Consider the following 144,179-nt stretch of genomic DNA (forward strand, 5'->3'; position numbering starts at 1 on the left):
CTCTAGCATCTCAGCATTCACAAGCTGCCTGGTACCTTGAAGTATGTAGAAAAAACATTTAAAGTTCTGTCTATGGCTGAATCATTGAATCTTTCCAAATCTCTCTGAATCTATTTGGTGGGGTTCTGTTTTGATTTGGAGAGAGTAAAGGGTCTCCTGATTTGATTCGGATTTGGAGATTCAGCCTCTGAATCAGGCCGAATCTCCACCAAATCAAAAGATTAACCATAGCTTTGCACAGCCCTAATAGTCTTACCACTTCACTAGGTCCCAATCCTGGACTAAACCACAAGACTGAGTAGTGGGCTCTGTAGTAGGTAGCATTGCATTAGATTAGTGATAATGATATTCCTTTTTACCCCACAAGTCACTGTAATGTTACCCCACTCTCCACATGTTACTCCACTCTCCCTTCCTTGTCTCTTGTCCCAGCTCCTTTTAAACAGTTAGGTAAATCTTTATTACTCACTGATTTAAAAACTTAATTTACAATAGATTTTAAAATAAGGATACGGTAAATATAAATACATTTGTAGGCTTGACAAAGTACAAGTCATTGCGTGCTTCTAAGACTTCAGTACTGGACTACATTTACCATGTAAATATGATAATAATTAAATTCTAACCTCTTCAGTCAAACACCTATAGAATTTTTGATATCTTGCTTAATTTGTTACAGTTTTGTGTACTGCCATCTTTCATTAACTTCATAATTCTTTGGCATGCTTAGGTGGGTACCTCACTAGATATTAGTTGATTAATGAACATTGTTCATATAATATATGCTAATTTTCATTTGTTGGGAAGTTAATTATCAAGCTTTGATAATTTGTTTTGATAAAAATAATTCAGTGGAAAATGTGTATTCTTAGACTAGAGTTAAATGAATACAGATGTCTTTTACTAAACATGAGTCTGCTTCATTTTGTTGAGATGACTCATTTGCTTCTATTTGCATGCAATTGAGACAAACTAATTTTTGGAAGCATCAAAATTATAACAAATATGTACAGATTACCTATTTCTTATCATAACTGAAGGATCTTCTAAACATTATATATAAAAAGAAAGAAATAGAAATCTGGGGATGAGAATGAAGAACAAAAAACACAAAGCAGCACTGACGTAACAAACAATGTACTGGATTGCTTTTAGAAGTTTCAGTATAACATGCTTTCAAAACAACTGATGGCATAGCAAGTTTTCTAACAAAGCTGCAAGCTGTTCAGAAAAGATCATAGCAGAGCTCTTGGACACAAGGGAGGTGGGAGAGGGAAGGAAGTATGGAAGAAAAGACAACTCATTAAACTCTGTAGGGTTGAGCTGAAGTTTCAACCCGTGAAAAACTGAACACGTGACTAAGATTGTAAAGAAGCAACACCACCAATTAGCAAAGAAAGACTTGAAATGTTTTGGTGTTCACTCACTTTGATGTGTATCAAGTTATAATGTGTACAAAGTATATTAAAAAAATCAATAATCATTCAGTAATAGAGAGCAAGATGGTGACTCATGTCAGACAGAGACACAGTTGGGTTTAAAATGAGTAACACGCTGAAAGGAATATGGGCCAGGGGCCTGACTTGTGTATGTAATTCAACACGAACCTGCCTCCAGCTATGCACAAAGTGAGAATATGTTCATAATTGTTTTAAAGATCAGAATTATTTGTTTTTAAGGAAACAGTGGAAGCTTTCTCCTCCTCGTGACAAAATAAAGGCCCTCTTATGTTTTCTGGTTTTGCAATTTGAAGTCTCTTGTTTTTTTGTTTTTCTTTCAGAATTACCAGTTTCCTCCAAGCCTCCAAATGACTGCAGGCAGTGATTAGGTACTCTTAACCTACTGCTGCCTTTATCTGCAAATACATTTTACTCAACAGCAGTCTCTTTAATAAAAGCCTTATTACAAGGTTTTCATAAAAAAATTGATGTTCATTAAAAAATAAAGTGTATGCTTGAGTTTGATGGGATGTTGCCTGTCCATTTTCAGCTGTAAGCAGGGGACCTTATATATGAAATAATGTTTTGTACCAGCATGCGGGCAATATCATGCCATTGTAGATGAATGCCCCTTTATTTATCATGGTTAATCTCTTCCATGAGTAATTGGTGCACTCAATAATTAAAGCTAAAACATCTAAATATGCTGTCATTCTATTCAGTTTCCTTTTGCTTAATCCCTACAACTTCACAGGTCTGCTTGGCATCATGGTAAATGGTAGATAGAAGCAGCCTGTTTGCATATTTCTTACTTTGACTTACTGGAAGATGTCCAGCATAGAAAGAAGTTATTGTTAATGATTCACTTCCCTAGGAAGATGTTATCTGTCTCCCTGAAAAGTGAACTCATTAGACGTAAATGTTACTCCCTTTTTCTCACAATTCAAAAGTTTCCATAGGTCTTTAATATGGTGCAGTCTATTGTGGTTATACAAATATAAAGTTTAACCTGTCTGGAACAGTACTCAGATCTTTCACAGGTTACATCTACAGATGCTATCATGTTCATCATCTCTAATGTTAAGGTGGCAAAGTACTTCACATGGCTCTTCCAATGAGGTACCTAGATATTCACTAGAAAAAAGGTAACTAGTAACCTGAGTTCTTCAAGTTGTAATTTTACAAACCAGTTTGTGTACTCTGGATTTTATTGAAAAAGAATAAGCAAGCAAATATACATTTTAAATAGTAAGTTGCTGAATTAATTTACCACAGATTTTGAAGTCAAGTAACATCATCAAATCAATGCCAAAACTAATAGTGAATCAACAGATTCAAATGATCAAATTGTAAAGTTTATATAGCAGACAGCATATTATGAAGTTATTACTTTGATTTGGCTTTATCTTGGGAGAAATTAACAAAGAGCCAGTTTCCTTTCTGTCTAAGATCCCAGCTGGGTTTCTCGCCAATACAGAAAATTGATTTAGCTGGTGAAAAATATAAGAATCTCTATGACAAAAACTTCCACAGGACTCAAATTTCCATTACTGTCTTAGACCCTTGCCAAGCAAAACCTCTAATAGGAGCAAACATTATATCCATGTTTGGTGTAAGGAAGTATAACTATATGAGGGCACATAATCACTTTCTCCTTAAAACTTACTGCTATTACACATTGTTGTGCTTGTCCATATTGTTCCCCCTTCATACACAGTTACACAGAATCTCTCCACAGACTTAACACACAGCTGGTTGCAACTAATATAAACTAATAGAATCTCAATAATATTATTCATTAACTCAGAAAAATCTACAGATTAAATGATAACAAGTTGCTTACTTTTAGAAAACAATTAAATGTGCCATTTTCATATACAGACACACACTTTACATCATATGTCACTTGTTATTTGTTGTCTGGAAACAGTCAGTATAGCCCTTGTTGAAGTAAATGGGACAACCTTGCTGAGGAATCAGTCCTTTCATTTCTTCTTGTTGTGGCTAGCCTAAGCAATGAATAGAGGGGCACATAGCTTCAGAAACTGTTGGGAAGAATTTATATTTTCTTTGCTTGGTCTTTGCTTTCAGAGGGATGATTCCAATAGGTTTACCCTAGTGATGACTTTTATGGCTTCAGGGATATTTATATAAATCCAAATGTTCAGAGTAGTCTATCTGGTCCATTTTCCATACAGTGGAAAATCCCTAGGCCTTCAGTGAATGACCCTTTCTTTTGCAAAATCAGCAAGGTTAACTGTAGGTCAGATGTTCTTCCAGAAAGACAACTCAAAACATAAATGAAAAATAAACAGGATGATATGGGATTTTTTTTCTAGGCACTTTGTAGTAGTAACCATCTGTAGACATGAGTTACACAATGAACAACATTTTTCTTTTATCAAATGATCTAATGACTTAACAAAGGGGTGCTCCACTCCTGGCTTATTTTATCCTGGAGTCAATTGGGGTCAATTGTGGGGCTGGGGCTGGGCCCAGGCAGGGACCCACCCTTCCTGAGGTCTCCCCCATAGTCTCCCCGCTCCTTAATGTCCCCAGCCCCTACTAACCTGGCTAAGAGCTGGGTCTAGCTCTCTGCAGCTTGCAAAGCTGTTTGCCTTGCATGGGCAGATAGAGTGCTTCAGCACCAGGGCAAGGGCCAGCTATAGAGAAGCTCTGGCTGGCTACCAGAGCATCTCTATGGAGGACCCAAGCCTCTGGTTGCCTCAGGACTTAGTCTGGGACCATGTCTTGCCCCACTGTTTACAGCCTTTTTTTTTGTTTTTTTACCCCTGGATTTTGCTCCCACCACTGGGAATATTTTTTTGTTCCTGTATGTGCATCAAAGAGGTTTGAGATGCTGCAAAACGCACATATGCTCTCATGTAAATGTGCCCATTGGGAACAGTATCTTATTACCAAGAAAGATCTTTTTTCTTCATTCTGCTTTTCAAAAATAAGGTGCATATTATATTCTCAGGCCCAACTTAAACTTGTATGAGATTCCTAGGCCAATCTCTAGCTCCTTTGCAGTATTTAGAGACATTTTGTGAAGGTGTAGCTTCAGAAGCATATGAACAAAGAGAACATAAATTACAATGCTTATATCATTTTAAGGGGGGAAAGAGACTGGTGCTCTGAATAAACAGCAGCCCTGAGGGTAAGGGCAAAAGACAAATTAGAGTACAGAATACTATTAAGTGTTATTCATGAAAAAATGCACCATCCTGAAAAGAATGAAGCAGGAACTACCAATTTTCTCACAGTTTCCCCTCATGTATATCCCAGCATCATATGTATTATAAGAAGGGCTTTGTTTTATTTTACTCTTAAGATAAACATAAAATCTCAGCATGACACCTCTCTGACAGTGTAATTTCAGGATAATATCTATGACTTTGTAAATGTGGTTTTTCTTTGTGAAGTTTATGGTCAAACTGATATGTTTTTCATGCAAAATGTGTAAGTTTCATTAAATTTCTGCAGAGGGACTTGTTAGTTTTTTTAATGCTATGTTTTCATTATTCCTAGGACTTCTGAGTGATCAAACTTGACCATGTATTGGTAGCAATCACTTATAAAATAAAAAAGACAACCGGAAAAACACCTTTATAAAACTGATGATATTCAGATAGCATAATGTGAGATTTGAGTCCTGCCATACCTTGGTGTTCCAAAACTCATCTGTAATAAAAGTAAAATTTATCATGTGCATAATGGAAAAATAATACAAAATGCCTACTCCACAAAAAAAATAAATTACTGATATTTCAATCATTCTTTAATGGGTAAAACCCCAGGATACACAGATGCTTCTGCCTTAATTGTTGTATTGGCAAGGGGATGGATTCAATCTTAGTTCCTTCCAAATATGGCAGAATTGGCCCCAAGAAATTATGGTGAAAAAAGATAAATAAAACACTTAGTACAAGCACAAACTCTATAAACATGAGAGCATCATCCCAACCCAAGATAGTTAATGCAGATAGTTATTTTTTTACTTCCAGTTTGAAAAAGTAGCCATTTCAAAGTGGACTTGAACTAATTGGGCAAAAGTGATAACATTCCTATGAAGAGTTCTTACTATAAGTACATGATAGAACAACTCATACTGGTTCATCAGCTGGTGTAAACTGATGAGGTTCTTTTGCCTCCAATGGAGCTAACATGTCTCATACGAGCAGAGATTTTGGCACCCCAAGGAACACCACCAATTATACAATCCTTTTAATTAGATTTATGGTTTGGCCCTTTGTAGGTAATAGATTTTATTTGTAAAAGATTATTTTACCTTGTCATTTTAGTAGCTATTTAAGTAGTTTCACTTATTTATTCCAGTTATTAGTTTGGTTTAAACATGATTCTAGGTAATAAGAACACTTTGACCCATAGCACAGTTTCCTGATATTCTCATTGGTACTTTTCATAGAAAACTTAGGGAGTGAAGTTTATCTACCTGGAAACAACAGAAAAACTCTGCCATCTATAAAATGAAATATTTGAAAATTATAATATTATAAGAGCCTAAGTCTGTCTGTCTGTCTGTAATGTTTTATTCTCAGTCTGATTGGCTGATGGAAACAGCAAATCAGAGTGCTCCAAGCACTGAGGAGCACCACTATGATTCTGAAGCCACGCCAAGGACTAGACTGAGGGTGGGGGAGCCAAGGCCAGCAGTGATGGCCTCAGGTCCCCAACCCTGCTCCCTGCAAGAGGCAGAACAGGAGTAGCATGGGATGATAGGTGGTGGCACTGCATCCCAGCTCCCTTCCCCTCTCTGCCCCCCCCCGGTGGTGGGCATTTGACAAGCTTTTTTAGAAAAGCAAGAGACACACTTTATATATAATAATGTAATCAAATGTGAAATATAATATAAATGTCACACTGTTGCCCTGTGGGGTCAGGCCAACACTCAGGATCTCAATATCACACTGTTAGACAGAAGGGTGTGGTGTACAATTGCACATGCACACCCTCAAAAATCAATTAGGTGCATACACACACCCTACGTGCATACACCCCTACCAGGCATACACACACACACTACCAACTCAGGCACATACACATCCAAAATTACCAGCCTAGGCACATGCACACCTATCACCATTTCAAGCACCTGCACACTATACACACTAAAACTTAGACAAAAATCAGTTGTCAATACCCACACACTCAGTACACATACACAGATTACCAATTCATATATCATATATAATACTACAGAATTACACACACACATATATATATACATATACATATACACACACATACACACACACACTCACCAGTTCACAGACATACAACCCACCTACACATACTCACAGGTAAGTTCCTAACTTGGATGGTATGGTGTGTGTTTGGAGTACTCGGGATATCTGAGGGAAGGTTAAGGTGAAAGAGAAAGTATAAGGAGTGAAAGTTGCTGAAACTGAGATTAGAACTGATAGACTAGAGAGAAGCTGGCTGAGGAACCAAGGCTTGGGGTTACTTAAAGTCAAGTGGCCCCAGGGTTACTCAGGGTCACCTGGTGCCAGGGTGAAAGCAACCAGAAAAGCCTGGTGGCAAGGAGGAAACAGCCAGGAGACAGAGGCAGAAAGCTGGGAGATCATGGCAGCAGGGACAAGGCAATAACAGTGGCAGACATCAAGGGAAAAGGCAGTGGGGATGAGACAATAGCAGTGGCAGAGATCAGGGGAAAAGGTGGTGGGGATGAGACACTGGCAAAGAAACAGAGGTTTGCAGGCAGAGATGAGCTCAGGATGACTGGAGCCACAGGAGCATGGGACAGGTGTTGGAGGTGGCAGTAAGCCAGAAGCAGGAGAGGGAGAAATGAGACAGAAGTTCAAGAGGTAAGAAGCAGAGATTGGAGAAGGGCCAGAACCGTAGTAAAGCAAAACCCAACTCAGGGGTCCAAATATCAGGTTTATTAAACAGAAAACTCACTACACAGCCCCATGAAGTTATTGGTTCACACAGACACATGCACACACACATACTCATAATGGCAGCAGGAGAAAGAGACTCAGTGGAAGGGTTGGAGTCCAGGTAGGGAAGAGAAACAGAGTCCAAGTCCTTGGTTGAAGGGAGGGTCAGGGTGATAGCTACCTATCCAGGCTGGAAAGGAGTCTTTGTCCAGCAGGTGTTGTCTAGAGGGGGCCTCTGGGTAGATAGATGGTGTGGCAAGGTGCCGGTCCAGATGGAGAGGACATCCCAAAGACTCAGTCTTCACTGCCCCTTTTTATAGGCCAGGGGTTAGCGAGGAGTTAGTTAGGGTACTTCTGGAGAGGCTGGATGTGTTCAAGTCCGCTGGTCCGGACGATCTTCACCCTAGGGTTCTACAGGAACTGGCCGAGGTCATTGCGGGACCCCTGGCGCGGCTCTATGAGCACTCGTGGTGCTCTGGTGAGGTGCCGGAGGACTGGAAGAGGGCCAATGTGGTCCCTATCTTCAAAAAGGGAAAAAAAGAGGACCCGGGAAATTACAGGCCAGTTAGTCTTACCTCAATCCCGGGTAAGCTCTTTGAAAAAATTATCCTGGCACACATCCAGGAGGGCCTTGCGGGGGAATGCATGCTCAGGGGCAACCAACATGGGTTCATCAGTGGCAGGTCTTGTCAGACCAACCTGGTGGCCTTTTACGATCAGGTCACCAAATCATTAGACGCAGGGGTTGCTGTGGATGTAGTCTTTCTGGACTTCCGGAAGGCTTTCGACACTGTCTCTCACCCTGTCCTCATCAAAAAGCTGGGAGACTGTGGTGTCGATGCCCACACGGTCAAATGGGTCGCCAATTGGTTAGAGGGCCGCACCCAGAGGGTGGTAGTGGATGGGTTCTTCTCGACCTGGAAGGACGTGGGCAGTGGGGTTCCGCAGGGCTCGGTCCTCGGGCCCGCACTGTTCAACATCTTCATCAGTGACTTGGATGACGGGGTGGAAAGCACCCTGTTCAAGTTTGCTGATGACACTAAGATGTGGGGGGATGTGGGTGCACTAGAAGGGTGCAATAGGCTACAAGCTGACCTTGACAGGTTGCAACGGTGGGCGGATGAGAATAGGATGGGGTTTAACACTGATAAGTGCAAGGTGTTGCACATGGGGAGGAAGAACCGGCACCACACTTACAGGTTGGGGAACTCCCCTCTTGCCAGCATGGAGACGGAAAAGGATCTTGGAGTCGTCATTGACTCCACGATGAACATGGGCCGGCAGTGTGGGGAGGCAGTGAAGAAGGCCAACCGTACCCTGTCATGCATCCACAGATGCATCTCGAGCAGGTCCAGGGAGGTGATCCTCCCCCTCTATGCGGCACTGGTCAGGCCGCAGCTGGAGTACTGCGTCCAGTTCTGGGCGCCACACTTCAAGAGGGACGTGGACGATATGGAAAGAGTCCAGAGGAGGGCCACTCGTATGATCAGGGGTCAGCAGGGCAGGCCTTATGAGGAGAGGCTATGGGACCTGAACCTGTTTAGCCTCCACAAGAGAAGGTTAAGGGGGGACCTTGTGGCCTGCTACAAACTGGTCAGGGGGGATCAGCGGGTATTGGGGGAGTCCCTGTTCCCCCGTGCGCTGCCAGGAGTGACCAGGAATAACGGTCACAAGCTGGCGGAGGGTAAGTTTAGATTAGATATTAGGAGGCGCTACTTCACAGTCAGGGCGGCTAGGGCCTGGAACCGGCTTCCAGGGGAAGTGGTGCAGGCTCCTAGCCTGGGGATTTTTAAAAGGAAGTTAGATAAGCACCTTGCCGGGGTCATCTGACCCCGGTGCTCTTTCCTGCCAAGGCAGGGGGTCGGACTAGATGATCTACCTAGGTCCCTTCCGACTCTAGCTACTATGATACTATGATACTATGATACCTATGATCTCCTATGGGGAGGGCACGTCCAGGCAATGTCCTGTCCTGTCCCAGAGGGTTCTAGGTGTTCTTACTGAGTATGCGCAGCCTTGGTGGGTTGCCTCATCTTTTGTTTCTTGAATGCTGAGGGTGGTTCCAAGGGCTGGGTCATTGGTCCAGGTATTGGTGTTGATGGTTCAATCATTCAGAGGGAGCTATTTTTAGACCTACTGCCATTGTCTCTCAAGCACCCACATTCATCCCCATTCATTCAGGAACCAAGTTACGTAGGAGGGGTAGGTATGAGTCATAGGTTACACAACAGGGAATGGGGACAAGATGGAGACTTGACAAACAAAAAAGAAACTTGACATGACTTATGCTAACTTACATGTGTAGACCTAAACCATATAGCATAGGTAAAAGAGTAATATAGAACAGTAAAAATCAATATAAACATAATTATTATATGATATAAAGACGGAGAAAAAACAAAGCAAATACAACTTGCTACCAAAATAAAATGCTGATGCTTATCCTATGTCTTAGCTCTCTTATACTTATCTATAGGGAATAGAGAGGGAGAGAAAAAGTCAGAAATGGTTGGGGAAGGGGAGGGAATGCATTTTTAAATTTTAAAAAATGAAAAATCAAAACTGGGGGTTTTGCTACAATACTCCCAAGGAGGGCAATTTGAAACCCTCTAGGTTAGAATATGGGGAGAACATGGCAAATGGGATATTGCTGTAGAAGTCTATTACAGACTGCCTAACCAGGAGGATGAGCTTGACCACGAATTATCTAGAGAACTAACAAAAGCCTCGGACTCTTGGTTCATGGTTGTCATGGGTGATTTTAATCACCCTGACATCTCATGGGAGGAGCCTTCAGCCAAATCTGATTGGTCATGCAGACTCCTCACCTGCATTGATGAGCTCTATCTGACTCAAGAAGTCCACAGGCTGATATAAGGCAAGTGCTGCTAGATGTGGTTCTGGCCAAAAGTGATGATCTGGTGAATGGCCTCAGGATTGAAGGGAAGCTTGGTGGCAGTGGTCAAGAATTTATCACCTTCCTTACCCATGTCAAAGCTGGCAAATCAGTCAGCAATTCAAAAATCCTTGACTTTAGGAAAACTGAATTCCACAGACCCAGGAGGTTGGTTCTTAAGGTCTTGATGGATCACCGTATGACAGGGAAGTGCATCCAAGATGGGTGGTTGCTTCTCATGGATGCAATCCCAAAATCACATGGGAAGTCTATTCCATCCTACAGGAATGGTAGTAAAAATGTTGGTAAAGCCTCTTTGCTAAATAAGGAATTCATGGATCTCCTCAATCTTTAAAAGAAAAGCCTACAAATGTTGGAAAATGGGTAATATCTCTAAGGAGGATTATGCATCACTGGTCTGCACCTGTAGAAAGTGGACTAGAAAAGCTAAGGCTGACACAGAGATCAAGCTGGCTATAGGAATCAAGGACAAAAAAAAGTCCTTTTTCAGATATGTAGGAAGTTGAAAGAAAAAAATGGGCAACATCGGACCCCTGCTGAATCAAATGGGGGAGCTGATGACTGACACTCAAGAAAAACCTAATTTCCTCAATGATTACTTTGTGTTGGTTTCCTAGCAGCCCAAGGGGATTACCCCACCTGACAGGACACAAGATTACAAAGGTACTGGTGACCACATGCCTACATTTGATGAAGATCTTGCAAGGGAACATCTTGAGAGGCTGGACATACATACTTCAGCAGACGTGCACCCACAAGTGCTAAAAGAATTGTCTAACATTATAGCTTGACCATTGGCATGGATATTTGAGAACTTGTGGCACTCAGGAGAGGTTCCTTAAGACTGGAAGAGGCCTAAAGTGGTGCCTATCTTCAAGAAAGGAAGGGAGGAAGACCCAGGGAGATACAGGTCAATCAGTTTGACCTCAATCCCTGGGAAGATCTTGGAAAAAATTATCAAAGAATCCATCAACAACAGGCTGACAGAAGGTGTCATTCTGAGAGACACCCAACATGGCTTCATTTTTGTCAGGTCATGCCTTGACCAACCTCATCTCCTCTGACTAGGTGATGAGTCAATTGGACAGATGGGGAGAGGTTGATGTCATTTACTTAGATTTCAAAAAAGCCTTTGATTTGCTTTCCCATGATGTCCAAAAATGGGGAACTGCAGCCTCGATAAACTTATGGTCCAATGGCTTGGGAACTGGCTCTATGGACAGACCCAGAGAGTGATTGTTGATGGAACTGAGTTAGCATGGCATATGGTGACCAATGGCACCCCTCAGGGATCAGTACTTGAACTGGTACTCTCTAATACCTGGATTAGGGTGTCAGAAATGAACGGGTTAAGTTCGTGGATGACACCAAACTGTGGGGAACTGCAGACACACTGGAAGATAGGTTGAGGATTCAGAATGACCTGGATAGACTTACAAGGTGGGTGGATACAAACCTGATGACCTTCAACAGGTCAAGGTGCAGAAATGCAAGGTGCTGCACCTTGGGAGGAAACTCCCCCATCATACCTATAGGCTTGGCAGTGCTTCATTCACTAGCACTATGTCTAAAAGAGAGTTGGGGGTCATGATTGACCACAAAATGAATATGAGCCACCAATGCAATGCCACAGCCTGCAAAACAAATAAAACCCTGGCTTGCATCTACTGATGTATCTCAAACAAGACCCAAGATGTCATACTTCCACTTTATTTGGCCTTGGTGAGGCTGCAGCTGGAGTACTGCATCCAATTCTGGGCTCCACACTTTAAAAAAGATATGGAGAAGCTCAAAAGGGTCCAGAAGAGAGCCACACACATGATCAGAGATGAAGAGAGCTGGCCATATGAGAAGAAGCTGAGAGGCCTGGGACTCTTCTGCTTGGCTAAGCATAGGCACAAAGGGGATTGGTGACAGCCTATAAGTATATTGGTGTGTTCATTAGGATGTGGGAGTATGTCTTTTTACCATGTCCCCAACAGGAAAAACAAGGTCTAACTGTCACTAACTGCTGGAAGACTTTTAGATTGGGCATAAGGAAGAACTTATTTATAGTCCGAGTATGGAGAATCTGGAACAGACTCCCTCCAGAAGTGGTGCAAGCTCCTACTCTGGACACATTCAAGATGTGCTTAGATTATTATATTACTGGGGTCCTCTGAACCCAGCTGACTTCGTGCCCTTCGGCAGGGGGCTGGACCAGATGATCTCATGAGGTCCCTTCCAGCCCTAATGTCTATGGAATCTATAAAATCTATGATGCCCTTCAGGTTCCATTAAGTCTTTTTTCTCTCCGTCTCCTCCCCACCGCCATCAACCCCTCTCCCACCTCCCTCTCACAGGGATTTTTCTTTCCTTCTCTCCCTCCCACCAAAAAAACCCACAGCAACACCTCCCCCACAAATACCACCACCAAGTCTACAGGGCTAAGTTCTCCATGGATGCATCTTGAATAACTGCAAATTCTGAATTCAGAAGTTGAGCTAAAGAAGTCAGACTGTCCTGTTGAATGTGACATACATACATCTCCCATAGACTTTAGACCAACCCACTGTTTACATAAATGTCAGTGGCACTTAAATACTGTAGGTGCATCTACCCATGAACTTTACTGTGGAGTTGACTAATCAGGTCTACAGTAAATTGTCACCACCCATGTGTGTCCTGGTATTAGTGTGTAGTACTAACTTATGGCAGAGTAATTAACTGTGATCTAATGCTTGCATGACCAGTCAGGAATTCGTACCCAGTCAGCCTATCCAGGTAGAGGCCAGGCAGCTGGCCCCTCCTAGCCCTTCCACCATCTGATGCCACCACTCAAAGCCTAGAACTGACTCCCCCCATCCCTCCATACCCCCTTCCAGCCCAGGGCTGATCTACCCTGGTCCTAATAGCTGCAGTCCTGGGTTCAAGTGTAGATGGCATGCCAGGGGCAGTTAACTCCAGCATGAACTGTTTCAGAATTTATTGTGTTGCCTTATAAACATGTGTAGATGCACCCAATGTGTAAAATGAAAAGAAAGTATGTGTAAGTGGTTATTTAGTGTACCTATACAGATATGGTATTTAGCTCACTGTCCTGGGGAGCAACCAAGGGGAAAACCCCGGGGAGCCTGGGGAGAACCCAGGGAGCAGGAGCGGGGTGGAGAAAGAAAAGAAAGAAAAGAGAAGCAAACAGAAAGATTCTTACCTTTAGCCGGAATCGCGGCAAAGCTGGAAGCGGCGGCGGGACCCGAGTGGCTCATTAACTGCATTTTTATAAAGTTGAGGCCAGCTGATGGCAGCAGCTGCAGGAGCCAGCCGGGGGAGTTAAAAGGAGCCGCATACAAGGAGAAGGGGAGGAGACCAGCAGGAGCGCTGAAGGGGGAAGCTCTCATGGAGTGCCCTCAGAGGGGAGCAGCATGGGGGTTTGCATCCTGCAGCCCCAGAGGAGAGAGCGAGTCCTTGCAGGAGGAGATGACTGCCCACAATGAGGCAGGAGGTGAGAAGGCAGAGCCAAGACGTGGAGGCAGAAGAGAGCTGGAGAGTCTTGAGACCCAGAGGTGCCCACAAAAGGTCAGGAGAAGTGGCAGAAGTCAGATCACTGGATCAGGTGGGACCATAGAGGGCTCGGACAGCCCTCAGAAGGTAACCCTAGCGGATGCTGAAGGGCACTGACTGCGGGAAGGGTGACAGAAGACGGGCAATAACCATATAGACTTGCCTTTCCAGAGGTCGTGAGGGAGACACCCTGAGGGGATTCACTGAGAATACAGTGAACCCACAGGCTCGGTAGAGAATGAAGGGGAGGAGGTGGAGGACAGCAGGCTGACCCAGACCTAATCTAGGCTGATCAAGGGCCTTAGAGGCTGCAGCCGATGGCAATAGGGTAGGCTGCAGGAATAGGCTTAAAGGGGGTGAAGGTCATCCCTCAGTAACTGGAAACGCCAATAGTCAAACCCCACCACTGGGATAAGATCCAAGTCATGGCAGGCAAGATTGGGGGAGAGACTATTAGGGTCAATGACACCGACTCATCAGGACTACAGGGACGGACAGGCAGACAACCCCGAACATCCAGGGGCACATAGTGTGTGACCAGATGTTCGAAACCAGGCAGGTACACTCACTATAAATATAATTTACATTACAAGGGAAGAGAGAAGGAAATGACTGCATAGCAGGAAAGCAAAAGGGTATAGAATTTGGGATAGACTTTATTATATACCCTCCATTTAGTTGCTTTTCCCACAGTCTTCCCTAACTGTCTAAATTAGTCAGTCCCTGGATGCTAAAACAGTACAAGCCACACACACACACATTCTGATCAATTAACATCCCACATTTATTCTACTACTAATATTCTAATCACCATTGCATTTGGTACATGTTATACTATGGGCTTTCGACAAGGTGTCTTTATGTCCAAAGATGTCTTCGTGACTTGTACTAACAATAAGAGACATTTCTACAACTGGCAAATATAATGTTTATCTCAGAATAATAAGCACTATTGGCATAATTATATGTTGCCACTAAGCCTACTATATCTCTAAATAAAACAAAAAAAAATTGAAAAAAATAGGATTAGAAACCTCCATCTCCTTATATTGCTAATTGGTTCAAGGTATTATTTCTGCATGTTGGTTCATTATTTGTTTTGCTTCCAATTATCTGTTTGCATGACTATTATTGCCAAGATTTCCCTTGTATTCTTCTTTCCTGTTTCCCCAGCATAGCAATAATTCTTTGTAGAGAGCATTATATTTTGATATATGTCTATCTGATAGTACTAGACATCTGCAACAAGCAATAACAGGTGGTCAGCACATCTGAATATTAAGCTCTAAGATTATAATGCAGGAAAACACACCTATTTAGAACAGTACATGTGTAAAATTAACTATGTCCTTAAGCCCAATCAACATCACTTCTGGTTAGTATCAGGGTAATTGTGTCAGCTATTCAACAGCTTTGTTACTTATGTGTACTGACTTAGTACCATTCCTCTAAAAACAACAGTATCACATTGTAACCGACTATGTCTGGCAATTTTCCCCAGTAACAGGTGCATCCTTTGGCAGTAAAACAGTGTTTTTTTATTACAGTCCTTTGATGGTCCAGATTAGGGTCCTGATACTAACCTCATTTAAACCAATATGAGTTTTGTACCGAGTTCAATAGGGTCAGAATCCAGCCTTATGTCTCTGTTTCCATTGCACAACAGAAGAGGAACCAGCAACTCAAGTTATAGCAAGAGAGATAGCTGGGGCATTATATGTAATGGTAGTAGAAACACAAGCAGGTTGAGATGAAAAAGTTTTTATTACAACATACTAAATTCTGGTTGACTTGTTGAGGACTGTATGAGTTAATGGAATGAGTGGAAGAAATTGTTAATGAATTGGATGTATCTAGGGAATCTAATTATACTACTATGTACAGCTTTTGACATCTAAAATGGGCTACAATGTCCAAAAATCAGAAAATGCTACAATTACATTAATTTTTATTTATTCCTTACTGCAGTGCATTGTCAGGTGGATCCTTTTACTCCTCAGGAATTATACTGCCACTAACAAGAGCTCTTGTGTGTATTCAATCACACAAGCAAACACATGCAAATTTGAGAAGGGTCTTGTTTTGTAGCTAAACAGTGAGGTAAAATTATTCAACGATTAATAACAGAATTACTGACCTGCAAGGAAAGAAGTAGCTTTTAGAGCCTTCAGTTTAGCATCCAACTTGTGTTAATCACCTCCAGGGCTAGGCCTTGTCAGCTGTGCAACACCAATGTAAAAAGAAAGCCAGACATTCTTCTATGTTTGTACAATTTCTGTTTTTATGGAGACAGACAAAAAGAAAACAGTAATTAGCAATGACAGGTGGTGCAGAAGGTGGAAAGGTGAATTTTGCTTGCTAGAACGTATTTTTTGTAAACTGAATCTTATTTTCATGGTTAGAATTCATAGTCCAAAACTAAGCAGAAGATCAGGAGTGAGTTTGCACAGTTGATTCAAAGGCTTTGAAGAAAAACAACCTCTAAAAAGGGGTACAAAGAGCCAAATGCAAACTCTCATAATCCACAGGATTGGTCGATATATATCAAAGGGCTGGCAGCCTCTCAGATCAGATGGGATAACGTCTCAGAACTGACTAAATGAAGCACTTTATTGGTAACCCAAGTGTTGCACTTAGAAACCAAGTTCCTAACCTACTGCTTTCTGAATTGACACAACACTCAGTTGATGAATAGCAGAAAGGCTTGCTTTAATAACTACCAACAAGTTACAAAACTATATAGCAGAAAAAAACTTCCCAGTATAAAACGAGCTATTAGTTCTTAGGCAGGCAAGGTTCTTTTTATAGCTTTAAGGTTTTTCTTCTTGATAGATGGTTAATCAGAGTCCAAACAAAGCAGGCAATGACATAATTAACATATTACACAATTGTATCCTGTTTGTGAAGTTTGCAAGCTTTTGATCTGTTTGGAATCAAACAGGATGGGTATTGGGTGAATGAGATACCTTTAGGAAGTTGATCACACAATACTATTTTTTTAGTAGTTATTTTAACAACTGAGCCTAATAAATAGCTGTATCAAATGGCTCATGGAGTCAGTGAAGATTAGAGACCATTGGATACAATGGGTATGAGTTTCAGGAGAATACACACTGGTTTACCACAAAAAGCATTTAGAGACTGACTGTCTATTCTGAGAAATATACCTTAATTAATACATGCAAATACGAAGTAGTGAGGATCCAAGGCTCCTAAATAAGGGTGAGTTAGGTTATATGCAGTCATGTAGACTGATTTAATATAAAACTTTAGACAGATATTAGAAGTTTGCTTTGGGAAATAGGTCTTAATCAAAGGGGGAATGTGTTAACTAGGATATATTTACAGTCATGTTTTCAATGCACCTTGGCTTTTGTCTCTTACAGTCTTTGCTTTGAAGTGGATATTTTAGTTCTTTTGTTTTCTTTAGTGACACTTAGCTCAATTGAGATGTATACGTAGTTTGTAAGTTTCTCCTACAGAAAGTCACTTCAGCTTTCTGGCTTGCTCTGAGTCTTATTTACATTTATGTAATAAGTGTGCGAGGTCTCTGCAAGCACTTTTAACTATCACTTCTCAGGTGTGGTAGGAGGCTGAGGACTGTTATTATGACTGTTATTAAATTATGGCATAGGTCTGGTACTGTGTACCACAAGCACTGTACTCTTGCTTGTGCCTAATGGGTTGCAAGCCATTAGCAGAGTTTGATTTTCTTGTGGCTGTCTTGTTACCTCAACCCAGTCTTGCCCCAGCCACTGTCCTTAATTTTTGTGCAAGAGACTCTTTCCAAGCTTTCACAGTTTTCATATGTAGCACAAGTATCTGAGAGACAGGCACCTAGCTGGTTGCCTCACTCCTCATAGAAGGCTAAGTGCCCAACTGGCAAGATCAAGCACAGGCTCTTTACACAGCATCTCGATCCAAATCATAGACCACACAATAGACACACCTCTCAAAACCAAACCCACCACACAGAGCTCCTCACACATGATGTATTTGTAGAGGGCTTAAGGAAGGCTCCACACACATCACTCAGGCATGCGTACTGTCACATTCTCACACCTTTCTTTGGTCACACATGCGCACTAGTGATACACAGGTCAAAAGTGAAGGTATGCTGGCACTTCCCAGGGTCACTGAGCATGCGTCAGTGACCTACGCTCTCTCCAGGATCACAGAGGGAGAACCTGCTCAAAGATGACATCACACTCATTCATAGAGGCAGTTGCACTAACTTAAAGTAAATAACTGTTCAGTTACTTTGGTTACTTAACAAAACTGAGGTCAGGGGATACTAGAATTGGGCTACACTTCTACCTTTTGTATTAAATTATATCAGAAATTATCACAAAGTAAATAAAATATTCAAAGACTTTGTTTAGTACTACTTGACTATTTCAAGGAACAATGACGTGAGTAAAAAACAAACTATTTGCTTTCACACTCACATTTTCATTAATTGCTTATACAACAAGCTTTACAATAAACATCCAATTTATAAAATGAATTTCCATGGTGGTAATTGCATAAAGGAGCTAGATAGTTTGGAGTGATTCTTTTTGTCTCCTCAAGTCACTTCCTATGATTCCTGATCAATGCTTGACATTGAGGCGAAGTACATACGTTACACTTTGTGAAAGTTAAGCTATGCCTACAAAAATAAATCACAATCTTTTGTTTTAATATGAACTGGTTAATTTCCTTTATTTCTCTCCTGCCACGACTTTGATGGAATAAGGTAAGGAAATAAACACAGTCCTGAGAGATGAGGAAAATATTGTGTCTGTGGTTCAGCAAAAATAACTCTTCTGCACAGTTATTATGTCTCTTTTAGATAACTAACATCTCCGAGATATTTAATTTTCTCTCTCTTTGGGAGCTCTCAATTTCTTGGTTGCTTGCCCCACTCTCCTCCACACAGGTCCCAAGTAAATGGCAGTTCTATGACACCTTGTTTTTTCTTTTGATATAAAAAAGTGGGGTTCTCTTCTCTTCATCATTCCTGTCTCTTTCTCTCTTTTTATTTTTTGGCCTCTGGGATGTTACCTGATGTCCTCAGGTATCAGACTCACCAACTCAGAGGTCTCCCTCATTATCTCACTTCAGCTTCCCAAGTAAGTCTCTCTCCAGGACCCTTCTTCTGTTCTCTTCTCTCTGTCACCTTTTGTCTCTCTCTTGTAACCTCTCCATATTTCTTCTGGGTTTCTTTCTTCTCTTTTGAAGAACTAATTCTGGGTTCCATTCCTCTTTGAAACCTTCTGGCTGTCTCCTGTCCCTCTCACAGCTGGCACTCTCTCCTTACTCCCTCCACACATGCTCTTTGTTTATGTTTTCATCTGGGTCCCTCTCTCCTCCATCTGGGTATCCCAGCCCCTTTCTGTCCTCAGACTCATTGCTAAGGTAAATTTTCTGTTTCCCTTTACTCCCCTGCAGTTCTGTGAAAGGGCAGACTTGGTGCCATGCCACACTTTTACCAGTGTAAGTGATCTGAAACAGGTCTAAACCCATGACAAAACACAAGTTCAGCACACTAAAACTAGTTTAAAAATGGTGGAAACTCATCTAAAATTAGAGGCCTGCATGCCCCCTCCCACCAAATGGTGAATGCATGTTTTATTCACTACTGATTTAAACAGTGCTGCTTATAGAAAACTGCATAACTTAGATTGATTCTGCCTTGGGCTTTTTTCCTGCCATGGCAGGGGGTTGGACTAGATGATCTGCTCAGGTCCCTTCTGAACCTAGAAACTATGAAACTATGAAACTATGAATGTCTGTACCTAGCCAGAAAGGACTTAATTGTGCTGTTTACAGTAATATGCAATTTTATGGTGATCACTAACATAAGTATTAGTGAACAGTGCTCAGTATTAGACATAATTTGTAATAGGAAGGTATTACTCCAGAAAACAGCTACTATTATGTGCACAAATGTGTAAATATTAACAGTTAAATGGTTTTCCTTCTGACACCTAGAAAGACTCTTAATAAAAGCAGTTTCATGCATGTATGATCAAAAGCAATTTATAATCTATATTGTCTTCCATGGCATGGTTGATTAATAAAAAAGGATCAAATAAAATTTAAAACACAACTTGATGAATTTTTAAAGCGTTATCTTTAAAAGTGTCAATAAGAACATTTTTATACAGAATACTATCATCATGCCTTTTTCTGTTTTTCCTCCTTGACTAAGAGTTATTTGGGGTACATTTAATGTCAACTTCCCCTTATCTTGAGAGAAAAATAGCATATTTTCTGATTAAATTGTAATTGAAACAAAAAAGACAACCATATTTTCTTACTTGAAATCCATCTTCCCCTATGGGAGCCTGAAATTCCTTTTGTATTATAAGTCATATTGGGGACACTACACTGCAGTCTGTTGCTTCTGCTGCTACTTATGAGACTGGCAAACGGTGTTCTCAGTTGCTGCTTCAGGGATTTATATTTCTCAAGGGTAATAGTGCTGATTATTTAATCACCTCATATGCTCTGCTTAGGAAGGGAGAAATGCAGTCATGTGCATCAGGAGTCATGAAGATAGATAGCACCGTCTGTTTCCTTCTCTCTGCTACAATCTACCTCATGTCCGCCTGACACTCAAGTGGCTGGAGCCAGCATTTACAACAGGTACACCATGTAATCAAATCTTCAGCCAAAATAGCAACAAGCTAATACTTGATTGAAAGGAAAAAGTTTCTATGATGGACTATCTACAAGCTTTTATCTATAAACAAGACGTATGAAACGGTTCTTTGAATGAATGGATTTGGATGGATGATTGCTAAGAAAACCTTCTTCTGAATCTATAATTTTCTTTCCTTCCCAAACTACTCATGCAAAACTATTATTAACCAAGGTGACTATGGACTAAGGGTGGTTACTATTTACAGGAAATATATCTTGTTATACATGAGTTGAACTAGGGTTTTAGTACTTCACAAAACTACTGCTACATTTGATACACCCCTACAGTGGTGCCCAGGATTGGACCATAGGGATAAAAGTTAACTTCTCTCTGAAAACTATTACTGGACCTGCTTAAATATTTTGTCAATCTTCATTGCCTGTACATTTCAGAAGTGTTAAGGTTACTTCGTTAATGGGTGGAAGAACAAAAAGGAGAAGGAAATTGATTTTTTTTTTTGTCCAAAGGACTCATTAAGGTCAGGACATTTAAATACATAACCACATCTTTAATTAATTCAATGAGACCTTCAGTAGTTTAGCAAGGGAGACAGCAGGTAAAAATTGACAACATGTTGCTTTATCAAATTAATTTACTTTCAATTATACAACTTTTGGGCTGCAACATTCTAATCTGTCCTATTTCTATAGTAGGTATCTGGCAGAAACCAAAATCCACCCCCAGCAAACACCTAATAAAACACAAACTCAGTAAACCTGCTGTTTTGTCTTGTAGAGTTGTTCAGGCTTTTTGTATTTTCTTATGAGTCTCTAGAGAAATCTAATTTACCAATTTGCCTTATACCAGGTTCCTGGCTCAGAAGTGAGGAGAATAATAGTATGCAACAGAATGTGTTTAGAGACTTTCTTAGTACTATATTTCAAAGTCACCTGTCTCCCTGAGTCTCCCTGACTTCTCATATAATGTTGATGATCCAGATTTGCTACATTATTCCACAACACACATTTCTAAGCAAATGTTTCTCTCTTCTCCTTCACCTCTCCTTCTTTCCCACTTTTATTTTAAATATCTATACTTCTCCAATTTCTTAGTCCATCTTTGGTGCTGCCAGGTAGGAAAATGAGTCAGCTAAATGTGTTGCATATGCCAAAGAATCATCCCCAGGATCTTTATGCTAAAGTTTGGTTTATTGATTCATTCCATATCACAGATTTGTCTGCAAACACGTTAAGCACTGGCCCTTAGCAACAGCCACTTTTGTCCAATCTCTTCTTCCACAAAGTTATATCTTTATACTAAAAGCCAAATGCATCTTCAATGTCACTGCACTTTGCCAAATAAAGCAAAAGTATCCTGGCTTTCCTTATAGCATGGCTTCTATAGGGCTTCAGTCATATTATCTTGTGCAGGACTCTTGGTACACACGTTGCCATGGGTGGATCTAGGATTTCGAAAAGGGGGTCCAAAAAGTGTGGTTCATCATCACATATAACACAATGCACATTTTTATCAAGTTAAAAAGAAACTAGAAGCTTTAGTAATAAGCTAAGGCCTAGGACTACATTATTCAGTTTAAGGTCAGAGTAAAAATAAATATAAATATGAATATATTAACGTGCAATAATTCATTATAACACGTTATGTATAAAAACACAGCAGAATAGGCAAAAATAATCAAAATATGTTGTTCCTCAGTTCTCTAGTCATTAGAATTAAATATACATCTCTTTTTAAGATTCATAAAAAAATTAGCCCTTTTGGCATCTTGACAGTGTATCCAATGTTACACTGAAAATGATTTTGACATTTGACTTCATGTTTTTACCTAGAAGGAAAAAACAGTCTTCAGGGTTATAAAATGGAAGTTACCTGGAGCAGGTAATGGACAGTAGAAATTCAAAAAGAGGTCAGTTTGTTTAGCTGAACATCAACACCATTAAAAAACAAATACAGTGGTTAATACCTGTGGAATGAAGAGTTTAGAGACATCAGGTAGATTATAATGAGCCATGAAGTCAATTAATTCTGTCATTGTCTCCTTCCATGGAAACACAGAGTAAGTTATGGTCTGTGAATCTTCCTTATTGGGAAGATATTGTTGGTATGTGTGCCCTAAAATTAATAAATTACTGCACAGTAGGCCTGTTTGAAATGGCTACAATTCACTTCAGATATGGCTGTTTCAGGGGACAGTGTTTCGATTTGGTGATTCAAATCACTGTCCCAAGTTGATTCGGTCAGATATGATTTTGAGATTCAGCTCCTGCCAAATCAGCTGAATCTCTGAATCAAACAAGCCCCATCCCTGCTGCACTCTCTCAGTACTGTTAATGGCTGCCTCACCTGGCCCCAGCCTTCCAGGTGTTAAAATAAACAAAGCCCAGCACTCATCAGCTGCTGCCAAGCAGGGGCACAATCCCCACTGCTCCCCACTGCCCTGCACTGTGTGGAGGGCTCTGTCATGAGCCCTAAATCCCCACCCACTCCCCAGCACCAGCATCCCAGCTCTTAAAAAAAAAAAAATCCCCCACTCACCTGCTGATGCCAGGTGGGGGCGTGTCGCAGACCTGTCAGGTGCCCTGCGACTGAGAGCAGAAAAGGCTCAGGAGAGACCCCCTAGTGGTACGAAGGGGGAAGCCGGAGCTGCCAGTCACCAGGGCAGTGCAGGTGCTGGTTGCCCTAGCAACCAGGGAAACCTAGAGCCAGGAAGGGGTGGAGCTTATCCCTTCTTAAGCCCAGGCAGAAGGCCAGGAGGGCAGTTCCTCTCCGGCAGCCAAGGGAGGAGGAACTCAGCCAGAACAAAGGGGAGAACTCTGATGGTTGGAACATCCCCCGGTTCCTGCTGGGGTTGATGCACTTTCTCTCTCTCTCTCTCTCTCTCTGGTAGGGAGAGATTCGTATTTTGACCAGAATGGTCTAGCTTTTATGTTGTAGCCCGGGGGCTTTGCGTTTTGTGTTTTGTTTTACTGGAGGACCGGGTGAGGCTATAAGGGGTCGGAGGAGGCCTCATAGGAGCCCTATGATAGTGTGGGGTCTCCTGGCACCAGAGAGGGCGCAGCTTTGTTTGGGGGGGGCGTATTGGACCAGACCGGAGCTAGGGGGGCAGTGAAGAGCCACGACTAGGGGGCAGCGAGGAGCTCCAGAGCTAGGGGGCAGTAAGGAGCCCCGGAATTAGGGGGCAGCAAGAAGCCCTGGAGCTAAAGGGAGAAGTGAGACGCCCCGGAGCTAGGGGGCAGTGAGGAGCCCCGAGTTAGGGGGCAGTGAGGAGCCTGAGAGTGAGGAGGGGCAGTGAGGAGCCCTGAGTTAGGGGGCGACGAGGAACCCCGAGAGCAAGCGAAGGGCCGAGACATAATAACATGGCCCAAGGTAGATCATACCAGCACCATCTGTGAGGCTTGGGCTGCGGTGTAGGGGAAGAAAAGGAGCTGCAGACAGTGCCCCCTGTCATCGGGGCGCATAGAAATGGGCAGCCTCCTGCTGATTCCAATCATCTATTAATCACAAGTAAGATCAAGGCATGGCAGGCGAGTAAGCAGGTGGTTGGCCCACTGCAGGAGGGCGGAGCCACACATCCAGAGGGCCTCCAAAAGTAGGACTCCTGCCACAGGGGGCAATGCCCACTGTCCCTTGCTGCCCCATGCTGCATGGGGAGCTCTGCAACAAGCCCCCATCCCCTGCCTGCTCTCCCAGCTATCCCCCATGGCTTCCCTGCCCAACCCCAACTCCCAGTTCTTTAAAAAATAAAAATAAGACCCTTCTCTGACCAGTTCCTGCCAGGCAGGGGAGGTGATCCCTACTCCACCCCACTGCCCCATGCTGCCCCAACACCCACTGCAGCAGCTGGTGAATGCAGTGCATTTTTTTTTTAAACTAAGACCTGGGGCTGGGTTGCGCAGCCATAGAGGAGGTCTGGGAGACTATGGGGGGGATAGGTGCTCATGGCAGAGCCCCCCATGCAGCATAGGGCAGTGGGGATTTCCCCCACTGGCAGGAGCTGGTGAGTGGGTCTTTTTTTTTTAAATAATCAGGAGCTGGGGCCAAGTGGGGCAGCCATTGATAGGGCTGGGAGAGCAGGCAGGGGTTAGCGGGCATTTAGGGGACTTGGGGGAACAGACAGGGGATGGGGCCTTGTGGGGGTCACCCCATGGTCTCCTCCCCCCTCCTCCAGCATGGCCCCCACTTTCCAGCATGGAGTTTGGGTCCAGCTCCCTGTGGTGGGAACTGCTCAAATCTCCGAAGCTCTCTGAATCTTTTCCAAATTGATTTGGAGAGCTTCAGATTGATTCAGACTTTTTGACCGGTCTCCTGATTTGATTTGGATTTGGAGATTCTGCCACTGAATCGGGCCAAATCTCCTCCAAAGTGAATCAGCACCCAAAGTTTCACACAGCCCTACTTCACAATGTGCGCATCTACATGAGATGCTACTGTGCAGTAGTAACAGATACTGTGCAGTAGCTCACTGTTACTGTGCAATAGGATCTGAAAAAATACAAAGCAGGGATGCTACTGTGCAGTAATGACTGTTATTGTGCAGTCATTTAGTAGTTGGTTATGCGGAACTAAATGACTGTGCAGTAACAACTGCATAGTTTGCCATTCATGTGGGTGTGGTCAGTAAGTATTTTAGTGCCTGTGACTTGCTTTTCCAACTTACAAGTACTAAAACATTATTTTACTCCTTGCCAAGTGTTCCAAATAAGCTCCTCTTAATTTAGGTATATAAGTAAAAATAATTTACAGCAGAAGCTGGAAATATTACAGTCTGTAGGGATTCAAAGCATTACTCTAACATACTAATGTATTCCATTAAAACTCTTTGCAAGGGTAAGACCAGCAATCTCAACTGTTATCCAAACTTTATTGATATCCAAGATTACTGTCTCAGTTGAGACAGATTTATTTGCCATGGGAAGAAACACTTCTAAATTAGTGAAGGTTTCCATCCCTCCAAAGAGTGCTTTTGGTTTGACTTCCCCGCTGCTGTGTGTCACTTGGAGCTGTGTATCATTCAAAGACCATAAATCTATCACCTCCTACTCTAAACCTTTGCTAACGTGAGCAATTCATTTTAACGAACAAAAAAACTAAACAAGCAACTCTGCCCTTCTCTATCAAATCATCATATCAAAATAAATTAAATTCTGACTTTGGGATTTGTCTGTCTTGGAACCTACATGAGGGGAAAAAGGGAGTTTCTGAGAAGTTTTGAAAATTAAATCCCAATCTCTACTTTTACTCCCACCCAAACTTCCTCAGTACAGAAGGTCTGTGTGCTGCAGCTGTGGCACAGTAATACTGTGTGTAAACATACATGTATAGGTATGTATCTATGTCTCTGTTACTAGATACTTACTTGGGCATCATTATTATCATAGTAGGTGCATCTACACATTCATTCATGTGCATTAGATACTGTGAATTTGTTTTAGTACTTGCTTAATAAAGTACTTACTAAATGGGCAGTAATGTCAGCACACAGTTATTTTGTAATGCTTACTGCACTTTAGCCTAATAACACTGTGCATTAGGCTATTAGCATAGGCTATTAGAATAGTTTAGGTGCAATTAGTTAAAGTGACTTAACGCATAAGTAGACTGCCCAGTCACTAGGGACACATGGCAGGGCTGCTGGGACTTGGCACTAACTTTGGTTGCCCATTCACAAAGGGCATGTCTACACATGCATTAAAGAACAGCTAAATTTAATGTTCATTAAGCAATTTTGGCAGGTGTCACACAAGGTGCAATTAGCTTAATTTTGCCATTTTTAATGTACATTAAGGGCGTGCACCATGTGTAGATACATGCCCATAATGCACATTAATTTAGGCTAATTCTCATTAATGCATCTTGTGTAGACATGTCCAAAAAACCTTTCAAATTAGGCTTATGCAAGTGACTCAGAAAGCACTAAGAAAGGGTATAATATCCTTCAAGTAATGTACTACCCAGTTCTAAAACACTAATATAATCTCTGAACTGGAAGGCTATCCACAGCCCATATCAAGTTATTGAAAGAAAGAACAACTTTTGATTAGAACATAAAGTTGAGAACCTGCACTCATGCCTCTTACCAGTGCTGCCACTAACCTGCTATGTAATTTTAGGAAATCAAAATCTTAGTTTTTTATTCTGTGAAACTTTGAGATTAAATTATTCTCAGTTCATAGGCGTGTTGTGAAATTAAAGCAATCTTCAGACAACATATAATCCTTAATACAGAAATACTTGTTTGAGTACTGAGATAACGTGTCACACATACAACACAAACCCATCTCCCACAACCAGTTTGTGACAATACAATTTGTTTTTTTTCCCTGTGAAAATAAAATAGATTTATTTGCCATAAGAAGAGCAAGTTAGAAGTCAGTGTACCTTCTCCAATGTGCAGTCATGCAAACTGGTTAAGCACATGGCTTCCAAACTGAAGTAGAAGCTTAAAAATCAAAAGCAAAGGAGGTAAGGAAAATGCCGCAACACCAACACTGTATTCACAACTAGCCTTGCCATAGTTCTTATATATGTTTGGTTTTATTTTTACTGAAAGGAAAACATTCTCCTTCTCTTTTTAGCCCTCTTGTTGGAAAGAGAAGTGGAGGGTTTTTTGAAGACTCAGTCAGTTTGCCTGCCATTAGAATGGGATGAAGTACAAAGGAGGTAGAAAAAAGTAAGAAAGGAAAAGTAAGACTTATATATATGTAAGCTACTGTTAAGTTAAATAGCAAGGGAATCTCTCAGGATTCAGAAAAATAGGGTGCTCTGCATTCATAAGAAGAGATCAGTAGAACTCTGAGTACATTTGAGTGCAAGATCAGGCTCATAGCAATCATAATAATAAAATTGATTTTATGCTAGTCATCCTCAATTCAACTTTTCAATATTAAATCAATTATCTGAGTATTTGGAGGTAAGCAAGACTGCCCTCATTTTATATATTTCCTTCTGTAAAAACCATAGAGAAAAATGACTATCAAAATCAGAATTGGAGCTTAAACATCCTTGGTTTCTAATCTCATACTCATACTATTAGGTCATATCTTTCTCTTTTTTACATGTGGTATACTATAAAATGTCTGCAGCCATATATTGTGCAACATAACCCAAGGGATGGAAAGATGATAATCTTTCTATTGGCATCGTCAAAGCAAGCACAGCTATGATTAATTTAATAAAGACTGAGACAGATGCTACAGTCTTAAGTAGCATTAACAGAAGCTGAAATTCAGGCAGCCACTGCAGTACCAGTCCTAATGAGCACTTTATCTTTTCCTCCAGCCATCCAAAACCAGAATCAGGAATGCCAGTTGAGCCTTTGGTCTTTTGCATTGAAAGGTAGTATTTCTGCTAATCTGACAACATCAGCTAATGTGCTGCCACTTTCTCCTTCTATGCTCTGTGAAACCACTATGTTGCAAGATACAAATCATGCACTTAAGTCACTGACTTATTTACAGAGTGTATCAATGATCAGCTCTACTGACTCTCAGCTCTTAAGCTGTCTCATCTTTCTGTGTAGGAACATCACAGGTAAAGACATTTGGCACACTGGGATTTGTGTGAAATGTGGGAAAACTTGAAATTTTGACTTCCAGAATTTTATGAACATCTGTGACAAAGTGAGTTCCTTCCACTGGACTTTCTAAATGAACAACATATACTGAACTCCATACCAGACTATGAGAAATCAATAACTTTTCCATTTGTTGTTTTGAAAACCAACCTATTCTAGAACTTAAGTTTTCATTAAGGCTTCTGATTAGACATTGGCAGAGGTAACATATAGGCAAATACGTATTTTTTAAGATTTGCTTGAATTTTATTGCTTTTCAGTGGCAAATTAAGCTAGTAAAATATGATCTTTTTCATACTTGTCCTCAAGATAGGGAGGCCACCTGAATGAAAATGTCAAAATTTAACAACATTCTAATTCAGCACTCCTGTTACCAGATATAAATTTAAAATTGGATTATAATCCTTTCCAGCAGGTCCTCATACACAGTAAGTCTGTTGTAGAGTAAATGTGAATACAAAAAGATGCAGCATAAATAGTTTCCAGTATCAAACCTATTTCTGCCTGTATCAATCATCACCATCTATTGGTGTATATGATCTCCAGGATAGGACTATAACTTTCAGTTTCAAAATAGCACTGAAGTAAAGCTTTATTTATTCTACTCAATCACACGCTGAAGACTCAGACCCTTGGAGGAATTTAGGCACCTATCTTGTAAAAAGCATTACTGAATATCCAAGTTGCAGCAGCCATGAAAATTATTAGGTCCCTAATTAATTTGCTACCTCCATTTCAGATTACAAATATCCCTTGGTGTCAAAATTAAGGCTTCTTTCCATGCTCAGAAATGACTCAGAGCAATCAGTTAGATATCTAATCTCTGCCTACTCTATCTTATAATGTGGACACAAGACACAATGGCACCCTAAATTCTACCTAAGCTTCAAAGGGGCCCAATGATATGCTCCAGTATAAACCCATACCACTTTCACACATATTCACTAGGTCAGGGGTGTTGAATCTACAGCATGAATGACACAGGTGGCATGGGCAGGCTGGGTGTGTGGCAATGGCAGATCAGGGGGGACAGTCAGAAAATAGGGCAGGAAGAAGAAGGCAAGACAGGAATCCAGGCACAGTGTGGCAGGGTGGCCAAAACACCCTGTCACAGTGAAGTAAAGAAACAAAACTTACTGGGGGACTCCAAAAACCACATATAGCCAAGGGAGAAAAGATGCCACACCCTGACTAATTAAAGGAACCATCTGGGGCTGTGGCAGATCAAAGGCTGCCATTGCAAGCCCAGCTGCCAGAGTTCAAGGTGGGGGGAAGAAAAAGTGCAGCAGACAGAAAAGAAAAGAACCACACCAAGAAAAAAAAGGGAGAACAGCTGTGTTCTGAGGACAGCGAATTAGATTCTGCCACAGGGGACACAGTGAGGAAAAAGGGAGATTTAAGGGGATGCCTGGGGAGCATGCAGAAAGAGGAGCACCAAGACAGGATGAGAAGAGGAGCCAACCCCAGGGCTTGGAGGAAAGCCTCGGCCCCCAGAATTACCTGACAGCAGCCAGTGACATGATGGAGGAGGTCCCTTTATCAGTGAGCCCAGTCCTGAGGAATGAAAAGAACTGCTTCGGGACCCTAGAAGGAAGAAGAGACATGGATGGGATTACCTCTTTAGGAGGGGGAGTTCATCCTGACCCTGAAGGTAAGTGTGGGACTAGACCTGAGAGTTGGCTGTCTTGGGACCCAGGAAAGAATGGGATAAGCAGCCAAAATAACAGGAGACCCTGACTAGTGGACCCACAGAACTAAGATCAGACCCTCAATCTAGTAGGATAGAGACATCAATCCCAGAACATCTGGTGTGGTTAGGCCAGGATATGGGGATGGTGGAACCCTACAAAGACAAGTGGATGTCTCTAAACAAGTGGAGCCTCTAACCAAGTTTTGTTTCCCAAAGTATTTTGGTACCTCTGTAATAATCAACCAAGGCACGGCAGGTGAGTTTTAAGAGACAGAACATGGTGGTTACAACAAACATGGCGAGGCTCCAGGTGGCCCCTCTACACACAGCCATTATTATTTTCTATTCTCTAGCTCAGTGGTTCACTGCTCAGTGTAAGGGTTCTCTGAAATGCCCCTTAGATCTTCCCATTAACTCTCACTTAGCTCTTCCTATTAACAGTACAGGGAGCATACATTCCTTATCTTGTTTCTTTGATTTGCTGACTTGCTGTACAGGGAACATTTTTTAATCATGCCAAAACTGAAGTTGAAGGCACCTAAAAGTGAATCTAGATTTTGCCCTTGGTTTGGAACTTTGTGCACTTAGGATAGATCTGCTGAAGCTTCAGAATTTTGTTGCCATGTAATGCTAAAAACTGCAGGAGAAAAGGGAAAATGTTTTTATTTTGCAGTAAATTTTATCACAATAAGATTATAGAAACCTGAATAACTCCCCATGCATGTGTTCACACTGTACAATCAATAAGAAAAAGGTTTACAATTTAGAAATAACAAAAAATAATTAAGAATGTGTAATCATGAGTTGAATTTAATTATATAAAATATATAATTCCTTTTACTCTTCACCCCAAGATCAACGTCCTGCTGTGATAGGGATCTATAGCATACTTTTCATATGTTTATTTAAATAAAGATAGATTTTTAATTAAAAAAAAGAATCAGCCATTGGACTCTCAGAATTAAGCATAAATAACTCAATATATTGTCTTTGGTGGATAGAGGGAATATAGCCCATACATTGTGTAAGATTTTAGTGTAAATCACTAATTGTAAAAGAGATAACTAAATAAAATGTCTCTGATTTCTTCTGTCCATGAACTATTTATTTATACTGTAACATCTGGGCAAATACTTTAATGTTTTGAAAAATTCATGTTATGGTTGATGATGCTTTGGAACCATATATGTAAAGTGAAGTTATATTTTCTATTAATCTATACTGAAAATCATGTAAAATGTGTGACTTAAATTAATATTATATTACATAATAAAATGATTTATTGAGCACGTAGACTAGTAGCCAAAGAGCCTTCTAACCAATATTTTATAAGAATACTGAAGCCTCAGTTTTGCAAACACTTGACAAAGTAACGTATTACCTTGATTGACCCACTCAGTCTGATGGGGTTGCTTATTGTAGTAAAGTTAAGTATGAGCTAAATGTTTGTAGAATCAGGGCCTCTAAAGCTTCCCCTTCTAATTCATGCAAATTCATGTTGCAAAACGATATAATTGTTCATCCCTGTTTTAGTCATCTACACTGTAATCGCCATAGCCATCAATATCCCTTATCCCTGTTACAAAAATGGATAATCATTATTAGAGGGGTAACTGCACTTGACAGAAACTTCCTAACTGGCATGCATCAACCTGAGTAAAATGCTCCCTGATTTTGTACTCTGTTTTGTTACTTCCAGTACGTTCATGAAACAGCCTCTTTGCTTGTTTCATGTAAAGCCAGAATTGAACACGTACAAACAGGCATAGCTGATAGAGGCCTAGAAAATCATGATTCATATTTGTTACTTCTTCAGTGCATTTACATGTGTGGCAGGCTGATCAGTTGTAACTGAGCAGTCATTTAGTACTTGCTTAGGTTATTTAGTACTTGGTTAAGTACTAAATGACTGCACAGTAAACAGCATTACTGTAGAGTCCCATCACCACAGAGTTATTTTAACTGCTACTGTGTAGTAGCGTCACCATCACGGTTCACGCCTGGTAATGCCATGTCGCCGTAGCAGCAAGCTATAGTGCAGTAGCTCAATGCTATGGTGATGTAGCATGTTATGTAGATGCACCCCTTAGGGCTTAATTTGAAAATATATAATAGATGATTTTATCCTACAGGCTAGCTGTAACACAGGATTATTTGAACACTAGCAAATATATGGTAATCTCTCTTTTCTTTAACATACGTGGCTGATTTGTTACTCTTACTGTGATTTAAGGTCATGTAATGGAAATAATAACAAAGTTAACTAATTGGCCAAATGGGATGCCTAGTTGTGCACCATAATCTTGTTACCTCTGCATTAAAATGTTATATCCCTTATCAAATAAAACTTTCTTTAAAAAAAAGAAGAGAGATTAACATTAATGCTAATGTGTTTAACAAATCAAATGAACTTGCCTTCCTCAGCCTGGTCCCTTGTGCACAAGCACTGGTTTAAAGATAATTCAACACAATTTGCAATTACTGTCTGTCTTAAATCAAAAGCGGGGCCAATTAAAGAGCTTGGAGAATGTATAACTGCAAGCAAAAATACCCTCTCTGGAAATGCTGCCTCATTTCCTTAAGCTTGTGGATAACACTGAGATTTTAGTCACAGAAGGTGACAGGCTGTATTATAATGCATTTGGAAGTATTATGTAACCATTTGATAAAGACATTTAATTATTTCTGGTACTTTTACATATATGTGTAGTAGAGAGAAAAAGCTTGTGTTTTAGGAATCTTTTACATATGTAAGACAAGAAGGAAGAAAGTTTTGCAGCACTACACAGTATAAAAATTCATAGGTGTTTCACTCTAAAATTCAGTTCTGCCCCCTGGGTGGGGAAGGCACCTAGGACAGTGATAGCTACTAGTGGTGTACCAGGCCAGCATCTATGGCAGCTGTTATATTGTGTCCCTCCTCCACTCCTGAAGCAGGCACTTGTGTCTATTGTCAGTCATCCCTCCTTAGTTACATGGATCCAAAAATTACTGGTAATTTTTCCTTTCCCTCAATCTGGTCAGCTAGCCAAGACCTTGATCCTCAAATGTGATCCATTAATTCCAGTGTGACTCCATAAAGTCTAGCAGTGCACGTGCTATCACAGGAGTGGGGCCCACAGTTGGAATCAAAAGACAGTTTTGTGGCAGCACAAGTAATATCGTACCATCCAGTTATCAATCTCTGGCTTTAATGAGCTTGAAGACTCATAACCTTTTCCTCTATAAAATACAGAAATGTATTTTAACCAATATTCACGAAGCACCATTTTAACAGATTTGTTAGTGTGTGTGTGTATATACAGCGTCATTTCACTGTCCTAAGGGAAGACATTAGGACTGTCCAAAGCTTTGGTAGCTGATTTGATTTGGAAGAGATTCAGCCAGATTCGGTGGCCGAAGCTCCAAATCTGAATCAAATTGGGAGATCCATTAAAAGGTCTGAATTGAATCAGAAGCCTCCAAATCAATTCAGAGAGATTCAGAAGGCTTGTTGGAAACAGAAATTGAGAAGAGGGAGGGAGATGGAGTGATCTTTTATATATGGAAAAGACTGGGGGGGGGAAGACTGCTTTGATACTGACATCTGTAGCTGGCCAGTGACTGTGATCTTTCTCTTAGTTCCCTTCCAATCACAGTGCTCTGGGGAAGGGATGTAGAATCAACATATAAAACTGTGCCTGAAGTGATCTATGCCTTTTGTGAGTTGTCTTTCCCTTGGAGCAGCAGCATCTGAAAGGCTCTGGCTTGCATCTAGTCTCTTGCTAGCTAGTCTCCTTGTAAGTAGTATCCAATCCTTTCCTACTTAACCTTGCCTTTAATTCCTATTGTTATTCCTATCCATTCCTTTTAACTTATTCTTCCCCCAAAATCCTCTTATGTATTCTTGTTAGTCTGTCTTGATTCTTTCCCCCCACAAAAAGAAATTTGTGTTTTCCCTGACAGCGTGTCATCACTGTGCAGGAAAGCACAACATATATTACACACTCACACACATTTTGCAGCACACCAAACATTATGAAGCATGATGGAAAGGCAGGTACTAGGTCTTTTGGCAGGGGAGGAAGAGAAGGCAGAGGGAGAGCTGCAAGTTCCCCCTACCCCAAACATAGACACACCCTCTTTCCTGGCAGCAATGAGTCTTCTGCTGCCAGTGTGAGCAAGGAGGTGGTATCAGTGGCTGCACCTGCACCACCATCACTAACACCACTAAACAGCAGCAGCATGACATTCTCCACCCCAATTTCAGTTCCCAGAATAAACCTTCTAGAGTCAGAGGAGCAGGTGGATCTGGAAGCAGAGGAGCTGAGGGACATAGTGAAGGAAATTCTGGGGAAGGAGGGAGAATCTGAGTTTGTGCTCCACACCCATCAAGATTCCTCTAGAGGCAGGTCTCCTTCTCTGAAAGGCACTTTGGAGGAGGTGGTTGGGGCAGGTGGCTCAGCTCCACCTGTTATTGTTTCTCTGCCTGGTTAGGAGGGGAATAAGGCACGATCCCCACCCTCAAGGAAGAAGCAGGTGGGTAGCCTAGTGTGAGATCATTTTGAGGTAGCAGATGATCCCAGGTATGCCAGCTGCCAGCACTGCTGAAGGCAGATAAGCTGGGGCAAGGACATGAAACACTTTGCCAGTACGGTAATGCTGCTGCATCTCAGGAGACAGCACCCCCTTGCCCTTGTTCCTCCTCAGCCTGGTTCTAGTGGTAGCATGCCCCAACAGAATTCCTCCTCTTGTTCCAAATCCAAGAAGCTGAGGCAGGCCACCCTGAACTTATGGGGTAAAGGTGGAGACAAAGAGGGACTCCTAGAGCAAGGTCACCAAGAGCATTGGGAAGATGCTTGCTTTGAATGGCCAGTCCTTCTCCTTTGTTGAGTATCCAGGGTTCAGGCAGCTCATGGCACTCCTGGCTCTACTGTACCAAGTGCCCACACACACCACCTTAAGCAGGATGATAGTGCCCTCCCTATATGAAGCATGCAGGGAGTACTTGATGGAGGAACTGCCAAAGGCAGGTCCGCAACTAGCCTTGCCCTTTACCTCAGCCATCTGGAGCAGCTTTGGTGGAGATCATGCCTACCTCTCCCTCAAAGGTCACTGGTGCCATCAGTCAGGATATTGGTGGGCTCTCCTTCAAGCGGAGGTGATGGATGAGTCCCACAGGGCAAGGGAAATCATGGTGGCCATGAACTGCATGGTGCAGGGGTGGTTCATTGGGCAAGACAAGTTCACCCGTGGGTTTGTGATCACTGGTAATGGGGCCAATATGGTTAAGGTGGTGCATGATGCCAACTTTGTTGGCATCCACTGTGTGGCACACAAGTTCCATCTCATAGTCAGAGATGACTTGGAGCAAGACAGCGCCATCACTACCAGCCAGCTCATTTCAAAATACAGTGGGCTACTTCCACTGCATCATGAAGGGGAGCAAGATGCTGTGGAAGAAACAGGTACAGCTGAGGATCCCACAGCACAAAATTATGCAGAATGTGAAGACTCAGTGGAACTCCACATACCTAATGCTCAAAAGGCTGGTGGAGCAACCTAAGGCCATCCATGAGATAGCCTTGGTCAGGGAGACTGAAACCAGCACCCCCTTAACAAAATAAAGTGGGATACCATCTCCCAAATCTTGATCATCCTCAAGCCATTCTTGAAGGCCACCGAGAGCCTCACCACTGGTGATGCCCTCCTTAGTCAGGTGATCCCCATAGTGAAGGAGCTTGAGAATCAAATGGAGAAGTTCATGGGGATTGATGTTCCTGGCTGGGGTAAACTGCTTTCACCAGAGGTGCAGGCACTAGTGAAGCAGCTGAAGGAGGGCATAAAAAAATGGCTGGATCCATTGCGGTCCAGTACGGTCCATGTGCATGTGTGACCTAAGGGTGAAGGGGTGCATCTGAATCGGCAAAACCCTTGATCACTGGATGGAGGTGCTGGTAAACAGATTCAGGGAGGCAGAAGGGCATAGGTGGGGGTATATGGAAGAGAGGGAGTCACTTTCCCATGCCAGCACTGAGCCAATCTCCTCCATCACAGCTGCTGCCAATGTGGGCCAAGGGCATGGCTTCAATGTTGGGGTCTGGAGGCACTAGACTCCACCATCAGGCAGGTAGCACAGAGATCTCACCAAGGATGTGGAGCTATTGCACTGTGAACACCTGCCCTATTGGGCAATCCACAGTCAGGTGTTGCAGTATCTGGCCACAGTTGCCTGGGAACACCTGTCCTGTCCACTGACCAGTGTTCCAAGTGAGAGGGTGTTCAGCACTGCTAGGGATGATGTGACACACCATTGCACCTCCTTTGATTCTGGTTTGGTGGAGTAGCTGGTGCTCCTGAAGGTGAACCTCCCACTGCTAGGGTTTCCCAAGCTTCATATGCCACCCTCCTCACTCCACACCTATTTGCTTTTTGTATTTGCTTCCAGAACCTTGAGCCACTTTCACAAAAACCCCTGTACCTATCCCCTTGAAACTTGTCAGGCTTCATACCCTTGAATGGGGCTACACTCTGTGTTGTTTTCATCCAAATCTGCAAAAAGTATTTTAGTGATTCTCCATTATAGTCTGTGTGAATCTCTGAATCAGCACCATATCTCTGAATCTGAATTGTCTGAATTGAATAGAGATAGTAATTCAAATTAATTAATTGAATCACTGTCCCTCTGAATTGGCCAAATCCAAATCCAAACCAAATACTTGGTGCTTCACAGAAGCTTAGAAGCCATGTCTTTACAGAAAAAAATAAATACTTGCGTGGTCATTTTTGACAGTATGGAAAAGAACAAATTATAATTGTCTTCAACATCTAGGGTTCTTATTTTCCCCAGTTCATAAGGCTTATGTATAGATGACTTGATTTGTATTAAAGCGGTCAACAAATATAACTACTAAAACAATGACTGAACTTTTGACTGTCATTTGATATCTCTAAACTTTAAGGGCAACTGTAAAAAGTACTGGTAAAATTGGAATAGATGACAAACAAGGTCACTCACAATAAGATCACTTCATGCTATTGATCAGATTGCCCCAGGGAAGAATATATAACAATAGGGATGGATTTTAAAACAAAAGGTTTCAGAATTATTAATTTTTAATTTTAAAAAGAGCTGGTGTGCTGACTTTCTCTCTCTCTCTCCCAATACAGAAACTTTACTTAGAGTGCAGGGCACAAGTCAAAAAACAACCCTCCTCAACCCCCCCCCCCAACCCTCCCCCCAGCAGAAACAAAACCAGATTTGGACTCTTTCAACTTATTCTTTATGATACAGGCCATTTGTGGATCTTTTCACCCTCCTACTTCTGAGGCAAAAGGAGAACATGCATGAAGAGTGTGCAAAGACTTAAGGACTTCCTTTCTTCCTCCAAGTTAATAAGGTCTATTCATTTTCTCCTTTTTTTTGTCTCATGTTTACCTTTAAGAGCTAGTACTTTGGCTTTTTTTGCCCAAATAGACACCACCCACCAAACAGCTTGTTTGCATACTCCCATCCCACTTCCTGATACACATCTCCCCAGAAATCCAAACTCCCAAACAAGCTGGTAAATATGCCTATTTTCCTCTTAGCCAGGAATCTGGTACTACCTCTCCAGAAAATGGTGCTATAATCATTAAGGTGGGTAATTGCATTGACTAGTGGAGTGGTACTCAGTTTTTATGAGCTGGGACCCCAGGGAATTTTACAGGATCTGGATTTGGGCTGGATCTTGTGCATGGGTCTGTGGACCTGATCCAGAGTGCCATCACAATCTGACATGTAGCTTCAGCCTCACGTGATAGATGGGGCCCATGTCCCATGCATATGATGGATCAGGCCTGCCACCTTGACTCCACCCTACCACATGCTGGATCAAGTCCAGCATCCTGGGCCTAACCCTGACCCCAACCCCTAGGTTCCAGCAACACAATTTCCAAAACATTAAATGTAGGGTGAATAAATTCAGTAAAAATACTTTTCTACTTGCTGAGGTTTTCATCAACAATCTCTTCAAGTGAACAGAAAGATTTCCATGGATATCAGCGTACTTGATAAAGATCCTATATAAGGGTTTGTTTGTTTTTTCCCCAGTTATAGTTGTTTTTCATTACTGCTTCTACATCTTATTGAACCATTTGTTGTATATAGTACCAACCGGAAAAGTAATTTTTCTCTATTAGTTTCTGCTAGTATATTCTTTGTTAATAAAGTATTTACTGAATAATTTTGATGAACCATATTGATGATACAGATTATTTGAGAACTATTCATTTTGAATATTTATGACTGATTACCTGAAGGCACTGGGTATTGCGTCTTCTCACATAGTAAGATAATGAATAAAAAATGATGATAAATGACAAAAAAAATTGAATAATCCATTTCCAGAAGACATTTTTATTAACTTACCATTTGTGCTAAACTTTTGGGATTCTCAGGAAACTTTGGAGATTCTTGGATATTTTAATATCCTATAGCCATCCCATTAACATGATAGTTATATTTTTCATTTTTCTTTATTCTCTTTAATTTGGATCCAGGCATTTTGTGTGTTTATGTGTTTTAAGGTGATATTTTATTATAGATTCTTTAAAACATATTTAGGGAGTTTTTCTTTAATTTGTTGAACAGCAATCTCTTTGTGAGGGATCACAATTTTAAAGGCTATATAAATAGTATTATTATCTATGGTGAAGATACAGCCTCATATGCATGGAAATTTAATGAGGTGGAAATTTTTAGGTACTATACTGATTCTCAACTGTGGTTTGGTATGTTAACACAACTTCTGCCTATGTTCAGTTTGGAAATACTCAAAGCCCACAAGACAAATCAATGTATTAGTTCTGATTTGTCCCCCTCATAAAGAAGAACAGAAAAAATGTGTATTAAAAGACAAATGCAAAGGGGGAAAATCTCTCATAAGTCCGATTCCAAAATAAAAAGAAATAAAGATAATTTATATGCATCTGTGAACAGACACACACACAATTACAGCTATAGCAAAGCTGTTGAATACATTTTTGATCTGATTCTCATTCCTTTTATTGATAAAAATCAGTAATAATTATGGCATGTAAGAAGAAAGTTACATTCCGTTACTACTGTTTTCTTTAAGTTTTAACTTCAGCTATATGTACTTCAGAGAAAGAACCTTAACAATCTTTTGCCTTTCCTCCCTGAGCTAAGTTAATCACACCTACATGAATTAAACACATCCTTATTCTATTCCTAAATGTTATTTCCCACCTGCTCTCAAAAGTACATGTCCTGACATTCAATATTAAGGAATCTACCATTTACTACAAAGGCAAGTGACTTTATCCTTTGACTGCTGATCCTAAGGAGCAGAGCATGTAAAAGATTAAATGTTTAATCCTTTGATCTATTGTGCTGGCAACTGCTGTACCTATTTTATGAGCAGGCTGACAAAAGTGTTATGGACCCTGGGATTTCTGTAATGGAGCAGTGTTAAAATATGCTGTCTTGTGCAACCTGAAGGTATAAAAGTTTTCTAAATATGCATTATTAACTGTGAGCATCTTGCCTTTAGTCAAACCAGAAATGTGTCTGAATGCATGTATTATTTCAAGCATGGTTTTATGCGGTAATAAAATATGAATAAATAAAAGTGAAATATAAAGCACTGTAGCTGAGTGTGTTTAATATAATTATGATTAAATCATTTATATTATTAGGAGAATAGCTTCTTAAAGAAAACATCTTTCCTGGAAGCTTGCTGGAAAAACAAAGAATTAGTTCAAGTCTCTGAATTGTTATTGGTTATCCTTAAAAGCTCATGAAAGATGGAGGAGATATCAGAGGAGCTGAGAAGGACTAACAAGTATCTATCTGTAATAAAAGGGGGAAAGGAAAACATTGGGAAGTATAGACTAATCAGCCTCATCTTATCTCTGGAAAGATAGTGGAAGATAATGAAAGAAAGTTCATTTAGGCAGTATGTAGGATAGTGTAGAACCTTAAGTGCTTCAGAAATTATCTAAGTATATTTGGATTCTACCTCCAAACAGGAATATGGATTACATGGATTTCTGAGGTCCCTTCTAGCCCCTCATTTTTCTGACCCTCCTGTGCCTCACATGAAACAATGTCCCTTGGCAAACCATTGCTTGTGTGGCACGTATTTAATGCAGTTACAAGCAGAATGCTCCAAAATGGTTTAAAACCTCATTGAGTTCTAAAGAAGAAACCCTCACCTCACAAACAGATTACAGAATCTCTTGAAGGGATTATTACATTTCATCTTAACCTGAAAATACTATACTATATGTTGGCCCAGCTGCAGTACAGAGGTAATCTTTCCCCTGCTTGGGGAATTTCTTTGCAATAAGCTTTCATTTTTTTCACAGAAAATGAACCTATTACTACTGTATTTTCAGCATCTGAATTAGATTCAAAATCAAGTTAATAACAGTGTCTTAATTTAGAAACTAAATCAACAAGAAAATTTCTATCTTAAGTGAATAAAGAATGAACATATATATCTGAAAAATGCAGATCATAAAGAATTGCTATAAAAATATTTGAAAGCATAGAAATATTTAGAAGTGATGAGGCAAAATCAGAAGCACCATCTTGAACCCCTTCCAGTCTCATGAAGCATATATCTGGATTTTTTAAATGTTTTACTGCCTCAGCACTTAAAATTCTGAAAGCATCCCTAATAAACAGGCATGTCTACATGTGCTATTGATGCTATAAAGGCTTACTGTTCAGTAAAATACTGCACAGTGGCTGTATCTACATGAGATTCTGACTGTGCCATAACCCATGACTAATGCACAGTAATAGGAAGTATGAAGTGACATTATTGCACAGTATTCTCAAGCTACTGCTCATTCAGCATCAGAAAAAGCTTTTCAGTGATACTCCTGTGCAGTAACTCCAGTTACTGAACACTCATTTAGTACTTATTTATACTAAATTGTCTTGTATAGATAGTCAGTAAGCCTTTCCTGGGAGCATGTCTACCTGTGCTCCCTGTTGGGAGCAAACCCCTCTACAAAAGCCAGGGGAAGCTCTAGACTCTCCTGGAGTGCTAGTCCAGAAGCTGGCAGGGAGCACAGGACAGATCCCTATGCACACGGTGCTGATGCAGAGCTCTCCTGCTCTATGCACAGGGGGACAAGTCCAATGCCCAGCAGAGCTTTCCTGCATAGCTGGGAGCTGGCCAGGAACTGTCCCTCCTCTGGGGCAGCTCCCAGCCATCTCCAGGCTGTGAGTGGATTTCTCCAAGTGCCTGGAGTTGTCTGGGAATTACTTGAGTCCTGGCACTGCTCAGGTTCCAGCTCCAGTGGGGAGCCAGGAGCTGAACAGCATGGGGAAAGAGGGGGCAGAGGGGTACTCTGTCTCAGTGCTACTTGGCTCGCAGCTTCTGGGAGAGCCAGGATATGAGTAGTTCCAGGACTGCGGGAGGTGAGTATTATCTACCTTCTGTGGCCCTCTGGTGTTGGGGGGCTGCAGGGAGCAAATTTGCTCCTGGTCAGCATCTACACGTGCGCGAATGCACCATATCTACTGCACAGTTAATTTACTATCTGTATTTACAGGTAATAGCTAACTGTGCATTAGACTAATTTACTGCACATAAATGGTGCACATGTGTAGATATTGACACTTTTCTGTGCAATAGATTAGTCTACTGTGCAGTAAAGCAGCTCGTGTAGACATACCCAAGGTGTTTGAAAACTATACCTGTGAATAAGTAACCAATGCTATATATAAAAAATAACTGCTGGGTTCAAACTTGTCAATCCCCTGGTCTGATCAAAAAGACACATTAATTGGGTGTGGGTCAAAAGCAACAGACATCTCCTAAGGAATAGGCAGCCCCCCACTGAAGTTCAGATTCTAACTGAAATAACCCCAACCATCTAAGAATTCATGTGTATGAAAATTCCCCTCTTTCTAAGGAAGAGACTGAAAGAGGAGCTCATTAATGATACAATGCACAGGAGAACCAACAGGTTGGGTAGACTTACTGGATAATACATATATACCCCAAAGAATTACACATATATTGCAAGACATTGGCTACAGTGTCTAAGGTAAATAATTAAATATGACTGCTGTTGCTAATGAAATAATAACATACAAAAAAAAATTAAATACCCTTTGTATTTGTACCATTGGGAATAAGGACTACATAGCAGTAATTTTCACCTGCTTCAAATTAGCTATGTTGAATTACTAGAATTATGTGATATAATGTCCGGGGTGGTTTGAAATGACTTTTGTTAAGTGATTATGTGTAAAATGATCAACATTTACATTACATAATCCTCTTTAATACATTTGGAAATGTACAACATATTTTCATATTTATTCGATTCTTTGTAGGTAAAAACATTTTTGGATTAAAAATCTATTTTATATAAAGTCATTTAAACAGACATCAAAACATTAAAAAAAAACAAACCATTCTTCTGAATTCCTGAAGTAGAAATTATAGAAATCTAATTCCTTAGGTAAGAATTTTTTTTCCATGGATTCATAAATTGTAAGGTTGGACGGGACCTTAGAAGATCATCAGGTCCAGCCCCCTGCACTTGAAAGGAAAGACAACTGGGGTCAGGAGACCTGAGCAAGGTGACTGTCCAGTCTTCTCTTGAAATTTTCCAGGGTAAGCTTTTGCACCACGTCTGGAGGAAGCTTATTCCACAGTCTGGACACCCTAATTATGAAGAAGTTTTTCATGTTGAGCCTAAAATGGTCTTCCAAGAGTTTGTGGCCATTACTTCTGGTTTTCTCCAAGGGTGTCCTGGTGAACAGTTGCTTGCCAAGCCCTTGATGTACTCCCCTGATGTCATTGGTAGGCTGCTACCAAGTCCCATCTCAGCCTTCTCTTTTTTTAGGCTGAAGAGTCCCAGGTCCCTCAGCATTTCCCTGTATGGCTTGCCCTGCAAGTTTCTGATCATATGGGTGGTTCTTCTCTGGACTCTCTCAAGCTTTACCACATCCTTGTTAAAGCGTGGTGCCCACAACTGGACACACTACTCCAGCTGTGATGTCATCAATGCTGAGTAGAGTGGACGAATCAGTTCCTTGGTTTTGTTTGAGATGTATTGATTAATGTATGTCAGAGTATTATTTTCCCCACTGGCTACAGTGTCACACTGACAGCTTGTATTCATACTGTGGTCTATTATTACCTTAGGTCCCTTTAATTCATGGTGCTGGTCAGTTTGGCTCAGGCAAGTCAGTAGGTATGTTGAGGATTATTTGTCCCCAGGCAGAGCACTTTACATTTCTCAATGTTGAACTTCATCTGGTTTCAATCTGCTCAACTTGCAAACTTGTTGAGGACTGCCTGTATCTGTAGCCTATCTTCAAGTGTGACCACACATCCTCATAACTTGGTGTCATCCACAAACTTGGCCAGTGAGCTCTTCACCCCCCACACCCAAATCATTGATAAAGATGTTGAAAATAATTGGACCCAGCACCAACTCCTGAGGGACACTACTGGCCACTTCTTGCCAGGATGACGCAGATCCATTCACTAGAACTCTCTGGGTCCTTCCTCACAGCCAGCTTCCTACCCACCTAACTGCCATGCAGTTAAGCCTGCAATCCTCCAATTTGTTCATGAGAACCTCATGAGATACCAGATCAAAGGCCTTTTGGAAGTTAAATTATACAGTGTCAACCTCCTCTCTCTTATCCAGGTGGCAAGTTACTTGGTATAGAAGGAGATGAGATTGGTAAGTCAAGACCTGTCTGTGATGAAGACATGCCGGCTGTCATTTAGAATCCTACTTTCTGCAAGTGTATCGCACATATGGGATACAAGTTAGGCTAATTGACCTATTGTTACCTGGGTCCTCTCTCCTCCCCTTCTTGAAGATGGGCACAACATTGTCCCTTTTCCAGTCCTCAGGGACCTCACTGGAGCACCGGGAGATATGGAAGAGTTTCACCAGGTGTTCCATGATGACTTTGGCTAGCTTCTTCAGTGGTCTCAGATGAAGTTCTTCCTGCTGACTTATATATATCTAATTTTATAAGTGTTCATGCTCCAGTTCTATCGCAATAGTAGGAAGGTGGACATTTCTACCATGCCCATTCTGTACCCTATCTGGCATGATTTTCCCCTTGGCTGGGTAAAATACCAAAGCAAAGTAGTCATTCAGGAGTTCAGTTTTCTCCTGAGTGCCAGTAACAAGCTCTCCTGAGTTGTTGAGCAATGGCCCCACATTCCTATTTGTTTTCCTTCTGTTCCCTATGTACCTAAAGAAGGAGTTCTTGTTATCCTTGATTACCGCTGCTAATCTAAGTTCAGTCACAGCTTTAGCCTGTCTTATCTGTTCCCTACAAGTGCAGGCCATTGTTGTATAGTCTTCCTTTGAGACTGCCCCAAGCCTCCATTGTTTGTACTCCTCTTTCTTCTTTTTTAAGAGGACCATGATTTCCCTGTTTAGCCAAGAGGGCTTCTCAGCCATTCTCTTACCTTTCTTCTGCATGGGAATGGACTTCCTTTGTGCTTCAAAGATCATGTCTTTAAGGAATGACCACTCTTCATGCCTTCATTTTGCCTTTGGTCCCTGGTTTCACATCATTTCCCCATCTAGTGACCTAAGCTTGTTGAAATTTGCATTTTTGACATCCCAAACTTCAACCCTGCTATCTAATTTGTCTCCTTTTCGATGTACAGTGAACATGATGGTTTTGTGGTTACTATCACCCAGGCTTCCCTCTATGTTCAAGTTGGTCACCAGGTCATCTCCTCTAGCCAGGACCAAGTCTAGAGTAGCATTACCTCTGGTTGGCCTGTACACCTCTTTGTACAGTCAGAAAGAGCTCTTTGATGTAGGTCAGGAAGGAACATAACTGATCTGACTTGTCCAAGTGCTCCTCCCAAGAGATGTCTGGATGATTGAAGTTGCTCATGATGACTGAGTCCCATCCTCTGTCAGTTCACAAGAGAACTCTAAATTGATCTCCTCCCCTGGCTTGGTATTCTGTAGTATACACCTACAGTTAGGTCTCTTTTGCCACTCCCCGCCCCCAGCAGTTTGACCCAGACAGTTTCAAGCTGTTCTTCTTTGGGTCCAATGTCAGCCTCCAAGGAGTTGCACTGCTCCTTCACTTAGAGAGCTACACTACCACCTTTTTTCCCCTACTCAATCCTTTCTACTCAGGGTGTAGCCCTCTATTGCTACATTCCAATCATGTGAGGAGTCCCACCAGGTCTCCATAATCCCTACTAGATTGTAATGTCCACTGGAGAGTAGGAGGGCTAGCTCCTCATGCTGGTTCCCCATGCTCCTGGCATTAGTTTACAGGAACCTGAATCCTCCAACCAAGAACCTTCACTTCCTGTCACACTAAAGGAGAATGATGGCCTCAGCTCTCACAAGAATGGTTCTCCAAGTGTCCTTATCTTATCTATGGAGCTTTCTTGTATGTCAGTCCCCAGGCATGCTTCAGTCAGTGTTTCCCTGTCTCCCAGCAATCTTAGTTTAAAGCCCTATCTAGAAGATTGGCCATCCTGGCTGGGAGCAGGGACTTCTCCTCATGAGGTGCATGCCATACCTTCCCAGGAGTCTTCTCTCCCTGAAGTGTGTTCTGTGGTTGAGGAAACTGAAGCTCTTCCAGTGGCACCACAGTCAGAGTCATTGGTTCACTTCCCTGGTGCATCCTTCCCTCCTGGGATCATGGCCTAAAACTTGGAGCACAGAGGAAAAGACTACCTGGGCCCCTGGCCCCTTGAGCCCAGCCCCAAAAGCCCTGTAGTCACTCATGACCTAGTCTGGATTACTCCTGATTATGTCATTCATTCCCACATGGATGAGGAGCATGGGGAAGTAGTGAGAGGGATGCAGGAGGCCTCATGGGCTATTGGGTCCAGACGGCAGATGGATCCCTTGGTGCCTGGCAGGAGGGATTCCTCCCCCCTCCTTGTACCTCCTCTCAGGGTGGCAGCACACTGTTTACCTTCCTCTTCCTCTGATGCCACCATCAGAGCCTCATGTGTGGGGAGGGGACCATACCTGTTGTGCAGTGCCAGGGGAGGAGCAGCTATGGCCCTGTGTTTCCTGGAGCGTGAGGTGACTATCTTCCAGGCAGCTTTGGGTGGGTCTTCTTGTTTAGCCTTCTTGTTGGACACCGTCTCTGCCTCCTCCTCTTCTTCCTTCTTCTGGAAAAGGGCTGTGCAGTACCCACTGATGAAGTCTTCATGGGCTCTGGTGGTGCATAGCTGGTATACCTACTCCTGGTCCTTTGGAGCTCTCGCATCTGGCCCTCCAGAGGCTTCACTAGGGAGTGCACCCCACAAGTGGGGATTGTCCCCATGACCAGCTGCCAGCAGCTGTGCCAGGCAGCCCCCACTGCCCAGAGCCAGCGGCTCCATCTGGGTCAGGACTCAAGCTACAGGCTCTGTCTGGCTGGAGATCTCAGCACTGCCAAGAAGCCTGCAGACATGGCAAGTTGCCACCATGGCTAGCAATGAATCCATGCCCCTACTTGGCCCCAGAAGCTCCTATTTGGGTTCCTGGCCTCAGGCTCCTCACTTGGACCAGCCTCTGGGTGTCTTCTGTGCACCGCTCCATGCAAACTCCCATGCAAACTGATGCCCAAGTAGACCCACACCTGTTTGCATGCTCTGTTCACATGACTCTGGTCACAGGGATCCCTGGGGGTCTCAGCTAAGTAGGGACCCGGGGGCAAGGGGCCTTGCTGTCCCAGGCTCCACTCAGCCAGCATGTCCCACCTGGTATGGCCCCACACACTCACATACTCACACGCATACACACACACATGATCACAGAGAACCCTTTGAATGTCCTTGCACTTGCTCACCCTCTCCTTGCCCCAGTTCACGTATCTCCTGGCTCTACATAGAGGAGTCATTGGAGTCTGGGTCCAGGTCTTCAGCTCCTGGGGGCACAGTGGGCATTAACCTGTGTCTCCTCTCTGGGAGCAGGCCCAAACTGAAAGTAACTATCAGTTGGGCCTCATTTATAAAGCATGGGGACTTGATTTTCTGCTATTTTAAATTTAAAAACTGCTCTTGTAATGGTTAGTAACCAGCTACCAACTGGGGGCTTATATATCCTGTTTTCAGAGTATATGCTCTACAGAGTACTTAACTGGAATGTGCAATCACTACATCAGTGGTTCTCAAAGTTTTTATATCCAGGCACCTCTCAGGAAATGGTAGTTCTTAGTGTTTTGACTACAGAAAAATAATAGAGGAGTTCTTCTATTGAAAGAACTGAAAAAGATCACAATAGGTCAGGATTTTCTTTTGGACTCTATGGATTCCTATTTCCAAACTCTGGGTTTATTTTGTGAATCATGTGTAGGTGTTTGTGTAGCCTCCAGTCTCCCACCAGGCTGCCAACCTCCCCATTGCTACAGCTTTCACTGCAAACAGCTTCTCCCCCACTCTTCTCTGGTTTCTTCTTCCTGCAACTGCCCCAGAATGAGGGGTTGCTTCAGCCTGTGGTGCACTGCAGCAGGGGAACTGAGGTGAGGTTGCCAGCACAACTCATGCAGGTTACCCAGACATGCAAGAGCTGTGCACAGTTTAGGGAGGTGGGCCCATGGCTTGCATTACTGTGGCCCCTGAAGCATGTGATCCCCAGCCATTTAGAAAGTAGACAGAGTCAAGCTAGCTACATTATCAATGTGCAATAATATTCAGTGTGTCTTAAACTAGAGAAAGTCATAGCCAAAGTGCTGCCCCGCTGAAGAGTTCAAGAGCAAAGGAGAAATTTTCCTTGACTTCAGTGTCCCTGCCTGTAGTTTCTGCAACTGCATCTGTTTTCCATCTCTTGCAATAAAACACTAAGGCATGGGTCTAATCCACCAAACAAGTTACTACCCATTATAGTTAGCATATTGTCTAGTAGCATTTGTAGGATTAGACTATTTTGTTCTATTTCATAGATTTCATAGATTTCATAGACATCAGGGCTGGAAGGGACCTCGGGAGATCATCAAGTCCAGCCACCTGCCCAAAGGGCAGGAAGTCAGCTGGGGTCATAGGACCCCAGCAAGATAAGCATCCAATTTACTCTTGAAGGTGTTCAATGTAGGTGCTTGAACCACCTCTGCTGGCAGACCGTTCCAGACCTTGGGGGCTCAGACAGTAAAGAAATTCTTCCTTATGTCCAGCCTGAAACGGTCTTGCAGGAGTTTGTGACCATTTGACCTAGTCATCCCTTGGGGTGCTCTGGTGAACAAACGTTCCCCCAGATCCTGGTGGTCACCCCTGATAAACTTATAGGTGGCCATCAGATCACCCCTGAGCCTACGCTTTTCCAAGCTAAAGAGTCCCATGTTTCTCAGCCTATCATCGTAAGATCTGTTTTCCTGACCTCTGATCATGCGTGTGGCTCTCCTCTGGACTCTCTCAAGCTTCTCCACATCCTTTTTGAATTGTGGAGCCCAAAACTGGATGCAGTACTCCAGCTGCGGCCTCACCAAGGCCGAGTACAAGGGGAGAATGACATCCCGGGATTTGCTCAAAAAGCATCTATGGATGCAAGCCAGAGTTTTGGTCGCTTTATTAGCCGCAGCATCACATTGCAGGCTCATGTTCATGTTGTGGTCAATGATGACCCCCAAGTCTCTTTCTTCTGTAGTGCTATCCAACGTAGCACTGCCAAGCCTATAAGGGTGCTGCAGGTTTTTCCTCCCAAGGTGGACAACCTTGCATTTTTCAGTGTTAAACACTATAAGGTTCTTGTCTGCCTATTTGCTGAGCTTGTCCAGGTCAGCCTGGATCACCCGCCTATCTTCTGGCGTGGATGCTTTGCCCCAAAGTTTGGTGTCATTGGCGAACTTGGCCTGTCCACTCCTGACTCCAATGTCCACACCATTAATGAAAATGTTGAACAGTATGGGTCCCAGGAAAGAGCCTTAAGGGACCCCACTGGTCACAGGGCACCACGATGAGTGACTGCCATCAATCACAACCCTTTGGGTCCAACCATGGAGCCAATTTCCCAGCCAGCGGATCATGGTGGAGCCAAGGCCACAACTGGCCTGTTTGGCCAAGAGGTGATCATGGCATACCAGATCAAAAGCTTTTTTGAAGTCAAGATATATGACATCAATCTCTTCTCCCTCGTCCAGGTGATAGATCACCTGGTCATAGAAGGAAATGAGATTGGTCAAACAAGACCTACGCGCAACAAACCCGTGCTGGCTATCCCTTAGGATGTTAGCCTGGGCCAGTCCATCAAGGATAGCCTCCTTAATAAACTTTTCTAAGATCTTCCCCAGGATAGAAGTCAGGCTAATGGGCCTGTAGTTAGCCAGATCCACTCTCCTCCCTTTCTTGAAGATTGGCACCACATTGGCCTTCTTCCAGTCTTCGGGCACTACACCAGAGTGCCAGGAGTTTTCAAAGATCTGTGCCAGGGGCCGGGCTATGACGCTCGCCAGCTCCTTGAGTACCCTGGGGTGCAGATTGTCAGGGCCGGCTGACTTGAAGGAATCCAGCTTCTCAAGATGTTCCTTCACGAGGTCAGCATTTATGGAGGGTAGGGGATCCCCATCACCCAGATCTCCCTGTCCCATAGCAGGCATGGGCGTCCCATGGGACTGATGAAAGACTGACGCAAAGTACCTATTTAATAGGTTGGCTTTTTCCTGGGCGTCAGTTGTCAGTTGCCCCATCTGGTTTAGCAGGGGTCCAACGTTTCCTCCGGCTCCCACATATCTGAAAAAGGACTTTTTGTTGTCCTTGATGCTTGAAGCTAGTTGGAGTTCAGTTGCAGCCTTGGCTTTCCTGGTTTGGTCCCTGCAGGACTGGACCAGTGCAGAATAATCCTCCTTGGAGGTGAATCCCGTCCTCCATCCTTTGTAGGCTTTCCTTTTTAGCCTTAGGAGGTCCGCTAGGTCCCTGTTCTTACGAAAGCATAGAAAACTTGTATTTAGTGGCATAACAGCTCAACAACAGCCATCTGTAAACTGAAACTTGTCACAATCAGTTCTACTCCCTGTAATCCAAAAGTCCACCTTCAAAACTGAAGTATGATCTTGGTTCTTTGCAACCACATCCTTGCATAACAATGGCATCTGCACTACATACTTAATCTCTCCAGCAAAAATTCACATAAAATAATGATGTTTCAATATCTGAAAGGTCCATAGTTTGTGCATTTTTTTTTTACATTTCCCAATACTTTTTAGTGTGACTACAGAACCTAAAATCTGTATAAATAGGGGGGTCCTTGGAGTAAAGGGATAAAAGAGTAGTGGCTCCTTTAAGGGTCTTATTCACCTTCTCTACCCAGGGTTATAGAAGGAAAGCACGTAGTTATCCCTGTAGGGCTCAAGTAAGCCATTCATCACTATTCTCCTGAGAGTCGGTATTGTAAGACTCTTGACCCTTAAACTAGAGTGCATTCAGCACTCACTTTCTAGCCTAAGTTACATAGTGACCCAGGTTTTTTGGTGTGCTTTTTTTTTGGTGGGGGGGGGGAGGAGGGCTTGTTGTTGTTGTTTTTGTCTACTGTGGGCACTGTGCTATTTGCCTTTTATGAGACTGAAAATATTCTTCCCTTTCCAGCAAAATGATTGGCTGGAAGGGGTTCCAGGGATGCAGTTATCTAGGCAAGGTGGTAAGGTTCAAGTTATCACAACTTGGCAAGTGTCCAGTGCTGGTACACAAATCCATAAAAGGTTCAGGTCCTTGGTAAACTGTACAGAAAAGGAGAAAACTTTTCTATGAGGACAATGGAGTTTTTCAAGAGACTGGGGATCACGTTTTGCTAATGACAGCCCACCCTCACGTGGTAGCAGCTAGGGAAAGACTCATGAGCTGCTAAGTATGGGTTACAGTTCAGAAGTTCTGAGAAGAGTCATTTTAATAAAGTTGAAGCTTAAATAAACCACAATCCCTGCAGCGTATTCTTTCCTTCTTGAACAGGACAGCTCCTAATGATGCAACTGTTTTATAAAAGGCATATGGCGCATGATCTTTTTCTTAATCTGCTACAATATAGCTCCAACTCTATCCTCCAGACTTCCCAACTGTTCTAGGCAACTTGAACAAAGTGATTCTCTTGCAACCTGAGCAAAGGAACAGCCTTCAACTCTATGTGAATTGCATGTGTGCTACTATGGATCCATTCTGAAAGGAGCACATTGTTGATTTACTGCACTCTGGTGAAAGGAAAACAATAAAACTAGTAATGTGACAGCATTTATATAAGGTTCATTCTGCAGGTCAGATCAAAATTGAAACTTAGATATTTTCTTGTGTAAAGTAATTCTTTAATCATTGACTATTTAGCCAAAGAAGCAGCCTATATACATTTCCTACAGCAATTATACTGACATTGTTTTCTGAGACCTATTAGCCCAGAGGAGATGGCATCATAGTCAAGGATGCATCTCTATCTAAACTGGTGAGACATAAAATGTGACTCATTTTGAACTTGGAGTGATTTGCTAAATTATCTGACCACTATTAGTGATTATTCATTCAGCCAGAGAGATTTAGTTGTAGAACTGGAATGCTGGCTAGTACAGTTTTATACTGTTGAGACAGAATAGCTAAGCTATTAGCTCATCCACAAACCAATGAGCCCTAGAGACCATCTTAAAGAATATAACTTCTTCCAGATAGGCAGATTTAAGTCAATCACATAATGTGTGTTTTCTCAGCAGAAAACAGGAGTGCTATTATCCCCATCTCCATTAAAAGGTAGCTCAAAAAGTTCAGGGAAAGAAGCAGTAATATAAACCTCTCTTTAGACCTAATGCAAATCACCACAGTCAGATGAAATACTAGATTTCTGATGTCAGTGTAATTACACCAGAGATATGTCTGACCTTTTCTTTCAAGATTAGTTAATATTATTTGAGGGAAATAAAGAGTACGGTTGGATGGAAAACAACTGGATTACTGGCTATTTTGGAAGAGAGGTTTCTTTCTCTTTGTCTCTCTCATTGTTTCAAGCAATGCCATTCTGGATCTGAATGTTTGGTTGGCAATCCATCCTGACCAGAAGTTTCCACCCTTCCCATCCCCTCTTTTCAAGCTGGTACACTTCCATGAAAAGTTTTGATTTCAATGAATAGATACTTTTGATAGAAAAAAAAATTAAAACAGCTCACCTGTAAGAAAACTAGTAGCAATAGTTTTGAACTTTAAGCTTAGCCTCCAAAGGATGGTGGCACTGAACTGACCTCACAAAGACATGTACAGGGAAGCTGTTATTCAGAGTCTCAGGGCCTTGTTTCACCTTACACTGGGAGGCACACAAATGGTAATAGTTGCTAGTGCTAGCTTGACTTTGGAGCAGTCACATGTTCAGGCCAGCAGGGGTTTGTAGGACCAACAGGTAAGAATCCCCTCCACCCCTCCTATTCTGAGCTTCTACAGTCCCCTCCCCCACCCCACCAGGGATCTCCCCCTGCTCCCAGGGCACCCCTGCCCTCCCCACCCACTTACTTGTGGCTATTTATGTAGTCTGTCTCAGAGGAGCAGGCAGGGAAGGGTTAGCCTACCTGTCCAGTCCCCACTGCCACTGCCACTGCCACTGCCACTGCTACTGCTGGGCTCTTGCTCTTCTCCAGGCTAAGTCTGCTCCAGAAAGCAGTGACAGTGGTGACAAGACTGACAGGTCAACATTGCATAACATGGGCTGGGTGACACATATCAGAGATAATTCTGCCCTGAGATGGCATAACTTTGAGCCACCTAATGAATGCTTAAAACTAGTTTTAGATGTTAATGCATGGACAAGCCACATGTTCAGAGCTTCAGGAGCTGTCCAAAATTACCACTTAAAATATCCTCAATTTCCTGCTGGCTCACAGCATAAGATCCTTCATGCTTCTGGGGAGTGAGGTACTTGCCTCAGCAACTGCCCAGAACCAATTACTGGAAAGAGGCTCTAATATGTTATTGCTCCTCCTGCTCAGTTGTCTATTGGTTAGAGTGAAGGAAAATGGTATCAAGAATATATCCCCTGCTGAACTTTGGAGATCATTAATATGGATTTAAGCATGGCAAGCAAACAAATGAAATGCTCCAGGATTCAATTACAAGGAACATTAGGATAGTACAAGGTTGAAGATTTATATACATTACATAAAATGACAAGATATGTTGAATATAATTCTAAGTTTTGGAAGTATGAATATAATGGTTTCCTATGCGCTTTTGACTCATAAACTTATAGATGATGAGATAGTTATTAGTGAGCTTACATACTGGATATAAGATATATAATGGTCACCTTACTTATAATTAAAGTTTTTTTTTCATGAGTGACTTACAAGAAATTGTCCCAATGTTCAACATTTACTTACTTTATTAGGCTGCAATACATATAATTGGTTATTGCCGTGTCCACTTATAGTGGTTAAACGTCTGTATGAGCATTTGTCATATCCCTATAATGTAGTTAATTCTTCTCTTTCAAAATGTATCATATTTAATTTTGCAATAGAAATCACAGGCGTGTTTTTTAGAGTCTGCATTATTCTCTTATGCTTGAAAATAAAGATAACCTTGGGGAAATCTGAGTATTTACTCTAAGAATGTTCTCTTTCAAGAATGTCAGTGTTAAGTCAATTCTTTGTCTGCCCCAATACAAAATATTGTCATCTGATTGTGCTAGTTTGAATTATAGGCCTTCCTACCTTGTGAATATATAGATGACTGTTTCATGTAATTTAATTTCAATTTTATGACTATATAAACTGAATGATAATCCATAAAGAAACAAACATTTAGTCCACAGTCAAGAATTCAAATTCTACTGAAATTAATAAAGTTCTGACCTGGTATTTTTTGGTTTTGTTTTACTTGGGAAATCAGTTTTACATTTTACAGCTTACCTAAGAAACACACTTTGCTTTAAAAACAATTAAAGCTTCAGTATTTTTTTGTTTTGAAAATTATGCCAGTTTTTTCTTTGCAATCATACCCAAAAACTTGAATAAATGTTATTCAATACTAAACAAACTACCTGTTTTGGAATCAAGAACTGGAACTTTTACATTTGCAGTCTGAAAATCCATGTACAGATTTATCTTGAAATATTCTTGGTTTGATTAAAATCTGAGCCATTTTCACTAGAAATATTATTATTTCTTAAAGAACATCCAACTCAGAAAATATTTTCTGTAATAATGAAAAACATTATTCACAAATAAATTCTATATTGAGTACTTCTGCACTTCACTTTATGGGAGTCTCACACTTCTAATAGCCTTTATTAATGATATACTTTGCTATTATGTTACATTAAGATAATGTAATTTCTTCAATTTTTTCCCTAAAAGTGCCATTATAGGCCAGATCAATGGCCCATCTGGCCTAGTATCCTTTGTCTGACAGTGGCAGAAGTGGACACTATAAAGGAAGAGCATTTAACTGGATACCTCTACTCAGTACCCTTGCTATCATCCACATTATTGGTTTGGAAATACCAGAGGAAACATCTCCATTATGTTCAACAGCCATTAATAGATCTATCATCCATGAATAAAAAGTTCTTTTTGAACATGGCTATGTTATCTGACTCCACCATTGTGTGTGGCAATGAATTTCATAGGTTAATTTCATAGATGTTTAGTGCATCTACATGAGATGTTTAACATGCAGTAGACTGATTGACTGTGAATTGCAGTGTGATAGCAAAAACCATGCTATTAGGCTAATGAGCAGCAGTAGTAGTCTACTGAGCATTAATCATCACAAAAAAAGGATGTGATCATGCTAATGCCCAGTAGGCAGCCTGCTGTGCAGTTATTTAGTACTTCTTTTTGCAAGTACTAAATTTAATGGTCAGTAGGCATTGTGCATTAATGAATGTGTAGATGTGCCCATTATATAAAAAAAAATAGTATTTTCTCCTGTTAGTTTTCAACCTGTCACCTATTATTTTTAGTGGTGCCCCCTTGGGCTAATATTCTTGGACTTAGTTAACAGCAATTCCTTGTTCTCTTGGTCCATAACCTTCAAGGTTATAAACCTCTGTCATATCCTGTCTCAGCCACCACCTTTCCAACTAAGGAATCTTAGCCTTTAATCCCTCCTGGTATGACAATTATTCCATGCTCCAGATCATTTTGGTTGCTTTTCTCTGCATCTTTTCTAATTCTACTACAGCTTGGTTAAGATATGGGGATCAGAACTGCACACAATATTCAGGATTTCAAACCATAGATTTCTGTAAGGGTATGATTACATTGTCTGTTTTCAATTGCATTCTTAATGATGCCAAATATTTTGTTGCTATGAGGAGGGAAAACAGATTGGGGGAATGGAGACTGAGACCACACTAGGAAAGGGGCCTTCCACAGAAGCTGTTTTTTGAAGTTAGGAGGTGGCAGTGTGGCGGGGGCATGGGGCACTGAAAAAGGAAGCAAAAACAGTGATAGGGGAGAAGAGGAGCCATGGAATGGACACTGGGATGGAGGGCTCCCGGGGGTCAGCTCTAGCTAGAAGAGAGGAACTCAATTGGGAGGGAAAACCAGGAGCTCTTTAAGAAGTGATGACAGTCCACTCACCTAGATGAGGTGAGAGATGTGGCAGAAACTGTGAGAAAACTAAACAAACAAAAAAAGAGAATAACAGTGGATTCCCAACGGAGTAAATTAAGGTTGAGTTCATTTTTTTTCTGTTTTGTTTCCCTGACCTCATTTTGGATCTTAGTTTCATAGTTTCATACTTGGTAGGGTCAGAAGGGACCTAAGCAGATCATCAAGTCCAATCCCCTGCCATGGGTAGAAAAAGTCAAAAAACCTCAGCTAGGTGATTTTCTAGCCTCCTTTTGAAGACCCCCAGGGTAAGGGTGAGCACCACTTCCCTTGGAAATTGTTCTAGCTCCTAGCCAACCTATGAAGTAGGACCTTCTGATGTCTAGCCTGAATCTACTCTCAGTCAACTTATGGAAGTTTTTCCTTATTACTCCCAGTAGTGCTCAGGGGAACAGGGACTCTCCCATTGCCTGCTAGTCCCCCTTGGCAAGTTTATAGGCAGCCACCAGATAGGGCCTACCCTGCAGGCCTCTGATCATGTGAGTGGCACTCCAAAAGCATCCAGGAACATCTGCAAGCCAAAAAGGAGATGTACACCCAATGGAAGGGAGGGGCGATCACCAAGGAGGATTTTACCTCCATTGCTCGAGATTATAGGAGGACTGTTTGGCAGACTAAAAAGAGATGGGACTGGGACTAGTGACCTGGATCAAAGATAACAAGAAGTACTTTTTAAAAATATATAGGGGGTAAAAAGAAGGTACCAAGTAATGTGGGGTCTCTGCAAGACATGCTTGGTAATCTGGTGGTAGCACCAGATGACAAAACTAATCTCTTTAACAAATTCTTTGCTTTCATTTTTCTGAGCCTGGACAGGGACTCCCCTCACCCCCACTGGGATGCTGGATGGACCCAGGGGAGGCGCAGCCAGGCCCATGGTCATTGAAGACCTCGCCAGGGAACTTCTGGAGGGACTTGTGTTCAAATCAGCAGGTCCTGACGATCTCCACCCCACAGTGCTGATGGAATTGGCAGAGGTCATTGCAGGACCCTGGCATAGCTACATGAGCACTCATGGTACTCTCGTGAGGTGCCAGAGGACTGGGAAAAGGTCAATGTGGTCCCCATTTTCAAAAAAGGGAGGAAAGAGGACTCAGGAAAGTGTAGGCCCATTAGTCTTACCTTGGTGATGGGGAAGATCTTTGAGAAAATTATCCAGTAGCACATCTGCAAGGGACCGGCAGGGGAGATTATGCTTAGGAGCAACCAGCATGGGTTCTTTAGAGGCAGGTCCTGTCAGACCAACCTGGTTGCCTTCTACGACCAGGTCACAAAAGTCTTGGATGCAGGTGTCGCAGTGGATGTAGTGTTTCTGGACTTCTGCAGTAGGCCACACCTCACAACTTCAAGTGCCTGCCATACAGGTAAAAAAGTATCCCTTCATTTTATAGATGGAGAAAAAAGGTTCAAAGAGGTTAAGACTCAACTCCACAAAAGTACTTAAGCATTTGAAGTCAATGGGAGTTCAGTGCTTTATTACCTGTGAGGATCTGAGCATAATTGATTTGTGAAGAAAGTCTTCCATTGAGCCAAGAAATCCACTTGGATTTTCTAAGTTTCTGGGAAACTACTGAATGACCCTTCCTCTCTGATCTCCCTGATATTATGATTACAGAAATTACAAAATGTTATAAATTCTTTTAAACTTATAAATAGAATTTGTTCTTCATAAGTAATAGATAAGGCATATTATCTCTTATGTATATGTTTATTTTGACTCTGAATGAATAAATTTATGCTCCTTTGCATACAGTAGAATGTGGTTTGTTATTCCTGTAATAATGTTTGACCTTGAATTCTGAGAAGTAATATATTTTATAGATAATGATAAAATGTCTAGATTCATGATCTCTGTCCACTAATATTTTTAACATGCAGTGACACTTACTTTATTAAGTAAGCCCAGCAATGATAAAGTGTTCTAATAACAATCTATGTTTTTCTCAGTATAAAGTACTTTATTTCAGTGCCTCTATTTGATTCCCTCTTTTTAACCACAGGATGCTGCTGCAGATTATATAAAAACTGTGATTTTATAAAAAAATAAAAAATAAATAAAATTAGAAATAGAAGAGGTTTGCTTTTTGATTTCAGGTCTCTGATTCTAATTTAAACAGAGAAACACATGTGCAAATAAATAAGCTATTTCACATAGTTATGAGCCAAACCAAGGGACTTCACTAACAGATAGCAACGAATTATAGTGGAGGGACACAAAGAATTAGTGGGACGGGCACAGTGCCCATGTGGAAGAATAGATTCAGTTTGGCCTTGAGATCCTTGGAATTAGGGATGATCCCATGACTTGTTCTACAGTGCCTGAACTGCCTCAAGAGATATTTGTTAAATGATATTTGTGAAATGATCCTTGCAAAATTTTCCTCTCTTTCCCTTTCTCGTGCTTTATATAGCAACAATGGAGTAAACTGGTGATCACTTCTAGATCTTTACTATATTCTATAGTAAAATGAGCACTGGGAACAGTTTGGTGAATGGATCATATCATGCATTATATGATATTTAATGCAATGGACTCCCCTCACCTGGTTCAAATAAACTTAATGATCTTCAGGGAAAACTACAAGTATCTGATTTGTAAGAGAAGTTATATATAGGGAAAGTGGGAAATAAAGTTTAATTTTGGTTCATTTTAAATTAAACTTTAAATTTGGTTCATTTTGGTTCTTATGCTTGCTGATTATTTGGATTATACTGACCACAGTTTTAATGAAGTGCATAAAATACAGTGGCAACTTTTGTCATTTCAGACATACAAATAAATAAGGCAAATATTTGTAAATTATGCTGCATATAAAGACAGGCATTATTGCGTGTAGGGATAGGAAATAGTATCTAAATTTACCTAAAAATGGATTTTCAGAAAGACCAAACCCATTCATGAATTCAGATCAAATTTACTGAATCCTAATGGCCAAGAGAAATGGGATAAAATGTAGGAAATGTTACATTTGTAAAATAGATATTTCATTCAACATTTAAAAATTAAACTTCAATTTTTGTTTTAAAAAATTATTTTTAAAACTGATCTACATTAGATTAAAAAGTTCAAATAATTAAATAACCTGAAAATAAAATGAAACATTTTCTTTCTGTGTAAACATAGTTTATATTCAAAACCAAAAACACCTATAAAAATTCTGTTTTGTTTTGATGCAACCAATTCTTCTCCTAAGATTTTTGGTTTGGACAACAACAACAAAAACAACAAGTAGTAATGAACCCTCAGCTACATATTTGTAAATTATAAATTTAATTTTCAAAATTATGTACAGCTTGAATGCTTGTAAAATATGTCAACAAATTTCAACTAGTTGTCCCTGTATTGATTAAAAAATGCTTGAAATTACCCATCAAAATTTTAGTGTCTACAGCTGAAATATTTGTTGATAAACCACTGCAACCCCCTTCCTCTCAAAAAGCCTTAGTAATGTTGCCTTTTCTGATCCTAAAGTATGGAGATATACAATTCAATGTATGTAGTTAGTCATTCTGTCCTTATATCAATATTTAATGACATTCACGAAAAATCTGAAAGGTATTATTAATTATTTCTGACAATACAGAAAATAAAGGTAAAGTAGAAGTTTGGATGTTTTGACAATATTCAGGTTTAAATAGTAAAATCCACAAATGTGTTAATGCCAAAGCTAAAAATAGAAATGTCATTAAAAGTGTGTTTGTTTGTTCTGAATCTAGAGCTATATTGTGGCTTTAGGCACAGCCCTGAACAGCAAGTACTATGTACCACTTCAGAAGCCATCTCAGGAGGCATTCTGCCTGAAGCTAAGTCTACACTAAAAACTTTTGCTGGCCCTCTGTCCATCAGACTTTCAATAAAGAATTATTTATAACAATTGGTGCTGTAATGGTCAAAGGCCTTAGTATACACTGTCCTTTGGTAGTATTGCTTGTTTATATATTTTTGGAGTTCGGGGAGAGAAAGAGAGGGACAAGGCTAAAATAAATGATTTCTGCAAAAGCCCAGTTTTCTTCTTGCAAATTGTATCCATGCTTGGAACACTTTGCTGGCATAGCATGTAGACATGACCTCAAAGATAGCCCCCAGTTTGCCCCATCTTCCCATGTGCATTTATGGAGACCAACAGCAAATTATGAAACCCCTAAGCAAGTGACCATGTCTGCAGTGTAGCTATAAGATAGTGTTGTGACTGTGTCTGTAGGGATAGAAGTTATAATTTAGAGATGCTTCTCAATAGGAGCTGGGAACTGGGAGATGGTCCTTCAGTTAGGAAGAAGCTAGCTAGCTAGTTAGGGAGAGTGATCAGTTGTCTGCAGAGGTTTCCTATTTCTACACAATAAATTTAAGTGTTTAGCTCTTCTCATTCAGGAATGCTTATGTTTATTGAACCCAGTGATCACCACGTGGTGCTGTAGCAAAACCCCTAGTTTCTTTTTCTTTTTTTTTATTGCATTTCCTCCCCTTTCCCAACCATTTCTGACTTTTTTTCTCCCTATTTCCTATAGATAAGTTTAAATGAGCTCAAACTTGGGATAAGCTTTAAACATTTTTTTTGGTAGCAAGTTTTTGGTTTTGGATAGCCACTGTTTTATATTGTATTATTATTAGGTTTGTATTGATTTTTTTCTGTTGTATATTGTATTATTATCATTTTTGTATTGATTTTTATTGTTTCATATGGATATTGTATGGTTTAGGCCTGTGTTTGTAAGTGAACTAAAGTCATATCAAGTTTCCATTTTATATGTCAAGCTTCCATCTTGTGTCCTCTGCCTGGGCATCCCGTGTTGCAACAATATGATTCATTGTACCCCTCCCATGTAAATTGGTTCCCCAATGAATGAGAATGATTGGGCATGACTGAAATACAATGGTAGCCGGTCTCTACTGAATGGGCTATCACCTCACATTGATTCATCCAGGAATCATGGACCTCACCCAGGAACAGAGACAAGATCAGCATTTGAAAAACAAAAGACCCTGCAGAACCAGCAACTCTTACCATTACAGACACCCCAAATGGCACATCCCTGCATAGAGCACACATGCTCAGTACGTCAGGGGCTGACTCTTGCCTGGGCATGCCTCCTGTCACTAGGATCACACACGGTCTGCCCCTATAAAGAGGGGCAGTGAAGACAGACCCAGTGAGAATGCCATTTCCATCCGGACTAGACCAGCTTCATGTCACCTATCCACCCCAGAGGCTCTGCCGGTGACCCCCTCTGGACAACATCTACTGGACAAGGACCCCTTCCAGCCTGGATAGGTAGATATTACCTGCATACCTTCTCCTACAATTTGGACTCTCTGTCTCTCTCTCTCCTCCTGGACTTCAGTAGACTTCATCCCCTGCACCAAGCCTCTTTAACCTCTGCTGCCATTTTGTGTGTGTGTGTGTGTGTGTGCGCGCACACACACAAGGGAACCAATTTGGCATTGTGTCACCATCTCCCCTGTTCAGTAAAACCACTGTCATTTGCAACCCCGAGTTGGGTCATGTTTTACTGAATCCCAGTCCCTTCCCTATCTTAAATTCCAGCCTCATTCTCTCTCTGTCTCTCAGCTCCAGTTCCCACCCTCTCTGCTAGTTTTCCCATCTTTTCCCAATTCCATCTCCCCTCTTCTGCTACTGCTCAGCCTCTCCTTGCCTTTCTGCTCTCCCTGATGGTTTTCCTGTGATTTTCTGCTGCCCTCTCTCTGTTTTCAGACTTCCCCCCACTGCATCTTCTGAAGTCTCCACCCCGCTGCAGCTTCCCCGCTATTAGCTGTCCTCCAGTTCTCTCCAGCTTCCAGCACCTACTGCCACTCTCTGCAACTTCTCTAGCTCCCCAGAGCCATCCTCTGGCTCCCCACACCCAGAACCCCTCTTTAACACCCACACTTTCCTTCAATCCCATTTTTTCCACCTCTCCCCATCTACCTTTTCAGCTCCCCATAGCTCTGGCTCCAGTCCCAAACTCTGTGCTGGCATGCTTCCCTGTTCTGCAGGCTCTGGGCATTGTCTTTTAATCAATTAAGATCAATTAACCTAATGTTACCCCTGAGCCTCAGTTCTTCAGCCCAGGCCCCTGTAATCTACCGGTTCTAATCCCAGTCCTGGTACCTTTAACTCCCTACACTTCTACTTTTTTACCTTAACCTTTCTCCAGGTATCCCAAGTACACCAAGCATATACATATCACAATACCCAATTTAGGAACTCACTTGTGTGTATGTGTAGGTGGGTGGTAATTGTGTAAATTAGTGAATACACACATATATACATATATAGATATCATTGTGTGTGTGTGGTATATGAATTAGTAATTCACATATGTGTATTGAATATGCAGGTGTTGGTAACTGGTAACTGATCCTGTCTACATTTGGTGTGTGTAGTGTGCATGAATCTAGACTAATTATTTTGAACGTGCATGTATCTGAGTTGCTAGTGTGGAGGTGTTTGTGGGGGTGTGTGTGTGTATATATATGTGTGTGTGTATATGTATGTATGTGTATGCATGTGTATATATACACACTCACATATTTATATTTATATATATATATATGACATTGTGTGCATGATATACAAATTAGTAATCTGTGTCTAACTTTTGGGGTGTATAGTGTGTGTGCCTGAGCTGGTAGTGTGAGTGTGTATGCCTAATAGGGGTGTATGCACTAAGTGAGTGTGTGCTTAAGTGATTTTTATGTGTGCGTGTGCAGTTGTACACCACACCCTCCTGTCTAACAGTGCAATATTGAGATCTTGAGCGTTGGCCTGACCCCTCAGGGCAACAGTGCCAAAATAGGTACATATGTCAGAACTTGAAAGGATATGAGATCCATACTGAAGCATAAGTTGGAAACTGAGAGGAAGTGGAGCAAGACAGCCCTGTGAAAGGACAAAGGCCTTTTTAAGCAACTTTCCTGTACAGTTATAATCTAAGTAAAAAGACAGTCATAGAAGTTTTGACACCTTGAAGTACCCTTTTACAGTCATGCAATATAGCAGAGAACTAGGGGGCATTCAGAAAAAGATTTGAATTGTATCTAGCAGCCACAGGGGCTGATGAGAAAAATGACAAAATCAACTCATCTGTCTTCTTGAACATTGTGGGAGAGAAAGCCCTGGCTATTTATAACAAGTTTACCTCTGAAGAACGCCAAAATATGTAGTTCAGTGTAATATTTTCCAAACTGTCCCAAAAGCACAGTGGCTGGTAGGTGCCACTCAAACCTTTTTCTGAACACCTTCCAGGTCTCTGCTATATTGCCTAACACTAGAAGGGTAGTTGAAGGTGTCAGGCCTTCTATGACTAACTGTCCTTTTGGGATCTTGACAGAATCTCTGATTAGAAATAGAATTATCTGTGGGATTGCAGATACTGCATTATAAGAAAAGCTACTGTATGAGGAAAACTTATTCCTAGAAAAAACAATCCAGAAACTGTGAAGGCATAGGTTGCAGAGCTGAATGCACCTAAAGGGGCTGTTCATGCAGTAGGAATGAAAGAAAATGGCCAGAAAAAGGCACCTTGCAGGGTGGAATTTTCAACTAGTAAGAAACCATCTCACAGAGTCCAATAATCCATTGGCAAGGAGAATGTTAAGGGAGAGAGACCAAATAAGCAGACATGTAGGAAGTGTAGAAGGCAACATGTCCCCAAATGTTGTGCTGTATTTGAAAAGCTCTATTCTAACATTAACAAGAGAAGTGATTTTGCCATACACTGCAAATCCCGCACAAAAGCATCAAGCACATATAGTTGAGAGCATACTACAATCATTTTATATAAATATGGAAAAACAAGGAAACTCAGTGAGAGGGACTGGATATTTCCAGTAAACGTATATGGAAGAAAGCTTCATTAAAACTGGACACTGGGACTCAGGTTGGTATTTATTAGAGCACAAATTCAGAAGATTAAAAATGAGACCAAAACTTAATCCAAAAATATCAAAATAGCTGGCTATTCAGGAACAAATATACCAGTGAAAGGGAGATAACATGTTAGCATCCAAAATGAAAATCAAATATGTAAACTCCCATTTTGGGTTTAAACCTTGTGAGAAATATAAACTAAACTAAATATAGTTAAGTATGTGACTGCAATCCAAGAAGTCTCAAAATGCTGGCTCAAAAAATCACAGCCCAAATCTGGATAATTTTCTTAGGAATGAACAATTGTTCCAGAGCATCTTGTTATGGGAAGTCCTTATGGGAAGAAATGTAGACATGGACATAAATGCAAATCCTACCATGTAAAAGGAGGAAATATATTTCGGAGGCCTGCAGCTAATTGTAGAAGCACAGATGCCAAAAGTGCACATCAATCAGATCCCAGTATAAGAACTCAAGTCTTTCTACACTTGAAAGAAAAACTTCCCACCAAGAAAAAGCAGAAACTGGATCTGAGATGAAAATGAAGCTTCACAAAAGACTCACACATACACTCCAGAATGATGTACTAGTGATTTCTCCTCTGTAGATGGACATGAATTGATTTTTGTGCTACCTGATGTTTGTACTTATTGTTAAAAGGGAAGATGTAGGGATAGAAGTCATAATTTAGAGATGCTTCCTAACAGGAGACTGGGGGAATTGAGAGTTAGGAGAAGATCCCTCAGGGAGCAGCTCACTAGCTAATTAGGGAGATGAAGGGTCTGCATAAGGCCATTGTTCCATAATAAAGACCACTGTTTAGTTCTTCTCATTCATGTATGCCTATGTTACTTAACCTGGTGATCACTACACTGTCCTTAATTTGTGATTATTTTACTTGCATCTATGTATTTTTCATTTTTTTCTTTTACAAAGGGGGTGGTGCCTAAGCCATGATTTAATTAACGATGCAGAATGTTTTAAAACTCTTTATATGCTTTATAAACTCAGTAGGAAATATTGTTCAGCCAGAGTACTTGTTAGTTTTTTTCTTGATGACTTACAGTACAGGTGATGTAGATTGATAGTTCAATAGCATTTTCTGCAACCAGTTTAAAATAATAATAATAGTAATACCATTACTACAACAATTACAACTACAAATATGAATGGAGATACCACTTGTGTCAAACATATTTGATACAATTGGCAGATAAGTATTATTAAGCATCATCAGAAGGTCTCATGTCTCTATTTTAATACCTGCAACAAACATTCATAGCTGAGTGGTAAATACCACAATCTAATATATGCAAGAGGCAAGTATTTTTTGCGGGGGGAGTGATATCTTTTATCAGATAAACCACATGGTTAGGATAAAGTTAGACAAGCTTTCGAATTTAAGATATTTTTCATCATGGGCACATGTACATGTGGCACTACATTGCCATAGCAATGCACTATGGTGACGTAGCATCCACTGGTGTCTACACGTGACCAGCAGCTACTTCACTCTAGTGAAGTGCTCCCCCAGTATAGTATGCTGCTATGGCAAAGTAGCTGCTAAAAATAACCACAGACCATGCGTATGGTATAGTACGGGCTGTTACTGTGCCACATTACTGTACCATGATTTAGTTCATCCAAAAAAAAGTACCTTTTACCATTACCATTACCATTACAGACACCATTACCTTTTGGAAGTACTAAATCACAGTGCAGTAACAACATCACCATAGAGATGTGTGTAAATGTGCCTCATATCTTCCTAAAAGATATCCCCAAAATACTTGCCTTTTACATAATTCCTGGACCATTATGGCTACAGCATTAACCCAACACAATCTAATTTCTGCATGTTAGAAAGCAAATGCTAAGATGGAGCTAATTACATTTATTTCCAATGTCATAAAATGACGAATCATGAGATGCTGAATGACAGTATGTTAATGGTGTCATTGGATCTTCAAAACTTTTCATAATAGGAAGTCAAAATTCATTATTGTCTGTGACATGAGAATTATCAAAAATATTTGGTACAGGAAGTTTCTGCATTCTTTAGTTTTTGTGATCACAATTATCATTTTATATTCAGGCCAAATTTTACAACCAATATTCAGAGTCCGTAGCACTTTATTACAAAAGTTTTTTCTTTAGCCTCAATTGGACTATTCATGTAAATGTCAGTATGAGTAAAGGTTTCTTCTGAGGTGCAGGTCAAGGTGTGCGGAGACTGGCTGCAGCCACAGCATTGCTCTGGACTGCCAGCCCTCCATATATTCCAGCTCATGCTATGAATGCATGTGCTGTACTGCTTTTTTCATGGTGCTTTTTTTTTTTCTACCAAGACATCCTGGTAGCAAATTTTGCCCCTGCACTGCACATTTGCAGCATGGGGAACATTCTAATGTTCCAGGTATGTGGTTTGTGGTACCACAAAGGGCTTTGAAGCAGCATAAACTGCACATGCCTGCATGTCTGGATGTCTGGATGTGCAAATGAATTGCACATCAACATTCCCAAAGATTCCAAAGAAGGAACTTTGGTACTTAAAAGTTTGGTACTAAAATGCCTAAATTCTATATGCTTCATCATAGAAGTAGAATCTAGAGTATAAAACTGAAGTACCAACAATTCCTTTACTGTACATTGGAAGAATTATGTGCTTCAGAAAAAGATCCCCAAAAGCCAGCATGCAGATCATGGAGCTGCCTAAAACTCAGCGAACTAGTCAATACAAAAATGCTGGGGACCCAGCTCAGCTCTGCGCAGTCACCGAATTCCAGGCCAGGTCCTGCTGCTATAAGAAGGGCCTGACCGCGGCAGGACCTGGCATGGCATGCGGGAACCGTGTGCCACGCCAGCTCCTGTCAGCATGGGCCAGCCCCAGGGCTGGCTCCCCACCTCTGCTCCATGCCTACGGTGGGGGTGAGGACCTGGCCCAGCCCCATGTGTCTCACTAGTTCAGCCTTTCCCTGGCCTGGGTCAAAGGGCTCCGAGAGGCATGGCTCCTGTGTGCACCTCCTGGAGCCATGCAACCTGCTCTAGTGCAAAGCCAGACTAGCAAGCCTCAGGGATCTGGGCCAGGTCCTCACCCCCCACCCCCGCAGCTCCAGGGACATCCTCCCGCCTCTCTCCAAACCCCCCTCCACATCCCCCTGCCATCCCTCACCCCCCAACACCCATGAACCCATGATCCCCCTCCCCCCCAACTTACCTTGGACTGCACCAGGGGCAGAAGAAACACAAAAAAGACACTGGCCAAAACCAGAGTGTTTTTTTGGAGGACTGGCTCTGGACACAGTGTTGAACCATGCTCTGCTCTGCCCTGTTGTGGAGCAGTTTTTTTAGACCCCTGGATATCCAGGGTCTAATTTTCTCAAACTTGCAGCATGGGGAACATTTTTTCATTCCCACACATGCCTGTTGCCCTGCCTCAAAGGGGTTTGAGGTGGGAAAACAGGCATGTGCACGCTCGTCTGGACACACCCTATATGGCCCAAATCTTTTCCCAGTATCCATCTCTAAGCCAAGTATTTTAGCAGGGAGATGGGGTCCTAAAAACAATAGCACCAAATATAACTAAACTAGAAAAATAAAAATCAGGGTGTTATTTAGCAGAAAAAAGTCTCTAAGTTCACAACAATACAGGCGGGTTACAAATATGTGTGTGTGTGTATATATATATGTGTGTGTGTGTGTGTCTATATATATATATATATAGACACACACACATAGACACACACACACATACACACATGTATAAGAGATATTATATATATATAGAGAGAGAGAGAAAGTACCTAATTTCAATATAAATAGTTTGAAAGTATGAAAAACTTATCTTCTGTGCTCATGTCTACTTTCAAATAAATTTTTCATTTTGTATTAAATATTAAAAATCATTAATAACAAATGAAATTCTGATATATGATAATATAAGAAAATCTTTTGTATTGCACATGCTAAATATTTTTTACCATTTTATATTAGGTTTTATTTTGGAGTGGAGGAGATATTAATTATTCATTAGTATTTATGTACATATGCATATAATGGCGCTGTCATTTTAGAAGCACAACACAAAAGTCTCACAAGGTTGCTGCCATTTGGATTTTACAATCTACAGGTAGGAAGTGTGACAAGAGCATAGTTAAAAAAAAAAGGGAGACACATTGTTATATTTCATCAACCGCATCCCAGAGAAGGAGGTTTTATTATCCCTTAGGACAGGATTCCATTCCTACTTTTTCCTTCTACATTGTAATATTAGGATAGTGAACTCTGTTTTCCTTTGGTCTCGCAAGGGTTAAATCTCTAAAATGCTACTATCTGTAAGTCTCTGTTTTAGTCACTTGTAGACAAAGAGCTCTCAAGCTGTGGTTCATTATCCCAAGTTTTGAACTAGTGTACAGAGAAATGCCTATGTTGTCGTTCCCATATTGCTAAAGTAGAGGTGAGGGTATTGGGGACTACTGTAATATAACATGTATTGATGGCTTCCGTAAACTCTTATCAACACCAACCCTTATAATTTTTTTTTAGTGAACCAATGTGTGGTTTATTTTTCCAAGGAGGCAGAAAAATGGATACTAATAAAATCATTTACTTTCATTTTTCGGCATGAGGGTAAATATAGATACAGCTGTAGAAGCCCCATTTCTATGGATAAGAAAGGCATAAAACCTTAAATATTATATGTCAAGTCAATGGCTACACCTTTCAGTTTGTTTTCTTTCTCCCTCACAAGAAAAGCAACACTGTCCTGTACACAGCCACTTTCCTTGTTTTCTCAAGCTCTTTGTATCCATGTTTGCAGGGGGAAAAAACTGTCAAGTCCATCTCCGTGCGCTTTTCAAAACACTCCACATCTACAAGTCTCCCTACATGTGTTATGACTTCTAGTTTCTCCCCACCTTACCATTTTTTTTTCTGAGCTGGTGGACCCAAGCCAGTATTATATCACTGGTAATTTTTATAGAGATTCCACGAATTTTCAGAAATAAATTCTGAAACAAAACTATAGGTAATAAATCAGCAATCACTCACAATACAGCAGTAGCTTGGTATTCCAGCAAAATAACCTCTAGAATAAGAACTTGTATGAGACAAATGAGGTGAGGAGAAGCAAAGCACAGGGGGTCAATGATCAGAGCAGTGTTCAAAACCAGCCAATGGCAAAAGAGGTTTTTTTGGTCAGATAAAAAGACAGATAGTCATCTGGCACAGAACCAAGTGAGATTTTCTAAAAAATAATTTTTTGAAAAAGATGCAGATTTAATAGCACTGAAATGCTTTATGCATTCATGTCAAAGTAATTGACAAATTTCTTCAGGAGAAGAAGCCTAAAAAATAAATCAATATTTTATTTAAATATTTTCTTAAAATAAATATTTCATTTTTCAGCTTAAACCATTTATTTTCATTATTTATTAATTTATTTACAAATGTTATTTTAGCCATGTACAGACTTTCATTTTCTCCTGGAAGAGTTACTGCTACATGAGAGTACAGATGTTCATGATTTTTCTCCATGGGTAAAAATGACTGCTCTGAGAGAAGAATAACTTGGGAAAAACCAGGAAAAAATCACTCCCAGTAGAGTTTCTCCTGAGACAGTAAAAACCTGTCCATATTCTTTTCTGAGAGAATCCACTGCACAGTCCTCCAAGCATCCCAGGGTGCTCCTCCTTGCCACCCCAGGAGGCGGTAGAAATATCTACACAAATGCAGTTACTGCTGAGTCATTTAGTACTGCACAGTTGGGTGCATATGTAGATGTGTTCAGTATGTCACTCACTGGACTCTACTATTCCAGCTGAGCAGGGAGCATAACATACCCTAGGGTGGGTAAAATACAGCCCATGGGCTAGATCCAGCCTGCCAGGCCATTCTACCCAGCCTGTGGGGCCCCTAAAAAATTTAGAAAATGTATATTTATCTGGTCCTGGCTGCCTGTCAAAGATGACAGAAGGCAGGGGCAGTAGGACCCACGAGGGGCCAGCAGGACTTACCAGCAAGGCCAGCCCAGCCCACCTTCCCCCTAGTCCCCAGTCCCCTCATCCCCCCAACCATAAGTCTCTGCCTGCCACAGCTTTCACTGATTTTCTGCATGCTGCTGGCTGTTCCAGCACCACATGGCCCCCAACTTCATTGTCAGACCATGGGAGCACAGGGCTGCATGGGCACCCCAGGGCCAGGAGTGGGAGGGAGTGTGTGTATGTGTGTGTGCATGTTCATACATCTCTGTAATGAGGGAGCAGGAGAGAGAGACAGAGACAGCAATGAAAGATGAAGAGACTGCATGTGTGGGTGAGTATGTGGGAGGTTGTGGGTGTGTGTTCGTTCATAGGACGAGTCCCACATTCACACCCCACCATATACATGTACCCACTGTTACAAGATTTGCCCATCCTTTTGGGATGTGGTCATTTTTTAGTGATACGTTTCTAGGGTTTTTGTAATTCTATCAATGTGCTGCTTGTGTTACTTGTGTTCCTATACGGAGATGTATATCTCCCTTCTGCAAGTCCTCACCCCCAATGGAGCTATCTTGCAGGACTCAGTTTCAATGGGGCTGGGTTCCTCCAGTCCCCAAATCAGTCATACACACACAGATTAATGTGACACGCCTGACCTGGCCAGGTTGATTAGCATGGACAGGCTGACACCCTTATATGCCAAGAATCAGTTCATCAGAGCGACAATAAACTGCAGTCAGACACAAGCAGACAGGTAAACAGAATACCTCTGAATCTGGCTGGGTGTCCAGCTGACACCCACATAGGCAGCATTCAGTTCATTAGAGTATGTCTGAACCAAATTGGGTCAATCAGCCTGTACAAGCTGATCCCCTTATGTGTTTCAATCTCAGCACATCCCAATCTTTAGCCTCTTGATGAGCAGAGCCCACAGTATTTTTGAGCTTCACAGGGATCTTTAGCTTAGGTAAAAGAAGTGTTGCTGCAGAACAAATGGGGAAGGAGAAGGAGAGAAGGAAAACTATATCCAGTTACTACCAGTTTGACTATAAAAGTTATTTATTTCTAAGTATGTGAAATATATTATGGTACTAATAGTAATAGACATGCAAAGGAAAACAAACACACACAATTACAATACTACCCTGGTTTCACTAAGCATTTGGGGAAATTTAGCTCAAGCTTAACTATTACAGTTCAGGTTCAGAAATCTATGCCTAGAAAGAAAAGAGAAAAGAGAGAGAGCGAGAGCTGGGATCTTGCCAGTCCAAGGCACTTGGGTTGCAATGCTGACAGATAAAATTCTTAGCACAACCCTTGAAGGGAGACAATCTGTTTCTTCCAGCTTCTTGAGAACAACATCTCGAGATGGTGTCAGAGAGAGTTCTCCTCTTGAATTACATACACACTTTGCTGATTTTTTTTACAGATTTTTATACCCTCAGTTCAGTTTCTTCAAAGCATTCTTAATAGTATAAATAGTTGTCTTTTCTATTGCCAAGGGGTTATCTGGTTTGGAACATCTTAAGAAACTGATTGATAATCAGGAAAAGCATAAGGTTAAGGAGTAACCAGACACTTAAGAGCCAGCTTGAAATTACATGGATAGCAGATATACTGATGGGATACTTCATTGTTTCTTCAGAAACAATAGATAGCTTGCAGCATTGAGGTTTTTGATTTTTACTTGTTGTGAACAAGCCTCAGCTTAGCATTACTTTTCCAGATCTTACTATAGTCTTTTAATAGACTTAAGGCAATTATTGGAATGCTCATAACCTTTTGTGGGGAGCACTTACACCAGTCAACCCAGGAAAAGTATGACAACACTTGTGGTCAGGGCTCCAACAGGCTGGATGCTGTAATGAACCCTTTACCATTGTTCAAATGTTGCCCATATCCCCTCTGACTCAGTCTCTTTGTTTCAGTATTCCCTTACCTGATGACTGACTTTTAGTTACTCAAGTTTAAATAGGCCTCCTTTAGTGGGACTGGGGAATCTACAGCCCGAGATGCCTATTAAACTTTACTTCTACTTAGTTCTGGTTAGATGAGTTGTGTGTGTGTGTGGGCGGGGAGGTCCTTTGTAAATACAGATTGGAACTGGTCTGGTAAATGCTGAGCAGGGTGTGTGTAAATGTGGGTTGATTAGCATTTGGAGCACAGATTCCCCATCATGCAGTGCTCCCCTGCTTATCTGATCCCAGAATTCACTGCAGTCTTTGCTTTGGGCTTTCTGTTTTCCATCTCCCATGTAAACGAATGGTCACCTGGTTCCATCTTGGATGCAAATGAGACCTAGGGCAGTTGCTCCCTTATCTGGAGGGCTTTAGGTATGTCTGCCACTGCATCTTAATCATTTTTGTTTATGTAGAGGAGGGGAGGGGGGGTGGGAATTCTTTGTGAGCCAGACAGGCTGCGTCCTGTGCCAGGGTTCCCCAAGAACACGGACCTGAGAGGTAATACCACACCCCTGCACACTGACATACATAGAGACTGCATACCCACAACCCCTCACACACTGCAGGCACCCCCCACACAGCCAGCCAACAAACTTCATATCCACTCACACCTCGAGTATCAACACAGACACGCACATGTACCCTCCTCCCACAACTCCCCACACATATCTCTCCCACAGACACACCCACACCCCACATACCCACACACCCATAGCCATCACAAACTTATACCACCCCATGCCACCCAACTCCCCCTACCCTACAAGCATAAGACTTCATTTTAAGCTATTGTGCAATCACCTCTATGTACACTACACAAGCACATATAAATGAGGACAAAAATATTTTTTTGAAATCAAATTAATGAATGTTGTAGATGTCTAATTTTTAGAATATAATTTGGTATTTTTCTGGTTCTGAGATGGCAACATCCTTTGATGAAAGGAGTATTTCTGGGGCAAGTGGAGGGACTTCTGGTGGAAAAGGTCAGGGGTTAGGAGGCAGGACTTGCAGTCACAAGATGGCAATCGGGGGCAAGGAACCTGTCAAGGGGTGGGGCTACCAATGCGGCCCTTGATATCTTGCCAAAACTCGATAAGTGGCCTTCCGCCCAAAATAATTGCCCATGCCTGATGTACCCCCTTCACAATTCCAACACTGTGCTTCAAGGAGATACAGGCAGAGGTTTAGCAGAGTGGGTCAGCCAATAAAAAATGCCGTGTACACTACTGCTGTCTGTCAACAGGCAATCTAAGGCCTGAAGAACACAGTGAGATGAGTTTTCAGGGATCCCCTGGCTGCACATCATCAGCACTGCAGACTCTCTATTCATCAGGGGATCAGTTTGAATGTTTGTTCAGGCATTTCCAATAAATTTTTCTACCAGGAAACAAACCCAGGAGAATTCTTTCAGATCATTTGTATATGTGTTCATATCCTTCATTAAAACAATCTTCCAAAAACACCAGAAGTAGTTAAAATAAAAAGGAAACATAGTTCAGCCCAAAACAAGATCTTTTTTTGACTATTTGAACTAACAGCAATCAAACAAAAAAAATCACTCAGCATTAGTCCTGCCTTCATAACTTCATGTAAACTGAAGAAGAACAGCTATAAATTCAATCTAAGACTCTAGAGAGAAAAAACAGCATTTACATGTACTTTCTGTCTGTTTGCAGATGTGAATAACGCGCCCCCCCCCCCCCCCCCCAAATACTTTTCTGGAAAAAACAGCACATAAGTTTGATCTGGCTCTGCAGCATTGGTATATATCGGGTGCTTCAGTGGGGCTTCTTGGCACTTCTAGCTAAAGCTGATTCAATCAGCTATTATATAAAAGCACCAAAATAAGCCCCACTAAAGGGTCCAAATAAGGTGCTGCCACTTCTGGGCATGCCCAGGGTTTGGTGTGGGAATGTATTGGGTTTAAAGTGCCATTTTTTCTGGGTGTTTTTTACATCCGCAAGTAGCCTCTCTTCATATTTCCTTGCTTTTCTCAAGAAAACATCTTGATCTCCTCTGAGGCTGGTCATGCTTGCTTTCAGCAAGTTCCTGGCCAGGGACTAATTAGAAAGGTTCACTGTACAGTAATTTAATAGTGAAACAGTTTTAAAAGTTGTTTTAAAGGGAATACATGCAATGAAGGAGAATTCTTGAATAGCGATATCTCATTTTTACATAACTGCTTTTATGTGGCAAACTCCTTAATTAGGAAAAGCTTGGGAATCAGAAAGAATTTTCCCTTTCTTGCACCAGGATATGTTTAAGTATAAATCAGAATGGATGCTCCAACACATTATGTTCTAGAAGGACTTGCATAACTTTAAATTATCAGCTTCATTACAGACATTTTGTTAAACCACCTCTTTTCATTTAAACATGATAAATATTGTGAACAACACCCCCCCCAGAAAAACAAATTATTAGATGACATGAGATATAGGACTGAAAATGTCTCTGCACTGGGTCTTTTCTTTGTAAGCCCTAGCAAGTAAAACAGGCTTGCTTCAGTGAAGTAATGGAAAATAGAAGAGAGAGAGAGAGAGAGAGAGAGAGAGAGAGAGAGATGTAGTGTGTCACAAAGATGTAGTAGGGAAATACAGTCAGTTGAATCTATACACTTTAGTGTACAAGACTCTTAATAGAACAGGATCTCTCAGTGGTTGATAAGACAGGTGCCTAAGTTATCCTATTTAAAATAGTTTATATTATTATTAAGTGTCAAGTACAAAGTAGGATTTACCTTTGTAATTTAGCTAATTACTCTTCAAAATCCCATTCTAATGACTTCTAGCAACACAAATAAATTTCCTTTATTGACATGGAAAAATATTCCTTTTTCCTTGTTCCATTTTCAGTATTTTTGTTTTTCAAGTCACAATCTACTTCATAAAGAAGGGATAAGTTCCTTTTTTTTTTAAATGCCTAGATAATCAACCAAATATATTTCAATTCATGCTCCTACTCAGATTTAACAAAACCTTCCCCTTATTAAATAGCCCACTTAAGTCAATTGAGGTCCATTTGTGGAATAAGGTGCAACCCAGTACAAATGAGTGGATGACAATCTGATCTTAAATGGTGTTGTATAATACCAAATGATTCTTCTCTAGCCACAGGAAAGTTGCCAGTTTTTGACCATCTAAAACGTAGCACACTTTCTCATCTATTCTGTGTAGGTTCTTACCCTGTGACTATAAGCCTGGAATAAGAATGTCTTTAAAATCATATCTCAGTTTTAATTTTATTGCTTTATAATGCATAATAGCAGGAACAGCTAAAATACTGAAAAATATTGGAATCATGCTGTCCAATAATACACACATGTACACATATATATGTATCTGTGGAAAGATGAAGGGATCCTTGTGGGATGATATCAAGAACAAATTGTGTCCTTAGATGCCACCTTATAATTCAAAAATTGATATAATACATCAGTGGCTTGATCGTTGAGATTAATCATTTTAGCTGAGGCGGGAGCTGTAGGCAATCCTGTATTCAATTGTAGTAAACATCATCCTTACAGAGTACTGATGCACTCATGCCATGATAAATATTCTTAGAATATTTGCATCAGGACACTCATCAAGACTAATACAAAAAACTGCTGCAATAAACACTGTCTAGCTTTCTCTTACCTGTACATTTAGGTTACAAGATGCTATGAAAAGTGCTACAGCAAAGATGGGGTGTTTTCTGAACATCTAAAGTTATATTATTACATTGGATATGGCATTTTTGTGATGAGGTGGTTACTACTGAGCTACTTCATAGCATGTTACTCACAAAATATGATGGTCTCCCAAGATACCATCAAACCCCTTTGAGGTGGGGCAACAGGCACATGTGGGAACAAAAAATGTTCCCCACACAGAAAACTTGCAGTACAGGGAGAAAATTAGACCCCTGGATATCCAGGGGTCTTAAAAAAGTGAAGAATTAAAAAGTGGGCCAGGGCACAGTCCCTGACCACGCCCTGAGGCAACTGGAGGCTAGGTCGTCCATAGAGACACTCTGGCTGCCAGAGCGTCTCTATGGTTGCCCCTCACCCTGGTGCTGAAACAGGGCTCCAGTACTCTGGTGCCAGTGACTAAAGGGTTGGGGGGGGCTGGAGGAGGGGGGAAGGGACTGTGGGGGGGTCTCTGCCAGCCTCAACCTCTCCCTCAGCCCCTCGATCCCTGCCAGCCCCCCGAGCCCTCCTCCCCCTGACAGGATGGCCCTTCCCCTTGCTAGCCCCCCTGAAGCTCCTGACTCCTGCCTCAGCTGGCCCCTTCCCCTACCAGGCTCCCTGGGGCCCCCAAACCCTGCTGGGGCTGGCCCTCCCCCCATCAGCTCCCTTGAGACCCCCAACCCTTGCTGGGGCTGGCACTTCCCCCCAGCATCCTCCCCGAGGCCCCTGACCCCTGCCCTATCCAGCCCCATCCTCCCAAACCTCCTTCATTCCTGCCCCCCGCCCCATACTTAAAAAATCCCCAAACCCCCACCCGGCACTTACCGGCAGTTGAAGCTGCCTGTGGCTGACTGGGGCTCTGCCTGCACAGTGCAAGGTAGGGTGAAAGCCCCAGCATCGTTTGCACAGTTGATTAGCTACATTTATACCTCCTGCCCCTGTGCTGTCCTGTGCTGCCTGGAGGTCCCGAAGCCCCCCCACCCCTGCTTCTAAGGTAAGCAGAGGCTTTTTTTTACCCCTTTTTCTGTTCTTTTTCTGGGTTTTTTTAAGTGATGGTTCCTGGGGTTGTGGGGGTAGCCATGGGGGCCTGGGGGTGCAATTTGGGGGTTGGTCTGGGTGGGGAAGCCAATGGGGGGGTCTGGGGGAGTGGAGGGGTGGGGCTGGTTGGGTCAGCCATTGTGGGGGGTGCAGCAGCTGGTGGGGCATGGGGCCACGTGCAGCATGTGGGCCTTGCAGGGGAGCTGGTATCCCATGTGGGGGTCATTTGACCCATGTAGGGGGGCCATACGCCATGTGTGGGGGATGAACCCCCTGTTGGGGGCCATATCCCCTGTTGGGAAAGTATAGCCCTTGTGTGGGGGCTGAATCCTCTGTTGGGGGGTTGAACCCCTAGTGTGGAGGCTGAACCCCTTGTATAGGGGCTGAATTCCCTGTTGGGGGGGCCATAGGCCTTGTGTGGGGGACCAAACCCTTGTGTGGGGGTCATCGCCCTGTGGGAAGGCAGCAAAATATGTATTCATGAATTCATGAAACCTGTATTTAAGGTTCGCTTTATTATTATGATAAGAGACTTGCTTTACCACTGTAGATATATGAATAAAAAACATTGTCCAACTGATCGCTGTCTCTGTCTTGCTCTTCTCTCTCTCTCTCATTATAGTGGTTTTTTGTTTTACTTGTGGAGGAACATGGATTTTGGGGTGTTTTACACAGTGACTTTGGGATTGTTTTTATCGGGGATTTTTCAGTTTTCCAATAGGGAACACCAGAATTCCTGCTAGGGAGGCCACTGGCAGGACCCTGCCTGCTCAGAGCTGGCACCTTAGACCCAGCTGGCTGTGGCTGACCTTCTGGCTAAATGGGACCAGGAGGACATGCTTTGACAGTTCAAAGCAGGCCACCACACCTGGAACATCATCCAGGTGATAGCTACCCAGATGGCTAGGTAGGGGGCACACATGGCAGTAGTGCTGTACAGAGGCCAACTCTGCAACCACAGTCCACTGGCAGCTGGCCCAGAGCAGCAGATGTCTCTACTGGCTCTGCAGTCCCCATCCAGGTCTGGCAGGTGCACAGCAGGTCACAGCCCCGCAGCAGCCCCCACTGCCAGACTGCTGCAGTGGGTAGAGGGAGCAGGGAACTCTCAGGGCTGCTTCAGCAGTCCAGCTGGCACAAGGGGTAGTATCCCCAGGAACCAGTTGGCCGGGCCCCAGGAGCTCCTGAGAGTTAGTAGCCCTGAGCTACTTTCCAGGGCAGCTTTTTATACTGCTGGGGCCAGGATAGGACAGCTTTTTATAGTGCTGAGGACAGCACAGGTGCTGACCCCAGGCTTTAGCTCCCCCTGACTGCAGATCCAGGAGGAGCCAGGCAGGGTTATTTTGCCCCAAGTGGCACAATTTGCTCCACACCAAAGTACATGTCTGAGCACATGCGCTGAGGCAAAAAGCCCCAGCTCAAATTTGCACCGCTTTAATTTGAGCTGCTGCAAGCACACATGCTTGCATGTGTGGACGTGCCCTGGGAGGCTAATCTTTCATCAGTCATGCCACAAGTTACTCCTGCACTGTCCCCAAGTGCCACTCTGATCCCTTCCCCTGACCTATTTCCTGCACTGTTTTCTGCTCCCTGTGCCTGTCCTCTCCCCAATACACCATGTGACACGCAGTGTCTTCCCAGGTCACTTGTGGCACACATACCACACACTGGCCACCCGTGCTTTAGGAGATAATAGATACCACACTGATATCCTAAACCATATTATTTTTAATTTATAAGTAAATGAAATGAATACTACAAACCAATGATGCAACCAGCTGCCTTTATAAATGTACCTAATGAACTGTGCAATCATACTAGAATGGGGTTAGGAATTCTGAAAGCTATTGAACTTTACCCAACTACATCCACTGTGTTTGCCCTTATTAATCTCATTACTGTATTTTCTTACATGTAACACAGAACATTTTTCCAAAGCCCAGCTGCTGGAAACAAAATGTATATTATAAGTGAGGAAATATGGCAACAGCATTTACTGTGGTCTATGTTTGGCGGGGGAGAAGTGAAAGTAAAGTCAGCATGTAATCCACAGGGAAAGAACAATGAGCAAGATCAGCTCTGTTGGTTGTTCCTAATCACTTACCATAAATAAACATTTTTTCTTTTCTTCATTTTCCCTTTCACAAATAAGGTGTGTATTTTATCCCTGGTCATGTTGTATGTGAGAAAGTATGGTAGTTTTTATTTTGTAAAGACATGTTTCTTAGTTTATATTTTAATAAAGATTTTCTTGAGGCATGGCATATAAAGATTAATATAGCCAGCCAAACAATCCCATTGGTTTTTAAAAAATGTAGCCTATTTCAACAGTTAGCATTGTTTAGGTCTTTTTGATTAAACAAAATAAAACAAAACCTCCAAAACCCCATAGTATGTCTTGAAATTCTAGGCTAGCAGATAAATATTCTATCAATGTTCCTATACTCTGGCAGATAATGAACCAACTTGATAACACACTCCACTCCCTAGTGATGAGTACAGTATAAAATCCAAATACATTAAAGGAGGAATAATTCCACTGACTTCAATATAGTTTTACCTAATTATACAAGAAGTTAATTCAGCAGTCTCTTGAAAAACAATATTCTACCATGATGTGTTACCCATGAGACTTATGTAAATGAAAGCAGGCAGCTTGTACTGGGTATATTAGAAAAGATTAGACACATTCATATATAATTGCTGTTTTGTTTCATGGTTGCTATTTTATACCACTATTTTAACTTGAATGTTAAATATCATCTGGGAATCCTGTTATTTGTGTCTTTCCTTCTTTCTTTCTAACCAATAATTTGACAGGAAGCAGTTAACACCTGAAGTCACTGTTCTTATTTTAGCCCAATGCTTTCTAACTTCCAGAGAGATTATGGAAAACAACTTTTTTCCTGCAGTAAAGGCTCACATGGTCTTGGGCAATGTTTTCAAGTAAATGCCTTTACTCTGAAACATCTGTTGGCAGTAAACATTCATGACTAATGGTAGTTATGTAAAAAAAAAAAAGGAAAAAGGAGATCCAAACCTTATCTTTTTTTATATCCTTAAAAAAAGCTTCATTACTTTCTGCCCACCGTTAATCATCTAAGAAGTACTGTTGTCAAGTGAAGTGAGGTCAAGAAGTGGTTCTAGCTCTTTCTGAGAATCAGCTGACTATCAGCTCTGCCAATCCTGGGAGAGAAAGCTTCATTTCCAGTCAGACAAATTGCTTCCTCGGTATCCTGCTTATCTCCTTTAGGCTAGATTTCTATATTTCTGAATTTTTCTGTATTAAAAACCCTTGGGTAATTTTTTCCTGCCTAATGACTACTTGAGAGGATTCATAGTTACAGAAAATCAATGTTTCAAATGGTATTGAACAATGCTTTCAGAATCTCAAGGTAACTGCTTCAATCTTCCCTGATTAAATATGGCACAATATCATCAACGGAAGCTGAAAAGTTGTTCTCTTGCCTGTTTTCTTATTCCTATTCAGGCATAGTTTCATATAATTTTAACCAGAGGTCTGTCTCAACCCACAAGGAATGCAGTGAGAGTTTTGTCATTGATTCTAATGGTAGTAGGATTAAGCTTCAGTTGCTAAGAGTCTCAAAACAAACAACAGAGAATAAAATGATTAATTTGCTAGTAGTCTGAACTGAAAGTGATCTGCCAGCCATTTTAGGCAATGCCTTCAGTGGAAATATATTATAAAAAGTTTATGTAGAGAGACCACATATTTAGTGGTATTTCCCATGTGATAACCTTCAAATCTTTGCATTTATCTGCATTTAAGTATGTCGTCTAAGTGAAACAGATATTGGATAAGATACAGAAATAGATTTGGGATTAGGGACCAGAGCTGATGATCCCCTCTTCCACTAGGGTACAGCACCATAGAATCACAGAATCAATGAGTTGGAAGGGACCTAGACAGATCATCTAGTCTGACCCCCTGCCATGGGCAGGAAGGAGCACTGGGGGTGGCAGGAGTCATAAGACCCCAGCCAGGTGCCTATACAGTCTTCTCCTGAAGATTTCCAGGGAAGGTGAGAGCACCACCTCTTTGGGAAGCCTATTCCAGGCTCTGGCCACCCTTACAGTGAAGTAGTTCTTCCTAATATCTAACCTAAACCTATCCTCCCTCAGCTTGTGGCCATTGTTCCTGGTGACTGCAAGGGGGGCCCTGGTGAACAGACTTGCCCTGAGTTCCTGCTGGTGGACCCTGAGAAAGTTGCAGGCAGCCACAAGATCTCCCCTCAGTCTCCTCTTGCGGAGACTGAAGAGATTCAGGTCCCTCAGCCTCTCTTCATAGGGCTGGCCACGGAGGCCCTCAACCATATGAGTGGCCCTCCTCTGTACCCTATCCAGGTTCTCCATGTCCCTCTTGAAGTGCAGCACCCAGAACTGGACACAGTACTCCAGCTGCAGCCTGACCAGTGCCACATGGAGGGGGAGCAAAACCTCTCTGGACCTGTTAGTGGTGCCCCTGTTGATGCATGGCAGGGTGTGGTTGGCTCTGCATATTGCTTCATCACATTGGTGACTCATATTCATCCTGGAGTCAATCCTGACTCCAAGATCCCTCTCCGTCTCTGTGCTGCTGAGAGGGTCAGCCCCTAACCTATAACCATAATGCTGGTTCCCTCTCCCCAGGTGCAGCACACTGGACTTGTCCTTTTTTAACCGCATCCTGTGCAGATCCGCCCACTTCTCTAATCTATCCAGGTTTGCCTGGATGCAGTCCCTGCCTGCTGGTGTATTCACTTTACCCTACAGATTGGTGTCATTAGTGAACTTGAACAGGGTGCTCTCCACACCCTCGTCCAGGTCGCTAATAAAGAAGTTGAACAGCAGCAGCCCAAGGACCGAGCCCTGAGGGACTCTGCTGCTTACACTTTCCCAGGTCGACATCAACCCGTCCACCACCACCCTCTGGGTTCGCCCCTGGAGTCAGTTTGCCCCCCATGTGACCATGCATTCGTCAATGCTGCAGTCCCTCAGCTTGCCCACCAGAATTGGGTGTGACACTGTGCCGAAGACCTTCTGGAAGTCCAAGAAGATGACATTGACTTCCTCCTTCCCATCTAAGCTCTTTGTTACCTGGTCATAGAAAGAGACCAGGTTAGTCAGGCAGGATCAGCCTTGCACGAACCCATGATGGTTACTCTTCAACATCATTTCCCCTGCAGGGCTCTCACAAATGTAGCCTTTGAGAATTTTTTCAAAGACCTTCCCCAGGATAGAAGTGAGGCTGACTGGCCTGTAGTTGCCAGGCTCTTCCTTCCTCCCCTTCTTGAAAATAGGGACCACATTGGCCCTTTTCCAGTCCTCAGGGACTTAGCCTGAGCACCAGAAGTCCTCAAACAGCCGTGCCAATGGCTCTGCAATGACACCAGCCAATTCCCTCAGCACCCGTGGATGAAGGTCATCAGGGCCCGCTGACTTACACACATCTAAGCCCTCCAGATAATCCTTAACTAGGTCTAAACTAACAGTTGGGGGACTCACATCCTTCCCGGGCCTCTCTACATTATCACCCAAGAGCACCCCATTGTCAGTGGACAGGAACATGGAGGCAAAGAACTTTTTGAAGAGTTCTGCCTTCTCTCGTGTGTCCATCACCAACTGCCCTGCCCTGCTTCGTAGGGGTCCAATGTCACCCCGAGACTTCATTTAAGCACCATGCTCTGTCTTGCAATCATTCTTTGTTTCTGAACCAATTAATTTTGAATCTTTTTCTGCCAGGTGACATAGCTTTAGGAGAACCAGAGGCTGTCCATCTGTGCCTGCCTTTCCCCGGCCAATCCAAATTTCTGAATCAGCGACAAAACAGCATCAAAACTCCAAAACAGATTTGGCCGAATCCAAATGGAACAGTGATCTGAAACACCAAAATGAATCACTGTCCCCCAAAACAGCCGAATCCAAAACTGCAACAAAACATAGCCATTTCTCACAGCCCTAATAGTTGCACAGGTTCTCCCTCCTGCCCTTCTTGTGGATGAGCACAACATTGGCCCTCTTCTAGTCCTCAGGGATTTCTTCAGAGTATCACGAGTTGTGGAAGAGTTTTGCCAGGGGCTCCAACAGGGATTCTCCAGTGTGTGGGGTGTGAGGGAAGGTGGGAGTGAGGAGACCCCCCACACATTCCCCCAAATGGTGCTTAGCCCCCACTGCTGGGCTCAGCACCAGGTGGGGGGGGGCAAGGTCTCCTGCCTGGCAGGGCATACTATGGCCAGCGCTGAGCTCACAGACTCCACACCCCATGCCTGCAAGGCCAGCACACACAGTGAGGAAAGACTTGCACTGGACTCCATGAGGAAGCAGGGATCTGGGATCCCTCCACTCTGGTGAAGTCTGCAGACCTGCACAGGAGGAGTCTGGGAAGTCAGCCAACTGCAGTGTGGAGATTCCCCCACTGCAAGTGCATGCAGTGCAGAGTGGAGCCGCTGGGCAGCCTGCTGTTGGCTGTACTGAGCCCTTTCACCCATGAGGGTGGAAGAGAAGTGCAATAGGGTATGTTGGAGTGGTGCCTTGCTCCCACTCTCATGTGTGAAAGGACTGGGCAGGTGCAATTCATTGTGGGGTGCTGCAGGCCTAGCAGGCTAGATGTGGCTAGCAGGCTAGATGTGGCCCACGGGCCATATTTTGCCCATCTCTGCTCTAATGATCAAGCTATTTTATAAAAGAAAGGGGTTATAGAGCACACTGTCTTCCAGCTAATCTTTAAAGCTCTGTGTAGCTGCATATAACTCTCCCCTGCTCTATTTAGGAAATGTATATGACTGACATAGGATTATTCCATTCCAGACAGATGGGTACAATGTAGTTAGTGTAGAACCTATGCTTTTCATTAGACTTAGTGTTTGGAGGGTTCTGGCCTTATAAAATAAGTACCTTGCACAAGCAAGGATGTTCTCTCCTATGTTTGTAAAAGCTTGATAATACTGATTATATATGATACATTGATTTTACTAGCAGTCCTTGAAATAAAATATAAATGAGAAAATGTCAGCTTTAGTGATGGAACAAACATTGTTTCTCAAAAACCAATACAGAAGCAATTACGATTAAAGTCCTGAATTATTTCTGAGTTTTCCTTGATTAAAATAACATGTCTTAAATGCCTCAGGAAGAACAGAATGCAATTTGACAAGAAAAAAATCTTGAGCAATGCTCTGGACAAAGCTTTTTCTACAACTTTATTGAAAGCAATGTGTGTAAACTTCATAAGGACTCACTATGTGTAAGCATAGGAAAGGTCAAACTACTATTTCGTTCTTATCTCTTTACTACCTATTGCTTTCTTTTCAAGGGGTAAGTATGATGTGCATAAATGAGAGAAATGAATGGCACAAGTACCATCTACCTATAATGCTGAATGGCTGACCCATGTGCTGCTATAAACAGAAGATGGGTTTGAGAGATGCTCATCCAAGCTACTGCACCTTTCTGATTAATGAACCTCAACCCAGACCTGTAAAATAGGTGTTATCTTGATGGGTAGGAGGTTAAGAAAGGCTATAATGTTCTTTCACTAGTTATTTATGTGCAAAAAACCTAATATCTTTAGGTTACCACTGAAAATGTTAATCTTACCCCCAGTGAAAATATTTTTCCTGCTTTGGTAGTGGAAATTAGTCTTATAAACAGGGATCCAGGTTTTCCATTTACCATGGAAAAATGGAATAACTGCATATTTCCTGTTTGTGACAGAGAAAATGTGGATTTTCTCTTTTAGCAGAGAAACCTGTGGATTTCCCTGCTTTTTCAAAGAGTTCTGCAGGCTGGCTGAGTTCCAGCCTGCAAGAGCTGTTTGCAAAATGGGTGAGGAATTCCCAAGCTAGCTGGGGCCTGAGGGAGCAGGGAGGCTGCAAACCTCCACTGCTCCTGGCTGGAGTACTCAAGGTGGATGGGGGCTGAGGGAGCAGGGAGGTTTGCAGTTGGCCGGACACTCCGGCCAGGAATGGGTTTGTAGTCTTGCCCACTCCTGGCCAGAGTGCTTGACCATCTGCAAACCCTGGGCTGCTCCTGGCCAGCTGCAAACCCTGCCTCCTGGCTGAAGTGCCTTGCTGGGGATTGCCCAAGCTGGCTGGAGGCTGAGGGAGCAGGGAGGTTTGTAGCCAGCCGAGCATTCTGGCTGGGAGCAGGAAGGCTGCAAACCCCCTCCCAGCCAAAGTGCCCAGCTCACTGCAAACCTCCCTGCTCCCTCTGCCCCAACCAGCTTTTGCCCCCAGATCTGCCCCACAACCCCTAAGCCCCACTTACCTGCAGCAAGAAGAGTAAGCCTGAGAGTGGGTAGGGGATGGGGCTTGTTTGATTTGGAGATTTGGCCGATTTGTCATTAGCTGAATCTCTGAATCAGATTTAGCCCAACTGATTTGGGAAGGTGATTCAAATCACTGAATTGAATCACTGTCTCCTGAATTGGCTGAATCTGAATCCGAAGTGAATACTAGCCATTTTGCACAAAACTAGAACAGAGTTCCACATGCACTGTGCCCCCTTTTTTAGATTTTTTTTTTACACCAGGATCTCTCAGTATTACAATGACCACTATGATGCAAATTAGCTTCACAGTGTACAGATGCATGTGAGCCATGTGCAGCTTGTGGTACTTCAAATGGCATTGTGGTGCCTCAAACTGTATGTGTGCTTGGGTAGGAAAGGTAACTACTTTCCCAAGCCCAAACCTGTTCATACCATGGACTGATTTAGTGCAACTGAAGAACTAAGTTATAATAGCATTTTTACAATTCACGAAAATTAGTAAATTTAATCCAGAGCAGAAGTTCTATTTTTTTCCTAGTAAATACTAGTTTCCTTTTTTAATATGGACAGCAACATTTTATAAAACTGAAGATTTCCCATTCCCAGTGAAAGGCAAGCTTTTTACAGTCGAATGACAGATTTGACTTCTAAAGAGACTGCCTTTTGGGTTGTCAGAACAAACAAACAAACAAAAAAGCACCTCAGGCAAGTCCACAGCATGTTTTGAAGTTCTGTGAAGCAACAAAAATGTATTTTATTTCTAATAGTTTTCCCTGCAATGAGAACTTATTTTTCCATAACCCTAGCCCTGGGCATCTCTCGGAGGGAGATTGCCAGTGCTACCAACATGACAAATTGTTCAAAGTTTATTGATCAAAAAAATAGAATATATAAATAAATAGACAATAAAACTCATTTTTATGCATTTCCTAATTCAGATTTGAAAAATGTATGGTGAACAGGTTTGGATAAAATTATTTTCAATGCCCATCTCTGGCTGTCTAGTAGCAAAAGCCTCTGAGAAAATGTTAATGTTTCAGTAGATTGTTTTATTTTCTGTTTTGTAAATGTATGTTCTTCTTCATCTAGATACTTGGGTATAATTGCATAAGTTGTGGGGGCAGGGGAGAGCAACATTTAACCTGCCCAAAGGAAAAATCAGTCAAGGATCATCAAAACTTGTGGCTGTCTGGATCACTAATTTGCCCACAGTTGCATTGGCTTCCTTGAAATCTAATACTCATTGTGCTGGGGACAGAAATGAAGGGTGTCACAGATCCAGCTACATTTGTCCAATGTCACTGAAAAATGTGATCTATTATCTATCACAATCTTAAATCCACTCCTTTTTACTTAGGTTCACTCAAAACCAAGCTTCTGGATGTGAAAGGTCTGGATAGTTACTGATGGGGCCAAATGAATTCCTAATATGATTCCATTAGTGGAATTAGTGATGAATTTAGGTTTTTTAACCAATTCCTATTGATGTATTCCTATGTCTCTTTCCTCTTCCACCTGTTTTAAGTATTCTAAAATTATCTATTTTACTACATAAAACAATAGTCCTTTTCTAGAAATTTAGGATCTAAAAAGACTTATTGGGAAGGTTTTCAAAGGTGTGTGGATTTCTCTAAATCCTGTTTCTATTTGTGTAGAAATTACTGTATCGATTTTATTTTTAAAACACTAACCAAATCACAAGCCTCCATTCACAAGCCCATTTGAGAGGTCCTTAAAGGCTCTTTACAGATTAGAAGGAATATCTGTTCTACTTTGATTACTTACTTATCAAAAAGTTTGCCTCCCTCTCATCTAGAATGCAAATCTCATAATCAACTTGGACAGTTTTCCTTAGGGCATAAAGTGACCTCTGTCATTTTTCCTAGGAGCTCATTTTCACTAAATGAAAGCAACACAACTTTATCTCCTGCTTTAAATGATTTCTAGTGACCCTGCACTTTCATCTTCTGCACATTCTTTATTAGAGTCTCTCATACCCACTTTGATAGTCTTATTACTAGCTGCTGTAACCAAAACCTATTTTTCCTATCAAATCAGTGTGTCATCTAGGGTGTTTATTCCATGAGATTTCACACAAAAAGTTGCTTGAGGCATTTTAAAATCTGACTAGAGAACTGGGGCAATTTAAAAGTATTCAGTTATCTATTTTCTCCACCTACCCATTGTATTAATAGTACAGATCAGATAGTAGCAGAGTCAGACTGTAGCAGTCCCTGTGAAAGACTCCATATCTCTAGATGGAATCAAGTACAATACTTCAGGGTCATTTGTAATTTACCATGCACAATGACTAGGCATCTTGGTGCTGCAGTAACATAAGTATACAGCAAAGTCTTTCCACACCACATAACCTTTCAGTATAGATCTTCAGAAGTGAGGAAAAACTCAAACAAAACTTCTGTGAATTAAAAACAAACACATGTCTCTATAAGTCAATGATTTATTATGTGCTAAAATGCACTGCACAATGCAGACTGTTTACATTAGATCACTAAAAGAAATACATGGGGTTACACAAACTATGGCTTAAGGCCTTGTTACACCTTATACTGTATGGCTAAGAACAGAAGTTACACATAAAGCAGTTTAAGTGATCAGAACCTGGTTTAAACCTGTAACAAAAGAAGCTCAGTGCACATAAACTAGTTTCAAAATGGCTGAAACTGTTTAAAGATAAACCTGGTTGAATGCAGTATCAGTCTTAACTGATTTGGTTCAAACCAGTTTACAGATCTTCTATACTAGACCCCTTACTGGTTTAAGTGAAATCAGAGTCCCCCAGAATCCCAGCATGCTTTTTAGCCCTAGGCTAGGCTGTGTTCTCTCTTTCAGAGAGCAGAGATGGCCCCAGAGCAGGAGTGGGGGTATGGCCAGATACCAACTTGGTATGGCCCCCTGAGGCAAAGGCAGCAGGGAGGAGGCTTATTCCCCCCTCCCCTCTCCCCCTGGCACCCCAGCTAGGGTTTGCCTGGCCATCAGCCCCTGTCACAGCTCAGCCCACCTTCAGTACTTCAGCAGCAAGGACAGAGGCATAGCCAGGTGCCTGCTGGCATGGTGAAGGGTACAGGGAGGGGTTTATCCCTTCCTTCCCCCCCCTCCCAATCCCCTGCCAGGTCTTTAAAAACTGCATGTCAAACCATTGCCTCCACAGCAAAGGTAACTAACATCTTGTTAAAATGTTAATCCAAGGGCCATCAAGACTGCAATATGGGGCTAACAAAGTTTTGATTGTTTCTCAGTTACTGACCCACCTACCTAGCAGAATGTGTTTTCCTATCCAATGACTTATTAGAAGAGGGACAAGATAGGGCCCTTCTTAAGGAGAAGAATCCATCCCCTCCCACCTCTGACAGAAACTAAAGTAAGCAGTTAATAATGGGAAGTGGGGGAGGTATGATTCCCCTCAGCTCCCCCAGGCCATGGGTAGGGGGGAAGGGGTTGGGGAATCAGGGCTGGAAGAACTAGTCCCCTGCCAACTGTGAGCACAAAGCCAAGCCCTGCAGAACCAGACAGAGGGGTGGAAGATGTTGGCAAAAACCTGGCACGGTCATCACATGTATGTGCTGGAGATGGAGCTAAGGGAACAGGACAGGGACACAAACAGCTTGAGCTAGTGAGACAAAAGACTGCAGTGAGCTACATTTACATTATAAAGCAGAAGCTGTAAAAGTTGGGAGACTGGAATGCCTAAGCAAGGACTTGTCTTTTTGGGTTATTCCATTTCAATTAAGTTAGACTAAGTTGTGTGTGCTCTCACTGTGTTTTACTGGGCTGTACCTTAGCTTAGGCAATGGTTTTTCATTCCTTTGTCACGTGCTTGAGCTTGCCAAGTGCTGTCTTAAATACATGCTTGCTTCAAAGAAAGGAGTCTTTTGGTTCAAGCTTTTATTGATTCATTGCCACTGCATTTTTACCCATCCAGACTCCTCAGTTTGGCAGGGGCTGCCCCCTCTCCCTCGAGCGGGGGTAGGGGTGGAGGGGGAGGAGGGCCAAAGCCTGCTAGCCCAGGGCTGGTACCTGCCCATGCCCCCTCCACTCCAGCAGGGAGGGGGGAAAAGTCATAGTGCCTCCCAGCTTTTGGCTTGAGCCACTGAAGGCACGTGGCTGCATTTCCTGCATCAAATGTGAAATGTGAATGTCTGACCATTTGCTAATTGGTTCAAGCTGCACCGCTTATACTAACCTTCAAAGACTGAATCAATCCAGCCTCAAGACTGTTGACTGTCTGTACCTAACCTATACGGCATCTGTTCATCAGCAGGCAATGATGGATATTGCAGCTGTTGTACTGACCGGTGGTGCATTCTCTCTTGTGGCTGTATAGACTAATGTTAGACTTGCAGGTCCACTATGAGTTGCACAAACATTGATTGGTGTTAGTTCTAGCTGGAGTTTGGAGCCTTCACACTTCAGGCCAGCAGGGAGGACTGAAAGGTAAGAATCTCCATGCATCCATCTCCCATTCCAGGCTTCCCCCTGGCCTTCTAAACCTGGGGGTTCTCCTCTCACTGCTCAGAGTTCTCCTCCTGCTTACTTCCCTCACTCTCCATTTGCTTTTCACAACCCCTCTTCCCCCACCCCCACCCATTGCTGTCTCTCCTGGAGTACCAGGTAGGGAAGGGAAGGGTTAACTTTTTTGCCCAGCTGCTGCTGATGTCACTACTAGACTGCTGCTCTTTCTGTTCTGAGTGCTGCAATTGAGTAAGCAAGTTAACTTTTCACTTGAGACACACAGCACAGGCAGCTACAAGCAAGCAAGGGATGTGGAGGCATGGATCTAACTCAGGCCACTGGACTGTTTACACTATGGTAGAGCCTAGAGTGGCTACACCTTAGTGTAACATGAGCTGTGCAACAGAGATCAGAGGTAATCCCTCCCTTGGAGTGGCATAATTGAATCACCTAATGAGTGCTTAAAACTAGTTTCAGGTGTTAATGTGCAGACAACCCAAGTGTTAAGAGCTCCAGGAGTCACCCAAAATTATCAAATAACAAGGCCTTTAGATTCCTTGCCTTCTGTTATACCCATTTTCTATTGGTATAATACCCAAGAGTTCAGTTACTGTTAAGTTCTTGAGTCATCATGAGCCATCTCCTAACAGTCAGCTGGTTCCAGTAGCAAAAATGATAAGCATCACTCAAGCATGGTTGTTTCTTACCTTTTACTATCAAATGTCATATACAAGTGCTATGTCAAGTATGCTGTAAGCATATCTTTTCCCACCTGCAGAGCTGATTTGGCTTGTAAGTTCATAAGTATAATTTTTCAGCCCTAATTGCATTCTAATGTTTTCAAGCTTTCTAAATCCACAAAACACAGAGCTATGGACAGCCACACACTCAATGACACATTTAGTCATCAAATGATCTTTCAAACTGAAGGTATTGGGATTTAGTAATTAAGGGACTCTCATCCATTTAGTTTTTGTGATGTTTTTACTGCTTGTCATTATGATAGTGCAGACACCATTCCATTCTGTAGCTTTCCTGCCTTTGTATTTCTATTTTTAAGATAAACATTGAGGGAAGATGCAGATTCTGAACTCAACACTTAATTTTTTCTCGTTAGTTTTGGGGTTTTCTGGTTTTCCACCCCCAGGATTTTGGAGAACTACATTTTATTCATCACACAAATAAAAACAGCTTCGGGTCACTTTTTATTCAGTTCAATGTTTCTTTTCTTTAGTTTAATACTTCTGTCCTGTCATTTTTTAAACACTATTTCTTGGATAATGAGACCAATCACCAATCCTCTAATCCTAATGAATGCATCAGTGTTTGCATAACCTACAATTAACTAAAATGGAATGGAAAAATATCCATAAAATATCATTTGTCACATCTTATACTTCTGCTATGTAGAATCAAGGATTATTGAGCTAGATTTTAGCTGATATATGCTGACACTGTCATCAGTGAGATTGGTTCAGAAGTCCTACATTTTATATTTACCCAAATTCAATTTGGGTAATACCCACCACCACACGCCCAATAAGCAGGGAGTCAAACAATGCCGGGGGGAGAAGAAGAAAGGCAGACAGTGACCCATTCCCAGTGTCTCCAGTCACTTGATGTTTCCCCAGTGCCTTTCTCCGGTCACCTGACCCTTGCTACTGTCCCCCTCTGCCATCTGCTGCCACACACCTGCTCTGCTGCCACTTCCTTTAGCAGTGGCAGCCCCAGTCTTGGTGAGGAAGCAGCAGTGACAATAGCTCAAGGCCTGGGCCCAGGTCAGGGCCTAAGCCAGAGCTGCAGCAACTCCCCTGCTACTGCATAGTCTCCCCTGCACTTTCCCATGGCTGTGCAGCATGCACAACACACCCTTTCCATCAATGCATGAACCATCTGTAGCCAAACTGCTAGGCAAAAAGCCACTAGGCAAAAGCAACAAAGACAGTGACAGCTCTGGCTCTGTCCCCAGTCTGAGTTAGGCAGTGCTTAAAGCTCTGGCTTTGATCCCAAGCCCAGGTCAGGATCAGAGCCACAGTAGCTACCTGCCCTGGGCTGATACTTGGATCAAAGGTGGGGGTTCCCCCCTACCATGCTAAATGTGGTGGAAAACTTGTTTTGGATTCAAATAAATTCAGTAACACAAAAAAGATTGTATGTTGGGGGAGTATGCAGGAAAATATACCAAATGGCTTCCATTTTAAGCAATGTTCCTTAAAAAAACCTACCAAAACATCAATAACATAAATTTGTTCTTGGATCAGATATCAACATTATCTTTTCTCCTGGAGGTTGTGGTTTGGCTTAACCGCTTTTCTTGTCTCTTCAGGCAGCATTTCCCTTTAATAATAACAAATAGGACACAGGTGACATACAGCATATGGGCAGCCCAATCTGTCAAGGGGAAAAAGATAAGGGAAATATTCATGCTGAACAATTTCCATTTCAAAATGCTTTGGTGAATAGATTTGTTTCTAATGTGCTTAATTCCTAATAAGCTTGAAAACGACATCCTTTAGTGTTCAAATCTTTGCTGATTTCCCCCAACAGCATCATGCAAATTTGAAATAAATGAATAGATTTTACTCATTATATTCAAGTATTTAACGGATGGTCACACCATTCTGTGTTTAACCTTTTTGAGAAATTACCTTACAATTTTCTGCTTCATAAAAGAACTGTGGTTATTTATGATTAAATTGTAAAAAGTGCTTTTTGGAAATAAAGATACCATTTAATTTTCGTGTATATATTTTAATTGTAACCTTTCTCTTAAAAGTGCTCCTTTTCTAGCTTTAAACCTCAGCTGAGGTGTGCTGTGAGACAAACTTTGGGTATTTTTACATGTGTTCTGGGGGAAGGAGGGGAGAGAAGTTAATTAAAGTGGCTCTGAGAGCCGCTCTAATTAAAGTGTCTGAAGCATCTCATGTATCAGTGCCCCCACACTTCAAAATGGTGATGGGAGCATTTTAGCTAAAGCTTGTCAAATGAGCTTTAAAGTGCCTCCTCTGCCATTTTTAAGTGTAGGGATACTGATACACGATATTCAAAGCTGCTGGAGGAACACTAATTAGCTCACCACATCAGTAATTACAGCATATGGAATCAGCCTCCCTGCACACCTACAGGCACTCTTTATGTTTTGGGTTACGCAACCAAGGTGACTGTCCTTTTTATTATCCAAAAAAAAATTCCAAGGCAGTGCCAATCAGTATATTTCACAGAGTCTGAAAGTCACTTCCTTGCCAGCACAAAACCAAAGCCCTATTTAACTCCAAGTTAAACCCTTAAAAGAAGGGTTAAATCATTGATTTTCAGCCTTTTTCACTTTGAGATACCCCTCACTGGACTTGAGGCACCCCTCCATAACTTTTGTGAATTGTGTGGCACCCAATGTCAAAAACTAATTTCTATATTACAGTGCTTACCTCCCTACATAAGAACTGGGCAGTAGACCATAATCTAGGCATGGACAAACCTGAGCCTGGCTTTTCTGCTTCATTTATCTGCTTATCTTCTCATGCCTCATGGAACCCTTCAAAGGACCTGGTGCCCTGGCACCCTGGTTGATAATCACTAGATTAAATGGTGCTTTGGCCTTGAATCAGTCCTTTTCAACTAAAACATTTTTTTTCTAAATTAAAGCTGGAGGGCTCATTCCTGTTGGAACAAATGCTTAGAAATCAATTTAAGTGCTTGAGTCAGAGATGCTAATCTCTTATTCATATTGATGGGGCCAATGGAACAAAAGCAAAATATGGCCCCAGCTAATTTGTTCATTAATTCTTGGAATTGGATTCTTGTCCATGGTTCTAGTATGTCTAGACTTTTGCCTTTCCTCATTGTTTCCAAAATATTCTATTTTGTCTACAAAACAAAATGTGAAATAGAAGAAAGAAAAATCTGGCTTCAAAGTGACATAGCCCCCAGGAATAACACTAAATTCTGACATATAGCTAGACCTGTACATTTTTAAATATAGTAACATAAATAAAATAAAATAAAAGGGGATGGGGTCATTTCTCCTATGTCAATATCAAACTCACTAGTTGTTACATTAAGATAAAACCAATATGAATGAGTTCAAAGTCGGAGCCTAGTGAAATAAGACCTTTTATAAAGGAGAAAAAATGGGACATTTCTCATTTAGGCAGTTTCAATTGGTCTTTTCATGAGCTAGAGGTGTTTCTTGCAGCTCAGGGGCAAATGTAGCACTCAGTTGTGACATACACTCCAAGGACAATAAAACCTACAGTTTTGGTGTAAAATGTCTCTAACAGAACTGGTTGGAATCCCAGATGTATTTTTTTGTTATCCCATCTCTGTGATTTGAGTTTAGCAGTGAGAGTTTACAGAGAACTGCTGGGAATTTAGTATCATGCAACTGAAATGAAGAATGGTTTAGTCACAAAATACATGTGGGCTCTCTGCAAACACCTCAGCAGTGGACTGCATGAGCTCTGCTTTAAAAGTCTTACACAAGTCCTAGTAACATGTTCCTGTTTTAAACAACATCCGTATCTTCATGATGAAAAGAAAAGTGCAAAACCCTCTTGCTGGGATAGTCTAGTACTGGTTGAATTTCACCCCTGTAATTGGAGTCCTCTTCTCACAATGGGGGAAATCCAAAGAGCGAAATGTTAAAATGAAATATTGTTTTAGCAAAAAGCCGACTTCATGCCCTAAAGAAAATAATCCTTTCCTAGTCTTGTTAATATCTGAGAGCTACACTGGGGGGTGTTTTGTATCAGGATACTGTGACAGAGTCTTTGTTTTCTTAAGTCTCATACTGTAGTCTTTCTTATTAGAATATCTAAGGAATAGCAAATGCTACTATTTCTAGAAAAGTTTGTCATCATCCAGGTGTCATCTGCACTCTTCCATAATGGTAAGTATGCATTCTAATTAGTGAGGTTTGGCTCCCTCCTGCTAAATATACTTAATTACTTTCCGCCTTCCCCCTGCAAAAGCAATTTCCTCTAAAAAGAATGACTGGCCTAGCTGTTTTATAAATAAATTAGTTTTAACTAACAGTCCTTGGGTGAAACCATGTGGTAAAAGGTGGAGAATTGCAAGGGACCACCAGGAAGTGAGTTGACATAGGATGTGATTCAATCAGTAAAAACGTCTACACGGTGGAAACCCACCACAAGATAACTGACCTTATGCACCACAGCATTAATATACTGCTTTATATTGGCATAGGGAAGTGAACTAGTTGGGAGTGCAAAGGAGCCAAGGAGCGACCACCATGTGTACAAATATTTATTTGTACAAAAGTAGGGCTTGTGTAAGCCCTAGCCATCACCATGGTTTCTTTTATGCTTCTCTGGACAAATGTAGCAATGGACAGTCTCTCCGCTTACAATCTATCTAGACAGGACACATACAAAGGGTGGGATGTAGCAGAAAGAGGTAAAATGATTTGTTCAAGGTCACATGCCAGGTCAGTAATAGGGAATAAACCCCTGGTCTATTGACTCTTACTCCAAGCCCTTTTTCAACTTTTCTGCTGCTTCTCAGGGTATTTTAATCCCTTGATGACAGAAATATTGTGAAAACCAGATACCAATTTTTACATCTACTTAAACAATTATCTCAGCAAAACAAACTCCAGAACCAAATAAAATATACTTGCATTTATTCTGATTTAGTCAGTATTTTATGCATTCCAAATGAACAATCCTAAAGACACAGTATAAAATGCCACACATACAATTCCAGTAGAAAAGAATCCATGGGATTCACCTGACCAGATGAGCTCCATTTTTTTATTGTGCCAGACTTTACTCATCTGTTGTTGTAAACATTACCACTATCAGTGGTAGGAGGTCATCACAGCTCATATGTAAAACATATGAATGAACTTTAATATTAGAATTGCCTGCAAGGGATAACAATTTCTTATTGCTAATTTTTATATATGAAAAAGGTCAGTTTCACTGAATGGCAAATCACCAGCTTCAGGTTGGGGGGAGTGTTGGTTTTTGGGTTTTTTTATTTGTTTGTTTGTTTATATGCTCACTGGTTTTGAAAATCAGTAGACTGTTTTGGTGGATGCATGTGAAAAAACTGCATCATCTTAAACTCTATCTTCCCTGGGCCACATGCATTTGATTGATATTGCATTGTCAGAGCCCCTCCCTCAAATCTGTTCTGTGCTAACTGCTTAGCACAGGGGTTGGCAACCTATGACCCAAAGGCCGGATCCAGCCCCTGAAGATATGGGATCTGACTAGGGGCTATCTGGGAGGGCTGTGCAAAGCTTCAGTCCCTGATTCAGCTTGGCAGATATTTGGCCCGATTCAGTAGGTGAATCTCTGAATTCAAATCAAATCAGAGGACCCTTTAATCTCTCTGAATTGAATAGGAACCCTCTAAATTGATTCAGAGAGATTTGGAAAGATTTGGCAATTTAGATATAGATACAGCTTTAAATGTTTTTTTCTGAATACCTTTAGGTAACAAGTGGCTCATGACGCTGTGGTGCTGGGGCACGTGGAGTGTCCCAAAGAAGCGCGGGGGGCTCCCCAGTGCATTCAGCAGGAGACCTGAGAGTGGACTAGAAGCACTTCTGAGTCCGATGAGGAGCATGCACATAATTATTTTTAATAACTCTAATTAAGTCAAAATGTACTGCTTTTAATAAATTAAGTTATTTTGAACAGAAGAAAAACTTTTCCTTGGCTGCCACTTCCTGCTGTTGATGCTTCACTTCATCTTTAATGGTACTCAGTTAAGATGACAAATCATACTTAGGTTAAATGACTTTGGCAAAACTCTACCCTGTGGTAGTTTTCAAGTCCACAGCGCTAATCAACATTCTTTTGTTAAGGATATGTATGTGTAAAGAAACGGGTAAGAGAAGTGCGAAACTACACAAACCAAGTATTATTTCATTATTGTAATAATTCTCTGTGTGTAAAAATGGTTTTTCTACAATCATCTCATCTTTGTCTTTATTTATCAGTATTTCAATAACCCACATGCTTTTAATTTTCACACTAAACTAGGAATTAATATTAATGTAACAAACTATTATTTTATTTTGAACAGATGTATCCAGTTTAGCAAGAGGTCTTTTACTCCTCACATTCTCAAAATATATTACAATAGTAGGCAAGTGCTGCTACTACTATAAGATCTATATGGATGTTTGAGATCATTGGTTTGATTGTTCTAAAGTAGTGCTCAGAAACACAGATGGAACTTCTAAGGCATTACAAAATGGGCCTTTAATTCATATCTATTCATTTTGAAGAGATCCTGTGGGGAATTTTTTAGCTGCAGAATTTATTCACTAGAATGTCAACTAGAACTGGTCAAATATTAAAAATATTGATTCATACAAGTTTTTTTTCTTAATAAAAGCAAATAATTGGTTTGCTCTAATTCATGGGGTCATACTGCTTGTTATTGGCAAATATCCCAGTGACTAGCAGGCACTAATGAAAATGTTCGCCAATCTCAAAGGTTTCATGAATTTTTAGCAGCATTGACTGTTTCTCTAAAATTCCATTCTAGAATTGGGTTGTTCACTATTTGCATTTTGTTATCTGTTAGTCTCATACTTTGAATTTCATTTATCTCATTATGGGAGCAGAAATAATACAATGGGATGGAGGTAGCCAGCTATACATAACAATAATATGGCAAATATGGAGAAGATAAAGTTAAGAGTTCACTTCAAGAAACAAAAAACCTCATACTGCTTACTAATACAATACTATTGAAGTAAAAGAGTAGCTTCAGAGCAACTCATTAGTAATCTCTTCCTACGCAACAAGAAAAGGAATTAAAGACAATGAATTAATTATTCGTTAAAGTTTATGTTTGCTGTTAAGAAGGCAAAATGTGAAGATGGGTGCAGGATCAGGCATACATTCACTGACCTATAGGAGAATGAGAAAAACAGGTGTATCTCTTTGTCTCTGTAAGAAATAATATATATATTAAAAAGTTGGATCTTTTATTGTGTATTATAACTTTGGGAACTGTTACTTTTAGTTCCCCCTTTTTCTCTGATGCATGACCAAGCACTCGAAGAACAAGAACATTAAAACCAAATATTACTTAACATTTCTAGCTTAATCTACATCAATGTCACGCATATACTAAAACCTAACATAAATATTTAATGAAGAAATAAACCTGCCAAACTATTAAATTTATTGAATATTTAGTGTACAGCATTTTAAAGGTTTCTGCTGAGTGGTTTTGCTGTTGAAACAAGGTTTTAAACTGCCAATAGTTTAAAAGTAATAATTTTTCATTGCATTTCATTTTTAAGTTCTACTCTTTTAGCATCTCCAGGCTGTCAAAGAGTTAAAGTTAAGTTAACTCAAAGTTAACTGAGAGTTAAAGTTAACTAAGTTAACTAAAGTTAACTTTAGAGCCCCAAGAATGAATATATTTTGTGGAGGCTCTTTGGGGATCCATTTTTAGCCCCAGCACTTTTCTCCATTTATATTTGTTTGCTTGTTTTTCCTCTCAGCATAACCCTTCTACCAGATCCTCACATCCAGATTATGCTATCATTTTCTTCTTTTTCCTACTCAATCTCCCTAAGTTCTTACCTTTCCTTACATTGTGATTATAGGATAGCTGCACCTGTGCCTCCCTTCTGGTCTCTCTGAGAAAATTCATCTCAAATATTTAGCTTTCTGATATTGCCTATATCAATCTAGACTATGTAATTCTTCTTAAACCAAGATCTAATTATGTTATGTGCTGACTGTTCAGTAATCCTCAGAGTGGATTGGGATTTCCTTTATCTCTGTTTCTCCAGTTTAGAGAGAATATGGTCCTGTGGACCATAACCTGAATATAAGCAAGCAGTGTGATCTCATGGCAAAAAAGCCAACAGCGTACTGGATTGAACCAACAGAAGCGGTACTTGCAAATCAAGGAAGCTGATTCTGCCACTGCATTTGGCACTACTGAGGCCTCACTTGGAGTACTGTGTCCAGTTTTAGGCCTCATGCCTCAAGAAAGATGTGGACAGATTAGACAGTCCAGCAGAGAGTAAAAAAAAAATATTAGTGCCTTGGGAAACATGATTTATGAGGAAAGACTGAAAGAACCAGTCTGTAGAAGAGAAGACCAAGGAAAGATAATGGTCTTCAAATACCAGAAGGATAATTATAAAGAGGATGGAGATAGACTACTCTCTGTGGTCACAGTGAATAAGACTAGGAACAATGGTTTCAAAATGCAACAGAGTAAATTTAGGTTGAAAATTCATAGATTTCATAGAGATTAGGGCTGGAAGGGGCCTCGGAAGATCGAGTCCAGCCCCCTGCCCCAGGAGCAGGATGTCAGCTGGGGTCATAGGATCCCAGCAAGATAAGCATCCAATTTACTCTTGAAGGTGTTCAATGTAGGTGCTTGAACCACCTCTGATGGCAGGCTATTCCAGAACTTGGGGGCTCGGACAGTAAAGAAATTCTTCCTTATGTCCAGCCTGAAATGGTCTCACAGTAGTTTATGACCGTTTGAGCTCGTCATCCCTTGGGGCACTCTGGTGAACAAGCATTCCCCCAGAAACTAGTGGTCACCCCTGATAAACTTATAGGTGGTCATCCGATCACCCCTACGCCTACGCTTTTCCAAGCTAATGAGCCCCATGGCTCTCAGCCTGTCATCATAAGGTTTGTTTTGCTGATCTCTGATCATGCATGTGGCTCTTCTCTGGACTCTCTCAAGCTTCTCCACATCCTTTTTGAATTGTGGAGCCCAAAACTGGATGCAGTACTCCAGCTGCGGCCTCACCAGGTCCGAGTACAAGGGGAGAATGACGTCCCGGGATTTGTTTGCGAAACATCTATGGATGCAAGCCAGCATTTTGATCACTTTACTAGCTGCAGCATTGCATTGCAGGCTTATATTCATCCTGTGGTCAATGATGACCCCCAAGTCTCTTTCTTCCATAGTGTAAGCCAGCATAGCACTGCCGAGCCTATAGACATGCTGCAGGTTTTCTTTCCAAGGTGGAGAACCTTGCATTTTTCAGTGTTAAACACCATCAGGTTCTCATCCACCTATTTGCTGAGCTTGTCGATGTCAGCCTGGATCACCCACCTGTCTTCTGACGTGGATGCTTTGCCCCAAAGTTTGGTGTCATCAGCAAAGATTGGGAAGAATTTTCTCATTATGAGGGTGGTTAAGTATTGGAACTGGTTATCTATGGAGCTTATGGACATCCAGTCCTTGGAAAATTTCAACAACAAGTTAGACAGACACTTGACTGTTTAGTCAGTGATTCTCCTTCTTTGAGCAGAGGGATAGGTTAGAAGATCTTATGTGGTTGCCTTCTTCCCCATTTTCCTATGATGACAACCATCATTCCTAGAACAAAATATTTTGAGCAGTAAGAACAAAGGATCGGAGAAATGAGATTTTAAACTATTAAACAGATTGTCTTTTATTAGTAAATGTTTAGGATTGGGAATCCAGAAAAAAGATGACAAAGCTGATGTGGAAATACAGAGTGCCCAAGCGAGGGACTAACAATAGAGGCATGGGGGTGAGGAGGGGAGCGCAACTAGGTTACAGGAGATACAATGTTAGCTAACTAAGCCTGGGAGTGGGGGGTGGGGGAAGGGGGAAGGGGAGGGAGGGGGTTCTCGATGCTGGGAGAGAAAGGAGATAGATACACACAAACCCATTACAGTGGTCGGCAATGGTGGAGGAAGTGGTTCAGAGGAATTGTCTCAGTCCATATAGTCTCATTGCGGGGGTCCTCTTCCGGTGGAGCAGGGTGGTCTGTGGTCGAAGAATCCTCTCAGAGTGAAGTGAAAGGCGGGGTGGTTCAGGCGGTGCCCTCTGGGTCTGGTCCGGCGGCAGCTCGTCTGGTGGGGTCGGAGTACTGGTGGTGGCCCATGATGTGTTCCCTGTAGATGTCGCGGGACTGACAGATGGTGTCAGACACTATGAGGCAGATTTTTTAAAGTATTAAACAGATTCTACATACAGCCAGTCTCAGCAAATCTCATGCTGCAGTACAACTTAAATTTCTTCTTAAATCACAAAAACAGAATTTGAACCAATTTGTATTTTGCTAGCAAATCCAAGGTCTTCCTCCTCTTCTATGTGTAGGACACACAGTAATTTTGAGTTGGATATTGGTTTCCAGGAAAAAAAGTTTCACTTTTCATGTCAATTCACAGTTATGACTAATTCTGAAATGCAAGACTATCCTACAAGACAAGTTTTACTGTCTGACCAGCTCTGTACAGTAGCTTCTGTAGGTCCAAGTTATGAAAACTCTTGGTGCCTCAGATGGGCCAGTTTTCTCCCAAAGCCTATGGAAAGGCAAATTATTCTCCTAAGGCTGCTTTTTTTGCTCACCCATTTCAAATAGGTTTAAGTAATTGAAGACTTCAAGCTTAGAACATTTAACTCTGAGGTTTAAAGTTTATCTTGGAAAATGTACTTCTAAAAAATGGAATGATTAGAGCTGGATATTAGGGCATGGTATTGCCCTTAGCTGAAGTCAGTGGGAGGCTTTTTATTGACCTCAGTGAGAGTAGGACACTGGCTTACAAATGGAAAACATTCAACTATCTTCAGTAAAGAGTCACCGCTCTTCTTCTTATAAAACACCACAGTGAAAAATAGTAGTACTGGCCTGATCCAGGCATCATCAAGGACAGCGCTCTATAAATTTTATTAACAATTTATATCTCACATCAGTCCTATATCTCCTCCCCAAATCTAAATGATCATTTTCAAGCTTCAATAAAAGACTTTTAATATTTGTGATATTTGAAAGATGAAAATGATGAGTCAAAGGTTTTGAGAAACTTCAAATACAGTTAAGAACATTAAAAAGCACCCAAATCCTAGGAACTTATATTGTTTTATCCTGCATTGTATTTATATTCCTATGCTACATGACACATCTTGATAGGCTGTATCCTGTGTCAAATGTGATGTAAGATGATAGGGCTGATGAAACCTGACATGATACAGAAAACACATCAGATCAAGTAGTAAAATGTAAAACTAAGTTCTTGGGACTAGTTGCTAGGCATGTGCCAATAGGTAAGTATTCGATTAGTATTTTGATTTGGCTGAGTCAGGGGATACTGATTAAATTCAGAGATTTGGATCACTGTCCTGAATCAATTCAGCCAAATCAATGTTGGAAGATTCAAAGCTGATTCGAAGAGATTTGGTGATTCAGATCAGCTGGGGATAGGCAGGTGCAGCTGGGTGGCTCCTCCAGCTGTGCCTGTCTCCTCCCGGGAGTGGGGAGCCACAGGAGAAGCCTCCATGGCTGCCCTGCCTGGCCCATCTCCCCCTAGCCCTAGCCTAGTCCTGGCACTTTAAACCCCCCACAAAAAGTCCTGTGCTCACCATGCAGGAATGGCAATTAGCACCTCTGGCCACTCATGGCAGAGCCTCCTGCACAGCATGGGGGAGTGGGGGGCCCCCAGCTTGGCATCTGCATGGCAGGTGCCTCATGATGTGGGTGCAGTGCCACGTGCTGCCTGAGAGCTGGGGCCCCTGGGGCTGAACACTGTCAGGCTCCAACTGAGACATGGAGCCACCCCAGCTCCCAGACAGTGTGCAGCACTCTGCTGAGCTGCGCTGCACTTCAGTGATGCGACACCTGCTGCATGGGTGCCAGGAGGGGAGAGGCAATCCCTGCTGCCTTCCACTGCCCTGCATTGCATGGGGGGGTTGTGCAACAAGCACCCAGAGGCCCCAATCACCACTCCTGCAGCCGGTGACTGCAGAGCCTTAAAAAAATAAACAAAAAAAGCCCCGCACTCACTGAATGCAGAAGTGGTGATTGGAGCCTCTGGGCACTCATGGCAGAGCCCCACCATGCAGCTAAGGTCAGTGGGGGCAGCGGGGATCCCCCCCACCTGGCACCCATGTGGCTGCCCCATAACATGGGTGAAGCATGACTCAGCAGTGTGCTGCATGCTTTCTGTGAGTTGGGGCCACGGGGGCTGAGCACTGCCTGGCTCTGGCTGACAGCTGGAGCTGCCTCAGCTCCCAGACAGTGCACAGCACCCTGCCAAGCCAACTTGCACCTGTGTCATAGGGCAACTGCTGCACAGGTGCCAAGCAGGGGGGCAGTCCCTGGTGCCTGCCACTGCCCCTTACTGCATGGGAGGGCTCTGACACGAGCCCTCAGAGGCCACAATCACCACTCCTGCAGCTGGTGAGCATGGGGCTTTTTTTTTTAAGTGATGGGAAGCTGGGCTAGGCAGGGAATGGGGCCGGACAGGACAGCCACTGGGGCTTCTCCCTGAGCTCCTCTAGTTGTGCCTGCCTCTGCTCCAGTGGGGGAAGCCATAGGGGCTCTGCCCTGGTGCTGCTTGCCCAGCTAGCATGAAGACGGACACAATGCAGGTATGGCTCACTTCAGGTAGCAGCAGGGTACCCCTGCTCCCAGTGCTACCACACCCACATCAGCACTTGGAGTGGGAGCTCTGCCCTGCCACTGCTTGCCCAGCTGGTGCAGGGAGTCTATGCCATGCTGCCACTTGTGGCCTTCTGCCTAGAGTGAGCCATGCCCGCATCCTGCCCCTCCCCCTCCCACTGGGCAAGCGGCAGCAGGGCAGAGCCCCCACCACTGCTGTGCCTACATCCCACACCCCCCAGCCCCCTCCTTGTGTAATGCATGCACCACCTTGCCCAGGCTGGGCAGCTTGTCCCAGCCTCAGCCCCTATCCCTCCCTCCCCCATGCCCCTTCTTTCCCCTCTCCCCCAACCCCAACATATTTACCACTGGAGGCAGCTGTCAACTGCCTGTTTAGTCTATGGCTGAATCTCCGAATCGACTGAAGCTTTTCTGAATCAATTTGGATATGCTTCAAATTGATTCAGAGCTTTTACTTCGTCTCCCAATTCAATTCCAATTTGGAGGTTCAGTCCCGAAATTGGGCCGACTCTCCACTGAATCGAATCAGCTACCAAAGCTTTGCGCAGCCCTACTAGTTACAGTTTACATTAAAATAGTATCTTTATAAGGTTTACTATTAAAAGAGTCTATCAATAATAATGGATTTAGTGTTTCTGGTTATTTAAAAATATGTCACCTACAGAATACTTACAGTACTATCTTACGACAGAGTACTTCTGTGCACTGAAACACATATGTAGACAGTGAGAGGGGCTTAGGCTTGAGGGTGTGAAATCTGGGGGCTGCTGCCACCAGCTCTGCACTTTAGCACACTCCTGCCCCAGCCAGCCCCTCTGCCTCTTTCTGCTGCCAGCTGGAGCCTGGGGCTGATCCTCTTCTCCCCTCCCCTGCCCCCTGCCTCCTGGCTCCCTGTCAGCCCAGGGCTGCTCCATCCTAGCTCAAAGTGCTGCAGTCCTGGGCTCACATGTAGATGCTGCGCCCGGTTTTCCCCCATAATGAGACATATTTTGAGCTGGTGTAAACCAGCATGGTGCCACTGATTTCATGCAGCGGAAATTTCATGGATCCGATGTGCAATCTAAAACACTTTGAGCAGGCACAGTTCATTTACCATGACTGATACCAGACCACGTACTCTTTGTTGCATTTGCTCTAAGGATTTCAGGTGAGTAACCTGTGAGAGCTAGAGTTTTGGCACCTGCTGCTTCTCACTAATGTGAATCACAGAGTAAGACCTCCCCTTGTGCTCATATATATGTGTGTATGTGGAAAGTAAACAAGACTGATTAAACAGATTAGAATCAGCTGGACCTACTCAATGGGTGAGCTCTAAGCACTGCCATAATGAGGAGAAGTTCTTTGAGGCTGATTGATGCTTTCACTGCAGCCAATTTATGTCAAAAGCCAATACAAGTGAGACTGTCTAGACTCTGCTAATTTGTTGCAGACAATCATGTTGGTCACAATCAGTTATTTTAACCCAGCTGTCTGCACCCTGACTGGGACTAGATTTCCCTTGTGAATTCTTACCAAATATTTTACTATGATAAAACCAGTTGAAGCTTTCATCAAGAATAAACGACCAACAGCAAAGCTTCTTATGGAGCTGCTATTGGAAACAGCTCATTATGGAGCACAGTTTTTTTTCCCCCTCTGATTTCCTTATTTTGAATTTGTGCACAGTTTATGAGTTGCCTTGATTCCATGCAGCTAATTTTTTTCAAGGAAAATTGCCAGGATGCCTATAAACCTGAACTATTCCAAGCTGGATATAACCTTAGTTTTATTAGTCAAGCATCCTCATCTCATATCGAAAGCTTATCACACTTACTTGAACTGAAATAAATATTTGCCACAGAGAAACCATTCAAAGTAGATATCCCACTGAGTGTCAACACTCTTTTCTTGCTGTGCCATGGCTAGTGCTGCTTGAAAGAAAATAAACTTTTCAAAAGGAAGTAGCCACTACAACTAGACTGCTTATCTACTTTAATTTGATACTGGCAGAGAGTATTATTACTCTAATAGTTACAATACATATACTATTGAAGTTTTTAGTCACCATGGGAACTTTTTGTGGAAATCCTTCCTAGAGGAAAAAATGCTCGCATTTTGTGGCAAACTACATCTTAGGATATTTTCATACAATTTCTGTGATGATACTAGGAGTATCATGAAGACCAAGGTCCTGCCACTTGCTCCTTCTCCTCACCAGCAGCTTGCTGAAAAATGCTGCAGAACAACTTTTTGGCAAAAGACTCAGACACCATCAGAATCTCAGCCGCTGGCATATTCCTGCAAGCACTGAGCAGTACCAGCCACAGAACACTTTTTTTTTTCAGCAACTGTCATGTACAAAGTAGGACAAAGTATGAGCACCTTGTTACTTGGATTCAGGGTCACCATGCTAATAGCTCAGACATACACTTAGTATCTAATAAAAGTGTGAGAACCTTGTGGACTTCCTTTATGCCTAGAAATAATTTAAATCACTCTTCATGAATTTGAGACATAATAATTCACCTCTTCAGTAAAACTGGAATTTGTGCTTTGGTAATGTAATAATCCTTCTTGATAACTTCACATGTAGAAATGTATACACTCTATATCAGACTTTAATAAAACATTCCTATCATTTGGTAAAATGAGGTGTTGAATGGACTTTACAAGTGGTTCTACAACACCCTCCATGAGAATACAGGGTCATCTTTGTCAGTTAGATAAAAAATACTGAATCAGAGCTATTTAGCAACAAAGAGCAGGTAACAAATAATGTAGAAAAGATTTTTTTTTCTGTTGTGCATTTCTATATTTTATTCTAAGTGTCATGCCCTGATGAACTTGAATTTCAAGAATATTCATTAATTATAAACTGAGTCTCCTATTCCTTAAAATAAAAATCAGAAACATAACAATGTGGCTGGTGCTAGGTAGAACTGCCACAAACAATGGCTTCTGTTTCCTGCCACTACTGTGATTGTGTGGCTGAAGCACCAGTTTTTTTTTTCCACCCTCCATCTACCAAGGTGGGGACCAGGATTGAATGTCTTGCTTGCCCTGCTGTAGTTACAACACTGAGAAAACTCGTAAAGAACACATTGAATTTTTGAAGTGAGTGTGTTTTCTTTCCAGTTTTCACCATTGAAAACTCCATTTTGCATTCCCTACACTTTCAAATTTGGGAAATAAGTGCTTAGCCACCTTACCTCTAATTCACAATTGTAGTGTTTCTAAAGAAGAATGAATGCTCTGTTTTATCCTAGATGTGGCTGCATTTCAAATAACTCCTGGAGAGACTACGTGGTACAACCCCCCTCCCACTCAATCAAAACTTTGACAGGTCATATAGCACTTTTAGAAATCTATATCCGTCTCTATAAATGTCATAGTATATGGAAGAGAGACACTACACAGATTCTTCCTATGAATTACTTTTAAATCAAAAGTTTATGCAAAAAGGCCTTAGTAGCCATTCAAACTATATTAGTCTTGAATGTAAGATTTATATAGTATGAGGTGATAAAGATAATTAATACAGTCTGCTTGAATATTTGAATGCCTGAATTTATAAATGTTTAAACTGTACTTATTAAAATTAGAAATTAATATATACTTTAAATGATTAATTCCAAAGTGCTGTATTAGTTAAGTTCAAAGAAACTTGTCTGAGGAAAAGATCTCAAGCCTTTGTTTTAATCCTTTCTATACTAAAGTATGTGGGTCAGATTTTCTAGCGCATGAGGACAGTTTTGAGCTGCTCCAGTATTAATTGGGCAAGGGAATACTCTGCAAATATAGAAGAACCTGTGGATAGTTACAGATGCAATTTCTAACCATTGTTTCAGGGAAGGTCAAAGGGTATAAAACATCACTATCACAGCTCGCTTGTAGTCATAAGGGCTATATAAGACACTGACTGCTGGTGTAAACTAGAGTATCTCAGATTTATGCAAGGCTTTATATAGAGCCTTAGGAGGATATCAGGGAAATATAGAGTTAGCTCATCTTAATATAAAATTCCCTGGAGTATCCTCCATTGTGAATATGAACCCATGATTTCATAAATCAGATGCACAAGGGGTGCGTCTACACAAGATGCTATGGTGACGTAGCTTGTCACTATGGCAATGTAGCATCAGTGGGTATGAACCATGACGCTGATGCTACTGTGCGGTAGCTCATTGCTACTGTGCAGAAGGGTCAGAAATGACATATGCTCCACCAAGATTGTGCAGTAACGGTGGTTAGTTATATTATAGTACTAAAGCAAGTACTAACTGACTTCCTAAAACAAGTACTAAATGATTGCACAGTAACAACTGCACAGTAGACATGCCCAAAGTAATAGATTATTAATATAAAATTATTTGCATGAATATTCTGGGTAAAAGGGTGAAAGTTTTAGATTCAATGAATGAGTTTTGATGACATGCAGAAACTGAAGTTTTCATTGATTGATCTTTCAATTGTTTTATAAATTGTTATGCATTGTACATTTGAACCCTCCTAGCAAGATTTGCAGACCCTCTACTAACTGAAATACATCCATAGGAAGATTTTCAGAAGTACAAATTGAAATGAGGTATATAACTTGTATCAGGAACCTCTGACATTCTTATAATCTATTCCTGCCATAGAAAAGCATTACAAAAAAAATTGTTGCACACATAAAGTGTTATAGTCAAGAAAAGAAACCTCTATGGGTGAATTATCCACCATAAATGTTTTGATGTATATGTGGAATTTTGCACCCAAAATATAACTTCTGATAACCAAATTCTAGCCTTCAATACATGCCCACTTAGTGGGAGCTGTATGTGCATCTAAGCTATGTTCCTAAATTCTAAATTCTGTGTATGTCACTAGATGGCGTGGGGCTGACTGTGGGTTTTCAGTTAGCTTGAATGCAGAAGAGAAGTATACAAAGGCTGTTTTGCATTTTAAAATGTTAAGAGAATTAATCATCATTATAAGATCCTCTAATATGTTAACCAACACAGTTTCACAATTAGGATAAAAAATATGAACAATACTACCCAAAATAAAGAAAAAATACCTTTATCTTTAACTAGAAAAAAATGCTATACTATCTCAGAGAGCTGCAGTTTGCTTATAATTTTACAGCCTGCTTTCTTCTCCTGATTGTGTATGTGTCTGAAATGTTTTAAGAGGTTGAAATATATAACGATTCAAGCCTTCATGAACTAACATTCTGTTTTATCTTTATTTTGGGAAATACATTTGATCTGCAAAAAGCCTTAGTGAGATATAAAGGGCTCTACTGTCTCCCTGCCCCACCCCTCTGGTTTTCAAATAGAGAAATAGGGACTTTCATTTAGTCAGATCTGAGTCTTAAAACAGATCAAAGCATTTGGGGCCGAATATAACTGCACAATTATTACAGATTTTCTCTGCCGAAAGTCCCTTGAGACTAAATAGAAGATATATTATACTGGGCATTAACTGAAATAGATACAAACTTTATTGCAATGTTTCCAGTCACAGTGGTATAAATCTTTATAGCTGCTTTAAATGACTGCCTATGCCCAACTGATAAGAGAAATAGGCAGCAATGGGTCTGTCATGCTTTAAAACATCATATATTACATTCATTCCATCTCTTCAGTCTTTTAGCATCAGCCTATCCACATCAGCCTTATCAAACAACAATGAACTCAGAGGTTCTCCACCAAACTTATACATGGACTTCCTTCATTAACCTTCATATAACATGCAACAGTGAATGAAAGTTTCCCATGCGGTGAGCTGACAGCAACACATGACAAAAACACTCTTTCCATACACTGTAACACCAGCAGAACAGTGGAAATGAAAAGTTATACTTAATGCACAGCTTAAACCAACTGCAGCATGAGTATCATTAACAAAGAATGGTCACATTTAAAAACCTTGTGTTTTCAGTTATTAGTAGGGCCAGCACATTGTCCATGTTAATTAATACGGATACCACCCAAATAGGTGGAGATCTGGAAATGGAAGAGGCTTTTAACGTGTGACTGCTGCATAGCACACAGCATGGGGCACTGGTACTGAAGCAATGTGATGGTATAAATCTTTTGAGAAGCTGTTATATGCTCCTCTGCGGGCATGTTGCTGAAATTTCTTTATTGAAGTCACGAGGGTTTTTTTTTTTGCCTGCATATATTCCTTAACATTTCCTGAAGTTTCTACCTGCAGGCTTTCACCAAAATCTTATTAAAATGAATCTGGCATCTTGCACTTGTGATTAATTCCATTTTTTCTTATGGGCATCTAGAATTAAACAGCATGACATGCAAAGTATAAAAAGCAATCATTTTGTACTATTTCCTTTCCATCCAAAAAAAATTAAAAGGATAGCCTAATATGCAAAACAGAGAGCCAGGTATACACAAAAAGAGAGGGAAAAAAAGTGCCAGAAATTTTAAACATTTAAGATTCTTCCTGGAACAAACTTGTACTTTTTAAAGTAAACTTAACCTTTGAGTATAGCAAACAGGCAATTTTCTTAAGGCTATGCACCTAAACTCCTGTGAAATACAGCCTAATGAATGCACTTTAGAGTTGATAGTCAAAATTTTCAAGAGGAAATTTAAAAAGAAAAAAATAGATGATTAAAATGAGTCTGGAGTTCTCACCTCTGATTATGCCTCTGCCTACAAAGAACAAATGGCTTTATTTACACTCCATGGAATTCATGAGTGTGAACTACCTAGTTAAGGTTACACACTGGCTTGCATTAGAAATCCCTTAGTGATCTGTTCATTCTAACAGACTTTAAACCACCATTTTTCTGACCAAATCTTTCTTGCTTAGTTTCTAGATGGACTTTGATAAATTTGTGGATGGGATTATATAATGGGATTGCCTACAATATTTCTATGATCCTCAGACTGTCCTACCTCAAGGTGCACTCTTTTCAGTGTTTTGCCACAATGATTTGCTTTCACTTCTCTAGGACTTATGTTGGGTTTTTGATTGAACCACTAACACTACCTTTCTAATATTCATAATAAAATGTATATTCCATCACACTATCATATGTTTGATACAAATGTGCTTATTTTGGACATACCACATTTACTGAATTCACACATGCAAACAGCAAGACTTTTCTAGTTCTCTGATTTCTGCTAATACATAATGCCAGTTTGGGATTTTAAATGCACTTTAAAAAGGAACCTTATGCATCCTTATACAAGAACGTCAAAATGAAATATTTGCTTATAAATACAAACTTTCTGAAGACAGAAGTACGGACTGATATATAATATTAAACCATATTATTTTAAAATTTAAAAAAGAATACTTCCACATTTCACAGTGGTAAAGAAGAAAAGATTGAGAGATATTCAGATAATAAGGTAATGGGGTCACATAAATACCTAAAATATAGGGAAATAGTCAGAAACCCTACATTTCTAAAGGGAGAAGTTAGATTATAATGTAAAACAACACAAGATTAAAAATCAAGGCATATATATCTTTGCTTTGCAGAGTCAGGGCAATATCCTCTTTCATGCTAAACAATGCACAGTTAGCACCTCTGAAAAGGGTTGATAGACTCACTGTTTTGTCCCAGCTGTGATGGACTACCGGTCTAATACAGAAAAGCTTGGCTAGTGTTATTGCATCAACCAAAACTAGCTTGTGTTATTTGTTGATATTTTGGTGATAAAGCAGAAAAGCCATCATGTATTTCATCTATAAACAACTTCAGCTATAATATACTGTTTTTCAACAGCATTAATGCTGTATGACAAACACAGTTATAACATTTAACCTCCCTCAATTTTTTCCCTTCAAACATATTTTAAAATTATATAAAAAAAATCATAAAAGAGCAGCAATGCTGTAGAGCAAAGAAGACATTCGTTAATTGAACAACAAGAACTTGGGGAAAATTGCAGGTTTTGATAAGTCATTCAAATGGGTATAGAAAGCCAGTGAGAGAAATTTTGTAACACATGCGTCCAGTGTAGAATTTGTGTAGGGTAATCAAGCATGGAATAGCCAGGCAGAGGTGACTGCATACTCCAATATGCCTTGAAAAGCATCTTGACACCAGCTCTACATCATGGAGGATCACAAGGGAACCACGGAAAAATGACAGGAATCACATTTTAACAGATCCAGTGACTCCAAGATTCTGCACATCTGTTGCAGATGCCCCCAGGGGATAACATATGGGGAGCAGGACCAACATTGCTGAGATAGATTTTCCCTTCCCAGGCTTTCTGCAGGAAAGCGAAATATAGCTCAATTACTTGAACTTAATGGCTGTGTCCACACAAGCATGGATGTTTGGTTCCCCGGGGACAACTAGCAGCAGCTCACCTTGTGCCGCCACTAGTTGTCCCTGGGGAACGTTTGTGCCATGTACCCTCTGGTACTTGGCAGGTTACCTCAAGTAGGGGAGGGGAAGCTGAGGCCAGCACAAGGCTGGCCCCAGCAGCCTTACCTGGGGTCCTGGGGACTTCCTAGGGCTGCAGCAGTGGTGATCCTGCCACTCAGAGCCTGGCCGGCAGCTGGAGTCTGGCTCCAGCTGGCCAAGCTCCAGATTTGAGCAAAGTATGCTGTCCCTGCATGCACCACTCCCCTTTTGTACACTGCCTCTGTATATTCAGGAGTCAACCCCTCCCCTCACCATGCTGTTCCCTTGCAGCACAAAGAACAGTTGAATGTGCAGTATGTGGTGCTGCTGTCCAGATGGGTTTTGCCCTTGTGTCATAGGTCTCACAAATGGAAAGTAAAAATAACATTTGTCAAAAATAAGGGGAAAAGAACTCAAAACAAAGATACTTCATTTTATGAAGTATGGTAATTCATCCAGATATGCAAAAAGATGATTAGTGTTTTGAAAAAAAAAAGAGGCTAATTAGACTTAAATTCCAGTCTTTTTCTTGGGAGCAAAAATATCACCTTAAGCAAATTGTCTGCTATGGGCTCTCTCATTTCTAGATTCATTTGGCAAGAGTAGGCACCTCATGTAGCTCTGAATATTTAGTAACAGAAATAACATTTTGGGTAGGTTGGGATTACTTTTAATTACAGCTGTATAAAGCAGATCACCAGGGACATAAGCAGTGGAAATCATCCTGCTTCTGGCTGGGTCTACTCTGCTTGATCAACCAAAAGAATGGTAGGCTTGAGCCCACAAGGGTGATTTGGGACAGCAAATTCTTTTAATCTTTAGTTTGGCTTTCCCTACCAACTAAATATTTACTCTTTTGGAGGACCTTAGGCAATGCAAATGAAATCTACCATTCACTCACTTTGATAGTCTATATCTATATCCACAGATTGTCCTTTAATCATCAGATGACTTCCTGTCCAGTAAATTATCCCCTATCAATTCAAATTCTAATATCAGAAGGAAAAAAGCATTATTTTTAAATGTCATATAAATGCTAGAATAGTTTAGAACCCACTTCCTTGAATTGGGCCAGTAGAAAGCACTCATGCAGGAAATGTTTAAGATTAAAATAGAATGAAAAGATAGGCAAGAGACTTCTATAACAGGGAAAGGAGTTTAAGTCAGCTTATATTTGCTTCATATTACCTTTTTAAAATGCAGGAATGAATATAGCTAGTTAAAAAAAAGTCTTGGAGAATTTTCTGTATAAATCTCATTGCCCTTGAGGTTTTAAACAATCTCCTCATTTGCCACACACAAAAGCTCCAACAATAGCAATACTGATTGCTAGGTAAACATGCATTAACTTTGCATAGAAGTACAGAATGACGTATCTCCATTTATATAATACAAAGAAGAGAAAATCACGTACACATATAAAATGCATCTTAGCAGTGTGTCAGCAGTATAAATGGAAAGTGGGAAAGCCAAACTCTATTTGTGCTAAGAAAACAATTCCAATAACTGCAGTGTAGTTATACCACATTCCACCAATAGAAACTCTGCCTTAAATTTCAGAAATGTGAATGAGACAAAGTCTATGTAAACTAATTTTCTAAACTGTGGGTGTTATAATATCATAGAAAAAGTAGTACAGGAAGGGAAGTCAAGAGAACATCTAATTCAAGCCCAAGCCCAACATAAGTTCTTTCTTGCCTATACAATCATAGACAAATGTTTCTCTAATGTAGATTTAAACATTTTTATGTAATAAAGGATACTACACAACCTCTCTAGGTAATTTGTTCCAATATTTAACCACCAACATATTTAGGTAGTTGTTCCTAATATCTTACTTAAATCTCCCCTATTGCAATTAAAACCCATTACGTCATGTCCTGTTCTCTGTGGACACATTGTGTGAACATGCATTCAAACAACCCAACAAATAACATTGGGTGACTTCCTTTGAGCTGCCTAAACCTGAGTTGGGTTCTGCTGTGTGCAGACATTCACCTGGGTGGTAGGAGCAAAGTTGGAGGTGGAGAAAGGTCTGTTAGGATTGGGGGGGAGGTGGATCTACTGTGGGTAGTTGTGGGGGCAGTGCATTAAAACAGCACAGCCTCAGGGCTGTGGTAAATTGCTGAGTTTCCCTAGCCCAAGAGTTGTGCTGTGAACATGTGGGAAGAACTAAATTAGATCAAGTGCAACATTTTTGGAAGATTTAAGCCCTGTGAATACCTGCACACCTAGGCAATCTTTGTTAAAAAAAAAGTCATGGTAAGGTATGATCTAAGTGTAATGCTTCTATGTACCCACAAATAACAATTGATTCCTTCCTTCTTCATAACAACCATTTTTGTACTGAAAGACAAAAATATTCAAACAGAAAATCAGTTTTTCCTTTTCCAGACTAAATTATACCAGATTGGTGTTGGTAGAATAGTGCATTCATATAACATGCTTTCTAGACTTTAATTCATTTTTATTGCACTCAGTTAGACTTCACTGGGCATGGTGCAAGTATCAAATCTACATCCAAGTTAGCGTAAGTAACCATAGTTATTGTGCAGTATATGTAGACATACACCCATACTGCACAGTAAGTTAGGTTACTGCACAGTAAATGTGCATGTGTAGACACACCCAGTTGTTTATGTCTTTCTTGAAGTGTGGTCTCCAAAATTGGTCACAGTACTTCAGAGCTGAATGTAATCAAAGAATCACTTGCATGCAATAGTCTTGTTAATAAAACTCAGAATAATATTAGCTTTTCTAAAAACAAAATTACACTATTGACTGACATTTGGCTTATAATCCATTATAACCTCTAGGTCCTTTCCTGTAGTACTACAGCCTAGCTAGTTAGCCATCATTTGGTATCTGTTGATACAATTTACTAAACATCCAGTGGATTTATTCATTTAAAGTAACCCAAGAGAGTAAGGCCTTGCAGAATTAGTTTTATTCACTGATGTCATGATCTTGTCCTGCACCTGTATCCTGTACACTAGTAAAACTGCAAGCATTGATTTGAACAAAAGTTAACATACAACCAAATTTAAACAATGCTTAAATGGCAGCTTCTGAATTTAGCATTGGGAGTAGATAATCTGGAAGAGCACCAGGCACACAAAAGGACATGCAGGATAGTTTACTAGAATTTACTTACTAAAAAAGTTAAATGAGTGAGAGAGAGAGGCAGTGTAGAAAATAGGTCAGATGCAGAAAGGGAATTAGAAGTGAAGAAAAAAAACAGAAAAGGGAAAGAAATACAAATGTTGGGACAGTATGTACAAAATAGCTCAAACTGTATAAAAGTTTGTGGTATGGATAAACTGAACTAGGAAGTAGACTATGAGTACCAACTTATTTTTCTAAATTACCTATGGGGTGAATCAAGGGCCAACTGAGGTCATGTTACCTTACAATGTTGGGTGGCGGGGGGGCACAGGGAGGGTTAGGTGGAGGTAATATTGCATTAAAAATGGCCATCCAATCTAAGATAAGTCTGGATTGTTGGGCTGGGTGAGGTGGATGGGGGGCAAAGGCTACAGGGAGATTGGAGGTTTGGGTGGGGGGGATCAAGGGACTAGCAGGTTCCATGAGAGTGATTGGAGGGATGAGGGGAGACCCCATCCACAGGAGGATGGGGGGGAGTGGGATACACAGGAATAATCAAGGGTTCAGTCAGCATCTCTGAGGGTTCCAGTGGGTAGGAGGGATCTGCAGGATCAATGGGGGTGCAGGCGGTATGTGCAGGAGTGATTGGTGGGGCAAGGTGAGATCTACAGAGAGTCATTGGGATCTGGGAGAGTTTGACAGGACCAGGGCATCTTGCACGATCTTTGAGGACCTGGGGGGAACAAGAGGCTATTTTTAGCTCCTAATCCCCCCACCCCCAGCAAATCTGCACCCCCATCACTCCTGTTCCTGCCCCCACTGATACTGGCTTCTGGATTCCACAAACACTGATTAAATTGGCACCCAGAGTGACTTGTGGGATGGGGAGTTGCTGCAGGGAGAGGGCTGGTTGGTCCACAGGGCAAAGACTGAGGGGCTTGGGGGGGGTTAAAATATCCTGGTTCTGGGGGGCAGGTAAGAAAAGCTCATCTCTGGGACTGGAGCCAGCAGCTAGGCTTTCCCAGCCCTGGGCCTGTGCAGGTAACTGAACTGAAGTTTGAATCTCTTGTTTAAACTATATCAATTAAGTTTGAGTGTACATCGATTCAGGTCTTTCTTAGATTGGAATCCACTATTTTTAAACTGGGTATGTGCACAGAACTTCTCTGCTGTTATGGGTTTATATTGATTTCTGAAAACTGAGATTGGGTCTAAGTGTGAAGTATGCATCAGCACCTGGGCAAACTAAGTTAGATAAACTATATTTAATGACCTAACACCCCCAAACATCTTCACTTACCCCTTTATAGACATTTTCATAGACATTTGGGCTGGAAAGGACCCCAGAGGATCATTCAGTCCAGCCTCCTGCCCCAGGCGCAGGAAGTCAGCAGGGATCATAGGATCCCAGCAAGATAAGCATCCAAATGTGTCTTGAAGGCATTCAAAGTGGGTGCTTGAACCACCTCTGGTTGCAGCCTATTCCAAACTTTGGGGGCTTGGACAGTGAAGAAGTTCTTTCTTATGTCCAGCCTGAATTGGTCATAGTGGAGTTTGTCATCCCTTGGGGGGCTCTGGTGAACAGACATTCACACAGATCCTGATAAGCCCCTGATAAACTTGTAGGTGGCCACCAGATCACACCTCAGCCTGCACTTTTCCAGGCTGAATAGCCCCATTGCTCTCAGCCTTTCATCATAAGTTCTGTTTTCCTGATCACTGATCATGCATGTGGATCTTCTCTGTACCCTCTCAAGCTTTTCCATATCCCTTTTGAATTCTGGAGCTGAAAACTGGACGCAGTACTCCAGCTGCAGCCTCACCAAGGCTGAATACAGTGGGAGAATGATGTCCTGGGATCTGCTTGAGAAGCATCTACAGATGCAAGCCAGCGTTTTGCTTGTTTTACTAGCTGCCACATCACATTGAAGGCACATGTTCATCTTGTGGTCAGTCATGACCCCCAAGTCCCTTTCCTTTGTAGTGCTAATCAGCGTAGCACTACCAAGCCTATAAGCATGGTGCAGGTTTTTCCTCCCAAGGTGGAGAACCTTGCATTTTTTTGGTGTTGAACATCATCAGGTTCTTATCCACCCATTTCATGAGTTTGTCCAGATACACCTGGATCACTCTCCTATCCTCAGGTGTGGATGCTTTACCCCAGAGTTTGGTGTCATTGGCGAACTTGGACAGGCCACTTCTGACACCAATGTCCTCATCATTGATGAAGATGTTAAACAGTAAAGGCCCTAGGACAGAGCCTTGTGGGACCCCACTGATCACAGCGCACCAAGACAATTGACTCCCATCAACCACCACCCTCTGGGTCTTATCGTGTAGCCAGTTCCCCAGCCAGTGGATCATGGTGACATCAAGGATGCAGTTATCCAGTTTATCCAAGAGGTGATCATGGGATACCAGATAGAAGGCTTTTTAAAAGTTGAGGTATACAATGTCAATGTCTTCCCCTTTGTCCAGGTGATAAGTCACCTGCTCATAAAAGGAAATGAGATTGGTTCAAGCAAGAGCTACCCCCAACAAACCCATGCTGGGTATCCCTCAGGATATTGCCTTCAGCTAGTCTGTTAAGGATGGCCTCCTTGATAATCTTTTCCAAGACCTTCCCCAGGATAGAGGTCAGGCTGATGGGCCTGTAGTTTGCTGGATCTACTTTCCTCCCTTTCTTAAAGATACACATGACATTGGCCCTCTTCCAATCATCGGGCACTTCACCAGAGTGCCAAGAGCTCTCAAAGATCCATGCCAGGGGCTGAGCTATGATGCCCGCCAGCTCCCTGAGTACCCTTGGGTGTAACCCATCAGGGCTAGCTGACTTGAAGGTATCCAGACTGCCAAGGTGTTCCTTCACGAGGTCAGCTTCGATGGAGGGCAAGGAATCTCCCTCATCCGGGCCTCCCTCACCCATAGTGGGCAGGGCCGTACCATAGAACTGGTGACAAACTGATGCAAAGTACCCATTTAGCAAGTTTGCTTTTTTCTGGGTGTCAGTTGTCAGTTGCCCCATCTGGTTTAGCAGGGGTCCGACGTTGCCCTTGCTTTTCCTCCGGCTCCCCACATATCTAAAAGGGACCTTTTATTTTCCTTGATATATGTATCTAGCTGGAGTTCCATCACAGCCTTGGTTTTCCTGATTTGTAATCAACTTCACTAAGGCCAAGATTTCATGCTATAAAAATAGGAAAAGAAAAAGCATTCATTTACCATATGAGTTATTCACAGGCTGCAAGTTAAATATATTTTTCATATTGGAGGAAAATCAAATTCAGAATAAAAATCAAGAGTTAAAAATCCTGAAACTCATGAAAAATAGGCAGACATGAGCAAATCATGCAGTTAGGTTTATATTACTACTACAAGTTTTAAAATATTTAAAGGCTAGTCATCTTCCACAGAGAAGATCACAGAAAAATAAAAGTATCTTTACAAGTAAAGTGAAGTGATATCCTTCAGGCACTTCCAATAGCTTAACATTCTCTAAAGATTTACTGTGAATAAACATACCTATAATACTGAACAACAACTAAACTATAGAAGCAAGAAAAAGAAGCAGACTTTTCTATTAGTATTACAGGGGTAAATTCAGTGAAACAATTGTTCACCAAAACAAAATTCCTACTTCTTTTGGGTAGAGAAGTCTTCATAACAGTATAACCACTGCAGTTTTTCTGTTTTGAGAAGGAAAACACTAGTGCATGTGTATGGTCATAGAGAACTTAAATCCCTAAATACACTCATATATGATGAAAATCATAGAATCATAGGGCAGGAAGGGACCCCGAAGGATCATCAGGTTCATCCTCCTGCATGAGAAAGAAAGACATCTGGGGTCAGGTGATCCCAGCCAGGTGACCATCAAATCTTCTCTTGAAGACCTCTAGGGTGGATGATTGCACCACCTCTGGGGGGAGCTTGTTCCATAGTCTGGACACCCTAGTTGTGAAGAAGTTTCTTCCTAATGTTCAGCCTGAAACTATCTTCCAGGTGTTTGTGGCCATTGTTTCTAGTTTTCCCCCAGGGCGCCCTGGTGAAGTTGTTTACTGAGCCCCTGATGTACGCCTCTGTAAGCCACAATCAGGTCCCCTCTCAGCCTTAAGAGTGGCTTGCTTGGTTTCATTGTCAATGGAGCTTTCCTGTATATTGGTCCCCAGGTAGGCTCCAGTTAGTGGTTCCCCATTCCCCTGTGATCTTAGTTTAAAGCCTTATCTAAGAGATTGGTCATCCTGGCTGAGAAAGGGGACTTAACTCTCTGCATGAGGTGGATGCCATCTCTCCCCAGGAGCCCTCTGTCCTTGAAGTGGGCACTGTGGTCATAGAAACTGAAGCCTTCTTGGTGGCATCACTCTCAAAGACACCAGTTCACCTCATCGATGCATTCTTGCCTCCTTGGACCATGGCCTGCAACAGGGAGAACACAGGAAAAAACTCCCTGAGCTCCCAATCCTTTAAGCCCAGCTCCCAGAGCCTTGTAGTCACTCATGATGTGGTCTGGATTGATCCTGGCCATGTCATTTGTTCCCACATGGATAAGGAGCATGGGTAGCAGTCTGTGGGCTGGACAAGCCTGAGGATCCTGTCTGTGACATCATGGATCCATGCCCCAGGGAGACAGCAGACCTCCCATGCTATGGGATCTGGGCAGCAGATGTCTCCCTCTGTTCCTCCCAGCAAGGAGTCACCTACTATGATTACCCGGCATCTTCTCCTCCAATTGCTCTGTTGCCTCACAGCCTGCCTGGCGGTAGTTATGGGTGTGATCTTCCCACAATAACAGTATATTACAACACCATTTTGGAGTACTGATCCATGCTTGAGATGAATATATGTAAGTTAAATCATTATTCATACCCAGGGGTAGAGTGAGAGACAGATGGTAGAAAAAGATGAATCAGAATTAAATATGAGACTAAATAAATGTTTTTCAACAAGAAAGCCCTGATGTGTTATCTCTAGATACTTCCAAGAATAAATGATAGTACTACAAGGTATGACAGTATTGCTAATAATAGCCAATCAGCAAGTTTCATAGCTAAACACTCATTATAATGCTTAGAGTACTTGTATATTTTTTTGAATTGGCATTGGGATTTAAGGTTGCTTAAATCAAACAAAACATGAAAATTCAAATACAGTACTTTAAATCATTGTGGAGCAGGGAAGAGGGTACACAATTTTTTTCAGTGTAACACTTCCTTTTTCTCATCTTACAAATACTTGCACCTGAAACACTGGAACAATACAGTAAAGTGCATAATGTTCAGTGCTGTTTCATTGTCCATTCACAGTAAATTTAAATAAAATATTGTCTTATTTTTATAAAAAAAGATCAACAGGGAATTATTAAATCTGCATGTAAATGATGTGCTATCTAAAAAGCACACTACACCTATGACTGTACATGTCAGCTCCTCTTTGTCAAATAGATTTGCCGTAACCAAATCCAACTAGTGGAGGACATGAAACAGAAAAAGGAAACAGAATTTGAAATGGGTCCTTAGGAAACTGAATACTGGTATGTATTTATCTATATGAAATGCATCAATGCAAATCTATTATGGGGGGATGAAATCAGACTCTATCTTCTAAATACATAATAAGTTTTCCCTTGTTACTTCTATTGAACAATTCTTCTTTTTAATGCTGTAAATTATAATTTTTCATGTGTCTGCGCATTCTCTAGAGAAGTCAAATGTGGAAATGTGGAAAGAACAGGGCAAAGATCACTTGATACAGTGGACAAATTGCATGATTAAGTTTTTTCATCTCTAAATATAATCATAGCTAAGCCAAGCACCTTACAAAGAGAATTCTTTAAAATGTTAATTTTGTTTACCAGTGCAGACATTTCTTTGAAATAGTGTATGTCAGTTAAATAGTTATGTTTATCTCACACACCATATTAGGCTTTACACAATTGAACAGATATATTTTTTTGGTGCAATTATTCCTGCTGCATATACCTAATCCTTAATAGTATGGTGAACTCTATTCTCCCCAGGACATGCATGTATCACTCATACAGATATGAATGGGAGTTGCACATGTGTTTATCAAGGAAAGACCTTGCAGAGCTGAAAGTTAATAGAAACATGAATAATAATAGATATAATACAGATAGAAAAAAAACCTCTGAAATTGGTGAGGCCTTATTTGGGAATAATTTCTAAGAGGAATAGTGGAAAGAGAAAAGGAATATCTCATTCATAAAACTATCCTAAAGAGAAGGGAAAATAGTCAAAATATTGGCTAAATATTTGTGCTAGTTTAAATGGAGATCAATTAAATTGAATAGGGCTGGGATCATTTACATCAGCAGAGAATCTGTCCCACTGATTCTAGAGCGATTGTCTTATTCTTTTTTTTTAATGAAAGAAAAAGATGCTGAAATAACTCCATGTTTATTCTAACAGATCAATGTTCTATTCTCACCTGAGATTGTTTACCAATTAAAGTTGAAGAAAGTGCATTGTGTTGAAGAAAGTGTGAAATCAAGTCAGCATTTTGCAAATTAGCACCATAAAGTTTCAAACAGTATTTCATATACTCAATTCTACCACATATCAACATGCTTTAAAGATGTTAATAAAATATAAACCATGGTCAAGTAGGCAAGAATGGATATTTGGCACAATATACAAATACAATGAGCCATTCCTATACAAAAGCTTAAGGTAGGATGGTAACAGGCATTAGAACTATTCAGATAACAGATTACTGTTCAAGTAAAGATATTATGCATCTGTGTTGAAGCATATATTTTTTCTTGCTTATCATTAGACATTCCTTTCTCAGGGGAAAATGATATACAAATCTCCCCATCACTTTAAGTCTCTAAAAATGAGATCACTTGCTGGCTTTGCATAGTGCTACACAATATTTCTGTTATATTGGTGAAATACGTTTATTGGAATAATGTAATCTAATGTAACACATGTAACAGGCTTTGCCCAAATGTTCAGTCTGGGCATGTTTAGTTGACTATTGTATGTTACAAAAACTCAAAAAATATTTTGTATTTCTGTCATCAGAGATTGGCCTCAAAGTGATTACCCCCCCCCACTATCTTGAGCAATTTGATGTGTACATTATGAATTCTAAATTTGTCCAAGTGATTTTATGATTTGTATAGGAGTTTTAGTCCGCTGTTTTTTTCAAAAATTTCCCATAAGTTCTTCACTTAAAAGAAATAATTAAATTGACAGGTGATCCAGTGGCTGTGAAAAAGAACATAAGAATGCTTTTTCCGTAGTGCTCCCCATAGGAGCAAATCTACTGATCAATGGACAGTTAACCAATAGAACTCTGACTGTTGAATTATTTCTTTGCTACTTTATCTTTTTAAAAATGTCAAACAAAACTGCTTAATTGACCCAAAAAGAAATGGGCTTTACTGGAATAAAACTACTAAAGGAAAGGAAGGAAGGAAGGAAGGACTTTGACTTTTTAACTACTTTATTCAAGGATTCAGGGATACAAAAAGGTTGGCCTCTTACAAAGCAAAAACAAACAAATTACCATCAAACCAAGAACACCATGTCATTGCATTCATCACATCACACCATGACAGACACCTTCACTACATTCCACATCATGTGTTACGTGCTAGTTATGAAGTTGGAATGCTGGCCACACAGTCATAACTATAAATAAATGATTTGTACCCTGCTCCATCCAATCATACATGTAACAAAACCTTCACCTTTCCACACAAAAGGAAAGTAAAAAAGCAGCCTGGTGAGGGCCCAGGACATGGCACAAGCTGGAAATCGTAGTCCGACACCAAGCCAGCCCGGTTGCCCAGACCAATCATGACATCAGAGCGTGTATTTGAGATGGCTGTTGTCCACATGGCACAGTGCTCCCTCAAGGGCCCAGTGTGTCTCAAAAGAGGGCACCGCCAGACAGCATGCTCAAAATCCAGCAAGAGGCGTGCATGCACCAGGAGGCAGAAAAGCCGCAGGATGTCATCTGAGCCGGTCCCAGCAAGCCGGTTTTTGCGGCTCTTGAGGACAGCCAACTTGGCCTAACCCAGTAAGAAGTTGGCCAGGCAGATGGGGCCCTTCTCAGACACCTGGTATGGGTAGGAGCACACATAGGTGGTCTCCAAAAAGCTCCTGCCCAGTGCCTGGAGCAGTGGCTCGGTGACAAAGAGTGGCTGCAGGAGGGGACAGTCCAAGAAGGCATGAAAGAGGGTCTCCTCAACACCCCCCAGGCAAAAGGGACAGGCTGTCGAGGTGGCTGGGTCAAAGTGGGATGCAAACGTGCCAGTGGCTAGGATGCCATGCAGCAACCGCCACTGCAGGTCGCCAGTCTTCTTGGCAGCTGGCGGCTTATACAATGTGCGCCATGCTGGGTCGGCTGGTGGGGAATCTGGTGGCCCCAGGCACTGTCGCCACCGTGTATTGAGGTGGCCTGCCACCACTTGATGGTGGACATGAACCATAAACTTCTACTCAACAGAAAAGCAAAAGGGCCACTTGTGTCACTGTCAGGAGGCACAGGGAGCATCAGCAAGGTGCCAGGGCCACCGGTCAGCTCATCGGCCACAGCCGGGGTGACTGGTAAAGCACGAAAAACCTCACTCGGGGCATACTCAGTGCAGGGGACCTGGTCCACCCGGAGACAGTCATCCAGGGTGGCTGCTGCCTCCAATGGGAGGGCAGCCCAGATGTCACACAGGAGATGGCCCACGTTGCGCACAGAGCGCATGCCCAGCTGGCTGGTCAAGGCCTCGGGTGAGAGCCAGGCCGACCGAATGGAATCAAGGAGATGACTCAGGCAGATAACATGCTCCCGAATGAGAACAGCCGTGAGATTGGCAGAGGCCAGTCTTGGCATGGGGTGCCTCAGAGTTGGGTTGTGCACCAGGGGTTCCCTCAGCAACTGTGGGAACTGCAGGTGACAGGCCTGGGGTTGGAGTTGGAAAGTGGTTTGCCAGGCTCATACCATACCACAGTAAAAAGCCGGAAGCACTGCCCAGTTCAAAGCATAAGGTCCAACAGGAAGAGCTCCCAGTCAAAGCCGAGGGCCCCACCCTCTGCAGAAACCGGCACCCCAGTTGTTGCCAAGGTAGGCTCTCCTCACTGTACAGGAGTCATTGAAGGGCCTGCAGGTGGAAGGCTATCACCTTTCCTGCAAGGTCAACCAAACTCTGGCCCCTCTCAGCTGCAGGTAGATAAAGGACAGCTCATGGGAGCCAGTGGTGCCATCCCAGAAAAAATCAACCAGGTGATGCTGGAGTCTCTCCAGTAAGTCCTGTGGCGGATCAAGTATGGTGCACTGGTGCCACAAGGTCACCACCGCTAGGTTGCTCACAATGAGGACACGTCCATGGTAGGAGAGGCTGGGTAGGCACCAGTGTCACCTTTGTAGGTGGGCCTCCACTCCTTCCTTGAGACCATCCCAGTTGTGCGCCATGAAGGTCGATGGCCCTAGGAACATGCTCAGGATCTTAAGGGCCTCACAAAGCCAGGTGAGGATCCCTGGCAAATCTGGGTGTGTCATGGTGATCCACGCAACAAGCAACAGGGTATCACTCTTGGCCTAGTTGATTCGGGCCAAAGAGGTGCATTAGTAGGCTCGCTGGCAGCTTGGCAGGGCCTCCACATCCTCCTGGGTGTTAAGGAAGATGGTCATGTCATCTGCATATGCTGACAGCCAGAGTGGAGGGGCAATGGACAGACCCATGGCCGGTGGCAAGGCCACAGCACTCAGGCAGTGCCGCAGTGCATACAGCAGTGGCTCAATGGCCAGGGCATAGAGCATGCCCAACAGGGGGAAGCCCTGATCGATGCCTCTGTGTGTAGGGAACGGGGCATAGAGCACCCCATTCACCTTGTACAGACTGGAATTGTCTTGATACAAGACCCAGAGGGCCCCAGTGAAAAGGGGCCCAAAGCCAAAGTCTTCAACATCTGAGAGAGGTAGGTGTGGTCCACCCAGTTAAAGGCTTTCTCCTGATCCAGAAAGATAAGGCCAATGTCTAGGCCAAAGAGTTCACTGGCTGTAAGTAGGTTGCAGCAGAAACAGGTTGTCTTAGATGGTTCTGCCTGGCATGCAGTAGCTCTGCTCAGGCCCATTGATGGAGGCCATGACAGTGCGGAGGTGGGTGGCCAGCACTTTGGCCACTACCTTGTAATCTGCGCACAGCAGGGAGACCAGCCACCAGTTCTTAATGCAGCCAACATCTCTTTTCTTGGGCAGCAGCGTGAGCACTGCATGGCGGCGACTGATTGGCAAGACTGTCCGGGAAAATACACAGGAGACAGGGTCCAAGAAAAGGCCAGAAAGTCTTGTAGAATACAGTAGGTAGCCCATCGAGACCTGAGGCTTTGCCAGAGGTGAGGCCAGCTGTGGCAGCTGCAAGCTCTGCCAAAGACAATTCCTGCTCAAGCTCCCTGGCCTTCAGGTTGCAAAGGCATGGCAAGCCCGCATGGAGTTCCTGTGTGGACTCAGGGCAGAATGGCTCAGCCGCATACAGATCATGATAGAAGATGACAGCACGCTCATGTACTTCACCTGGGTCAGTGATTACCTGGCCCTCAGGTGTCTTGACATGATCTAAGACTTTGCTCGCTGCCCACTGTCACTCCAGGTTGAAGAAGAAGTGGGTTGGGGCATCTGTTTCAGCCACCTTTTGGCAGTGGGCACAGATCCTTGCTCCATGGGCACACTCTTGCCAAGTCATGCAGGCACTTCCTACAGAACTGGAGGCTCTCTTGCAGTACTGCATCTTCCTCCAGCTCTCTGATACAATGGTACAGTTCATTTGTGGCCAGCTGAGTGTACTGGTGGCAAAAAGGCATTATCTGTACCATGCCCACATCCCATAATAGCTTCCAGGTGGAGTTAATTCAGTCTGTGGCCTCCCAACCTTGCCAAATTTGGCAAAGCAATCCCAGAAGTAAGAATTTTGAAGCAGCCTGACATTGAAACACCAATAGGGTGCTCGCATGCAGGTTCTCCCCAGCAGGCTCAATTCACAGCAAGCCAGGCTGTCATCTGACAGGCCCGAGGGAATGATGTAACCACTGCGTAGGAGTGTCAGGTGATGCCTGGTGTCATAAATGCAGTTGAGGCGGGCCATAGAGACCACTGACACTCATCCTGGCCCGGGTATTCTGGCACGTGTCAAGGTGCAGGGCTTGCCAAACATCAATGAGGCCTGCAGTCTCCAAGACGGACTACAGCTTGCGGGCTGAGGGCAGGTGAGGCTCAGGCTCCTGTATGGTCTAGCAGGGTGTCAGTGGTACAATTAAAGTCCCCACCTACAAGAAGCAAGTCAACATCCTCACTAATTTCACGCAAAAGGGCGGACAAGGTTTCAAAGAAAGTGACCCTCTCCTGGCCAATGTTTAGGTGCATAAACATTGATGAGTAGCAGGTGGTGTTGTGCTAGGGTGACGCAGAGAGTCAGCAAGCAGCCAGGGACAATCTCCCGTGCCACCGCCATGTCATGCTATAGTTGTGATGATAGGAGATTCACAACCCTGGCACTAAGGTTGGTGCCATGACTTGAAAACAACTGGCCTTGCCAGGCAGTGTGCCAAGACAACTGGTTGAGCCTATTGGAATTGTCTCCTGGAGGAAGGTGACAGCCACTGCTTCTGGTGCAGGAGCTGCAAGACAGGCTCCCGTTTCACCAGATCTCAACAGCCATTGATGTTAAAAGTACCAATGGCTGTGGCTGCCATGGGCATGGGTATGGGAGAGGAAGAGCAAGGTAAGGTGTAGATAGAAGAGCGAGCCCCTACGAGCAGATCAAAAAGCAGAGACAGGTTGGAAAAGGCTTATCATGCCCTACTCTACTCCAGGCACCCCACCAGGCCCTACTCGTCTGTCACCTGCTGTGCGAGCTTCTCCAGATGATAAGCCATCTGCTGAGTACCTAGAACTTGTTGCATAAGTTTGGCCGCAGCTCTGGCAGCCTTGATAAACACTTTAGGATCCGCATGCCATTGGGTGATGTGCCTCACTATGTTCTTTCCTTTAGTCTGTTTCAAAAAGTTCAGGAGCCCCCCATAGTCAGGACTGACCCAGGGGGGTCTGCCAACATGGGCTGCACATTTCCAACAGATGCATGGTGAGGTTGCACCCTAGTTGGGAGCTCAACATCTACACTCTCAATATCTAAACCTAGCTACCTCCGCTGATCATCCAGGTCAAGGTCTGGCTCTCAAAGAGCAATCCCCACCTTCTTCGGGGGAAAGAGGTCATCCCGCTCTCAAGGTCACTTGCGACACTCAGAAAGCTGGATTTCCATCTCACTAGCCTCCTCATCTAATTCAGTAACCTGGGATGTGACCAAGAGGTAGGTAGACTCCTCTGCTGCCCCCTGAGTCAGATCTCCGGAAGAGAGACGTTGCGCATAGCTCTTACTGTCATCCACCTCCGGAAGCTGGGAGACAGGCGAGGGCTTAGTGAGCCCTTCCTTCACCTCCCCCACCTCCAAGCTGCCCTCATCCCTGGTCAATAGGGTCATTGAGATGACAGCTGGAGCAGGGCCAGGCTCTCCAGCAGGGCCCCCCCCCAGCACCAGCTGAGGAAGGTCTCAGTGGGGATGGGGAGTCCTGAGTGGTCCCTTTCACTTCCTTCTCTTTATTCTTCTTCTTCTTTGTGCCAGATGGCCCATCCTTCATAGAGTATGGGCCAGACTGCTTCTGGCCTGCCTCCCCAGGGCCAGCCACCTCAGACAAGGCCGTGGTGTAGGGCAACTGCCAGGAGGCCTGAGCCCTACCATCTGACAGGACCTTGGTGCCACAATCACTGATCACCCCAGACACCTCAATCTGGGCAGTCAGGGCAGGGAGGGGGGAAGTGGAGGCATCAGCCTCTCCACCTGGTGGCATCTCTGTACTGGCGGGGGTGGGCACTATAGGTAGAATGAGTTGGGGGGAGGGTCGGGGCCTAGTCCTAGACCATCCGCTGGATGGTTCTCTCATGCTAGATACTTTAGCTCCCTCACATGGAACAGGGGTAGGAGGAGATCAGGGAAAGCTCTTGGCCTCACTGGGTGGGGCCTGTGTCCCAGAAATGGATGCGCCATCTGTCAGTGCCGCCGTAGTCACCAATCTCCCCCATGGGCACTGAGCTACTAGATGGGAAGAGCTACCACACTGAAAACACATGGTCCCAAAGGAAATATAGATCACTAACCTCCACCCATTGAACACGAGTCTCAAGGACTGAGGCAGACCATGGGTCCTCCCTGAGAAGCATGAAAACCTGCCTTCAAAAAGACAGGACATGCCTCAGTTTGGGGGTTTTATTCCCTATTATCAGTCCGTGAAAGGGACTCATAAGAACCCCATAGGGCTTGAGTTCCTAGGCCAGCTCCCAATTGGTCACATGTGGGGGCACATTAAAAATCAACACCCTCACTGCTGGAGTCTCTAGGCACATGACAAAATAATGCACACCCACAATGTCCAGGCCCTCTGCGCACACCCTGTTAACTAGGGTGGAATCACTCAGGTAAATCATTTGGACCGTGTTGACATGACCTGCATAATGTATGTTACGCTGTTCCAGGAGACTAGCAAGGGCATCTACACAGACCTCAACCCCAATGTAAGAAGGGGGGTGAACCCTCAAACCATGGTTAATGGGGAGGTTCTGAGAGGTATCCTCATGCCAGCTGCTGCATGTAGAAGCAACCATTCCTGCTAGGACTAGCTTAATTTCAAACTATAACTGAGAGAAAGCAAACAAAAAAAGTTTATACTAACTAAAAAGATAAGTGTCTGTGAATGTGGCCATAAAACTCCAGATGGGAGGGGGAAAGGAGTGGAGGAGAAAAAATGGCAGGGGGGAGAGGATTGAAACAGCGAGGAAAAAAAAGAAAACAAAGGGGTGGGGAAAGAAAGGGTAATTAAGAGCACCCATCAGAAGGCAAGCTAATGGAAAAGACAACTCCTGCAACAAGCAAACAGAAAAGACTGAGAGAAAGAAAGGAAAAGAGACAGTAAGAGAGAAGGCTGTAAAGAAGCAACTCACAGACAAAGAAACCAGAAGTACAGGAGGCATGGGACAAAGAGGAGAGAAAAAACGGGAAAAAAATCTACAAAAATGGAAGAAAAGAATCAGAAAGTGAGATAAACAGAAACTAGAGACCTTTAGACAGGTGGGAGTCAGAAAAAAAAAAGAGCTAGGAAGCCAGGGAGTCTTACGCTCAGGATTGCCCCATGCAGCTCCAAGCGAACCTGGTTTGGTGTGTTCAAAGCGGAAGGAAGGGAAGGAAGGAAGAAGGGTATAATTTTGGTAAAAAAAATCTTCAAAAGTTTTCCATCATTTGCCTCTCTTTTGGAGGTGTTGAGGGAGCGGAATGGGAGAGTTTACCACACACAAGGTGCATCTAGTTGTGCAATTAGCATTTAGGAATAAACTCTGGTGCTCTTTACTGCTCCCAAGTGCAGTGCTTACATGTGTGCCCACAACCAGAACAAGTTGCACTGGGGCTGAGCAGCACCAGCTGGCAGGGGGCCCATGGGGTCAACCTGCCAGCTCAAAGCTGCTCTGACCCAGCTCAGCATGCTACAGAGGGGCTGGCTTGGGCACAAGTATGGGGCAAGGCAGAAGGCAGCTCCCACACTGTCACACTCTTGTGCCCCAGCAGCCCTGTATGACCCCATACAGATGCATTTTAGTGTACTAAATAACTCTGTCTTAGGATAATACTTATATTGGACAGTACTATCCCATAGCAGGGTTAATTAATTTACTGTGCCCTAATAGGGGCACATGTGTAGACCATGACCCTTTACTGGGCATGTCTACATGAGATGCTTAACTTTACCTTAGCATAGTTTACTGCAAAGTAAGCATGTGTACCTACACATGCACATGGTTATTATGCAGTAAACCTCATTAATCCTGAGTAAAATTTGCTACCTGCAAATGCAAGTAGAAAATTTATTCGAGATTAGTAATGGTGCCATAGCACTTGTGTAGATGCTGGACCGGGAACAAAAACTACTCCTGGTCAACCATCCACCAGGGGGCAGGAGATAGCTCCCTGCCTTAGGAACTCCCTGCTGCTGGGGTGGGCTTCGTCATAGAAGCCCGGGTAGGGATTATGTCCCCCTGCCCCAGCAGCAGGGAGCTCTAAGAACACAATTGGAGAGTGGGACCTGGGAGATCCTTATCTCCATGCCCCCATGCCACCATCACAATTGGGAAGCGAGATGCTGGGAGACCCTTATCTCCCAGCACTAGCTCCATGACCATGGGGCCAATGCTGAGAGATGCTTGGGGGAAGCTGGCTGAGGGCTGAAGGCATGGTGAGCTGTTCGGGAAAGCCACACACAGAGTGCCTGCCTGGCTGGTGGTATATGAACCCGGTGCAGTGCAGTATCAGCCCGAACAGGCTCTGTACCTCCATTTGTGACTTTCCTGAAGGGCTGATACTGCTGCTGACCAGGTGGGCACTCCACGTCTTTCTCTATCACCACTCCACTCCCTCAGTCCCCAGCCATCTTCCCACAGGAGTGGCCACCCAGCTGGAATTGCATGGACCCAGAGCAGCATGCTATCAGCCCTTCAAGGAAGCCACACATGGAGTCATGGAGCCCACTTGGGCCTATAGTGCACGTTCACAATCCACGTTCTACCAGGCAGGCAGGCACTCCATGTCTTTCTTGAACATCTCCCTGCTCCCTCAGCCCCCTGCCAGCTTCCTGCAGCCAGCTTTCCCCCAGCCCTGCCGGTGCCCCCTAGCCTTGACCCACAACCCCATCCCCTTGCAATATCCACTTACCTCACAGGCTTCAGGAAGGAAAGTGAGCCTGAGACCAGTCTTGGGTGATGAAGAGCCTCAGGCTACACCCTTTCCCTCTCTTACTCCCGCTCTGGACAAGGTTGGGGGTTTCCCACCCTTTTTGCAATTAGCTCTTGCAGGCTGGAACTTGCCAGCCTGCAGAGCTCTTTGCAAAACCGAGACATCTATGGGTTTCTCTGCTAATAGGTAAAATCCATTTGTTCTCTAAGATAGGGAAATTGTGGTTTTCTCTATTTTTCCATTGGAAATGAAAAACCTAGATCCCTGGACATAAGCATCTCCCAGCAGCAGTCCTACAAGCATGAAGCCAGTGCTGGGAGTTATCTGTTGGTGGAGGCTGGGGAGCCTGTTTCTCCCCCAGCTCACAGAACTGGGGGGTACAAGCTTCCCAGACTGACCCCCCCACAAACTCGATGCTCAAGAAGCTAAGTGAGGATCAAGATTCCCAGCCCCCACCCAGTGTGTGGGGTGGGGGCTGGGAACTATCCTGGTCAGAGGCAGGTCCCAGCCCCATGTCCAAATTGGGGGACAGAGGCATGGGGCTTGGAAAGAGCTGCAGGGGTGGGGTATGTCACAGCCCTCTGCCCTGCACTTCCAGTGGGGTAGCTAGCAGCTAATTCACTGCCCCACCAGCAGATCAGAGCAAGGGGCTGGGACCTGCCCCTCTCCTGAAGTTCTTTCAAAATCCCCTGCCCCTAATTGGGGAGCCAGGTCCAGGAGTTCACTGCTGCCAGGGCAAGGGGACATTGTCCCCACAATGGGAGCAGGCAGCCCACTGAATCCAGAAGACAGATGTCTCCTAGCCTGGTGCTCCCTTTCAGCCCCCGGGACTAACACCCAGGGGGAGCCTGGAGCTCCCACCAGTGGCAGCAGGGGCCCATTGCAGGGCTGCAGGAAACAGTGAAAAGACCAGCAGATCTGCTCACTAATCCCCATGTGTAGATACCTGCCTGAAAATGCTTACTCAGGAATAGCTTACACCAGAGTAAATTTAAGCCAGTGCAAATGTGTGTGTAGACATGCCCACTGTTGTGCTAATTAGACAAACCCACAGTAAAGTGCACATGTAGATGAACCCAGGGAGCATAACAATTCTTTTTTTTCCACATGTCTGTTTCAAATGTAAGCATTTATAGGTCTTATGTATATAGTCTATGAAAAAAGTATTGAATATTGAATAAACCACTGTCCTGAGAACACAAAAAGTTAGGAAGAAACAATTTCTTTAGTGGTGCTGTGAAGGTGTTGATTAAATAAAATTTAACATTCTGGTTCCCAAGGTTCTTTTCTCCCCTTATCTTCCCACCTGTTTTACCACTAACTGCAATGTGTGTGTTATGTTTCATACTATTGAGGTTCAGAATAATTTTGTTTCTTTGTTTTTTTGAAGCAAACAATTCAGGAAAGCTATCTGTATTTTAGGGAGGATGAACTAAAATGTAGGAACAAGTTACACTGATGCAACAAAAGGAAATGCACCAGAAGCCTGGCTTGGCTAAACAGTAGTCTCTTCATTGAATTGAAAATTAAAACATAATCCTACTAAAAGTGGTAACTTGGTCATATTACTATGACCCCTGTCTCATGTTACATTTATTATGCAATTAAATGTATAATTGTGCAATAAATATAGACTGATCCCATGTGCTATGACTGGTTACATATGCAAAGTCATTAATAGGCCATAAAACATCTATCTAGCTATAAAAAAAGCCAAGCAGCTATGAAGTTAGTGCCTGAAAATGTGTAACAACTTTATTGCTGTTTTCTATCCAGCTTTAATTTGAATGTGTGGTAGGCTCCCAAGGAATGGTATAAATGTATCAAACTGGCATGTTGGGATAAAAATAAGGAAAACTAAGGCAAGATTTGAGGTGCAACAGAAAAGTGACAATAAGAAAAAGGTAATAATACAAGTATGTCAGAAGTAAGAGAAAGACCAAAGAAAGTGTAGGATATTGACTGAATACATAATACAATTTACTTGTGGATGCTTCAGAAAAGGCTAAAGTATTTAATGGCTTTTATACGTCAGTTTCCATGAATGGCTCTATGAAGCCAGCTTCAAAATTATGAGTGCAGTTTTCAAAACAGATAGGAAGGAGGAAAACAGCCTGGAGTGCGGGTGACTGAGACCATAACTCATCCTCCTGCGTCCAGAAGGATGGGACCCATGCCCTGGATTTCAGCAGTAAATCCCATGTGAGAATTCAAGGCTTCTCTACACACCCCACAGGAGAGAAAACTCATCTGTTCTGGCCAGATCCAGACAACAGACTATACATTTCACACCCCTAGAGTACTGAAAGAATTGGCAAATAATTTCAGAACCATTAGCTATTATCTTTGAGAACTTGTGGAGATGTGGGGGGGGGAGGACACCTGTGTGACTTGGAAAAGGCAAATATAGTTCTCAGCTGCAAGAAAAGGAAGAAAGAAGAACCAGGGCATTACAGACCAAAGAGTCTTACCTCAATACATGGGGAAATCAATGACTATATCATGAAGAAATACATTTTGAAGCACCTAGGCAAGAATAAGGTGATCTGGAACACTCCAGATAGAATCTCAAAGAGCATGTCATGCCTGATCAACTTAATTTCATCGTTTCATAGTAGGTAGGGTTGGAAGGGACCTGAGCAGATCATCAAGTCTGACCCCCTGCCGTGGGCAGGCAAGAATGGTGGGGTCAAACGACCTTGGCTCGGTGATTGTCTAGCCTCTTTTTGAAGACCCCCAGGGTAGGAGTGAGCACCACTTCCCTTGGAAGTTGGTTCCAGATCCTAGCCGCTCTGACTGTGAAGCAGTGCCTCCTGATATCTAGCCTGAATCTACTCTCGGTCAACTTATGGCCATTCTTCCTTGTTACTCCTGGTAGTGCTTGGGGGGAACAGGGACTCCCCCATTGCCTGCTGGTCCCCCTTGGCCAGTTTGTAGATGGCCACCAGATCCCCTCAGCCTTCTCTTGTGGAGGCTGAACAGGTTCAGGTCTCGTAGCCTCCCTTGTAGGGCCTGCCTTGCTGCCTCTTGATAATGCAAGTGGCCCTCCTCTGGACCCTCTCAATGCTGTCCACATCCCTCCTGAAGTGTAGCACCCAGAACTGGATGCAATACTCCAACTGCAGCCTGACCAGTGTCACCTACAGGGGGAAGGATCACCTCCTTGGACCTGCCTGAGATGCATCTGTGGATGCATGACAAGGTGTGGTTAGCCTTCCTGACTGCATCCCCACATTGGTGGCCCACATTCATTTTGGCATCAATAATGACACCAAGATCCTTTTCTGCCTCTGTGCTGAATAGAAGGGAGTTCCCCAGCCTGTAGGTATTCTGCTAGTTCTTCCTCCCTAGGTGCAGTACCTTGCACTTGTCAGTATTGAATCCAATCCTGTTCTCATCCACCCACCCATAACCTGTCTAGATGTAATTGTAGCCTGTCCCTCTTCTCCACCATGCCTACTTCTCCCCACATCTTAGTGTCATCTGTGAATTTGAAGAAGGTACTTTTCACCCCCTCATCCAAGTCGCTGAAGATGATGTTGAACTGTGTGGGCCTGAGGACCAAGCCCTGGGGGACCCCACTGCCCACATCTCTCCATGTTGAAAAAGACACATCCACCATGACTCTCTGGGTGTGGCCCTCCCGCCAATTTGTGACCCATCTGACCATGTGGCATCAGTGCCACAGTCGCCTAATTTCTTAATGAGAATGGGGTGAGAGACAGTGTCGAAGGCCTTCCTAAAGTCTAGAAAGACTATGTCCACTGCTCCACCTGCATCCAAGGTTTTGTGACTAGGTCATAGAAGGCAACTAGGTTGGTCTGACAGGACCTTCTTTGAATGAACCCATGTTGGTTACCCCTAAGCATGATTTCCCCTGCTGGCCCCTTGCAGATGTGCTTCTGGATAATTTTCTCAAAGAGCTTCCCCAGGACCGAGGTAAGACTAATGAACCCATAGTTTCCTGGGTCCTCCTTCCTCCCTTTCTTGAAAATGGGGACCACATTGACCCTTTTCCAGTCCTTTGACAACTTGCCAGAGCACCAGAAGTGCTCGTAAAGCCTTGCCGGGGTCCTGCAACAACCTTTGCTAATTACCTCAGCACTCTGGAGATCATCAGGATTTGCTGATTTGAACATGCCTAGACCCACCAGAAGTTTCCTGACTAGGCCCTCACTGACCCTGGGCCTGGCAGTGCCTCCCCTGGGTCCGTCAGGGATCCCAGTAGGGATGATGCCCCAGTCCCTGCTCAAAAAGATGGAGGCAGATAAATTGTTAAAGAGGTTAGCTTTCTCATCTGGTGTGACCACCAGATTTCCTTGCATATCCTTCAGATACCCTATGTTACCCAGTACCTTCTTTTTACCCCCTATGTATTTAAAAAAGGACTTCTTGTTATCTTTGATCTGGGTCACTAGTCTCAGTTCCAGCTTCGCCTTAGCCCTCCTAACAGCCCCCCTACAGTCTTGAGCAATGGAGGTAGAATCCTCCTTGATGATGGCCCCTCCCTTCCATTGGGTGTATGCCTGCTTTTTAGCTTTGAGACATTCGTGGATGCTTCTGGTGAGCCAGGGAGGCTTTTGAGCACTCTTGCTCTCTTTGATCTGCATGGGGATTGTCACCCTTTGGGCTTGGAGAATTGTCTTCTTAAGGAATGAACACTCTTCCTGGACTCCCATTCCTCTCCCTTCTAGGACCTTAGTGCCTCCCCAACTAGTCTCCTAGACTGTTGCCTTGCTGGAGGCCTTTGATACCCTGTGCTGGATGGTGAATTCCAGTAGGTGATGATCCCTATCACCCAGGTGCTCAAGAACCCGCAGTCCACTCAGCAGGTCATTGCCCATGGCCAGGACCAGGTCCAACAAGGCATTTCCCTTAGTGGGACTGTGCACCTCCTGGGTTAAATGGAGGTCCTGTAACTTGGCTAGGAACCTACCTGAGCAGTCATATCAGCTGACTGCTCTTCCCAGCAGATGTCTGGGTAGTTTAGGTCACTCATGATGACCACGTCCCTTGACTTTACTGCCTTCACAAGCTGACCTGAGAATTCCCAGTCCAGCTGTTCTCCCTGGTCGGGTGCCCTGTAGTAAACTTCTACTGTTAAGTCCCTTTCCCCCTGACCCCCTTGTATACGGAGCCAGAGCACTTCAGTCTTCCCTTCCTCTGACCCAATGCTGTTTGTTGAGGATGTGTATTGCTCTTTGATGTAGAGCGCCACACCCCCACCTTTCCTCCCTGTTCTGCTCCTCCTGTCTCTGATGTTTACCACCCAGACATGTGTTGGATCCCGCCCAGTTTCAGTGAGCCCCACTATGTCTGGGTTTGTGTTAGCTAGCAGGAGGGCAAGTTCCTCCTGCTTGTTCCCCATACTATGAGAATTAGTGTAAAGGCATTTAAGTACTCCTGAAGGTGCATGCACCATCCCCCTAATCCCAGGACTATCTGGGCCCCCGTCTCTTGCATTAGCACGGCTTTTGACCTGTCCTCCATAACTTTTTTATTAATAAACTAAAGAAATATAGATTAGATTAAGGTACTGTAAGGTAAATACCTAACAGCTTGGATCATCATTGACTCAATGTCTAGTTGGGTGGTATCAAGTGGGGTTTCCCAGGAGTCTGTCCTGGGTCTGGTATTCTTTAGCATCTTCATTATCGACCTCTTTGGCCTACTGGAGACATGGTGGGATTAAACATTTGACTGGGCATTAGACATAGAGGGCTATAGGTTGTTTAAAGAGATAGGAAGGGGAAAAAAGGTGGGGGGAAGTGTTGTGCTTTATGTTAGAGAACAGTATACCAGTTCTACCTTCCAAATAGGACCAGAGGAAGGCTTACTTGAGACCTTATGGGTCAAACTTCAAGGGGGGTGGGGGGAGAGGGATCTGGTGGTGACAGACCACCACATCAGGAGGAAGAGCTGGATCTGGAATTTTCCAGGTGACTTGGGGAGGCTGTGCATGCAAAGGATGTTGTGGTGATGGGTGATATGAATTACCCTGACATCAACTGGGAGGAGCAGTCGGCCAGGTCATACATCAACAGGGGCATCACTAGCAGGTCCAGAGAGGTCTTGCTCCCCCTCTATGTGGTGCTGGTCAGGCTGCAGCTGGAGTACTGTGTCCAGTTCTGGGCACTGCACTTCAAGAAGGACATGGAGAACCTGGAGAGGCTCCAGAGGAGGGCCACTCATATGTTTGCGGGCTCCGTGGCCAGCCCTATGAAGAGAGGCTGAGGGACCTGAATGTCTTCAGTCTCCACAAGAGGAGACCGGGGGGGGATCTTGTGGCTGCTTACAACTTTATCAAGGGGCCACCAGCAGGGACTTGGGGAAAGTCTGTTCACCAGGGCCCCCCTTGGAGTCACCAGGAACAATGGCCACAAGCTGAGGGAGGATAGGTTTAGGTTAGATATTAGGAAGAACTACTTCACTGTAAGGGTGGCCAGAACCTGGAATAGGCTTCCCAGAGAGGTGGTGCACTCACCTTCCCTGGAAATCTTCAAGAGGAGACTGGATAGGCACCTGGCTGGGGTTTTATGACACCTGCCACCCCCAGTGCTCCTTCCTGCCCATGGCAGGGGGTCAGACTCGATGATCTGTCTAGGTCCCTTCCGACTCATTGTTTCCATGATTAATGATGTGGTCCCATCAATGATGAGATTGAATGCAAGTTTAGCAAATTTGTGGGTGACACCAAGTTGGTTGGAGTTGTAAACACATTGGAGGGTAAGGGCAGGATCTAGAATGACCTGAATAAGAGGAAGAAATGGTCCAAAATAAATCAGATGAAATTCAATAAGAAAAAGTGCAAACTCCTACTTTTGGGATGGAACAATTGCTTGGACAAATACAGACTGGGAATGACTTGCTAGGCTGTGATCCTGAATGACGCATGACCCTGGTGGCTGGGGGGGCACAGCAGTGGTGGGAGCATGGCGGTGGTAAGCGGGAAGCTCTTGCAGATGCTGCTGGTGCTGTTGGCAGTGGGGGTAAGGCAGGAGAGGTTAGCACTGACCAGGGGGTGGTGACCACCCACAGACACTGCCAGCAGCATTGGCAGTGGCCAGCGGTGATTGCTGACCACCCGCAAATGCTGCTGGTGGTTTTCATAGCTGGTGCACTGCCATACTTAGGGGGTGCACGTGCACCTGCATGCACCCCTATGCATTACCAATGGCTGTGATACTACAAAGGAAGACTTAGGGGCTACAGTAGATCATGAACTGAATTTGAGCCAACAATGTGCTCTCATTGCAAAGAAACTCAACAGCTTTTAACTGGAATGTCATTTGTAAATCAAGGGAACTGTTTCTTCCACTCTATTTGGCACTAGTGATACATGGAGTACTGTATCCAGTTTTGGGTCCCACATTTCAAGAATGAAGACAGGCTACAAAGAGTTCCTCAGAAAAAAACAAAAATTATTAGAGGCTTGGGGAATGTGACTTATGAAGAAAGACTGAAACAACTGGGATTATTTAGTCTGGAGAATAGAGGACTATGGAGAGATTTGATAATGGTCTTCAGAAACCTTAAGAGTGATTGTCACAGGGCAACAGGCCTGAGGGGTTGAAGACCCCTGCACTGGGGGCAGAGAGGCAGCAAGGGAAACCCAAAGCACTGGGGAGATGATCCAGAGTTAGCCATGTCCTGGAAAAACTTACCTGGTTCAGGTGCAGCAGTAGGAATCAAGGAATAGTGGGAAGCACTGCCTGCATGATTTATCAGCATGCTCTCAGTGTGGCTGGGATGGTGCAGAGGTGTGACATTATCAGCCAGCACTAGGATGTGGCTACAAGTTAGACAGGCCAAAGCTACCATGGAGCTGAGGATGGCAACCCAAGTAAAAGACAATAAGAAATTGTTTTTTAGATATATAGGGAGTAAAAGGAAGGCACAGGGAGGAATAGGACCCCTGCTAAATGGGCAGAAACAATTGGTGACGGACAGAGGGGACAAGGCTGAACTCCTCAACGAGTTCTTCGCCTCAGTGTTCCTAAGTGAGAGGCATGACAAGTCTCTCACTGGGAGTGTAGGGAGGCAGCAGCAAGGCACCAGACTTCCATGCGTGGACCCTGAGGTGGTGCAGGGTCACTTGGAGGAACTGGATGCCTTTAAGTCGGCAGGCCCGGATGAGCTCCATCCGAGGGTACTGAAGGCACTGGCCGACATCATTGCAGAGCCACTGGCGGGAATATTTGAATGCTCGTGGCGCACGGGTCAAGTCCCGGAGGACTGGAAAAGGGCCAATGTGGTTCCCATTTTCAAGAAGGGGAGGAAGGAGGACCCGGGTAACTATAGGCCAGTCAGTCTCACCTCCATCCTTGGCAAAATCTTTGAGAAAATCATCAAGGCTCACATTTGTGAGAGCCCGGCAGGACAAATTATGCTGAGGGGAAACCAGCACGGGTTCGTGGCAGGTAGATCGTGCCTGACCAATCTAGTCTCTTTTTATGACCAGGTCACAAAACGCCTCGACGCAGGAGGAGGGGTGGATGTCGTATACTTGGACTTCAGGAAGGCCTTTGATACGGTATCCCACCCCATACTGGTGAACAAGTTAAGGGGCTGTGACTTGGATTACTGCACAGTCCGGTGGGTGGAGAATTGGCTGGAGGGTCGAACCCAGAGAGTTGTGGTGGATGGGTCGGTTTCAACCTGGAAGAGTGTGGGCAGTGGGGTCCCGCAGGGCTCGGTGCTTGGTCCGATACTCTTTAATGTCTTCATCAGCGACTTGGACGAGGGGGTGAAATGTACTCTGTCCAAGTTTGCAGATGACACTAAGCTATGGGGCGAAGTGGACACGCCGGAGGGCAGGGAACAGCTGCAAGCAGACCTGGACAGGTTAGACAAGTGGGCAGAAAACAACAGAATGCAGTTCAACAAGGAGAAATGCAAAGTGCTGCATCTAGGGAGGAAAAATGTCCAGCACACCTACAGCCTAGGAAATGACCTGCTGGGTGGCACGGAAGTGGAAAGGGATCTTGGAGTCCTAGTGGACTCCAAGATGAACATGAGTCGGCAGTGTGACGAAACCATCAGAAAAGCCAATGGCACTTTATCGTGCATCAGCAGATGCATGACAAATAGGTCCAAGGAGGTGATACTTCCCCTCTATCGGGCGCTGGTCAGACCGCAGCTGGAGTACTGCGTGCAATTCTGGGCGCCGCACTTCAAGAAGGATGCGGATAACCTGGAGAGGGTCCAGAGAAGGGCCACTCGTATGGTTAAGGGCCTGCAGGCCAAGCCCTACGAGGAGAGATTAGAGAAACTGGACCTTTTCAGCCTCCGCAAGAGAAGGTTGAGAGGCGACCTGGTGGCTGCCTATAAGTTCGTCAGGGGGGCACAGAAGGGAATTGGTGAGTATTTATTCACCAAGGCGCCCCCGGGGGTTACAAGAAATAATGGCCACAAGCTAGAGGAGAGCAGATTTAGATTGGATATTAGGAGGAACTTCTTCACAGTTCGAGTGGCCAAGGTCTGGAACAGGCTCCCAAGGGAGGTGGTGCTCTCCCCTACCCTGGGGGTATTCAAGAGAAGGTTGGATGTGTATCTAGCTGGGGTAATGTAGGCCCAGCACTCTTTCCTGCTTATGCAGGGGGTCGGACTCGATGATCTATTGAGGTCCCTTCCGACCCTAGCATCTATGAATCTATGAATAAGAGCCAGCATGAGACCAAGACACAGGGAGCAGCAGTGGCACAGAAGCTGTAGGCTCCCAGTTGGCACACCTGGCCATTCTACATTCTGGGGCCACTAGGATATCCCACAGAGGCACTCTGTCTCCTGGGGGAGTGATGCCCGGGACTAAAGGAGAGAGCAGGGCCAAGGATTTGAGGGCCCAGTACCCATCAGGGATGTGTGAGTAGGAGGAAAACCACAGCCTCCCTGCTTTTGCTTTCTTTTCATTGATTACACCTGGGGCCTGGGATGGGATTCCTTTGATTCCCTTGCCAGAGGCAAGAAGCCAGGAGCTCTGGGGGACTCCAAGGGTAGAGGACTATATTTTGGCAGGGACAGCAGGCTTATCCAGCCAAGAGGAATGGTTTCAGGGAGTGAGACTATCTTCCTGCATTGTTTAAGTTTCACAGGCTGAGTGCAATGGGGAGTAACCTTGGCCATTTGCTAGCAGACCCATGGCTGCTGCACAGGTAGCTCAACTTTGGTGATGCAGCACACTTGATCACATAAGAGCCCAGACCATTGACCATATGGCTAGAGACTATCAGGTTGGTGTATGGATGGTGTGTAGAGGAGGCAGAGCTCCAAGGAATGTCTGTATGGAATGCCTCTGAGTGAGTCTGGGTCAAACAGAAGCCGAAGGACAAGACATGGGGGGTGGTGAGCAATTGGGGCTTCCCTTTGGACACAGTGCCTGGTGGACATTAGTGCCAGAAAAAGTTAAAGCCTGATCAAGGATCACCAGGGCCTGAGCCTCTTGGGAGCAGCTGCTCAAGCTTAGATGGGCACAGTGATTATACAGAGGATGGCAATAAAATATTCTTTATAGCCACAGGGGACAGGACTAGGAGCAATGGCCTCAAACTGCAGTCTAGGTTGGAGATTAAGAAAGTTGTAACTATGGGGGTAGGGGGAGGGAGGGATAAGCATTGAAACAGGCTACATAGAAAGCTTGTATACACTCTAGCCCAGGAAAATTTCAAGAGCAACTTTGCCAGACAATTGACTGGGATGGTTTAGTAATGGATGATCCTGCCTTGAGCAGGGGGCTAGACAAGATGACCTTGAGATGTCCCTTCTAACCTTTGTTTCTTATGATGGTAGGAAAGACAATGGCATCTATATTTTGGTTTTAGTGATTTATAAAGGCATTTAGATGTTTAAACCCCTCTTGTGAATTTCAGCCTTAGAGCTTAAACAAATACATAAAACAAATACTATAAATAGTGCACATTGTCCAAGAACCAACCAATGCAAGTTGCAGAGTAAAGTGCTGTGTGTTTCTGTTGACTCACATTGTTTAAGGAGGCTACTACATTCTCTGTTACCATCCGTTTCTGAATAGATATAAGATCTATTCATTGTGACAGGAAGCCTAGGTCTCCTGTCACTTTAAGTGGAGAAAATGCAGCAGTTAGGCCCCAGGGCAGCTGAATAGAGACTAGGTACAAGAAGGCATGCAGCAGGAATCCTGTGACCAAAGCAGGGAGCTGCATTAAAGAAAAGAGGAACACCAATAGCCATTCTAGGGACTGCTGCTTGGAATAATCTGGCTGTAGGAGAGATGGCAGCCAGGCGACTAGCTGCTAGCAAACAGGCAAACAGCAAGCTGCAGGCTGCTGAGCTAATCTTTAGCTAAGAAAGTAAGGAGGTTATCAGCAACAGGGAGGGGAATGTGGTGGTTCTGCCAGGGAGCTGAGGATACAACCCAGAGGGGGGAAGTTTTGCTATATTTGGCCAGGAAGTTGATGATATAATCCAGAGGGGGGAAGTTTTGCTACATTCAGGCAGGGAGCTGGGGTTTATGTCGGGTCCCAGTGTGGGGATAGGTTTCGGTTACACTCAAAGGGCTTTCTTATTGTGTTGTGGTTTATAGTGCTAATTTAACTGGGGGCTACAGGAGATATTTGGAGACACCAGCTGTGCCTGCAGGACATGCAATTGCCTTGAGCCCAGCCAGCAGAGAAGCAAATATTCAGAGTACTGGAGAAAAGGCCCAGGACCTGGTGCCCAAGCAGTGCACAAAGCAGTGCACTCCTGGTGCCCAAGAATGGTCAGATCAACCCAGAAGGGCAGAGACCAGGGGTCCAGTTTCCCAGAAGTATGAATTCCATGGCCAGGGGCCCAGATCAAGAAGCACAAGGGCCCAAGGCCCAGAGAGGCTGACAGTTGACCAAGGCTGGAACCCAAGAGCCTGGCCCAGTGCAGGGGGCCTAGGAAGAAGGGGGAGGAGGCCAGGATGGCCAAGGCCACAACAAGGATGTAGAGGCCTAAAGTGGCCAGACATTGATTTGAAGGCAAAGTACCCCACCTAAGTGTGAATGTGCAACACCTGCAAAGCATGGGCATGACTGTATGGGAGGTCAAAGGCTGGGAATAGTTCATGGGAATGGGTGCCTTGTGGCACATATGAGCCAGGAGGACCTATGTACTGGGTTTGGGTCTAGTAGGGTCCAAGAAGGGATCGACTGTTGAAGGAAAGATAAGGGGAAGTTCTAGGACCTTTAGGCAGCTTCCTCTAAATGATCTAATTATTATATCAAGGTCTGGCAAGAGAGAGTGGAAGGGAGGGTACCTAGAATCAGAGTAAGGCAATACCCATTTGACAAGCAGGGGGCATCACAGCTCCCTTCCGTGACTGGTCCTGCTACATCACCTAATCAATTTTGTTTCCTGTGAGAACTTTATAGTCTAATTTTAGTCTTGGTGGAAATACGCTTACTGTACTCAGAAATTTCCCCACTTAACTAACAGTTTAATTGATGTAATATAATTTTGTTTTCATATGAAAGGATGGTTTAAGTTTCTTAGGGTCACTTCCCTAAAGAATATTGAAAATCAAGATATTGAACTGAACAATAATTACAATACAATATAAGGAATGGCAAACAGAGGGAGCCATTTTGAACCAAATGCTTCTACCGAAAACATGGTTTCATTTTATTAAATAAATAAATAAAAATTGTAATACTCAAGATTTTTGTAAAACTGAGAAGCCTAGACCCATTTGAATATAAATATCAGATTCTAAGGCTTATTGAAAGAGCTAGGTCACTTTCTGATTGAAAGATCATGTAGAGTTTCCTTCATGTAGTTGGATGAACATGTTCCCCCTTTGTTCAAAACTGAATTCAAGCAATATTTTATGGAGGTCTGGCTGTCTATACATCATGGCTACAATATATATTTTAGCTGTCTGCTATGGCACTGTATAGCACAGTAGTAAGCTTGAATTTGTTATTGATCAAAACATATTTCCCTATTCCAGGGCTTGTCAACTGGGGGTATACATACCCCCAGAGGTACTTAGAAAGGACACAAGCAGGCAGGCAGGTGGGGATACAGTGTGCATTGGGGTAGAGCAGTGGCATTTCCCCTGGTGCCTTAACATGCTTTACTTCTTACCTGAGGGAGGGGGAGGGGTGTTCCAGGCCCCACCAGCCCCACGCAGCACATTACAGTGCCTCCCTGCATGCCACATCAGCTCGCTCTCTGTGCCCATTCCCAAGAGCAGGACTGGGGGGACAGTGAGGGCAGCGGTGCCCCTCTGTGGATCACACACTCTCTGACCGGGTGGACAGGGGGGTGGGGCACACATGTGGCTGCTGCCACTGCCCCACACCACTGCCACTGCCACTGCCATGCCCTATGCTGCTTTCCTGCAGCCAGTCACACATGCAGCTCTGCAGGCTGCCAACATGCCTCACACCTTGCGTGCCACCCATCAGCAGCCCACGGAGCTGCACATGCAACTGGCTGTGAGAAAGCAGCACAGGCCATGTCAGCAGTGGTGCAGGTCAGTTGCCGCATGTGAGCTCCACCCCCCCCAGCTGTCTGGGCAGGCAGTACATGTGCAGCCCACAGAGGAGCAGTGCTGCCTTCACTCCCGGCCCCTGCTCCTGGGAACAGGCACACTCCCCTCCCCACCCCATTCTTGATCTGCCCCCCCCAGCCCTTTCTCTCTCCTCCACACCATCCCCCCACTTCCTGCTGGGGGGGCAGTGTGTGTGCATTTCTTTGTGTGTGTGTGTGCACGTCTGTGCCTGCTTGTGTGTGTCTGTGTGTCTGTGTCTTTGTGTGTGTATCTGTCCCCTTCCTGTCCAGCCACAGCAGGCACATGCGTTTCTTGGGGAAGCAGGGTGCAGAGTTCATCCTGCAGCAGCAGCTGCCTCCACCCCACGTACAGATCTGGGGGACACGGGCCCCTCAGACCTCCACCAGGGTGCACACAGCAGCGGGAACCACCCCACCCCTTGTATCTCTCTGACCAACTGCTCTCATAGCTCCTTCCCACACTCCACCCTGGCTGTGCAGTGTTTGCCTCAGCCCCATTCCCTCTCTCACCATAGGGGCCTCGATCTGCCCCCCTCCTACCCTTCCCACCCCTTAAAACCAAGGAAAAAATATAAAGGGGTACATGAGCTGAAACTGAGGCACAATGGGTACACTTGTTAGAAAAAGGTTGAAAATGCCTGCCCTAGTCAATTCCTTGAATTAGAGACTAGGGTACACCATCTGATTGCAACCTTCCAACAGTTTTACACAGTTTTCCTTTGATTTCAGTAGAGTTTTGATTTATAACAGAGAGATCTTTAAGAGGGGTGTAGATTTTATATTCAGCATTCATGACAGAAATGTATTTATAATTACAAACAATAAAATTAGTTCATTTACAGACTTCAGATCTTTCCCCATATTTTCTGACCAAGTAATAGGACAATTTTGTAAGAATGCTAATTTTGTATTGTACATTACTTTAAGTTGATGATAGATTTGTTTCCTTGATTCTCTATTGACAATGGATTGATAAGACAGGCAGGCAGCTACAGTACACATAATTCTATAGTACAATGTAATGTAATGTTTAATTGGATTCACTGTACATAGAACCGATAGTAATTTAGTCATGGATTTTAGTTTTAATTGCTTTCTTTGTCAATGTGATGAAAATTACTCAAATCTGAGTTGCTATAGTCAACTGATACTGCACTGTAATTTAGTTTTATTCTTTATTGACATAAATACTCTACAACCAATTTAACTATCATGTGTGTATATTTAAGACTTATTCAAATTTAGTGATCCTAAGAAAAAGCTTTTACAAGATATCTAGGCAGAAACTAAACAATAAACAAGCCATAAGAATATCTTTATTGTTTCAATCTTGTGAAATTCCATATAATTTCCATATTTTCCTCTGATTTTGCAAACACTTGTGTATCTACTCTTTGCCATGTGAAGTCCCTTTGACTATAAATACTTTCTAGAGACATATGGTTTCCCTTATTTCCATTATAAATACATAATGTATTACTCTACCTTAATTAATATGCCATTC

The sequence above is a fragment of the Crocodylus siamensis genome, chromosome 8 (genome assembly GCF_052110815.1).
Source record: "Crocodylus siamensis isolate JL-2025a chromosome 8, ASM5211081v1, whole genome shotgun sequence".
Classification (NCBI taxonomy): domain Eukaryota; kingdom Metazoa; phylum Chordata; order Crocodylia; family Crocodylidae; genus Crocodylus; species Crocodylus siamensis.